General features: G+C 40.9%; 3 protein-coding genes across 3 annotated transcripts; 1 reads left to right on the plus strand and 2 right to left on the minus strand.

The window, feature by feature from the left end:
* Positions 1–5,792: 5,792 nt before the first annotated feature.
* LOC307249738 (dihydropyridine-sensitive L-type skeletal muscle calcium channel subunit alpha-1-like) lies at positions 5,793–47,514 on the minus strand (the record flags this gene model as incomplete). The annotated part of the gene is made up of 41 exons (XM_080026591.1): positions 5,793–5,939; positions 6,387–6,509; positions 7,992–8,122; positions 8,952–9,053; positions 9,951–10,053; positions 10,306–10,402; positions 11,600–11,727; positions 13,385–13,544; positions 14,003–14,094; positions 15,288–15,353; positions 15,448–15,573; positions 15,707–15,733; positions 16,246–16,293; positions 16,915–16,998; positions 18,265–18,375; positions 19,081–19,239; positions 19,723–19,924; positions 20,158–20,304; positions 22,418–22,470; positions 22,580–22,687; positions 22,769–22,856; positions 22,993–23,099; positions 23,577–23,636; positions 23,815–23,944; positions 25,761–25,893; positions 25,984–26,053; positions 26,153–26,255; positions 27,049–27,163; positions 27,285–27,405; positions 27,800–28,007; positions 29,010–29,235; positions 29,897–30,057; positions 31,402–31,483; positions 38,413–38,558; positions 38,692–38,795; positions 40,835–41,040; positions 42,831–42,983; positions 43,187–43,329; positions 44,724–44,863; positions 46,166–46,271; positions 47,327–47,514. 41 exons carry the CDS (start codon positions 47,512–47,514, stop codon positions 5,793–5,795), a joined length of 5,004 nt encoding a protein of 1,667 aa, XP_079882717.1.
* A 4,654-nt stretch (positions 47,515–52,168) lies between these two features.
* On the plus strand, positions 52,169–60,081 carry apobec2a (apolipoprotein B mRNA editing enzyme, catalytic polypeptide-like 2a; the record flags this gene model as incomplete). The annotated part of the gene is made up of 4 exons (XM_080026592.1): positions 52,169–52,380; positions 55,985–56,206; positions 58,111–58,419; positions 59,851–60,081. The coding sequence occupies 3 exons, from the start codon at positions 52,169–52,171 to the stop codon at positions 58,412–58,414; spliced, it is 738 nt and encodes a 245-aa protein (XP_079882718.1). The 3' UTR covers positions 58,415–58,419; positions 59,851–60,081.
* Positions 60,082–101,212: 41,131 nt separating this feature from the next.
* Positions 101,213–104,060, minus strand: LOC307249740 (uncharacterized protein; the record flags this gene model as incomplete). The annotated part of the gene is made up of 3 exons (XM_080026593.1): positions 101,213–101,328; positions 102,344–103,104; positions 103,753–104,060. 3 exons carry the CDS (start codon positions 104,058–104,060, stop codon positions 101,213–101,215), a joined length of 1,185 nt encoding a protein of 394 aa, XP_079882719.1.
* Between the last annotated feature and the right edge of the window lie 40,119 nt (positions 104,061–144,179).

Raw genomic sequence — 144,179 nt, forward strand, 5'->3', positions numbered from 1 at the left:
CATTTTTAAAGTTCCTTTTTGGATAGGGGGCTGTTGTGAGATTATTGTGGACAATTAGGCCTACTGTGATAACCTATAATTCATTAATGGTTATTATTAGCCTACTTGCTTGATTTCTTTTTAAATACAGAGGTTATTGGTCGTTTAGGAACATGTATTTCCCAATTTAAAACGTAAAAATAAAGCAGCATTGAAAATTCAGAAAATAAATCTTGAATGGCTACACTAGCAGGCTGTTTTACAAATAACTCAATAGTTGAAATAATAAATAAAATGTGTTTTCCCCTTAAAATGATTAAATACATTTATGCAAAGGTCAAAGACAGTGCATGCCGTAGTCATGCATGGCCGCATGCAGAGCCGCAGAGCAGCACACACACCAGCTGATAGAGAAACGCTTTGAGACACATGTGAACATTTATTTACCGCAAATCGCAAAGTTTTGACCATGGGAAGAGGTGCATTTACCTTCATCAGATTTTTAACTTGTTAAAAAAAAAAAAAAAAAAAAAAATCTTTTTTTTTTTTTTTTTGTGATAGGTTAGATAATAGAGTGAACCGCCCACGATCAGCTGATTGTGATAAATTCACTCTCTGTCCAATTGTAATGAAAAGGGAACTTGAACATTACAAATAAAAATATGTTTTGAACCAGGCTGTACAAATAGGCTTATTTATGCAGCTCTGTTGAAATTTGCTACTTTATAGAGCCAGTCTCAAGTGGCCACTTGAGGAACTTCAAAAGTTATTTTTTTTTTTATTTTTTTTTTTTTTTTACAAGTCGGTCAACCTATCAGGCGAGCTACTGAAAACCCGCCCGCGAGCTACCGGTAGCTCGCGATCGACCTGTTGGAGACCCCTGGCCTAGAGACTGCCAAAATATAAAAAAAAATAACAATCTCTCCTTTTCTCACTCTCCCCCTTTCTGAAACCCCCACCTCTCCCCCCAATATACTCCAGTCAGAATTCTCGCCGACTATTACGTAATAGTCGGCACAGCCACATCCCCATATTTTCTTTATATGTCCATGCTTCCCCCCCAGAAACGTCCACCGTGCAGTAGTCAATGATAACTCGCCTCCCCCCATTTCTTATTGGTCCACGGCCCGAGATCCGATGGAAAATTTTCCGAGTGACAGCCATGTTGCTTTCCCCGCTAAGCGACAAGATGCCCATAGTAGCCTACAGCCTGAATGTTACATACACCAACACAGAATGCTTTTGCTCATACTCCACTAATTTATCTTAACCACAGCAGTCTATGCCTCATTTTTAATAACACAACGGATAGGAAGCTACTTGTGGGTTTATTCAAACAGTGAAACTGAAAGAAATGTTTTTATTGGTATTTTTGCCTGACTGGTGTATAGCTATTTAGCTTTGGGACAAGCATTCAGCTTTTGCTCATAAAAACATAATTCTATTACCCACACCAGTCTGGAAATACCTCGTTTTTAACAGGACAAAGGATTGGAACTTAATAGTGTGGAAGTCAACTTTGAAGATATTTGTTTCACTGATTTGTGTGGTATTTTTAGCCGGTAGCTTCCGAGCTAGCTTCGAGACAAGCATTCAGCTTTTGCTCATAAAAACATAATTCTATTACCCACACCAGTCTGGAAATGCCTCGTTTTTAACAGGACAACGGATTGGAACTTAATAGTGTGGAAGTCAACTTTGAAGATATTTGTTCACTGATTTGTGTGGTATTTTTAGCCGATAGCTTCCGAGCTAGCTTTGAGACAAGCATTCAGCTTTTGCTCATAAAAACATAATTCTATTACCCACACCAGTCTGGAAATGCCTCGTTTTTAACAGGATAAAGGATTGGAACTTAATAGTGTGGAAGTCAACTTTGAAGATATTTTTTTCACTGATTTGTGTGGTATTTTTAGCCGGTAGCTTCCGAGCTAGCTTTGAGACAAGCATTCAGCTTTTGCTCATAAAAACATAATTCTATTACCCACACCAGTCTGGAAATGCCTCGTTTTTAACAGGACAAAGGATTGGAACTTAATAGTGTGGAAGTCAACTTTGAAGATATTTGTTTCACTGATTTGTGTGGTATTTTTAGCCGGTAGCTTCCGAGCTAGCTTCGAGACAAGCGTTCAGCTTTTGCTCATAAAAACATAATTCTATTACCCACACCAGTCTGGAAATGCCTCGTTTTTAACAGGACAAAGGATTGGAACTTAATAGTGTGGAAGTCAACTTTGAAGATATTTTTTTCACTGATTTGTGTGGTATTTTTAGCCGGTAGCTTCCGAGCTCTCTTCGAGACAAGCATTCAGCTTTTGCTCATAAAAACATAATTCTATTACCCACACCAGTCTGGAAATGCCTCGTTTTTAACAGGACAAAGGATGGGAACTTAATAGTGTGGAAGTCAACTTTGAAGATATTTTTTTCACTTATTTTAGTGGTATTTTTAGTTTATTTTATCGTCTGAGTCTTATTTTTAACGTTAGCGCCCATGTAGCTTTGGTTGTAGCACCAAGTTTTGCTCATAACACGCTGTTTATATTCCCCACAGCAGTCTGAAAATGACTCGTTTTTAACATGACAAAGGATGGGAAGATATTCCTGTAGAAATCAAACTTTGAAGCTACTGTTTTCACTGGTTTTAATCATGTCATGTCAAACTGTTCTCAAAGTATGGCTTAGCTCCGGCCGGGTAAACACTGTGTTCGCAGTCACGCAGTGTCTCTCTAGTATCGCGAGAGCACGGCAGAGACGGTAGGAGAGCCCCATGGACATATAAATAAAGCCCGGCAGAGAGGTGGGAGGGGCCAGCCAGATCGCACAAATATAGGTCATCCTGAGACCAGAGAACAATCAGGGTATAGAGGCTTGCTACAATAAATGATCTGAACGGGTTTTACAGCAAACATCTAAAAAATAAGTATTAGGGACTACTTAGACCATATAAAATTGACAGCAAAGTGCATAATATGTGAGCTTTAAAGTCATTGTCCCCTTGAAAAATAAATCTTGGCCCAATATGACGACTCCCAGAGGGAACTCTGTGCCTCGGCAAAATGTTGTACTATACTTTCTTATGCCATCTACTTTCACTAAGTCACCTGTTCCTGAGACTGAAATGGCACCTCACACCATAATACAACCCCTCTTTTAACTGTTGGCAAGAGACACAAATTTGTATATCTCTGCCCTTCCTTCTGTCGAACATACCCTCTTCACCTGTTGCCAAAATGTTCAAACTTGCACTCATCAGTCCACAACACTTTAAACCAATCTTCCTTTGTCCATTTCTTGTGTTTTTTTGCAAATTTAAGATCTTATGTAGTATAAATGTGCAAACAATTTAGTAATCGGTTCATTCTAGCCTATGAAAAGGCAGAAAGAGTGTTTTATGGTCTCACTGTTTAACCCTACATTTTCCCTTGTGTGACATCACACGTGGTAAAATGTAGGGTTAGGATTAGCAGGACAGCTGGGCCAAGGGAAGACTGAGGAAAGAAAAACCTCATTCATTATACAATTATAGCGATTAAATCTTTTTGATTATTCATTTATTTTTATATTTTTTTTACGGAACGCCGGTTCCGTATGGGTGAAGTATTCCTTTAAGACTGAGAATTTCGAGATGCTTCATTTGTCCGCCTGAAAGTTTCTTTTTTTTTTTTTTACTTTTCCCCTTTCGGTTCTAGTGTGAATTGGTGGCATCATGGTGGTCTAAAGTGAACTTAAAAGTGCTTGTGTGTAATAGGTAATAAGTGTTTTTTTGTAAGTAGAATGACCTCAATCTCTTTATGATGGCTCTAGTTTATGTTTTATAGAGCATAATGATGACTTTGTTATTTAATTTGTTTTCAATTAAATTAAAACAACTTAAATGACAAGTGTTTTACTAGTTATAGGCATATGTGTATATAAAATATATATATGTATATTAGGGCTGTCAAAATGAACGCGTTAACGCAGGGTGATTAATTTCTGGAATTAACGCGTTAATTTGTTTAACGCAATTAACGCAAGTGCAGAATGATCCGCCCCGTACATCCCACCCGCTCTGCACAGTCACTCTAACGTTGTGGCTGACCCAGGATCAGTAGCTGCGCGCGGCCAAACATAGCAGCACGTTAGCCCTTGCCGTGTTTAAACTGCTAACGGCCACGTCTGTGTTGCGGGCATAGATAGTATATAAAATCAACTGCCGCGGGTGGCAGTTGATGTCGAAGCAACACGAGGAGAAACATTGTCCGCTCTGTTCAGAGCCCGGGAGGACACACACGTCTGCAGTTTTCAGAGGTGTGTGTGATAAGACATCAACATGACGTCGGCTTATATATATTTATATATATATATATATATATATATATATATATATATATATACATATATATATATATATATATATGGATTACCACTTGCAGCTTAAAAAACATATATTTCCTTCAGCAGACAGTGGTAAAAAAACTGCTAAATATGAGTAAGTATTGGAAAGAAAGATAGCTGCAAAGGGACGCTAATGTTGCCCGTTGCTTTGTGTGTTTGTTTGAGTATGTCCATATTGTCTTTGTAGCCTGTTCTGCTGTCAACAAATAACGTAAAAATTCAATGAATTATTATTACCTTATATAAATTAAGGTATATAAGCAGATTGAAATACCACAGACAAATAACAGAATCAATAAATGTCGAGAGGAAAATCATTTTGGATATGAGTACAACCAGAGCGGACCCTTTACACTAGCCCAGTGTTTGAGACATTCATTAAGGAAGAAAAGTGTCTGTCTGTAGCAGTTTGTCTGAGCACTCAATGTAAAGGGTTACGATTAGAGTTCTTGTTCTTAGTCCCAAGCCTAGTGCCCTGCACTAAGTGGACGTGGGGTTGGTGGCCCTGGGAGCCCCTATCATCAAAGGCCTTCTCTGGGTCTGTTGGGGATTTCCTGCCATCTCCATTCAGTTGAAGTCAAAGGTCATGGCTTTGAAGCACCCTGACGGACATCAATGGTCAGAGTTCTTCCAAACCACTCTTAATAAAGACTGGGAAAGCAAAGAAAAAGGAGAAAATGAGAACACCTTGTCGTCTTGTCAATAGATTTCTTTTTTAGGTAAGCATTTTTATATATGGCGAAAAACATTTTTCTGCTGGCCCCGTCTGCAACAGTACAACGCTGAGTACTCCTACAGCGATATCTCCCCTAAACTCTTTAAAATGACCGCAATCTCCATAAGGTAAAAGACTAACTATGCATACTGTAAGTACCTCATACAACCCCACTTTAAAAATACTGAACTATCCCTTTAATGTAAGGGAATCTTCTGTTAATTTGTATTAAGATATCTTTACACATACGGTACCGGTTTATCGTCACATAGGTAAAGTTGATTTCGTTATATCACCTCGCCCTGCTTTGTCATTGTAGTTTTAATTTTCTTCTTTGTACATGATTACAAAATGTTCTGTTACACTGGAAAGATTAAGCTGTTGCCAGTTACAAATTAATCTTGCTGCTAGACTAGACTGTAATTTCAAGCATGTTAAGATATAAGTCCACTCATACAAGATACATTAATAACAACCCTAAACAAAACGTTGGACTTCAACAAAAGGGCCCTGTCATCAAAAAGCATGAAAACTCAGGTACTTTACTCAGAGTTGAAGGAAACTGGGTTTTCGGTTTCATAAAGAAGCTCAACTCTGAGTCACTATGGTAACAACATTTGTGAATACCTTTCCACACCAATATACTAATACCGTAATGTTAAAACAATGTTGAATGCAATAAGAAAAATAAGTAGTGACGTCATCAACGGAAGTCCCTTTACACACCCAAACACAAGCGTGAGCACACGTACCTTTGACCAGCATTGCTTTCTGCCATCTGCAGAGGGCGCTGGCTTGTTGGCTGGCTGCCATTGGCGACCTCGTGCTCCACAGAAAAAGGGTCTCCAAAAAGACTACCTTGTCTCTGTTTTAGAGAAGACAACACAGTTATTGCTGGCTGTATTCATAGTTGACATGTACGTCACATTTTTCAGTTAAAACATTGCACATCGGTATTGAGACCGTTCATCCTCTCGTTTTTATTTGTCAGGAATTTACCACGCTCAACTAAAGCTGAAGTATGAAATTGACCTTTTGTTGGCAATAATGTTGGGATACAAAGAGCATCACAGAGGAAATTATCGTAAAGTAGTGCTGAAAATATAGTTTGAGTGTCTGGCCTAAAGAGGTGGTATTATCAATTGATATTTTATGCTTCATTACAGCCTGATTAGAGAAAAAAAGTCTCCAACCATTGTGTGTTCATCGCTGTATACAAATACAATCCCTTGCTTTTTTGCCACCATATAATACATTCCCTCTCACACATTCCTTCCACCTATTCATTCATCTTTCCATGCGGCCCTCTTACCCTCAGGATGCCCTCCACAGCTTCATCAGCCCCTCCTTCCATGTCTTCTTCAGTCACAAGGTCTCCAGAGATGGCCCTATGGAGCTCTGGTGCTACCTCCTCCTCAATGTTCCTCAGCCCTGCCTTATTGACATAGAGAAAAAGATATGCAGTGTGAAGAAAAAAGTGTACAATGTATTCAGGCCCAGTATGCTTCGTCGACATCCTGGATGTATGAATAGGCGTACGACAGGGGTGTCAAACATACGGCCGCGGGCCATATGTTTGAGATGATTTGAGCCGGCCTGCGACTTGTAGAGCATAAAATTGAGTATGTAAAAAAAAGAGTAAGTCTCTAGCCCATTCCTGTGAGGAGTTATGCATTTTTAAAGAAATAACCAAAATGCTCACTCCAGACGCTAGGGGGAAGCCAAAAAAACAAGGAAGGAATTCCACACTTGTCCAGCAGAGGACACTGACATAAAAAGAGCCCAGGAAAGAAACAGCTACTTATAAAAACCTAAAAACACAACTTATCTTTATTAAAGTGGCTACGAGTAACTTTGTCGGTTGGCGGCCCCTTTGGACAAAAACGGTAGTATTTTTACCACGCCAGGTGTCGTAAAGCTGTTTTCTAGCGCGTGCCGGCCGTGCGAGTGTCAAATGATAAGCCCCACCCGCCAACTTTGCTTTTAATTCATAGCCCATTGTCTACCAAAAGCACTCAAAGAAGTGACTGATTTTGAAAGTGAATAATACATTATTGATCGTCTAATTAATAGTGATTTAGATACATTAATTTGTTGTGCGCTTATAATGCTATGCTGCCGGACAGTATTTAGAGATACTTCAAGAAGAAATGTGAGAACACTTAATTCTGGTGTTCACCAGCTTCAATCGCTTTTACCTGGCTCCCAATGCCAGAAGTAATGGTATTTATTTACATTGAGCAGTCAAAATGTCTGCTCCTCCCTCCCACTCACATTGGATTAGAGTCATTATGTCATGTATGAATCTGGAGAAAATTCGTTGTACTGCCTATGGATCTGAGACTAAATTTTATAGATTGTGGCGCCCCTTCCTGGACTACTATGATAAACCGACCACAATGGTTGAGGAGTAGCTTCCCCCTCCCCTCTTTTTTTTCATATTGGTTGTTTGTTTTTGTTTCTTGTTGTGTGTGTTTGTGTTTCGTTTCTTTTTTTTTTTTTTTTTTTTTTTTTGACGTTGTGTATTGCTTTGTGTATTGCTTTGTGTGTTGATTTCTTAATGCAGGACTGTCTGTGATTGGGTGGGATATGTTCGGGAGGGAAAAAAAGGGGAAAAAATTAATAATCCATTGTATTACAGCTGTTGGATACTTTGTGATTTAATAAAAAAACCTTTGAAAAAAAAAAAAATAAAATGTCTTGGTGAGCTGAACTGGCTATAAGAGACAGCCATTCTGTGCAATAACTGAGACATTTCTGTGGTTGTTTTCAGGTGATCTGGTTTGTGTTTGGCATAGAACAAACACTGTGGATTTGTCCCCCATTAATCTAAAATTATCAAATAAAATGAATTGAATTGCCGGAGATTTAAAAAATATAAAATTTAAAAATGAACTGAAAACCATTTACTTCTCACCTGTATTTCATTGGTAGCATTTTTCTTGGTGGGCCGGCTGCCATAGTACTCTTCCTGTGTCTTCTTAAATTTCCTGAAATAGTCCTGGATTAGGTAGATGGCATAGAACTTTCCCACCGTCACTTCATCATCTGTTAAAACACAGAAAAGCATGTTAAGTGTGGAAAAGACATGCTCTTAAATTCAATTAGGGCTGTCAAAGTTAACGCATTTATATATAATTTTTTAAAATGACAATTAACGTCTGTGACCCTCGGCTGTTTCTCTGTAATAAAAAGAATACGAGCGTTAACTACATTTTTAGCAGCTGAGCTTCTTCTTCTTATTCTCTCGTTTTAATGGACGCCACTGGCAAGCCAGATTTTGCGCTAGCGGTAATGAAATAAATATCGGATCTGGAATTGAAAACGATTCAAATCTCCAAGAACAACTGCTTTTGTGTGACATTAAGGTGCAGAGGTGTGAAACATTAAAAGGGATGGGGGAAGTGAAATACTGTATAAACCAGTGACTGTGGTAATAAATACAATCTCAGCCATTCTTATTGTTTTTTGAAGCACAACAACAATGACTCAACAAATCGAGAGCGCTTTTCCAGGGACTCATATTGTCGTCAGATTAAGTGATGACAAGCACACAGGAGCACAATTTCAGCCTTTGGCGACATTTAAGCTTTGTTTTTTTCGATATATTGAAATCAGTTAAAGTCATGATGCACTTTTGAAATAAATAAAGAAATACATTTTCAAAGCAGACTTTCACATTTCCAAAAAACCTAATACGAACTGTATGGGCGGGTACTGTTTTTGTTGTTGTTGTTGTTGAAGGTTAGTCTTACACCTGCAATTTAAGGAATGTGTGTGTGTGTGTGTGTGTGTGTGTGTGTGTGTGTGTGTGTGTGTGTGTGTGTGTGTGTGTGTGTGTGTGTGTGTGTATTGCTTCAATCTGATAAAAGCTGACCTCCTATAGGTGGGATGACTTGATCCAGTAGTTTCATACTGGTTCGCTTCCAGATCTTCTTGATTATTCCCCTCAGCTCCTCATTGGCTTGTTCAAAATTACCTGACCAATAGAACAAGTACAAGTTTGAGACAAAACAAACAACTGAAATGCATAATCAAAAGAGATATATAGATCAGCAGGAATAATTTAGAATATAAAATATCTACAGTAGGTAATAAGAATGAATAATGTCTAGAACCTCCTTTCCTACGTATCACGTAAACAGCTATCTTCAAGCCACATAACAGAAACAATAACATGTCTAGATGATGAAGCAGGTTTGGACCAGGCCTAGCCTAAGGAGACTCGTTATCTGTTTTTTGTTACTATAATCCATCGCCTCACCACTATTTCGTAACTTTCCTCATTTGTTTGTTGTTAAGTCAAACTTTGTAAAGCGCATTTAGTCCCTTAAAAGGCGCTATATACATTAAAAATATTATTATTATGTCTAATGCTTTTAGAATCAACACAACTCAAATCGACTGGTTTACAAACTTTAAAATGGGTCCTACTTTGTTACTTATAATGTTGAAACGTGAGCCCTGTGTTAAAAACTAGCAGAACTAGCAAATGTTTGCACTGGCAGGTTAATTAGATAATTTGTGAAACAGGGTCAGATACAGTATGTTCCCATAACCCAAAGGTCCCACAGCCCTATGTTCCTGAAATTGGCGATTAGCTTCAGGCATCACATCTGGGTGGTTAAGGTAAGGGGACAGGGGGAGGTTTGAATAGGAGTGAGAACGACACACACATAGACACAGACATACTATGTTCTTTTATATAGTTGTATTACTTTGAAATTTGCGAACATAGGGCTGTGGGAACATAGACACGTCTCCCTGTGAAACTACAAGTACTTGTCTGGAAATTAATGTTTAATATTTAATCCATTTTCACAGGAAGTATCTTAACATAAATATACTGCAAACATACATTATTGATAATACAAACCTTCTGTCTTTATTTTCAGTGCAGTTCTAACCAGGGCAAATAGTGTTGCGTTGAAGGTCACCGTTCCATCACTGTTGAGGGGCATGTTCATGGAGACCAACCGCTGTAGAAACAACACACACGAAGAATAATGAAAAAAGGTTTTCCGTTTCAGGTCATTTTTCCTTTTCAGTTTTTATGAAATAGTCTATGTCAATTTTCCATTCAAACATTTCCGTTTTAATCACACTTTGATTTCAGGCAACCAAATATTCAAAACAGTAGCAAACAAACTAATATATCTACTATGGATCAGACACCCAGCACCATCTTGCAACATTCAGAAGTGACTAAACATGCTGAACACTTTTCTCACCTTGCAGGCGATACGATGTGGACAAAACTTCCCGAAACCAAGAGGAGGAGGTATTCTACGTAGTAGTGTCACCACATCAAGATGCTTAATACGACCCCTGAATGAAATAATAAACAATTATAATACTTACACACAGGCCCACGGTGTGTTTTCACGGTGCCCGGGACAAGATTACATTCATAGTCACTCCTCCAGACAAAGCATTATGGAAAGTAGTCTCTATTTGATAAGACTACAGTATATACTATATTAAATTGTTAGTATTTTAAATAGAAAACATTGACACCAGTGTCGATCATACAGCGGCAGTCGAGAAGGGTTATCAGTTTTTTTCATCTCCCCTGTGCACAGCGTTCTCTCTTCCATTGCAAAAACGTTTCATCCAAGTGCAGCGCCAGAGTTTTCCAAAAAAGCGTAAGGTGGACAAAGGCCCTAAAGGCTTAGCCTACTCAGATTAAATAGTTAAAGAAAATGATATTGAGGCCCACTGGTTGGTATATAGGATATACACTACAGGTGTCTGCCTGCGTGTTGCCAGACAGCCATCACCCTCTGCAATTAATGCCACAGCGCATCAAGTTAATGGGGCCGATCCGCAACACCTTTAGCCTGCAGCCCCAGCCAATGTTGTAGGCTACATGTCTCCAGACCTAAACCCTATTGAGCATCGTTGGGGCATCCTCAAACGGAAGGTGAAGGAGCATAAGGTATCTAATATCCACCAGCTCTGTGATGTCGTCATGAATGAGTGGGAGAGGATTCCAGTGGCAACCTGTGAAGCTCTGGTGAATTACATGCCCAAGAGGATTAAGGCAGTGCTGGAAAATAATGGTGGCCACACAAAATATTGACACTTTGGGCCCAGTTTGGACATTTTCACTTAGGGGTGTACTCACTTTTGTTGCCAACTCTTTAGACATTAATGGCTGTGTGTCGAGTTATTTTGAGGGGACAGTAAATGTACACAGATATTCAAGCTGTATACTGACTACTTTACATTGTATCAAAGTGTCATTTCTTCAGTGTTGTCCCATGTAAAGATATAATGAAATATTTTAAGAAATGTGAGGGGTGTACTCACTTGTGAGATACAGTACATAAAGAAATTGAACAAACTCATAAATACGGTTGGATCTGTTCTAATTTCTGATCTGGCACTAAAGTGTGCACTGTACACACACACACACACACACACACACACACACACACACACACACACACACACACACACACACACACACACACACACACACACACACACACACACACACACACACACACACACAAAACGTACGTGGCCTCAGGATCATATTCTGCCCAGATCTTCTTGAACTCATCCAAGTGCTGGGGGCCAAGGATGGACCAATCACGTGTCAAGTAGTCAAAGTTATCCATGATGACAGCCACAAATAGGTTGATGATCTGTGAAGAAAAAAAGTTATTTATGTTCAAACTTTGTAAAATGGATGAGATAATCAGTTTAATATAATATAAACAAATAATCGAAATTTTTGTATTTACAAACTACTTTTCCTCGGTTACATAGTTACTAATGTTAGTGAAATGACAGTTGTCAGAGTAAATGGGATATGCTTTACAGTTTGCAGTTCCAGTTTTCCAACAGCAGTCACAAATTGTGATTGTAAGAGAAAGAAATATAAACATCAACCACTATAAACATCTCAAAGAAATACTGATTGACTGCAGTTCTGAAGGCAAAAGTGGGTTTAATTTAGAGGTGGGCATAGATTAATTTTTTTAATCTAGATTAATCTAGATTAATTTTGGAATTAATCTAGATTAATCTAGATTAAAATGTCTCATTTGAATTCATTCATAATATGTGTGTGCTCCTAAATAATGACTCAAAGTAAGTCTTTGAGAACGTGTTTCTCAAGCCAGGTGGCGCATCAGACCAGGGGCTCATCTCCTGTTTCCAACATGCATCACAAACTGCTTGAGGAAGCTGTTCTACTATGATAATTGGTGATGAAAATAAATAATGTTCAACAAGATGTTACTTAGTAACGCGTTACCGGCATCGGACCTCTTTTTTCAGTAACAAGTAATCTAACGCGTTACTATCTCCAAACCAGTAATCAGATTAAAGTTACTCATCAAAGTCACTGTGCGTTACTTTTTCTGTAATTTTCCTTAGTGAAACATTTTACATAACTGCACTAATGACTGCGATTGCGATTTTATGTAAATAAATGTGCACGCATGTGTCTCTAAACGCTCCAACTGCTCCAACCGCTCCTCTCGTCTTTTTGGTAGCGCCCCTCGTCTCTGTCATGCAGCGTGTGTGTGTGCGCCTGTGTCTGTGTCTGTGTGTGTGTGTGTGTGCAGCAGCATTACGGCCGAACTGTGGCGCAAAACAAAGTTTCCCCCCCGATGAAATATAGCGTCTGCTATGGGGATATTTAGGATTCGGGTACGGTGACGTTGACGTTGAAGAGATAGAAGTGTTTAAAACTTGGAAACTTATAGTCACGTGGCGACCGGTGTCCACACACACCCACCCTGCGTTCCAATACCCGATTGTGTCGTGGGCAAGTGATGGAGAGAGAGAGCGGCGGGTGTGTGAGAGAATAAAGGCTCCTCAAGTGTCAACAACGGCCCCCGGCTATTAGTATCTCCCCTGAGCCGAACAGGAGGTGGAATAAGAGATTAACGGCGACATTTTTTTTTATCGCCGATAAGAGTTTTGCGTTAACGCAGCACGTTAACGCCGATAACGGCCCACCACTAGTTTAACTCCATTACTAGCAAGGTATACAGTACCTAATGGAAATCAGAGCTTTAATGAAACATGTTTAATTTGTTCTTGCGGGTTCCAGAGCTTGTACGCTTTCTACAAGTGGTCAAGAGGCTTTCATTAATAGTTCTTCAATATGTTTTTTGAAATAGGGCCCTGTTACATTAATATACATGTGGTTAAAGTGGGTACTCATCTTCATCACACTTTCCTCTCTTTTTGATAGACAACACAATGCCTGGACTAAACTTAACAGAAGAAATGTATGTGCACACAGAACAAGTCTCCATCATGTTTCTCTTGTAAGTTGTGTTGTTTTACCAGAAAGGCACATAGCATATAGAAACTCATGAAGTAGATGATGGCAAAGTTGGCTCCACACATGTATTCTTCCCCAGGCAGGAAGTCGGACTTGGGGTCACATTTCTTTCCATACATACACGCTAACATGACTTCATGCCAAGCCTCCCCTGTAGCACATCTGCAAAACAAAGATATCAAAACATATCCAATCACATCTTCAGCTTAATACGCCCACTAAAAAGATGATATGGGCCTGTGAGCAACCCCGGTCACAATCAGGATGAAGGATGGAAGGAGAACAGTCATTTCAGCAAATGACAACCTGTGACCATGACAGTTCCTCTTCCCATAAAAAAAAGAAAAAAAAGAACTGCACACATGAATGTTATATGAGCACCCGGAGGTTATAATTCAACAATGTGAGATCAGTTGATTTTGTGAGCCTGTGTGGTAATGTTGTATTTTCTTTTTCCCCGAATATTGTAAGAAATGGAATTGTATTCATACCGTGGTGTTTTAATGGGTGAGACCAAAAGTGTTAAATTTGATAACAATAGATGGACTTATTTACTACAGTCATTCTCTTTGAATGTAATAGTTTCAGCTGGGGTGCAGTTATTTCTGTAGATCACTGACCTAAATAACAGCAGCACAGCGTGTGGGAATGTCTGGAAGTTGTTATTCCTGGTGATGTATGTGCCGTCAACCAGTGCGATTTTACCAAATATCTGCAACAAATAGAAGGTTATGTTAGGCATAATACTACTTTATTGTTGATGCATTGGTTCATGGTATTGGGTAGCCAGACCGCTAAGTTATGCATGTCTTGCATGCAAACTAACTTTCCTTTTTTCTAACCTGGCACTGTCATCTTACACGGATCACACACACATCTACCTCAAATTGAGACGTGCACATTCACACACACAAACACACACACACACACACACACACACACACACACACACACACACACACACACACACACACACACACACACACCAAATTGATGGAGTGAACTACAAGTAATATGTACTTTAAAGATTGAGTTCAAATCATAGATAGTAAATAATTGCCACGCTACGTCTGTCCGTATTTTTTTTTTGATTCCCAGTTTTTATGTGTTTTTAGATTTGATCTTTTTTAGTTTTGACTTCTGACTTGCTGTTTTTATTTGTTTCTGTTTTAATAACATGTAACATTGTCTTTTAAGCATTTGTGATACTGCATTTTTTATTGTAGGTCTACATACTTTTAAACTCGTCGTCACTGCAAATGAGGGAAACTTCAGTGTCCTTCGAGTATAAATAAAGGTTGATTTACAACACCAAAGTTATTTGCATTTACTGTCAAGTTACCACCGGATTACGTCAAATCTTAAATAGCACTTGCTGGCCAAGCATACAGCTGATGTATAGATCTCTCCATGTTATTCTTTCAACATATTGTTTGAGCATGCAGTACCTCTGAGGGTATTCTTGAGAATATTATTTGACAGTATTAATTGATTAATATCAATTTGTTTTAATAAACGTACATTTGTATATAGCACATTTGTCCGATCCTATGTTGATAAGACTATACAAACCATTAAAAATATCCCTTTATAGCTGGGGCAGGTAACTAGCACTGTTGTATTTGGTAAAATGTCTTACCCATTCAGCCATTAGTAAGGTGGTGTTCGCACCAGTTCAGTACACTTTTTTGGTGAGCTCTAGTTGGGAGTTAATTTCCATGTACAAATATATGTTGCTGTTTCATTCTGGGACATTAATTAAGAATTTCAATCAAACACTTTCATACATTCATTTCAGGTTACAAACAGAAAAACTCAAACCTTCTACACATTCAGAATTGAACATTCTTAGTGGCCATGGTATTGCATTATTTTCAGTAAAGGGCAGTGCTTGAGTGTGTTTACCTGCATTCCAACCACAGCGTATATAAAGAAGAGCATGAGAATGAGCAGGCCCACATAGGGAAGAGCCTGAAACACAAAATACAATGACACAGTCATTTATAATTTGTAATGAAAATAATTCAAAACAACGTGCTGAACTTTGCTGAGTGAGTATGCTAACCTGAAGGGATTTGATGAAGGTCCACAGAAGATTCCGTATCCCCTCAGAGCGATTTAAAAGTTTTACCAGACGCATGACACGAAACAGTCTGAAGAACGTGACTGATACACTCATGTTCTCAGAAGACTTATCACAGAGAGAGAGAGAGAGAGAGAGAGAGAGAGAGAGAGAGAGAGAGAGAGAGAGAAGGGACAAATTAGACTTTACATAATGCCAATTGCCAGTGTTAATGAAACATGAAAAAGGTCAAATAACTTACTGCAATTGCTTCCATGGGATCCACATCCTGCAGAGAAAAAATCAGTTTAATTCTGTGCCTTTTGAAAAATGCTTTATTAGTAGTTATTATTATAGTATTAAATAGGTGTACATCTATTTGGCCCAACGACCAAAAAGAAAGTAAACATTTATTATTTGACACACCAGCTGTTTGTCTAGCCCTAGCTGCGCACTTGCACCATAAAATCTTCCTTCAGCTGTACGCATGTAGTCTATGCATGCAGCCAATTGTGCGTGCACACACACACACACACACACACACACACACACACACACACACATACCTGCATGATTATTATCAGTTCAGAACAGCCTCTGCAGAATGAACTCACTCATGAGCTAGATGTTCATAATGTTAGATAATATATATATACATAATGTTTTACAACCATCGTAGCCTCACAATGCTTTAAAGACAAGGGTCCTGGTTTTAAACCCCCGTGTGAGTTTAATCCTTGTTCAGACAAATTCCATGCAAAATGTGATTGACATGCAGAAGTGAAAACAGTGAATAGTTACAGCACAGCCATGGAGACAGTAAAGACCTCCAGACGAGGCAAGGGCTGCCTGTTGGAGGGAAACACAAATTTAAAAAATAAACACACACACAGCTAAACATACTTGGGACTCAAAATGACCACAACAGGACATTTCAATCTTACTGTTGAGGATTTCAGAGAGAAGACTACTCTTTAAACACAGATGTACCTGTTAGAATCTGGCCCAACATATTATAATCTGTACTCAAACCAATATTACTGTATGGTAGTGAACTGTGGGGTCCTCTGGTAAATCCAGACTTTGAAAAATGAAACACAAAAAAAGCATACTTAAATCCTATGTGGCTCTGAACAGACAGTAGGCCTAAACAGTGGCATACTATCTGAGCACAGTGAAAGTGAGAAAGACATTAGTACTGATCAGGTAAAAAAAAAAGAATCACATTGTTGTAGAAAATGGTGTTGTTGCCATTGCATCAGCAACATTTTGTATTAACATATTGTTGTATCTTTGCAATTATCTTGTTATTTCATGTGTTGTGCTAACAGTGTTTTTCTGTTTATTGTTGGATCTCTATAATCTTCTATGATTTGGCAATATTGTTCACATAGATCCATGACAAAGATGACATTGATGTTAAAAAAGGAAATTGAGAGAAAGAGAAAGAGAGAGAGCATTGATACTCACATCAACTTCGCTCAGCGTCACGTCCACAACGCTTCCAATGACAATGACAAAGTCAAAGACGTTCCAGGGGTCTCCAAAGTAACCCTTTGAGAGAAAAAATACATTATATATAGGCCTATATATAAATAATATGTGTGTGTATGAAGGGACGTCACTCATGTACCTGTTTTCTCACAAAATATGTGTTAATTCACGTGCAAGCACAAGTTCATTTCAACTAAACCACAGTGCGCGGTGTGCTCTTTGTTGTATCATGTACTGTAGAATGTCTGCTAATTGACTCTAGGGTAAACTCATGTTATAAATCCATGAAACTAACTGATTGCCAGAGGAGAGAAACAATTTTTTTTGCTTTCAGCCATTAACGAAAATGGCAGCATGAAATCAGGCAATTACAATCAGTACTTAATGAGTTATTTTGTATTAATTATGGTGCTGGCGAGGTCACAGCAGGAGTATTTGGAGTGCAGTATTGTATTTTATGGAGACATGCCTAAAGGAACATACTGAAGGAGCGTTTCTGAACTTTTGGCAGTGAGGTTACTCATGGAGTTGATTGTGAGATGCCACCCCAATAATGCGCCCTCGAGCTGCTGTATTGAAAGCAAAGAGCCTTCAAGGATGGAAACGGGGAATGAATGAAAAGCTGAATGTGAGGATGCAAACAGGAACAAGCTGGAGGCCAAGGTCCAGTAAAACCCTGGTATGGCCAGGAATGAAAGAAGGGAGAGGGGAAAAAACCTCCACAGCTTCACATCTTTCTCAATCTTTCCGCTTCTGGACCCCCCACCTGATGTTCCATATCACACCGAAACTCACACTTTAGTTTAGTCAATTCCCTCCAATTTTGCATCTTCGAGACACTTACAAGACAAATGTTCATCACAAGACACTGTACATTACATCATAAATGTGATAGACTCTTTAACCCCTGAGTAATGCTAAAGACAAAGAATAGTAAAAGCATCTACCTTTGTCATACTTTTTTCACTTTTTTCTACAGAACTGTTGTGTCTGTTGTCAAAACTGTAGTCATTTGGGGAGCACTCTCTTCTCCTCCACCACCAGCATTTAGGCTCCATCGGGGGTTATTCTGCCCACAGTTTCACTACCTCCTTCAGATGACTTCACCATGGGCTCTAATTGCCAAATACACTTTCTGACTTTTTGAGCACATTCAAGAAAACAATTGTTCATTCTTTAAACCTTAGCTTAATTTTGTCTGTCTTAATTAACACAGCAGCTGGGTTTCTTCCTATCAAAGTTGAACAATTTACAAGCAATGAATCACAGTCCGGCATTACGGGTTTTATCTGAACAAATTTAACAATACATTTGATTTGGACTTACCTTGGCTTTGAAGGCCATGAGTTTGAGGAGCATCTCTACAGTGAAGAGCACCGTGAAAATAATGTTGAGCATGTCAGACAGGTGTGTAACGTGTTCCGACTGGTTACAGTGCTGGGGGTTAAAAAGATACACATACAGGTAGTTGGTAAGGATGGATGTTGCTAAACCTTAGCAAGGTCAGGAGTATAAGATGGTTTAACAGCTTTTCACACATTAACGTCCTGTTCACTTGGACTCCAAGAATCAGGCTAAGTGTTGCCCCTCACCAGCCTTGAGCATTCAAGGGTTTTGAGATCAGGCCCGTTAGGGTCCCCCTGTCACATGACAGTATGAACTGAGGATAGCATTAGTCTAAACACCATTCATTTTACATTATGGACACATTGCAATCTAAATTTGGATTACATTAATTCAGTGCTTATACTGACAAGGGGTTAGGGCACTAAAAACCAAGGTCTACCGTTGTATTGAAAAGCACATTAAATCAAAACATTTTGGAAGTATGAATGATTACAGGTTTGTTATCATTTTATATTGGGGTTAAAATGACCCAATATAAATATAACACCAACAATGTTGAATAACTGAAATAACTTAAAACTAAATGTGGCAAAATTAAAATGATGGTTAATACATTCTAATTTACATTGTACAAGCCTTCTCCTTACCTTCTCTCTACTCTCTCATTTTACTCTTCAGCAACTTGTCTATTTTGCCACACCACAATTTTTGTTCCCCAACATTAATTTGCACAGGTATATTTCAGAGAGACATACAGATCCGTGGTATATGTTCATGACGTGTGTGTATTCATACCTGCATTCCCAGACACATGGTGTTGAGCATGATGAGGAGGAACATGAGATACTCAAAGTAGCAGGAGGTGACAATGTACCACACCTGATACTGGAAGGGGTTCTTGGGAATATAACATCGCAGTGGTCGAGCCTTAAGAGCATACTGCACACACTGGCGCTGTAGGGGTTAAAAAGAAGGTGGGGTGAGTTTTTAGGCTGACAGAAGCAACACACATTTGAAAATGAAACAAAAAGAAAAAATAACTACATGATGTTTCCTTCTTTGAAGAACAAACACGTTTTCAATTTACCCCCCATGGTACCTCCAAGATCATGTTTTGATGTTGGCAAGAGCAAATGTACAAGCCCCAACAAGTGCCATGGAGGAAAAAAACAAATACAATTGTATAATAATAGAAAAAATTGCCTGGTCTCTGGATCCAGCTCTTTAGTCTACCGCTATGGTTTCAAGACATTTTGAAATCTGTGTGATTGTCACATCTTGTGGCCAAAATAGCAGATCGCTACATTGTGTGCGTGTGTGTGTGTGTGTGTGTGTGTGTGTGTGTGTGTGTGTGTGTGTGTGTGTGCATGTGCGTGTGTGTGTTCGCATGTGTGCACAAGAGCTCTGTCTTTTCATTTCCAGTCACTTTTAGCATACCTGGTTTTTGTCTAGCTCACAGTTCTTATACTCCTGCTCTCCTTGTTCCTGGAAGGTGACAATGACGAAGCCCACAAATATATTCATCATGAAGAAGGCGATAAGGATAAGGTAGATGATAAAGAAGATTGAGATGGCCACTCGGTTGTTGTAGACTGGGCCTTTGTCCTCTAAGTTTGAATCAATGGCTCTATAAAGTAACCTGGGTGGATAAGAAAAAAGGACATGACAAGACTAGACACAAATCCTCAAACATGCAAAACAAAGGCAAAAAACAAAACAATAGACACTGAAAACAGAAGATTACTTAATTTTAACCTGTCAATGCTGAAATTAATTAACATTACTTTTACTATCCAAAAACTACTACATTTGAGACTAGCTGTTGCTGTAGCATCAGCTAATTGGATCTTTTAAACAAACACATAAACTTACTTTGGCCATCCTTCAAAGGTGGAAATGGTGAAGAGAGCCAGCATGCCATTGAAGATGTTGTCAAAGTTTAATTCTGAGTTGATCCATTCTCGCTTATGGATCTCCATTTCATGAAGTGCTCCTTCCTGGTGCCTTATATACCAGCCTCTGAGCAACATAGTGGGAGGGACGGAGAGACAGGTGAGATGCAGAGCCACAGTTAAAGTCATCTTAATCAGTGTTTTTGCAGGGCTCATCAAGTTCAATTTAAGACTACATAAGACCTTTTTGTAATACTATAAAAAACAATTAATGTAATACCTGTTTCACAGTTTCAGTACAGCAGTATACCTAGCTTCAAAATCCAGACCCATATCTAGATAGATAGAGGGCCTGGCCACGATCAATAGTAATTCCCAAATCAAGGGGCGGCTCCTACTTGTGCATTTCAAATGCCACTGCACGCAATTGGATAGCACTACAACCAATCAGAGCAATGAACAAGGTGACGTATTAAGCCCCGTTCGTTTAGCGAACAGCGGGATTAACTGTTAAATTAAACTTTTGCCGTGGTCGGTCGGCAAAACAGAACATTCCTCGTGCTTGCTAATGAAAGATTTGAGTTCCGTCTTCCAAATCGTAAAGGGTCGAGGCCAAAACCATCTCAAACTCAAACAACATATCCGCAGCCATCTTTGATGTTTACTATCATGGCTTCGACGCCGCATGCGCGTCACTCGTCATCCGGTTACGTCCGCCCCTGAGCACGCCTGAGCACCATATGGGGCTCTGGCCCGCCCATATCAGAAAGAATGATTTGATTGGTAGCTCAGGATTTCTTGACATATTTAATGAGCTTCAATGGAGAATGTCCAGACCAACAGGCGCAGCACATTTAATTTGCCAGCGCCTAGCGGCAGGTCTGGATTTCCAGGCTACTGTATACCCGTTTTAGAGGCAGAAAATTGGTTGGGCCAACTAACCTCTAGCTAGGTGCCACTGAGGTCCACATACTCCCTTTTCTAGAGCTTTCAACTACATACAAGGCTTCATTAGTGGTTGGAGTTTTTGTAGTAGGGTCTCAACCACATAAATATAAACAAGTGTATGCTCTAATCACATAATTGTCATGCCTGATCACGTTATACTGTAAAGTGCAAACACAACGACTAAGCGAGGGACATCCCATTGGTATTTGACCGGCTTTAATTGCTGATCTCGTCCCCCAATAACTCTCACTCCAGCGGAGTCTGACAGGTATAGTGTCCGAAATAAGAGCCTCATAGGGGGGCACAGGCCCTATGAGAGTGTTCGCGTCATTTAACTTCCCTATTTCCATGAGCCAACCCTAAAGATTTACGATAATATCAAACCTGTTTGATTTTGTCGGGAACGTCAAAACGGGAAAAAGACTGACTTAAATCGGCTCAGATGACCACATTACATTAAAGATGAGACGGGAGCGCACCACAACTCGAGCAACACTCAATTTAGGTGATATGTCGTAATGGTGTAAGATAGTGACGATAGTGCTGGGGCCCCTTCTCTATATGAGTATAGATGGCACGCTTTTACACGATCATAAGATTTTGTCATTAAGCTGGGGCTCTCGGGCCCCCATTCGGGCCTGTTGATAAGGTCAAGTTGAAATATCTATCCTTGAAGGTGGCATTATAAGGCTATTTGCCCTGTCAACATTGTGTCAGGTCTGCGCGCTGTCGACATATTTGGAGATGCGCGCGCTGTGCCGTTCTGAGCAGATGTCTGTATGTTATGGGTCTCAGTCCCTTGCTTTGGCTCTAGTCAGTGTCTGTCATAGCTCAACTCAGCCTATTCCTGGTTGGGGAAGGATCCATGAGATGGCCTGGAGCATCATTCTACCCAGGGTGTTTCTTTTCTGTATATTAAAAAAATCAACCAGGCGCGAGGACTCACTTGGCACAGCCCTTGCGACAATCCCTTGAGAATAGGGATTTAGCGGCGTACATGACTGTGGACAAGCCAGCCAGCTCACACATGCAAGGTCCGTATTTTGAGGAGTAAAAGTAACACGTTACTTTGGCATGGAGTAATTAGTAAAATAATGATATTACTTTTGAAAATAGCAATAAGAAATACAATATTTTTCTGCATCGAGCAGAGGTCAAGCTAAATTTAACACTAGTTTAAATCAACACCACCACGAGAAAGAGCAGAAAAGCAGTGCACAAAGCTTTCCCTATTTAACAGACAAGGAGGTCTAAAGTTGCCTTATGCATTGAATCTTTTCTTAAACCCTTACTTGCATGTTTCCTCAGTCATTTGGTCAGGATCTGTGCAGGCATAGAACTTGCCCTGGAAAGGCAACAAGAGGCAGAGAAGAAGACAAATAGGCATAGGTTATTTACATGACCATTATACAGTGCTGAGCGACAATATGCCATTTAATTTCCTTTCTTCTCACCTTGAAAAGTTGGACTCCAACGCAGGCAAATATGAAGTCCAGTAGCATGGTGACCAGTACAATATTCCCAATGGTCTTGATAGCAACGAACACACACTGAACCACATGCTACAAATACAGAAAAAATAAAAATAGATCAGATCTGTCAATTTGTTATTAATGGCAAGCAAATTCATATAAATGTCATACCTTGAGTCCTTTGGCTCTGTTAATGGCCCTCAGGGGCCGCAGTACCCTTAACACCCTGAGAATCTTGACCACTGAGATAGCACTGGATCTAGATGATGCAAACACAGGCACCTCACATTTTCTGATGTAAATATTTACTTATGTGATATGTTTGTACTGTCACATATTCCTATTCCAGGTCGGGCAGTAAGAAGTGCTGAGGTATATTTCTAGACCCCACTTACTCCATGCCCATTGAGAGGAGGGATACACTGACGACCAGAAGATCCAAGATGTTAAAAGAGTTCCGGCAGAAAGACCCTTCGTGAAGTATAGCACCATATGTTGTCATCTGAAAAAGAGTAATGTTTTTTAACTAAAAAAGAATAACTCCAATTTCATAGAACATGTAAAATATCAGTCAAAGTATACAACATAAAGCGGAAATTCATATCCGTGTCAAAATCAATAGCCTACTGCTGGCAGAATGTTGGTCTATCTGGTTACCCATCCCTCCCACCTTCTAAAGTGTGGGAGATGACAGGGCTTACCCACTGTCAAACATCCCAAAAATTCCCTTATTTTCCAATCCTGATGTTAAAAGGTATGCCTTGTTGCTTTGTAAAACATCACATTTCATGAATATGCTATTCGTACTATTTCCACAGTAAGTACACGTGAAAATCAAACCTTTCAATGGCCCTTGAAGACCATTAGGAAAGCACACTGCTTCACTATTTCTCTACACCTCTTCAGGTTTATTTGAGTTGGTTAAGTCTTTAAGGTGTAAATCCTAGATAACAATATTAACTGTGAGGCCTATTATTACCTTTAGTACAATTTCCGCTGTGAACACTGAAGTGAAGACTATATCAGCAGAGGCCAGCACCTACAAATGTAACAGATTTGTAATATGAATAAAAGTACATAGTATACAGTATACATGAATGTGTGTGTGTGTGTGTGTGTGCACAAAATTCTGAAAATGTGAATGATAAAGTTTATTTTTCAATTGCAATGTGATTTAAAGTAGGACATTACAATGGGACAGGCATGTACATCATCACCTGGTTCCTGAAGGACATAGGGTCGATGGGATCCTCAGCAGCTAAAGATATAGATGACAGCAGGATGAAGAGGAGGATGATGTTGGTGAAAGTTGTGGCATTGATAATACGATGGCAGAGCTTCCGGAACCTGAAATGCAAAGAAGACATGCTAATGTTCTAGAAAAATTACAATGTAGAAATAACTTTTAAATACATTCTAGCAGGATAAATGGCTAGAATGGCAGAGGAAGAGGGCGGGGCTACAAGCTTAGCTAAAGGCTACTCCACATAAACTACCGCTTCCGACTATTCTCCTCGCAAATGTGCGATCCCTACAAGATGGAGGAGCTCCAACTGTGGATTACTTCACAGCAAGGTACTAAGGATTGTTGCATTCTAACCTTTACTGGGATGTGGCTCACAGCAATATCTTTAACAGAACAGCTGATTCTGGCAAAAAGAAGGGAGGTGGGCTGTGCTGTGTATGTATATAAACAACCCTTGGTGCATGGACTCCACTGTCACAAAATAGACTTTATACACCCGACATGGAATGTAATATGGTGAAATGCAGGCCCTTTTATACACCAAGGGAATTCTCCTGTGTTTTTCTGATTGCTGTTTACATTCCACCGCATGCTTGTGATGCACTAGCACTGGAGCTGCTACACTCAGCTATCAGCACAATACAGAACTCCCATACGGAAGGAGCCTTCATTATAGCAGTAGCAAAACCAAGGATGAAAATACATGAGATCACGTCTACACAATCGTGATCAATATATAAGGCTGTCATGTTCCCATCTAGGCCAGTATGATCACCTCTCTTTGATAATGTTGCCAGCTTAAAAGCCACTCATAAGCAGAGTTAAGCCAGCCAGCAAAGAGGTTAGAGTTTGGCATGAGGGAGAAACTGCACAACTACAAGACTGTTTTGAATGCACTGACTGGACATGGACCTTGAGCAATACACCTCTTGGGTTCCGTCGTAGAATAAGTTTTGCACTGAAAATATCACTACTGTCAAGAAAAGCTGTGACTTTCCTAACCAGAAACCCTGGCTTATCAACAAAGTCAGGAATATGCTATGACTTAGGAAAGCTGCCTATAGAGCTAATGACATCATAGCCTATAGCCTAGCTCGGAATAATCTTAAATGTGGCATTACAGAAGCTAGGAACAACTACAGACTCAGGATCCAAGACAACTTCACCAACAACGACCCCCGACGTACAGTATGTGGCAAGGCATATGGGCCATCACTGATTATAAAAGAAAGGACAACCACAGCAACCTTGAGGACCTTAACAGGTTCTTTTCAATGCACAGCATCAATGGAAGAATGTCAGATGGACCAGATGGCATCCCAGGGAGGTACTTCAGCCTTGTGCAGACCAGTTGACAGAGGTCTTCTTCACTAACATCTTGAACCTCTCCCTGAATCATGCTACTGTCCCAACATGCATGCATCAAAGCAACAACCATAGTGCCTATCCCCAAGCAAAGAAGCGTCAGCTGTTTAACTATCACCCAATTGCACTCACCCCGGTTACAGCCAAATGCCTCGAGAGACTAATCCTGGTCCAGATCAAACATTGTATCCATGCCACACTAGACCAGCATCAGTTTTAATACCGGGCATACATTGTGGGAATAATTCAACTATTAAACCCTATTCACATAAATTGGATGGATTTTTCTTCATACTCCTTCAGCAATCCCATTAGGCATCAGCTTTTCAACATCCAGGATTCACAGGCATTTTCTGCAGGAAATGCATTTTCTAGTATTAAAAATTATTATTCTACATTTATTAAATTGATCATTTTCAATTTTGTTGGCGCTGTTCTAACTCTAAATACTGTATATACTACAAGTTATCATGAGCCTAACCCCACTTTCATTCAGTGTATCGTCACTACATTTTTATTACTATAATAATACAAAGAATCACAGCATCATACTTGTTCCTGGGTCCAAATATGAAAAATGAGCTGGCTTCTGGCATCGGGACAGCCTCCTCCTTCAACTGCAGATCTGCCATTGGACGAGGTCTTGGACTTTCTGGGATCTCGGGGTCCTCCTCCTCATCATCACCTAGCCGACGAGAAGAGAGTGATATTAGCAGAGACCTCCCTCACCTCGTAGTCTGGAATAGCACGTTTAATAATAAAGTATGGGAGTTACCAGGGAAGTCTGCTGGAGGGAAAGGGTCTTTGATCTCATTGACATTTGCCTCAAACTCATCGATTCTAAGCTGCAGGTTCAAAAATAAAATAGTTAAAAGCAAAGAAAGAGAAAAATTATGTGTTTGATTTACAGTCACATGGGTGATGAATGCTCTTGTATGCCTCACCTTGGCAGTAGTAGGGATGCCCTCTACACCCTTGGCCCTTTGCTCAGCCAACTTCTTTGCCAGATTAGCTTTCTCCTCTGTCGCCTTGTCGGGCATGTTGGCCCTATGAATAAAAAGAGTTGATGATTCATCGGGTTGCTTGTTTGTGGCGCTAAAGGATGTCAGTATTTTATAACTTTAATCATGTTGTTCTAATTAAAAGAACTAAATGTTATATATTTTCATTGAACATTCATTTGTCACAGGGATAGAAATAGTTGGAACTGCTTTATATTAGGGTCCTTATAATAACCATTTGTTAATAGTTAATGTGGCAATCTATGCTCATTAACAGGCCCGCCGTCAAGGGGGGACATCCCGTACACTTGTACCGGGCCCTGGAGGGGAGGGGAATAATGGAAGACCCTCTGAGGTTTTTTTTAAGTGTTTGATTTTCAAACCTATTTCATCCAAAACATAAACAATATTTTCTTAGCGGAAGCTTTGTGATTGCTTGGTAGCTCATTGGTTCTGGACATCTTGGTATGTATCTGAGCGGACTGCATACTGCAAACAGTGTGAGGGTGGGATGTGAAGTGGCAGGTAATACGTCCATAGTACAGAGTTGAGCGGGCCCAGAGCGTGGCTAGCTAGCTAGCTAGCTAGCCACGCTTAGATAGATAGATAGATAGATAGATAGATAGATAGATAGATAGATAGATAGATAGATAGATAGATAGATAGATAGATAGATAGATAGATAGATAGATAGATAGATAGATAGATAGATAGATAGATAGATAGATAGATAGATAGATAGATAGATAGATGGTATACAGTTTCCCTGTAAAAAAACATGTAAATATGGCGATTGATTAACTAAATATATATTTAACTTTTAACATGGACTCTCTTACCTGAGGGCTTTCTTGCGTTTTTGCTCCTCTGCTTTCTCTTTCTGTGCCAAAGTCAAAGACTCAGCTTCTGCTAAATTATCAACCGCAATGGCCAAGAAGACATTGAGAAGGATGACTGAATGACAAGGGAGTCAAAGATCTTGAACGAAATATGAGTTCCAGTACAGTTGTCATGGGTGTTCATTGTTGGTCAAAGATACACATACAACACATACACAATCTCAGTAAAAGGATACAATGTCCACAAACGAAGAGGATGATGAAGTAGATGCTGACTAGGATACCAGGCATGCTTGGTCCTTCATGAGCCATGATCCCATCGTACATAACAGTATTCCAGTCCTCACCTGTCAGGATCTAAAGCACATTTTAATTACATCAATGTTAGTGGTATATTTCCTTTAAAAGTTTAAATAACTAATAAATGATTTACTTTGCCATACATGTTTTTTTCAGATTTTTTTTTTTTTTTTTTCAATTTATGATTGGTTGGTTGTGGTAGCATCAGAAGCAACTACTATGGAGAGTACTGTGCTTATGCTGGAACTGCAAAAACTGCAGAATTCTGAATTCTGCCAAGCGTATTTACTTATTTCAGCCAACAACTAGCACAAGTTAATGTAATTTAACTGAGCTGTTCAACTGATGATTCAATCAGGAGATTTTTTAGGCCTATTCAAGCCTTAAACGCTTAAGTATCCCAGTCAACTCACATTGCACATTAACTTTTTGAAATCCTCCTACAAATTACCTGGAATACAGTGATGAGAGCCTGAGGGAAGCTGTCAAAGGTGCTGCGGGGTTTGGGTACGTTGGGAAAGTTGAATTTCCCTCCAAACACCTGCATACCCAGCAGGGAAAAGATGACAATGAAGAGGAAGAGGAGCAGCAGCAAGCAGGCAATGGAACGGACGGAGTTCAAGAGAGAAGCCACCAGATTACTGAGAGGGCTCCAATATCTAGGGAACACAAAATCAATCAAAGAAATAATCAGTGTTTCTGACAGTTTTCTTCAATCACAAAAATGGTAAATCATCAGTGACATTGTAACTGAGTAAATACATTTATTCTTATTTTGGAATTATGCAGTTATATTCATTTTCCATCTGTACAATGGTTGGCACACAATATCACTGTCAAACCTATTTAAGGGATCCTTTTCAATCAACATTTTTATATTTTGTGTCCGTGTAAAATATTGTCCTAAGTAAGGATTGCTAATTTAATTTGTATTTTTGATGCACAAATATTGGTTTGGCTGCTCCAACCGTATTGGATTGTGAAAAGTAAGCTAAGAATTTATGGAACAATCAATTAGATTGGCTATGAGAGCTACTTGGTTAATTAGTTGCTTAACACTAGGCCTTCACGACATGAAACAGGGACGTTCATTCCATGTATCAGCAAGCTTATTTTAACTTTGTTTTTGTGAACTTTATCATACAGTTTGAAGGAATAATGTGTACTAGGAATAGGACATTGTGTACTGAGCCCAGACCCCTTTAGGAGGGTCATGGGGCATTAGGGCACCTTATCTACATTTTAAAAGTATGTCTTATTTATTTTTAATTATGTGGCTTCATCGTGGAAAGCAACGTGTAGCATTTACCTCAAAAAGAGTTATATATATTCAAGTTGGTGTCTCAGTAAACAAATCATTTCCCATAATATTCCTTCAAAACTGCATTAGGCAAACATTTAAAAGGCACACAATGCAAACATTCTAATGGAAAAATAAATTATAGAGACACAAAAAGTATCACTCTCAATGATTACTCCTGCCCCGCTGGTGTGTTTATCTGCACAGTCCCCCCCCCCCCCCCCCTGGCTGTATTTCGCGTATCATTTGTTGGTTTTGTAAACACAAGTTTCAGACCGAAATTGTCAGTTGATGAAAGACTAGCTGGGTTTGAAAACAAGTTCCGGCATTAAATGTTCTTTATGAATGAAAGCTACCTTACCTGCTGATTTTGAGCACACGGAGCAGGCGAATGCAGCGCAGCACAGAGATGCCCATTACTGACATGATGCCCATATGAACAAGGATAATTTCCATAATGCCAGTGGACACCACAAAGCAGTCAAATCGGTTGAAGAGAGACATGAAGTAAGAGGGCAGCCCTAGTGCATACATCTTTATGAACATCTCGAGGGCAAACATAGACAGCAGGAACTTATTGGCATTGTCTGAATGGGAGACAGAAAGTACAAAGAGAGAGAGAGAGAGAGAGAGAGAGAGAGAGAGAGAGAGAGTAAGTCAATTGTTATTTACTTATACAAATCATAGTTATCATAAATATCAATTATAGTGATTATAGGGCTGGGATGATACACTTTTTTCCAAATATGATGTTTTGCGTTATAGCAGGCAAGTGCAAAGAGCACAGATACCTACACAAATAGAACAGAGCCTTTATTGCCCCTCCCTCCCACTCAGTTTCCCACCCTCCACCCCAACCCAGTTCACCGTTGAAAACAAAAACAGAAGAAACAAATAACCCATAAAAACAAAGGAAGGGAGAGGGAAAAAAAGGACAATACACACAAAAATTAAAAACTACAGTAAATTAGTATCTCATATCCACTTAAAAAGATGAAAGAAAGGATGAAGATTGGAAGAAGAACAATGGATTTCCAGGCAGTATTGTCAGCCTCAGGAGTGATAGTGAGGTGGTTATGAACTTCATTTATTAACCCAGGGTTACAGCTCACAACTCTGGGGGTTGTGAATGATATTTAAGGCAGCGCTAACATTGGAGAGGGCCCCCTAATCAAATTATTTTAAGGGCCCCTACAGGCTTGGGCCGGCCCTGGTAGTCAGCCTTTAAGTGTGTAGTAATGCTCTGACCTTGCCAGTTTGTGAGTCCTTCAGACTGCTTGTGGTGTTCCGTTGCAATGGCCAGCGTATTGAAGAAGACCAGCATGATCACCCACCAGTAGAAGAGTTTGCCTTTCACATATACAATGCATTTGCGGCGCAACCAACGATTCCACTTACGAAGCAGCTTACTGCACAAAAAGGAAAGAAAGAACAGTTGAATTAAAATACATGGTAATTCCATATAGTGGCCTTAATAGCATGACTTTTGAATGATTTTAACAGGCTCCATTATTCTTCCATTTCTCTTCTACCCTTTCAAGCCCAAGTTTCTAGTATCTTTCTGAAGTACTGGAGAAAATGGCACCACGTATGGCTGCTGTGTCTTGAGCTTCAACTTTCCTTTTAAGTGTGTTAGATTTTTTGTAATGGAACTTTTTACAAACCTCCCAAGTGAGCCCGATAATACAATATGACAGAAAACAACGTCCATGCTTTTAAATAATTGCCACATTTTTATCATGATGAACAAACAATGGCTCTCATGGCTCGGGTTACCTGTATCTGTACCCAGAAAAAAAAACAAGGATGGTAGGCTGGGTTCCGGTTCAGTTGAGGAAACTTGAAAACTAGCCTACTCTACTAATAGTAGAGTATATATACAGCTCCGGAAAAAATTAAGAGACCAGTCTGGATTTTTCTTTAATCTTCATCTCTAAATTACTTAATGGAAATGCTCTTTATGACAAAAAATATATTGGAATTTGGTAGAACTGTGTCAGTAGCTTGGATTATAAAACCAAAATGTTCATTCTACTCAAACATATGCCTATAAATAGTAAAACGAGACACTGAACATTTGGGGTGGTCTCTTAATTTTTTCCAGAGCTGTATATATACACAGTATATATACAGTATATATATATACACACACACACACACACACACACACACACACGTGTGGGTGTGGTTGACCATATATATATATATATATATGCAGTATATGGTCAGCTTTTGTGTCTGATACTACACTCTACATTGAATCAATTTACGGCTTAAATTATTGAGTCACTCTATACCTGTTGCTGGCTATATAATGTTTTAAGTTGTTACATTATGGGCAAAAAGTTATTATGTTTTGGGCGCAACACTTTGTTACATTATCGACCAGGTGTTCAATTTTGTTTTTTATAAAAAAAAAAATCTCTCTTACATTCCCTCCAAGCTTGCATCAAGCTCAGGATTTAGGCTAAACACTGCTCGATGTGACTAGATTCTGACGGGGGAAACTCAAGGCAGTGCCCAGACACCTTCACTTCCTCCACCCTGGCTCTTAGAATCTGCATCCCTCAGGAATATATTAACACTTAATGTTCAAACTTCAAACCTATATATGGTAGACTATACTAGTTAATAATGCATGGGTCTGAAGGGGTCTAAAATATGAAAATGATTACATTCATGACAATGAAGTCCTGCTAAATGTTCATATTGAAAAATATCCATGCTTTTCAGATACCATGTCTAATACTGACTAGTAATAGACGATCAGCTGCATCGTGTCCATTTTGCTGATACTTCCAGTCTCTGATCCTCCATTTTCTGAGGCGAGAAGGCCTGATGAGAAAACACACAAACACACACCATAAGTATAGTCCCTATAGTTGATGTTATAAATCATTGTAAATATTATGAGGTATTCTTTGTCACGAAAAGCTGTGGGAGCAGTGGGCTTGGGTGTCTTGAGGGGCGCCAACCCTCAAACACTGTGGTGGACACAAGTGGTTAGGGAGGCCGTCCGACTAATGGACTCTAGAGACAAAGCTGCGGGTGTGGGAGGGGTTCAGGGAAGCCATGGATCAGGTTGGCACCAAATCGCTTCTGGGAAAAAAACATCCTGCACCTCAGGAGGGAGATTCAGGGAACCATCCAAGCTGTTGACCTCAACTGAACTGAGGAGGTAATCTGGCGGTGGAAGGAGCTGTGACACACACTGCCACATTAAAACTCCTCAGTCAAAATAATACAAAGGAAAGGAATTGACACACATAAGATTATGAAGAAGGTATGAAACAATTACCGTATATGTATGCTCCATTGTAAAAGCATGTTTCTCCTTCACTGACTTGTATGGAATGTGATGAATGTGGGTAGACGTGGGATGAAGGGAAACGGCTACTGGGAGAGTAGGAAGTGTTTTGGTGGTGCCAGGTGCTGCTTCGCTAACAAACAGACTCTGGTTATGATATTTTACTTTGGTATTAAATTAAACTGTCCAGAGGGGTATGCTACGAAGCAAGGTTAACAGCGGAGCGAGGTCTGCTGAGTCTAAAGCCAGAGTTGTCAGTATCACAAAAGGTGGCTCTCTTTTTTTTTTTTTTGTAATTCAAGTTTTTTTATTTAAATTTTCGCTTTGGTGCATGACAGTACAAGGTTACACATTCAGAGACATTTGTTATTACAGTACAATTAAAGTCTTTGCCATTATAAAGAATAGAAATACAAATAAATATTTGTATCTGTAAAATCAGGAGATAACAAGAGCAGCTCTAGGGGCACAATCATATCGGAGTGACTAGAATGGTTATCCATACAACATTCAGGAGCATCATTACATTCCATCAACTTTGTTCACGTTACAGGTTTATCGGTCAGTGTGATATAAGTCCAGAAACTCTCCCATGCTGGTGCTTTATCCTTGTTTATAGTATTCAGCTTATTAAGCATATGTTCATATGAGGCTGTTTTTATCATGGCGTTAGCCCATTCTTTAAATCCTGGAGTTGTAACTGTTTTCCAATGTTTAAGAATCGTCCTTGCAGCCACTGTAATGCCAACCATGATGACAGAAAAATCTTTACTTGACATGTTATGTAGTTGACTTCTGTCACCTAACAGGCAAAGTCTAGGAGATACTGGTAGCTTTCTTGCGGCCCATTTGCCTAAGTACTCCAAAACAAATCTCCAAAAGGGCTGAATACATGGGCATTGCCAAATACAGTGTAATAAAGTACCTGCTTCTTTCTGACATTTCCAACATAAATTGTTATTCATTACTCCCATTCTATATAGTCTTAGTGGTGTAAAGTAGTACCTGTGTATAATTTTATATTGGGTAAATTTCCCTTTGGCTTCCCTTATGTACTTTCCATTGTCAGATATAATTTTCCACCATGTATTGTCCTCCATTATACATCCTAAATCTTTCTCCCATATTGCTTTTAGGTTATGACAGTCAAAGCTAAGCAATTGGTTGGTTTTCCTATAAAATATAGAAGCTCGTTTGCACTCCCCAGGTAGTTTGAAGTAATCCATGATGTGGTTCCCATCTCTGTACTGAATCTTGGAGGTAACACAGCTCCTGATTTGAAGATACTTCCAAAAATGGTCTTTTCCCTTTAGCTTATATTTTCTCAATAAGTCTGAGTATGACATAAACACATCATCTTCAAATAGATCAGCAATGTTACATATACCACTACTAAGCCACTTCTTCCAAAATACCGATGTCTTTCCAATTTTAATCATGGAGTTATACCATAAGGAGGAGTAGGATTGCTTACAATGTGACAATTTAAACATTTTATGTATTTTAGTCCATATCTCTTTAGAGTGTGCCATGATAGGATTGGGTAAATTAAGCGAACACTGGGATAGTCTATCAATAGGTGAAAAAGGGAGTGCCAACTTATTTTCAATAGCAACCCATTCTAATGTATTATCTTTATTCCAGTGTCTGGTTATTTTGGCCATTTCGAAAGAGATGTAATATAATCTTGGGTCTGGCAATCCCAGTCCTCCTTTATCTCTAGGTGAACACATTTTGCTAAGCTTAATTCTGGGTCTTTTCCCTTCCCATAAAAAGTCTTTAATGATTGTATCGTATCGTTTGAAAATCTGAGGGGATGTAGTTACTGGTACCATCATTAGAATATAATTGAATTGTGGTGAAATCACCATTTTTATAACATTAACTTTACCCCATAATGTCAGATTAATTTTCCCCCATTTATCCAGACTAGCTTTAATTTTTTGTAGTACTGGTTCAAAGTTTAATGCCGGAATTTCTTCAATATCCTGGCTTAGTTTTATTCCCAAATATTTCATCCCTTTTGGTACCCATTTAAACCCAAAGTTTGTCATTAAGTTTGGATTGAGTAATCCCGTAATAGGCATGGATTCCGACTTTGACCAATTAATCTTGTACCCTGATAATTTGGAATATGTTTTTATTGTGTCCATTAAGTGGGGCGTCGAATTCAGTGGGTCTTTCACCAGCATAAAAATATCATCCGCGTACAATAACAATTTGTGCTCTTTCCCGCCTCCATCCACACCTTTAATATTTGCATTGGCTCTAATAGAAATAGCTAGCGGCTCCAATACAATATTAAACAATAATGGGGATAAAGAGCAACCCTGACGAGTTCCTCTGGTAAGGTTGAATAGTGGTGATATTATCCCGTTAGTTATCACAGCTGCCTTCGGGCTTTTATACAAGGTTTTGATCCAACTAATAAATGTTTGTCCGAATCCAAAATGTGATAGAGCTGCAAACAAGAATTCCCATTGAACCCGGTCGAATGCCTTCTCAGCATCAAGAGAGAGACCAACGACCGGGTCATTTCCTGTCCTGTTGGACCATATCAGGTGTAATAGTCTTCTCATGTTGTCCGTGGACGACCTATTCTTCATAAATCCCACTTGGTCAGGGTGTATGATGCTAGGTAATGCACTTTCCAGACGTAAGGCCAAGATCTTAGTTAAAATTTTACAATCAAGGTTTATCAAACTCAGAGGTCTATAATTAGCAGGGTCTGTTGGATCTCTGTCTTTTTTAGGTATAACGGATATCAAGGCGTCGTAAAATGTTGGAGGGAGAGAACCTAAAGTGAAAGCTTCATTATATACCTCTTTTAATATTGGGGCAAAGATATCAATATATTGCTTATAATACTCGACCGGAAAACCATCCATGCCTGGTGATTTACCTGCTTTCATGCATGAAACAGCCTTCCTAATTTCATTCTCTGATATGGGGCTATCCAGCCCTTCAATCTGATCAGTTGACAGTTTAGGCATATTTAAGTTATTAAAGAAGTCTGTCAATTCGTCCTGTTGGGGATTAATGTCCGAAGTGTATAATTCTTTATAAAACTGTTGTAAAACTTCATTTATTTCCTTTGTTGAGGAGACTATACTATTGCCTTTTTTAATAGCTGGTATCACATTATATGAGTCTTGTTTCTTTAGTTGCCTGGCCAGTAATTTGCCTGTTTTCTCTCCTCCTTCATAGAACGTTGTCCCAAGCCTGAATAAAGCATATTCCACTTTTTTATTGTAGATTTCCTGCAGCTGGAACTTGAGCTTACATATATCTTGATATAACGTATCCGAAAATTGTTTTGATAGTTCCATTTCCTGATTTTTGATCGCAATTTCCAATTCCTTTATCTTTTTTATATTCTCTTTTTTCTTTTTAGAAGAATGTGCAATCATTTTCCCTCTAACATAAGCCTTAGATGCTTCCCATTCCATTGCTCTTGTATTAGTGCTGCCAGCATTAATTTCGAAAAAAGATTTAATATCCTCCTTCAACAGTTGTTTAAAGTTCTCATCCTGTAGTAACGACGTGTTCATACGCCATCTACCTTTTCTCTCTTGATCAGTATTTATATCAATGCCAAGCTCTACTGGCGCATGATCAGAGAGGGCCATTGCATTTATGTTACACTTCACAACATGTTTTATAATGGTGTTTGAAATCAAAAACATATCGATCCTAGAGTAAGATTTTTGGCAGTGTGAATAAAAAGTATATTCCCTTTCAGTAGGATTTGTTAATCGCCATATATCGACCAGGCCAACATCCTCGTTTATCATATGTATTGCAGCTCTATCCTTAGGCATTACAGGGGCACTAAATTTGCTTCTATCTACGCAGGCATCTAAGACTTGGTTAAAGTCTCCTGCCAATATTATTTGACCCTCCATCTCCCCCAGTGTCTTATTCACGTTGTGAAAAAAGTGTGGATCACCTTTATTTGGTGCGTAAATATTGCACAGTATCATTTTAGACCCATTAACCAGTGCTTGTATACACACCATTCTGCCTTCTTTATCCTTGATCTCTTTAAGTAAAATAAAACTTAAATTTTTGTTTATCAATATAATTACTCCATTCTGCTTACTAGAAATGGAGCTATGAAAAATCTGTCCAACCCAGCTCCGTTTTAGTTTCAGTGCTTCTTCTCCTTTAAAGTGTGTTTCCTGAAGGAAAGCAATGTCTGTCTTATTATGCTTCAGATAAGTCAATACCTTCCCTCTCTTAACCGGATTCCCACAACCATTTATATTCCAGCTAATGCATTGAACGTGGTGCCTAGACATATTTAAGTATGAGTAGTATATTGAAACTCAATTGTAGGCCAGCAATAATTATGTCCCCCATGCTTCTTGCAGTTGCTATGTCTCATTTGGCTCATTTGTACTTTTATCTGTCATCACCAAGCGCAGCTTCAACAACATCTTATGTGTATCAATGTTAACCTTAACGTTTCTAAGAACATAAACATATAGAGAAAAAACCTTTAACTTAGGAGGGGCCCACCTAAAACCTGGGACCTCTGGCTTTTCTCCAGCCATAAAAGACAAAACAGAAAAAAAACAAAAAAGAAAATAAACCTAAACTTTTTGGACCGTGGGGTATGTACACCTAACCAGTAGAGACTCACTCTCTGGCTTTGTTGCTCAGGCAGAACAATATCAAGCTCACTCACCCACCTCTTTGTCCACATTGTCCACTTTTAAATCAACCTCTTTTTTCTTTGTATTGTCCAAGACAGTCTTCCTTATGGGTCTTCAACGCGAGTGTTATCCGACATGGTCTCAGCTCACGCATCTGTATTGCAGTTCGCCTTTATGAACTGCTCTGCTTCCTTGGCGGTTGTGAAACTCCGATTCTTCCCCTTCCACGTGAATCTCAGGGACGCTGGATGTGCCAGCGTGTATCTCACGTTGAGCCGTTGCAGCGATCTCTTCACGGATGTGAAAGTTTTTCTTTTCTCGGCAAGCTCCTGTGTCATGTCAGGAAACACGGACAGTCGCATGCCTTCCCATTCGATGCCCCGCTTTTCTCTGGCCGCTCTCACTACTTTATCCCTCGCCGACTGTCGCAGGAATCTGATCAGCGCTGGTCTGGGCGGTTGTCCGTCATTGGGCACGGGAGCGAGCGAGCGATGCGCTCTTTCGATTTCAAATTCACCGTCAACTTCAATCCCGAGTCCCTCGCCCAGAACTCTCTTAACACAACTCTCCATAGTGCCGTTTGTCCCGTAGGTTTCTTTAAGTCCCACCAGTCGCACATTATGTCTCTTACTGTGATTTTCAAGCACCTGCATACGGTTCCACATAGCGTCCATCCTTTTCTCATCGTGCTCTCGGTTGCTCACCAGCCGCTCGGCTGTGTCCTCCAGCTGGTGGATACGTCCCTCTGCTTCATCCAGCTTCTCCTGTATCCCGTTAACCGTGTTCTTCAGCTCAGAGGTTGTGTGCTTGATGGTTAAAATATCTCCTGCAATCCCCTGCAGCATGTTGCTCATTTTGACAATCTCGGCATAAAGATTATCCATGTTCGGTGTAGCTTGGTCGCTCTCCCTCTGTTGTGTTAAGCTAGCAGTTTCCATATCGTCATTCGGAGACGGACTATTCCTCGTCGACATGCGGCCCGTCGCCTGATCTTTAAAATATTTCGAAGTAGCCATTGGGGTTCGGGTGAACTCAGGGTTACTTTGGAAGCTGTTTTACAAAAATGAGTGGACTATGATATATGATATTTAAGTGAATATATTGGTGGGTTAGCGGAGCTCTTTCACTGCGCAGCCATCTTGCTCGACGTACCCACGTGACTCCGGTGGCTCTCTTTTTACCTGGCTAGAGCACTGTGGTAACAGAGGCTGCACGGCAAACCTGCTCCGACCAGTTTTTGTTCCGCTTTGAGCTTAAATTTGGCTCTTGCCCTTCAAGCAAACTACACTTTTTGAAATCCTGCGTAGGAAACTAGTTAAATCACTAAACTTATTGATCAGTAAGTTAATGAACGGAACAAAGCAGTGACATTAGCCTTACAGCAAAGTGAACTGTAACATCGCACTGCGGCTTTTTGCCACATGCATTCAGTTATTAATGCAGATAATCTAAAATAGCCTAGGCCTACTGTATACATCGCTACTCTTTGCTCTCACCTGAAATGATTTTACCTGGCAATTTACACACACTGGCTGTTAATGAAGCATTCTATAAAATCACTGGTTGCAACATTATTTAACTTTGAGGTTCTTTCTTTTCATCAGTAGTGAATGACGTTTACCATGTGAAAGGCGCTATAGCCAACAATCCTTAACTTTCTCTTCATGGGTAGACCTACACAGTAGCCTCATCATCACATCCGTGTAGAAGCATTACCGTTTCAAAAATGACATATTTTTAATAAGTTGTATTTGGGCAGTTATGAAACAAATTGTACATCTCTGTGTATTGTGCCTTACCTTGTCCCTCCAGGTCGTTGTCCATGACATCTGCCTGAGTGATCCACTCCATATAACCCTTGAGGTCTTCATCCAACTGTTGGGTTTCCCTCAGCATTTGAAACTCTCCACGGGCATTGGCCTTCTCTCGCTCTTTCGTGAACTCACTAGTGAAAAGCAAGTCATTTGAACTCAATTGTCAGAATACTCAAAATAGGGTTTGGAGAAGTGGACAGATTGAGTAAATCATGGTAAGGCAAAGTAACGTATTAGAAGGGTAGTAGTTAGGTATATTCCTACCCACTGAGCACACCAAGAACCAGGTTGAGCACAAAGAAGGAGCCAACCAAGATGAGTGTGGTGAAGAAAATCCATGGCCATTCCATTCCAATAGCATCATTTACCTGTCAGAAAAAGCACACTTTTTTGTCTTTATCAAAGCAATAGAAAGATTTACAACTTACATTTTGTAATGACCAACATTTACACAAACACTGCCAAGTTTCCAATGTGTGAAATGACATAGAAAGTGTATATTCATGGGAAATACACTTTGATGCCCTCTTACCCACACTAACTTTATGGTGCAAGACTGAATTTTAAATAGAAAGCATTTGCTAACTGTTGCTGGAATTGGGATTTCTGTTGACTTAAATGTAACGTAAACTAATGCTCATTTCCAGATTTTGATTAATTATAATTTATTCATTCCAAATGGGCAATTTATTTTTACAATACATCCATGAACTGTAAACCAAATGAATACATAAACCAACAACAGCATTGAAACATCAGAATCAAATTCATTGTGCCAGGTAAGTGCACAGATCAATGGGTTTCCTTTAGTAGCCCTAGAGATTGTTTTTGTGCAGGCACATAATAGAGATAAAAGAGAGTTCCCTGGAAAGTGCAGTGCAGTACTGTGCAGGCTTCAACTTGAAATGTTCATAGTAAACTCAGGATGAGTTGAAAATTAGCCGCACATTTGTTATCTCTGCTATATAATAATAATAATAATGGATTGGATTTATATAGCGCTTTATTTCTATGTGACTCAAAGCGCTTACAGGGTTCCAGGTTCCATTCATTCACACACAGTCATACCGGTGGTGGTAAACTACCATAGTAGCACAGCTGCCCTGGGGCAGACTGACAGAAGCGAGGCTGCCATTCAGCGCCATCGGCCCCTCCGACCACCACCTCAAACATACAGCAGTCATACACATTCACACGAGGCAAGGTGGGTGAAGTGTCTTGCCCAGGGACACAACGACCATGACACAAGTGGCCGGGCTGGGATCGAACCGCCAACCCTAGGATCATTGGCCAACCAGCTTAACCACCTGAGCCACGGTCGCCCGTGGCTCAGGTCTCATATGTTTCTTTTAGTGGCAGCAGGCAAAAAAAAAATCAGTAGCACAAAAAATAATATTTGTATAAAGTAAATCACAAGAATTACTGAAACCTGGTAAAAAAAAGAATGCATTAACTTTAGAAGGGGGTGGTTGCTGTACTAATGTTTGTTTGTTTGTTTGTTTGTTTTGTCTTGTTTCTGTTAGTCATGTCCCACACACAATCGTGTTTTTACCAATTCTCTCACTGTTTTACCCCATCACTTAAAAAATACACGTTTGGTTTGTGGACTGCGCAAAGGTTGTAAGTGTGTTACCAGTTTCCGTGTGTGTACAGCAAGCGCAAAGATAAATGTAATGCCATAGAATTAGAGGTGTTATTGGAAGAGGCAAAAACACGCATTGTTGAGCTACTGCAAATAAATATTAATGTTTCTCAAAAACACAAGATATTGTACAGTATCTGTGAAAAAATAAATAAATGTTATGATAAAACTAGCAAGGAAATCCATCTCAAAGTTTTAATTAGGCTAAAACAGCCTACTGGTCAGACAGCAGAGGGAGTCTCCTGCTTTACTGTCATACAACCTGGTACACGGGGGCACCCGTGGCGCAGTGGGCAAGGGCGTCACCCCCCTCCCTCCCAACAGGCCCAGGCCCCGCAGCAGACCCGGGTTCGAATCCCACCCGGGTCAGTTCTCTGCATGTCTTCCCCTCTCTGCCCCATTTCACCTAAGTCTCTACACAATCTGTCTAATAAAAAGCAAAACAATAAAATAAATCTTAAAAAAATTTAAAAAAAATTAAAATGGTACAGAAGGTCATCCCTATGTCCACCCATCTATCCATTTATCCATTACTCAATCATAGCCGCTCGTGAGGTTTCTCCGAGAGGACGCTTAAGAGATCCTCTGGTTATGCCATGGATGAGCATTTTGTTGAGCATTTTATTATTAATAATTATTAATTATTATATTGTTTTACATTCAATTAAAAGAAAATTTAATTCACAGTAAATATGAACTTCAAAATAATACCTCAAAAACCATGCATGCAAACCAGTTTGCTGTAACACTAGAATATTAACTTACCCAATAGAGGACATCGGTCCACCCTTGTGTGGTGATACACTGGTAGACAGTCAGCATGGAAAAGCCAAGGTTGTCAAAGTGGGTGATTCCATGGTTTGGGCCTGGCCAGCCAGCTCGACACTCTGTGCCATTGATGGTACAACGGCGACCATTCCCTGCTTGGGCACATGGAGCTGGCTTTTCGTTTTCCGCCGTAGCAATGATGTCTAAGGGCCAAAAGAAGGTTATTTCAATGATTAGGTTGAAGTCTGTGTGTTTTTGGTAGAATGCAAAGCTACGTATTCTACCAAAAACATGTACATGTGCATCTCATATTAAAAGAATGTCATGGAAAAGCTAATTTGTTTCTGTAATTTAATTAAAAAAGTGAAAGATCCATAAATTCTAGATTCATTAGATTCATTAGAAATCAATGAAATGTGACAAAATACAAATTACCTGAAGTGTTGCGATTCTTTGTAAAAAGTGAAGATGTTGTGAAGTACAACAAAATATAGAAAACTGAATTATACAGTCATATGAAAAAGTTTGGGAACCCCTCTCAGCCGGCATTATAATTGACTCTGCTTTCACAAAAAAAAATATAAAAGTGGTATGTCTTTAATTTACCAGGAACAGCTAAGTACTGGGATGTTTTCCAAACAAAGATTTTTTGAAAAGCAGTATTTGGTTGTATGAAATAAAATAAAATGTGAAAAACTGGCTGTGCAAAAATGTGGGTACCCTTGTGGTTTTGTTGATTTTAATGCCTGTAACAGCATGTAAAACTGATGACTTTAAACACAAAGTTGGTTGGATTATGTTGTTAAGCCTTGAACCTCATAGAAATGTCTGTTTAATCATGAGAAAATGTATTCTAGGTGCCTAAATGCAAGTTGCACTCCTCTTTGAGGATTGTGAGAATGGTTGCACACAACCCACAGATCACCTCCAAAGACCTGCAAGAACATCTGGCTGCAGATTGTGTATCTGTACATCGTTCAACAATTCAGCGCAATTTGCACCAAAACATCTGCTTTTTATAAAGACCAAATAACTTAATTTTTGTCTCATCAGTCCAAAGCATTTTCTTCCAATATGAATCTGGCTTGTCTAAATGAGCTTTTGCATACTCCATGCAACTGTATCTGTGGCGTGGGCGCAGAAAGGGCTTCCTTCTCATCACCCGGCCATACAGAGGTTTTGGTGCAAATTGCACTGGATTGTTGAACCATGTACAGATACACAATCTGCAGCCAGATGTTCTTGCAGGTCTTTGGAGGTGATCTTTGGGTTGTGTGCAACCATTCTCACAATCCGCCACATATGCCGCTCTTGTACTTTTCTTGGTCTGCTAGACCTGGGTTTAACTGCAACTGTGCCTGTGTCCTTCCATTCCCTGACAACGTTCCTTACAGTAGAAATTGACAATTGAAACCTTTGGGAAAGCTTCTTGTAGCCTTCCCCTAAACCATGATAATGAATCATCTTTGTTTTTAAGATCTTTTGGGAGCAGTTGTGATGATCCCATTATGTCTCACTTCAGCAGAGAGTCAAAGAGAAGTGCAACTTGCATTTAGGCACCTAAAATACATTTTCTCATGATTAAACAGACATTTCTATGAGGTTCAAGGCTTAACAACATAATCCAACCAACTTTGTGTTTAAATTCATCAGTTTTACATGCTGTTACAGGCATTAAAATCAAAAAAACCACAAGGGTACCCATATTTTTGCACAGCCAGTTTTTCACATTTTATTTTATTTCATACAACCAAATACTGCTTTTCAAAAAATCTTTGTTTGGAAAACATCCCAGTACTTAGCTGTTCCTGGTAAATTAAAGACATACCACTTTTATATTTTTTTTGTGAAAGTAGAGTCAATTATAATGCCGGCTGAGAGGGGTTCCCAAACTTTTTCATATGATTGTATAACAATAAATAATGTCAGCAATGGCCCCAGTAGAAATCCACCAATTGGTGCATCCATAACCCTGTTGTGCTGCATACTATACCTGTGCCTGTGTAGTAGCAGGTCTTGTGCATTTTGCACTTGAAGAGCTCCAGTCCCATAATGGAGTAAATGGTTACCATGAAAAAGACCAATAAGGTGATGTGAAAAAGAGGTAGCATAGACTTCAGGATGGAGTTCATCACCACTTGGAGGCCTGAGAGGAAAGAGGATGTATGTTGAAATTCATCGAATCTCTAGGAATCTGAATGGTAATTTACCATAATGTGATTTTTATCCAAGTATTCATCCAGGGTGAATAACAGTTTGTTTTAATGAACTTAATTGATTTAATCAACTATATCATGATGAAATTCAAAATATACAAAGCATCTAAATCAAGGCAGACCAGGTACTTACTGGGGACTCCAGACACCAGTCTGAGGGGTCGGAGGACTCTGAACGCTCGCAGAGCTTTCATGTCAAAGCCACCACCTTTTTCTACTTCTTCAGCCTCGACTCCACTGAGGTGGTTAATGGCCTCCACTACCACAGTGAACAAGCTGGAAACATAGAAACAGAATATATGATATTGTCTTCTGATATTAAAACATTAGATGTTTTAAAAATGGTTGTTTCAAAACATTACATTTACAATACAAGGCTAGAAGCATTAAGCATCTTTCATGCCTTTTTATGCTGATTGACAGGTGTCACATCGTTTCTGCTTCTTTATTCAAATCTGTTTCCTAAACTTGCATCAATGTTTCCCTCTCTTGCATCTTTGTCACTCCCACTAAAGAATGAAGATGTGACTATTATTAAATGTGCTGTGCATTATAACAAGTACAATGCAATAAGCTGGGTAACACAAGAGCTGCTATTGCTCACTGCATGAGTGAATGTCTGCTGAACTGTCCCATGTTGAGCAATGTTTATCTCATGAAAAGGGGAGTAAGCCATTTGTTTTATTGTGTGTTGGTAATGTTAGTAACCAAGTTTCTATACATTCAGCAACTACAGCCCTGTTTAACTGTCCATATGAGCTTACTGGTATCAAGTAAAGCCCTCTATCGTCACGTTAACGTCAGGCAGAAATTAATGTGTTCACCTGGGTCTTTTTTTCCCACTGAAAGCCGCACCGAGGTGAGAAACACCCCTGTGTATTGCAGGGTCAATTGACCAGGATCTGAATGCAGCATGTTACCATTCCCATCGCACATAAAAGCAGGATCGACGCGGCTTTTTCGGCCAGTGGGAAAGGGGTGTTAGAGAGAACAGTCGCAATGTCTTTCATCCTATCTATTTTGAGACATATTTCAGCATCATGTAAATGTCAAACACACACACACACACACACAGACACACAATTTGTGATTAGGAAAAACAAAAACATGAGGCAACGTAAGGCTAGTCTACCAGTGCAACTTTAGCAGGCCTAGTCACACTGTTGCTGTAAACTGTCCCAAGAATGTGTCACGAATGAGAAGCATCGCAGATGAACCTATCAAGCGCACGGCTGCAAGGATTAACACTTTCCTCTTAAAGAAGTGACGTCAATTGGTGATTGAAAAGCAACTTGAACTGACTTGGTTTTAAGGTTCATTTGTGAATAAGGTTTAGGTAAGGGTTATTGTAAGGGATGGGGTTAGGCATTTAGTTTTGATGGTTAGGGTAAGGGGCTAGGGAATGCATTATGTCAACAAATGTACTCATAATATGTATAAGCGTAAACCTAAACACTTCTATTAAAATCAGGAGGGGATCAGAATTACATTTTATTTAAAAGATAAAAGATGTATTATAATACAAGATAAGTAAAAGTTCCAGCCAAGAGTTAGTGTCACTCTACTATTTTGCAAAGCTATGAGACAACAAAAACAGCAAGTCAATTGACATGACTTTCAGAACATTAAATTACAAATGAATGTGGATCCACACAAACTTCTCGACTTACCCAACAGATACACAAACAAAATCCAAAATGTTCCAGCAGTTTCTTAAGTATGCATCCGCATGGAAAAGGAATCCATAGGCAACAATCTTCAGGAAACACTCTATAGAAAAGATGAGGAGGAAAATGTACTCCAGGCTTTCCTGTAAAACAACAACAACAATAAGAGACTTGATTGAATCTGTAATAATCTGTAACTCATAAATTAAAATTCAAAAACAGTTCGAAGTTTCCTTTAACATTAGGACATACTGTATGCTTGAAGAAACATCAGACTTTCAGTTATTGATATGGATTAAGTAATTTCCATGGTTGTCACTGGACTTTACACCAATATGTAGCAAACATTTTTTTAAAAATCAAACTAAAGCTGTCTGTGTTTTTTCTTTTTCTTCTCAGTTCTGACACTTCTGGTTGGTCGTAAAATCATCTCCCCATGCACGTTTCTAACATAATGCAATTTAACATAACATGTCATTCTAATTCACTTCTATGTCCAACCTTCTAATCTACGTAACTTCATGTCACTTACAAACTACCATATCACTGGAATGTTTTACAGCCCACAAAGTTTATGATTTACGATTGGTCACAATCCCCTACACAGCACTTTGTCATTCAGCACAAAACTTCATGCAGCACAAGAACATTCTGAGAAATTCTGTACTTTTCTGCTGTTTTGTCAAAAGGAATGAGAGCAATGGACTGTACTAATGTACAACCTGTTTTATTTTTCAAATTGTTATTATGAGCAATTTTTTCTTTTGTTCTTCTTCTTATGTTCTACCATCTTCTATTTATTTCATCAGTTCTCGTTTTACCCACACCTTTTATTTCTCTCACAGAAGTATGTGTGTGTGCCTCTTCCACTAACACTTCTAATTCCATGGCATTACATTTCTCTTTACGCTTGCAGTCACTCTGCTCTCCATCCAAACGCTCCATGGCAGAAAACAGTAACACGTGCCATTGTGATGTTATCTTAGTTGATCACACACAAAACGTGCAATCTGTTAGAATGCTCAGGAAATGTAGCACTCTTTATTTTGGATCGCAGGCGATCATGCCTTTAGTGCCTAAACCGGTGGTTCAAAAGCTTTTTAGACAACAGTAGCCAAATATAACCCTAACTCAAAGGTCTACTATAAATATACAGGATATGGTTACATAAGGGACCATTCTCTATCACTCAGACTAAAAGACAGCACTCTGCAAATCTACAAATAAATATTTAACATGGCATGTCTTTACATTGCATAACAGATTGCTTTGATAGGTTTTTCTTCTGTCTTCATATAATACAAATGTAATATAAAACAGCTAGTGTATGTGTTACTGAGTTCTTCATTATGCTGACACCTTCCGAACCACTGGCCTTAACCACTATCAGTATTCACTATACATTATAATATCCATTTGGCACAAACACAAGCATGCTAACGCACCAAGTTGGTGTTGGTGTTGTTGCTGTCCTCCTCAGGCATGGGCAAGTACACAGCCAGGGCCACACAGTTGGCAAAGATGGCCAGTAGGATTATGATTTCAAATGGTCTGAAAGTGATGTATAGGAAGCGTACATCCCAAACAACCCATTGTAACACACAGATAGATGCACAAATGAAAACAGCAAACTCCTTTCAGTCCAGTTCTCACCAAAGTAACGCAACTCAACTAATTGTAACTGATGCAACAGGCCTCCTTCATTACCTTTAACACAGCTTTCTGAAACAGGACATTTCACATTGCTGCAAAGGGTATACACAGTAGCTGGTTTCCATAGCAGCAGAGATGTTCTTGCACAGATGAGAGCCAGAAAAGAATCAGCATCCCACACTCCATGCACCTGCGTCCTGCTAGAAAAGTAATTGAGTTTAGCACTCAGTTGTTTTTTTGTTTTCGTTTCGACTAACGTTCATGAATACAACGGATCACAACTCGTGATTAATGTACGTTGTATAAAGGTTTTTCAGTAACGGATCGGATGATATTTTGGATAAATAACAACAGGCAAAGATAACAACAAAGATAGGTATATAAAGCCTTTTAAACATGATCAGCAATAAATAAAAAAAGCCGATGTCTACATCATCATTAACAAAAACCCCAACTGAAGATTTTCATTTATGTTTAAATCAAATTTTAATAAGCCTTTATGAATAATAAAAAAAGGGTGCAGACACCATGGACAAAACATGGACAATAAATAAAAAAAATAAAAAGCTTGTGTCTTCATTATCACCTGAGCCCCAAGCCTTTCCAAGCCGACAGTGTCAGGTGGGCGGACTCACACATTCTGGGTCAAGAGCTTGGTAAGCACCCGCACACATTGCACCATGCGTTCTAAAACTGTCAGTTTGCACTGTTGCAACTCTTCTCTGAAACATTCTAAAATAGTTGCGTTGCATTGCTTTGGTGGGAACTGGGATTTACACCACACACACACACACACACACACATACAGCTGTGCCTCAAATAGTATAACGTATAACATGTAACATTAACTTTTAAGTAAATATGATCTGGAGGAGCAACAATCACATGTTATGTTAACTTAAATGTTTGATACAGGAGTCCCTCTGCCTCGGCCCCTTTATCAAGAAGGATACTTCCACTCCACAATGCTGATGGCTGCCTTGCGGATGGGATTCTTCAGTGTCAAGAAGAGGAGAGAGCGTGCGGGCCTCGGGTTGCCTCCTGTAGCCATTAGCTTCTTTAGCTTCTCTTTCTGTTTTCTTTTCAAAGTTTCCTCATCCATGATGTAGGATGACAACGGGGGACTGCTGCTGTCCACCATTGTGGCTTCTGGAGAGTATTTGTACTAAGTATACTTTAAAATTGAAGTGGTATTCCAAAAGTTCTGTCGAAGATTGTTAAAAAAAGTGGTAGTCTTGTCTGTCCATTTGTGGCCCTTCAGAACTTGGTTCAATCATCTCTCCCTCTGTCTTGCTGATGGTTTGACTGAGCACCCTCTCTGTCTCTATCCGTGGAATGGCAGCTGTCGTCTCTACTTGTAAGGGATTGGTTTACTGAACAGCTGTTTGGTCAAGAGAATAAATATAGACAATGAGCATGTCGGTCAAAGCATGAGGTGACAAAAGAGGACCTTTGTACCGGTGGATATTATTATATATATACAGTATATTATATTTTTGGGAAGTGAATGCGTGCCAAATTGAGAGGGGGAGAAATACAAATCGTGAAATAAATATCTAATAAAATAAAAGGATAACAGTCCCTGGGGTACTGTGGGAGAACAAAGTGAGAAATCTGCATCAAAAGCCACCAGTGACTTTCTTTAAGCTTTTATTTAGTGATAAGATACATAACAAGCTTAACAAAACAAGACACAGGATTTTTAAAGGTGGGCTATGTAACTTTGGGTGAAATATATATTCTCATAACTTAATAAACCAACTTTCCTCAGGAAAATGAATCCCTGAGACAATATTTGTACTTACAAAGCTACCTTCAAAGTTACTGTTTCATGGTTCACATTTTTATTTTTACAACTAAAACTAAAACGCATGCAATACACACAATACACAACAACAAAAACAGAAGGCAAAAACATAGCTTGAAGGTGGATTTCCTAAACATCAGTAAGTGTTGGAGCTATTCTGTTACAATATTTAATGACACAAACATTTATTTAGTATAAAATTATATATAATATTTATGTTTATTTCCTCATTTGTATTATAAGTTTAAGTGAATTTGTTCATGCTTTTATTTTGAAGTTATTGGGCAGCTGTGACACACCGGGTTTCTATACTGTAGTATATAGGGGTAGGCGGGCATAGGTACTACAGGCACGGAAGGGTCATGTTTCTTTCAAGAGAGACAAAGGAGTTGAGGCAGCAAGTTCCCATTGTTGCACATTTGTTTGTTTGCTTGCATACTGGAAAATAAACCTTCAGAAACCCAAAAGCCTGGCTGCCTGGACAGTTGACTCTTTTCCCTCATTGCGTGAGATTCGTCCCCCTGGTGCCTCAGTGGCTGTTTGATTACGTCGCTTATTTTGATTCCTTTTTTTTCAAGTTATCTATTATTGAGGACAAATTGCCATTAGATAAAGTAAAAAAATAAAAAAAGTATTTCCCCCCTAAAGAAATTCCAAAAAATACATTTGAAAGTTTACGGACTTTGGGGGATGTGCACGGTGACACGCAATACGTCACAAAGTTCATAAATTTTTCATTAATTTTTGTTTTGTTTTGTATGATTTAACTACTTTTATGAAGCATCTTTAAGCATTTAGAGAAGTGCAATATAAATGTGATGCACTGATGCAGAGGGATGCCCAATGTGTGATAAATGTGTTTTTTCTGTATTGAAGAAGTAAATAAAAGGTGTGGAAATGAACTGAGATTGAAACGAGTTTGAGACAAAAAAGAAATGTCGGACACTGCATAACAGCAAAAAGTGACACGGCTTCTGTGAGTGCTGGAAGGTCAAATTTACAGCCAAAGGCTTGGCATTTTTTGTCAAAATGTGCCTAAAAAAGAGGTCTCTGAAATGCAAACAAGCAAAAAGTACAAATGTGTGCCTTGATTTTTCTTGGATCTACAACCTGCCAGAAAGTGAAGTTGAAAGACAAAATACATATTTCAATGCAAAAATGTAAATATTTTGTGATCTTACTGAAGAAGCTAAGCGCTGGTTATCTGATGCTGGTCGCCCATGTGCAAACAAAAGAGACGACAGAACCTCCAGACAACCAAACTGTGGCTCCTGATGGTATCCAGAGGAAAGTGCTTCGAAGATTTCATGTCCCAATAAATCTCATTCCAAAGTACATTTTCAGTTATCCAAATTACCACCCACTTCCTCTGCAAGAATAATGGTTGAAGCTGTTAAAGCAGCACTGATGGAGCGAATTGCTGCATTAAAAATGAAAAATGTTCTAGAAGCCAAAGAAGAGAAACTAAGAAAGGGAAAGGAAAAGTTTGCTCTTGAAACTGAATTGGCAGCAGCCAATGCAAAACTGCATGTGCTGTAAATCAACTCAAAGTGTGGTTCCAAAGCATTCAATGGAATGAACTCTTATTTTGAAAGGAACAGGGCTCAAAGAACAAGCCGACTGATAACATTTTGGGACTTTTTGTCCCAGAAAATGCAAATAAAAGTGAAATGCTGAGTGAATCACAATCTCAAGGTGTGGTATCCAGGCCTGAAGAAACAGCTGTGACACAGATTGACATTAGCCTGGCACCGCCCGCCTACCTACTTCCGCTCAATGTTCATTTCCCTTCAGTCGTCTTGGTCAGATTTTTGGCGGTCCAATCAGCGAACAGAGGGAGTAGCTCAGAAACCGGCGCACAACACATGTCACGACCAAACGTTATGTGATTGGTTGGCAGATCCACAATAGCACTGGGCACATCCAATAGTTTCAAACTTCAAGTGAGTTAACGTTTGTCAATTGAGCAATTCCAGACCTTCTGTACAAATGAAATTAAGTACGATGGTCTGGTAGGACCAGGCTAGATTGACATCAGACCTGCAATAGATATTCATGATTCACAACCTGCCAGACACAATAAAGCCCCAAATGCAGATCATGCTAATCAAAGGAGAAAAAGAAGCACGTTTGCAACCAGTATCACTGCAGTGAATAAAGGAGATTAAAGTTATGAAGACAATGAGATCAAGTCCTCCTCGTCTTCTCAAAGTAATATCAAATGCTGTTTATTTTGCCAACAAACAAGTCACTCAAATCAAGTCAGTAATGTATCACCCGCACTGTGATTAACAAAGCCTGAACATATTTATGGACGTTGTGATTGCATCTATATTTAATAAGTTTGAAAAGCCGGTGTTTAACTGTTGCACTCAGACGGCGGGTGAGGAGGAAACAAAAGATGACGGATAAAGCTTTTTTGCTGCTCGTTTTATGTTTGGATTGACAAACAGAAATAATTCAAACATCGGCCATCCAGCAATGCCACTTTGGAGCTTTTGGATGAGTAAAGGCTTATTTGTAGCCACTCACAAGAAAGAGTCACACATGCATTTCCTGGTGATACCCCACTATTATTCCCCTTTCCAACTGAAGAAAATCCCTGCGTTGACCCGCGTCAATGTGGCTTTTTTGTTTGATGGGAAAGGTTTCACCCTGCATTTAGATCAGGGAACTTATGGCTAACTCTTCCATGACTTCAGTTTAACTATATTCATTCTGACCCACACTCGGACTTTATTTTTGTTAATGTGCTCTTCCAAAAAACCAACATACGTCTACTTCTCATCTCTTTTTGGCTGCATACATCGTTCTGCAAATGGAATGGCATCACAACCTTTGTGGCGATATTTGTTAAACAGGCAGACAAATCGTTAAAACATTTAAATAAATTGCATTTAGTATTTACACGGGGGAACAAGAAATAAGTTACAGATTAAAAGAGAAACCTAAAACATTTAAACGTTATTGTAAAATGGGGGGAAAAACACTAGAACATTTGTTTCTGATTATTTTATTTTAAATATATGTTAATGTAAAAACATCCTACATGTTTTTTTTTCTTTTGTTTCCGTACTTTTGTCAACCTCCAACCAAGTAGTCTTTTCACCACTGGTGACAGCACATTAGTAGTGAATGTATTTACAAAGGGATATGGTGCCCCCTTGTGTAATGTTACAATACAATAAAGTGTTTTTAAACTTTTCCACCAAAGCAGATCGAAATTATGTCTTTTGATATAATCCAAGTCTTACCATATTAATATCCTATGTGGTGATAAAATAAATAACGCAGCAAACAAAAAAGCTCCAGGAGCGGAATACAGCAGTAAGATCTGGCTCCCATTAAAGAGCTGTAATTCCCAGCACTACTCCCTTCCCCGCCCCCCCTGGGTCTTTAAATAGGCCTGCTTGGTCTGTGAGATGCAGCTGTCTAGCATGGTTTGATTGACATAAGCCTTTAAAGGCCAGTACGTAAACCTTTAAACTGCTGATTGTAAATATTATATGCAACGTTGTAATACACATCTTAATATATCATTTATCATGTTCTCTAAAATCCTTGGAAAACACTTATTTAGATCTCACTTCATGACTTTATTTAAAAGTCACATGAAATCTATTCGAACAAAACTTTTAATTGGCTCATTCAAAGTTAAAAGGATCTTTTACTGGTTTTAGAATATCACGAGTAAAAGTTTCCCAAACCATATTAGAATGCTGGTGAAATATCTCATAGATAAGTGACCTACTGTAAATTAACCTAATATCCTTGCACTCATTGATTCCTTTGCTCGCCCCCGCCTCTCTACTATTTCACTCCTCCCCCTTACTTGGGCCCCCTTTCCTCTCTGCTTGTCTTATGTTCTGTCATTTTTGTTTCAGGTCCTCTGTCTTAACCTTCTGTCTTTATCTACATCTTGTCATCTTAAATATTACTACACTGACTTTTTGAACCAACACATTTTCAATACAGTTATTTTTTCACCATGGCTGAAAGAAATCGTATGCTGATGAGAAGGAAGGAGAGAAGAGAAAAAGATGCAGCTGAAATGACCAAAGATGTTAAGGAAGAAAAATGTGAAGGTGAGAAGACAGTAGATAATGGAGAGGCTCCAGCAGCTGAGGAGGAAATCACCAACGGGGCAGAAGTTAACGAGATAGAGCCAATGGAACTGCCTCCATTTGAACTCATCGCAGGGTAGGTCCATATCACCAAGTTGGGTTGATTGAACGGTTGACAGAGCTACTGCATGACACATCTGTTATCTCATTCTACATTTGCTTTATTAATACAGTTTTTATTTGGCTATTGAGACCATTACTCTTGTCTGAAGTCTGAATCTGATTCTTTATTATTAAATGTGATGGATACGTAACGTGTTCATGCCTTAAGTGGTTAATCAGCAAGTGCCTTGCAGGCACTGATTATAAGACATTTCACTAATGCAATATCTACAATAATAACTGAAAACCTGTCCTCTAACCTGCGGTGGTGTATTGTGCGGGTTTTGTTGAAGCTACTTTCAAAATGTCCAAACGTAGATTTGGATCAAACTCTTTCATCAATTAAAATTTGATTTATTTTTCAAACAGTAAACTTCATTAATGGTGCTTGAAGGAACTTTCAGTTTTTTGTTAATTCTAGCGGCCCCTTTGGACAAAATCAGTAGTGTTTTTATATGCCGGCTGTTGTCAGGGTGAGCCATGACAAAGGCATTAAGAAAAACTATATAAAAATAGCATTATTTGCACTGATTGTCTTTGCTGTTACATGTAATCAGAGGCAAAATGAGACTGTTTCAGAAATATTAAAAAGTTCCTAGTAGCACTACTTATACTGAGTATCCCCCAGAACTCGTAACTTCAAAATAAAAACTGTCACTGTACTGCTTTGACTTAAAAACACCAGGTTAATGAGATGACTGGGTGAAAAAAAATAAAGTAAATCTAGTTGCATATTCACCATAATGATTAATGTTAATGAAAAAAATAAAACCCCAAGGGGCTTTTAGGGGGTATTCACACCTGCCGTGTTTAGTTTGGCTGAAACAAACTCAGGTGCACTTCCGCCCTTGGTGCGCTTCTTTCAGGAAGGTGTGAATACAGCAATCGCACTCGGGGGCAGACCAAACAAGCGCACCGAGACTCAGCTGAAGATGTGGTCTTGGTACGCTTCCTAATGCATTCTGCTGCAGTTCCTTTGTGGTGTGAATTTGTCCCGGCCTCGATCCAACCCAAATGCAGGAAGCACTGTCGTCAGGTTCACATTATGGGAAAGGGTTTTTGTCGCCATTGTTGACAAAATGAGTCGTGGTTTGAGCAGGAGCCCTTAGCCAATATGGCCTATTACATTTAATAGAGAAGACGCGTAAAACGGTGTGTTCCATCACATGAAGGAGAGGGGAACGTCTCCCGCACAGTGTGTGTTTTAATTTTGCTTCTCATGTTAACGGGTTAGACTGTTAATACTATCCCCGTGTCAGCCACGTCAAACAGTGGACACACAGCTTGAGCAAACTCTTGGGTGATTTTGACTGGGTTCAAATTGACCCGGATACATTTGTATTTTTAAAAAGCACTAATTAATGGGGAATCAGAAAACAATTATATGAAGTCAAAGAAAAGATTGACAAAGTCTAGAAAAATTGGAATGATAGGCACCTGTAAAATATTTCAAAAAGTGTACCTACTTTTACTGGGGTCAAAACACCCCAGTTGGTTGGATGAGGGTTAGGGCATCTACATTCTTTATAAACTGTATGTGTGGGATCGATTAAAGCCCGCATAGTACATTTTACCTGCTATAATACCTTTTTATTTGACTTAAATCCCATTTTAGCTCTGCAGTCATCATTGTTGGTCTTGCGAATACAAGAGCCACTGTCTTGTAGTCTGTTACTTAAACCTCAGAGAATTCTGACAGATGGTTTTTTAGATGTTAGGTGTCAGACTGAAGTCTTTTTCAGAGTATTCTAGTGTATTGTAAGCATTACTTGCCAACTCGTGGTCTACATCAGGCAGATCGTAAGGGATAGTCCAATATTTTTGCACTGATCGCCATAGTATAAGGAGGTTGGGGGAGATGTCGCTGTCGCTCTAACTATGTCTAAATACCCCATTCAACACCTCTCCAATAATACTGAACTATCCCTTTTATGTGGATGCAATAACTACTTACTAATTAAATAAAAGAATTTGCCATCCCTGAGAACATTTTGAAACACAAAAACGTGAGCTTTTCCTTCTCTAACATAATATCTTTGACTGAGCGGACAGACACCAGTTTGCAATGCAAGTGGTGAACAATCAAATGCTAATTTTGTAAATAAATTTAAGTATGTATTTTCTGATTTTCTTGAAGTAAAGAGGTGTAAAAGTGAGATATGCAGGTTAATAAAAGCTGCATTACAAGAAAATCAGTCTTATAAAAAGGCAGTCGTGTTTCAGTCTCAGACATGTAGATGGTAAATTTAGCTCTGAGCTGCCGGCTGTTGGCTTGTTGCCCCCACCCTGACAGCTCAAGTTTCAACCTGACACCCATCATACCATCCTTCATGTTCGATGCAATCTCACACAGAACAGAAACAGGTGTGGCCGCTCTATCCCATACCGCTTTCAATTATGTGATCTATTTGAAGGACCATTAGTGGTTTTGCATGGGCGGCTGAGTGACTACAGCAGGCTAATAGCTTACGTTACTGATGATGTTGGGGTTACACATGTTTGCCTTTAATATTACATTAAAGCAATAAGAATAGAGGGTTTACCCTCTATTTCCAGCTATCAACAATTACCAGACTACAGTTCTATGCGGTTTGGATATGTGAAAAGTGAGGAGGCAAAGATTAAGACTGTCTGCAAACTCTGTCGTTGATTGGTGCTTACAAGGACGGGAAATACAACTAACATTTTGCATCACATGAAAAGATACCATCCTTGCTACCTTGAATATGCATGAAACACGCTTTATCCAAAGTTATCTCCACCAGAGATGAGCCCTATGCCTATGGTGTCGTCTGAACACTTCAGAAGGTTGACTGACAGGTGACTGGAGGTTCAGCTGTTGGTGTAGAGGGAGAGGAGTAACGGAGGAAGGAGACAGCTTTGAGGAGAAGTAGTGCTGACGGTCCTGGGCCCAAATACATGTTTTCCAAGCGTCTTGTGCTGCTTCCTCTGTGATCCACCTGCAGGAGGAGTCAGGCACACTCTGAAACCCCAACTACTACATTACGTCCGTTTATGTTGTCTTCTAACTCGTGTGTGGCTATTTGACAGCAAATGTAATAGGCTACACATGTGCATAGCGAAGCCTGTATGTCATCATTATCACAGGAAATGGCATTGCTATTTACATGGTGACACTGGAGTTGGGTTTTCAGAAAATTTCACCCTGGAACCTAGTTTCAAAAGTTTACGTTTTCATGTCCTCACGATTGCTTTACAGAGGCCGCAGACGCCCTACAAAGTAGACGTGGGCTGTGTGGCCCGGGTGTCATCAAATTTTTTAAACAACAACAAACTGAAACTTCCCGAATAAAACAATGTATGGGACTTTTACACCTATTTTAATATACTGCAATATCAATGCAGTGATAAAGACAATGATTTATTTTATTATAGACCATTTGAAAAATTATCTGTCTGACTTGGTTTGGAGTATGAGAGAAAACACCAGTTTTATTTTAGTAAAAGATACATTGACAACTTCAGATACATAAAACATACCAATATGGGATTTGCATCATGTCAGAATGTGAAAACCACTATGCTAATGCTTCTTTCATTTATTTTGTTTTACACAGAGACCGGATTGATCCTTTTGCCTTTAAGTTCCAGTTTAAGAATGTGGAATACTCCTCGGGCCGCAACAAGACCTACCTGTGTTACCTGGTGGATGACAACAAACCAGATGGGCTACTTAGGGGATATCTAGAGGATGAGCACGCAGGGTCTCATGCTGAGGAGGCCTTCTTCATGCAGTGTATTCCAAACTACGACCCTGCACTCAAATACACAGTCACTTGGTAACTACCTTTCTTAAACTGTCGGATTGTATGTGGCAAATTAAAAGATAACTTATTTTTCAGGTGGACAATATTTCCCTGTCGTTTCCAAATTTGGAGAGATATTAATAACAGACCTTCCTCCAGTCTGTGTGGATGCACAAATTAAGCTTATGCTATTTGGAGTTATTGTCAAATACTCTGGATGGATGGATAGATAGATACTTTAGATCAGTGGTGTCAAACATACGGATCCGGCCCGCGAGATGATTTAATCTCGCGAGCCCATTCCTGTGAGGAGATATGAATTTTTAAAGAAATAACCAAAATGCTCACTCCAGCCGCTAGGGGGCAGCCAAAATTTAAAAAAGCACATTTTAGCAACGTGGGAAATGGTAAATGGCAATCTTGCTTCACCACTATTAATGTTTCCTCCAAAAACCAAAAAATAAAAAATAAAAAAAAATTATTTTTAGTGCTGAACAATTAATGTACTAGCAAGCGTGATGTGTCCGCGGCTCCGAAACGAGCAGGAGCATGCTAGTGTAGGCCTATAAGATTTATTTCCTAATTTTCCATGCTGCTTTATTTTTATGTTTTAAATTGGGAAAAACGAATTCCAAAACAACCACTAACCTCTGTATTTAAAAATAAATCAAAACAGTAGAAGTTGCACTTTTATTTAATTTTATACCGTCTGCATGTTTGCACAAAATGTGTCCCTGTACATATAGTAAACAAAATTGGACAACTGTAACGTCAGTGCCTGTTGTATTTGTGTATTCAAATAAACAGTTGTTAATTCCATTAGTGCGTATATTGGCATCTTTGAGCAAAATACCCCCAAAATGTTTGCTGCGGCGCTACGCGCCGCACCTCCTATTCCCATGGCCAGCAGCAACCTTAACTAAGACATTTCCTGGAGGGTACAGAGATCCCTTGTGATCCATGATAATGTAGGTTACAAATGTAGGCTGAGTGATAAAGCATATTACTGAAAAACAAAGCTAGAGATTTGGAGTTGACATATGTACGTTATTTTGCCATTATTTTACTGGTCCGGCCCACTTGAGATCAGAGAGGCTGTATGTGGCCCTCGAACCAAAATCAGTTTGACACCCCTGCTTTAGATGGATAGATAGATTCCCACTGATTGAAGGAGTCCTCCTCTCTCCTTGATCAGAAGGTTGTTGATAGATGGTTATTGCAGTTGACAGGGATATCTTTACCGGTTGTTATAGCAGCAGAGCTATAGGAGACTCATTATTAGCACCAAAAGGACTTATTCCACACGTAAGTGTCAAAAATAAGTTTACTAGGGAAATTCACAAGCATTAATATTTGCTGACTCTCATAATAGAATATTTTGGTGCTTACAGTCTTTTGGGATATCATATGTATAATGCTTTACAAGGACATGTTAAGACATTTTCTTTAATATAGTAAATATTACCTGTATAATTTCCCTTACATTCATATCATATCACATGGTAAATTAATTTAGGCAAATGTAGTTGTTGGACATTAAATGTAGCAGTAGGCTAGCAGAATATCTTTCAATATTACCACACCAGCCTCTCATATTATGTAACTTAATAAAAGGTACTACAGTGATTTAGTTTTGTGCTTCCATAAAGGTGGGGAACTTGTGAGGTACAGGGTAAAAAATATATATATGAAATGAAAACTGCATAAGACAAGGTATCCAGATTTTTAACCAATCTCCTGAAACAGTGGGACCTACCTCTTCTGTATTGCAACTCAATAGTATCTTGCAGTAGAGTAGACACTTCCTTGCTTTGCTGCTTGTTATAGATACAATGCATTATATTCTGATTATCCTCATCATACACTTTCACAATGATAATCATAGACGTGTAAACATAAAATTATTCTGAAATAAAAACTGTTCTATTTCCAATCAGGTATGTGTCTTCCAGTCCCTGCTCAGCGTGTGCAGCAAAGCTAGCAGAAGTGTTGAAAGCCCGGAAAAACATCAAGATGAGCATCTTTGCTGCTCGGCTGTTTGAGTGGGAGGAAGCAGAGATCCAGGCCGGGCTGAGGGCCCTACATGCTGCTGGCTGTAAGCTAAGGATGATGAAAACTCTGGACTTCGCCTACATTTGGGACACGTTTGTGGAGAACGAGGAACAACCTCTAAACCTTTGGGAGGACTGCAAAGAAAATTATGAATATTACAGTGACAAGTTGGCTGACATTTTACAGTAACTATAGTGAGTATTCTTAGTATGCGCTTTCAAGCATTTATCTTTTTACAAACAGTAAATGTGAAGCGAAAGGGGAGGGAATATTTCAATTGCAATGTGTGCCCGGTGCAACACTGTCAAACATACCTTACCGGACACTGATGTCTCCAGCGGCAGCAGCTCAGGAAAGCAGCAACAATGACTTAAAGCTGATGACAGCTGGGAAATCTGTACCAGCACACAAAGAAACGTACCAGTAGTGTTACAGTGGGTTGCCACCAAGTAAAATAACTACATAGCGAATAAATTAGAAAGAAGTTTGGTTGATTTTGTGGCAAAGTTAAGCCGTATAGATACATCACAGTTACATTTAATGACTAAATGCAGTTTTAACATTACCTAAATTGAGCCGTTATCCTGTGTGCTCTCAAACGGTCCTTGACCCTTGATCTGAACTCGATTGCTCTTCCTGCCGTGAATATGACAACTGGAATTTGATAACTTGAAATTGAATGTCACATTTTGAATAGAAACTGATTTAGATTCTAGTAAAGTAATTAAAAATCAAGTTTAAATCATTCAAATTGAACATGGGTGCTGCCGTCACTGCACTGCATGCAGCTCTGTATTGGCTTTTAAACAGCAGAACCTTTAAACATTCTCCTTAACTAAGTTACTTGAATAAACATTTATAAAGTCTTTACATCCCTTTACAGTTTTTCCCCTAGGATTGAAACATAGCAAGAGGGCATTTGGGGGCACACAAAAGCATGGACATTTCAAATGTGTGTATCTATTTACCAATATTGAGTCCTAAGTACAAACTTAACCGGTGCTCTTCCCTCCCTTCGTGTTTTGTGTGTGTTTATATATAAGCAGTGTCTATAGCGAATGCACTGAAGGCATTAAAAAAATAATAAAAAAAGAGTGCTCTTCACTTCACTGCATTGATCACCTTTCTCTCTTCTCTCAAAAAAACCCATCAATAAATCAATCTGCCTTATGTCACAAATTCAGCTGCGAGCAGCCCCACAGTAGGCTACAACAAGGGGAATTCCTTTAAAAAAGTAGGCCTTATGTGGACGCTTGGTGTATGTCAGTGTCACCTATGCGCGAGAGCACTCTGAACACAGCGACATCACAGCATGTTATGTTGAACATAAATAGGATTTATTTAATATCACAATTCAAATCATTGTAGTCTAGGCTATTTATATGGAGTGCAGAGCAAAGGTTTGATGAGCAGGCAGATTAAAAACGGAGATGCGGGGTGTCGGCCAAGAAAATTTGTTTTGATTGTTTGTTTCTCCTTTTAATTTATTCTTATTTTTACTAAATTAAAATGTCCATATAAAATAAAAAAGTGGGGCCTTTTAAATCAGTGAGTTGTACTTAAGAACAATTCAGTAGTTTTTTAACGCTCTGACTCTCTCATTCTTTCTTTCTCTGTTGACACAGGAATCCAGTTGGGAACACGTGCACTCTTGATCATCACCAAATTATTATTCAAAGATGATTCATGTTGATTAAATGTAATGTTTAAAGTGATATATATTGCATATAATTTATGTATCTGTGTCTGTGTATAAGTCTGTGTGGGTTGCCTTTTCTTTAGTGTGTTGGTCAGTGTTGTAATCACCTTATCGCTATAGCATAGTGAGGGGCCCGACCACACCATCTGACTGTTATCCTCCCATCTTGCTCTACTCTAGGATTGTCCTGCTGGGTGTACTACGAAGAAGGATTTCCGAGTTAGCGAGGTATGTTAGTCTTAAACCAGACTTTTCAATGTCCGGAAGGTGGCTCTCTTTAAAAATGGCTAGATTACCAATAACACTGGAGATCTGACCTGCTCTGAAAAGGTAGGCTATTCAGAGTTTGGAATTGCAAACGCACTATTTTACCAACCATTCCTTTGGAAATCTCTTGGAACTGACGATATTCTCTATGAACATAAACTGTTTAGCCGGATGTTAATGAACCGAACCCAGCCAAGAATTACAGGAGCGCAAACTGTAGTATCGTGCTGTGATTTATTTATTTTTTGCCACAAGAACCTACATACATTGTTATGTTATTGATGCAGAAAATGTAAAATGCTGTATGCAGTGTTATTCGCAAAGTTGTTCTAACTCTCACTGAACATGATTGGACTGTTTCCTGGCCATCTGCCAACACTGGACAGCACTAACAGGCCTTCTCTAATCACAGGTAGCATACGTTAATGCTTCACTATGTTATTAGTTAGAAAGACGTTCATATTAAATGGTATCATTTCTTCAGACTCCCTGTAAATCGGCAGTAGCTTGCTCCCACGTACTAGAGCCTCAATAGATATTTTCTTAGTATACCCCTTTGGTCTCGGACATTAGTGCTTTTCACTATTTAGGTATGTTTTATTAAGTGGTTTGCACCATTTTCTTTCAGAATACAATGTGTAAGGGGTGCTAGTGAATTTTCAATTTAAAAAGACTGAGGAAATGAGGAAAGACAGGATAGGTTCATATTCAGGACAGACAGCCAGATTTCAATTTTAGAAGGGCCAATGTAACTTTGTTTGGACCTGTTCTAATTGTAAATGTCCCCCCCCCCTATACGTAACAAAGCGATAGCCTTCAGTAAACTGCTGAGGTGCACACTCAATCAAAACTAAATTGTAAAGGCCTTTTAAATAAAAAAAATAGTCTTGTAAAAAGAGACATAACTGGATAACTGCGTGCATAGCGTGTACTGTATTTTTTTTTTTTTAATTTTGTGTTTTTCTATGCCTAATGGCACAAAAAAAGTAAAGTGTAAAAAATCCCCCCAAAAAGCACTGGTTGATGTAGTCAGGTTACTGCACACGTGATGGCTATCAGGCAGTGGCCTGATAGCCATCACGTGTGCAGTAACATGCTGTCTTCGGTGCGATTGTAGCTCTGATACTTTTCTATATCCATCCTGGAACTTCTGCTTCTTTTCATATTTAATCCAATATTTATTGTAGTTAACTTTGACACTAAATGGTTTATATTCCCCATGCTTTGGGAGAGATCAATCAGAGTTTGCGCAAGCTTTCGCTAACGTAAAATGGCCTGCTCTGATTTGACCAAACTTAACACAATTTTAGCCTAATAAGGTTAATAAATGGTGCTTTTACTTTTATTTATTTTTTAGAAGAGAACATATTTTAGGTCTTTATTTTGTATTTAAATGTTAATTTGAATGATTAAAAATAATAATTCAGAAAACATATCCTGTCAATGAGTGGGTGGGCCCAGTAACATATTTGGTGGGCCTGGGTCCAGTGGGCCCACCCATAACGCTGCGGCTGATTCAGGAAATAGCATTAATTTAGAAGGTGGATGAATGCACTTTTTAGCGCTATACATGGTTGTATGAATCCTCTGTGATAATCTTTCACCTCTGAGCTACCTCAGCAGTTGAGGTTACCCTTTACTTCTCTGCTGGATTGACAACTGGCTCTGATCTAAATTGTGTTGGGTGTGATGCTCATGATGAATGTTAAAATAAAATAAAAACAAACATGCTACTATACAACTGTACCAATTCATGTGTTTACATGGCAAATAAAGAATGGGTACTCTGTGGGGAATAATAACCTGGTTTGGCCCCTGATAATGTGTCTGTATATGTTTGTCTTCTGCCTCCTGTCTGCTCTGTCCTTTCACTGATAAACTGCTTTTAGTAGCCTGTGTAGTCTGTTTATTTTTAGTTTACATGCACTCCACAACACAGGAGCGGATATTTTAAGAGTCTTCTTATTTTATTTCTTCTAAAATAAAAGGCACAATATGCAACATTTTGATGAGTCACACAAAAATAATTCCTCTCAATGATCAGTTCTGCCTCACTAGAATGTGGTGATTGGGTGTTTATCTGCATAGCTAGAGCAGGTTCATCCACCATAGTGCACCAACCAAGTGGGATGGCACCATCCTGGACATAAATGTCACAATCACAGAGTTGCGTGACAAATGTCAGCGTCTTCTCGGGATGCATGCACTGTCAGAATGTGACACTGTCTCCTACCCCTGTGGAAAGGCAAGGCATCTGCACTGAAAGTACTCCTAGGAAGTACCATGCCTGGTCTTAATAAAGTACTTGGGGAAACTGATGCCACCCACAGTGACCTAAAAGATACCGGGACTTGCTCTGTATGGGCAGAAGAACGCCAAGTCAGAATAAAGCTTGATACCAGATCTAACGGCAGAAGAAAAAGCCACCTGAACTTAAAAAGCTTCCTCCAACTGATGCTGCACATCCTGCGTGCTCATTTCCAGGTCATTGTGAAACGCTAGCGAGACCAGCTCCATTGATGAATGAGACTCTAAAAAGCCTCATAAAGGAAAGAGATGAAGCCACATCTACATACGCAAAGTCTGAATTAGTGGAGGACAGATTCAAGTACTGTCAACTGAGAAACCAGATTACAAAACTGAATAGACTGATGAAAAAAGAATATTATATGTGTTACCGGGTGGTACAGTTATATAGGATGTAGTTTCCACTTGGTGTGTTATGGTTCTCAACCAATGATGTTTGATTAACCTGTTGTTTGTAGTTTTCTTTATGAATATAACACTTACAGATGTAGTACTTGGGAATGGGATTGCGGGTGGCTTGCAACAGGTAGTGTTGCCGTCTGGTCACAGGGTGGCAGTATTGAGTCTTACGACACTCAACAAAAATATAAACGCAACACTTTTGTTTTTGCTCCCATTTTTCATGAGATGGACTTAAAGATCTAAAATTCATTCCAGATACACAATATTACCATTTCTCTCAAACATTGTTCACAAATCTGTCTAAATGTGTGATAGTGAGCACTTCTGCTTTGCTGAGATAATCCATCCCACCTCACAGGTGTGCCACATCAAGATGCTGATCTGACATCATGATTAGTGCACAGGTGTGCCTTAGACTGTCCACAATAAAAGGCCACTCTGAAATGTGCATTTTTTTTGCTTTATTGGGGGTCTGGGGACTCAGAACCAGTCAGTATCTGGTGGGAACACCATTTGCCTCATGCAGTGCGACACATCTTCGCATAGAGTTTATCAGATTGTCAATTGTGGCCTGTGGAATGTTGGTCCACTCCTCTTCAATGGCTGTGCGAAGTTGCTGGAGACGGCTTATGGTGGAGAAATGAACATTCAATGCACGAGCAACAGATCTGGTTGACATTCCTGCTGTCAGCATGCCAATTACACGCTCCCTCAATGCTTGTGGCATCTGTGGCATTTTGCTGTGAGACAAAACTGCACATTTCAGAGTGGCCTTTTATTGTGGACAGTCTAAGGTACACCTGTGCACTAATCATGATGTCAGATCAGCATCTTGATGTGGCACACCTGTGAGGTGGGATGGATTATCTCAGCAAAGCAGAAGTGCTCACTATCACACATTTAGACAGATTTGTGAACAATGTTTGAGAGAAATGGCAATATTGTGTATCTGGAATGAATTTTAGATCTTTAAGTCCATCTCATGAAAAATGGGAGCAAAAACAAAAGTGTTGCGTTTATATTTTTGTTGAGTGTATATAATGCTGCGCCCGGTGCATTCTGGTCCCTTCTTCCATTTGTTTACCTTTGGACAGCGTTGGTCTTTGCCGTGAAGACGAGGTGTATCTCCATTGCATGCGTACAGAGTGGCTTATGGACATATGCTGCCGGTTGTTGCTGTATGGAACAGTTATATAGCGATACCAGTGAGCATTTGTGTTGGATGGCCGTGTTTGCTTTAGATGTCGTGGGATTTTCGTCGCCAAACGTGGGCGTTCGCTTGCATTGAGATGTATGGCGTTTGTGTTTGTGAATTGCAGTGTCGCTTAACAATGTCTATCTTTTAGAGATAACGACTCGGGGGAAATAAGTCAGCTGGAAACTTCGGGAGGGGCTTGCCTTAGTTCAAGTTTGCTGAAATGTAAGTATTATAAGTCATTGTGTATAATATGTGTGAAATGAGTCATTTACTGTTTACATAATTAAATGACCTGTCAATGTTTATAGTGGCGAAATGTGTATGTAACATGCTATTTTATATTTCCTGTTTACAGTCATGCCACTGCCATATATTTTATAGGCTAGTATTTAACTGTATTTTGCTATTGTAGTATTTTTCTATATTAGTATTTACTTTATTAATTTCTTTTATAATTCGAGCTGAGTTAAATTGAAGTGCAACTGTTGAGCACAGTAGGCATACTAGTCAGTTTAATTTAGGTGCAACTGTTGAGCACTGTAAGAATAAAGAAAGTCTTTTAAATTGAATTATTACACTGTCATAAAATAATGTGTTCTATAATAAATATATGTTATATTAATACATACATTAGTAAATTAATGCTACTAAGACCCCGGAAGTCATTGTGTCCTGTGTGGCATCTAATTCCACAGGCTACATATGCAAAGAATAAACGCTGTAAAGCAAGATGGAAAAGAGCTCTGGAAAACCCTTAATGAAATAATGGGGAGACTGACAACTGGCGGCCTTCATATGTGGAATCAGAAGGCAGGTTTCTGACCAAACCATCTGATATAGCAAATTATTTTTACAGCATACGTCGCACGGAGGGAACTTGGAGCGCAAAGGGAAAGTGGGCGGGGGAGGGGTGGGGGATTTAAATGGAACGCACTTGCCCTTGTAGTGAGTGGTCACATTTGACCGTCGGACAGTTGTGTGTGTGTGTGTGGCGTTGTATTGTGGATTGCAAGTTCTTCACAACAACAGAAGACACCTGTCAACAAGGCGACGGCATTTCCTTCAGATGATTGGATTACGTCGGCATTTCCTTAGGCTTGCAATTTCAGAAATGTCTCTTAGCTTAAAGCTTAAAATGGCAGAATACACTTCCCAAATGTCGAACTTTAATGTGAAGTTGAAGATATTATCAGCGCTATCTTGCTATGGCTATTTTGCATTCCCCCAGATGGGGAAAATAAAGGCAAGGTTTCCGGTTTACACATAAGATTGTTACGTTACTGCTGCTTGTCCTGTCCTATCGTGTCTTAAGTTTATTCTATTGTTTCCTTCACACTTTCCTGTTTTCTTCACAAATTGTGCTCTGTGTATTGTTAATCACTTTTCTGTCGTTCTCCCCTACCTCGCTGGTGTTGGGGGGTGATTTGTTGTTGTCTGTATAGCATATAGCATATCCTAGCACTTAGCTTCTCGCACTCTCCCCTGGGTCTGAATTTGTGTCTTACTCATACTTGTGCGTGATGGCTTGTGCGGATTGTGCTACTTTACTGGCTGGAATGACTCGTTTATTGAGTCGCGTCCTTGAGTTAGAGCAGCTTTCTGCTACTGACGTTATAGACAGCACAGACACATTGCTTAGCCCTAGCCCCGGGAGTCTTAATACCCCCGGTCAGTGTTGCCAACTTAGCGATTTTGTCGCTAGATTTAGCGACTTTTCAGACCCCTTTGGCGACTTTTTTTTCAAAAAAGCGACAAATCTAGCTTATTTTCTGGAGTTATTGGTGACTTTTGAGGTGAAAACACGTATCGCTATGACTCTTCACAACGAGCAGCGGGTGCCTGCGCGGCCCCTCCCTCCCCCGTTTCCAAGCACTTACAGGCGGCCTCATTCCTCGCGCAGCAGTCCCTCCCAGCTGTCTCCTGTTAGCTCACGGCTCAGCATCCAAGCTGCAAATGAATCCGCGTCCCGGCCAGCAAGCTGCCGCCGACTGATCCCGCCCCCTGACGTACAGTCAGGGCGGGATAATGTATATTTTCTTTGTCTAAATAAAATAATAAAATCACTGCACTAAATAAATCACTGTGTTATATCGTTTGACTCACTGCCTCAGGCTCAGTCACTCACTCACCTCACCTCGTCCACTGTGTGTGTGTGTGTGTGTGTGTGTGTGCCTCTGTGACACAAACTTTCTTTACCATGTCTAAACTTTACCAGCAGAAATACAGAAAGGAGTGGGAGGCAAACACAGCTTTTAAGGGATGGTTAAAGCCATTTATTGGAGATATTGGACGAGCATACTGCCATTACTGCAGAGTGGATTTCTGTGCTAAAATCAGTGATGAAACACAGTAGGGGAGAACGGGGTAATCTGAGCCACTTTTTACATTTGCTCCCCTCTAAGAGAGCTAAAATGATTTATCACTCAAATTTACACATTTCCCATTAATTCAGGATGTTTCCTAGAAATGGGCATTAGCAGAACTTTTTCAAGACAAAGGGCAGTGAAAATAAGATTGTGTAAAAAAAAGTTGTAATGTGGCTCACTTTACCCCAGCTGTGGGGTAAACTGATCCACTTACTTTTTCCACTCTGAAACTACCATAACAACACATATTATAACAGTAAGAATCCTGAAAGCTAGCCACACATTCCAGAACTAATGTCGGACTAGTAAAATAATGATGGGGTTTGGTCAATTAAGCAAAGCAAATTTTCTAAACACTTGAAAGTAACTCTGAACAAAATCAAATACAACATATTATAATTCAAAAGGTTTTAATAAGATTCAAATGAAAGATAGAACCAGTTAGATTAGAACACAGTCTGGGGGTCAGAACACAGGACCCTTAGAGCCAGCTACTGTCTGGGGGCCAAAGCATAGGAAAACCAGAACCAGCGAGAACAGCCTGGGACTCAGAACACAGGAGAAGACCCAACTGGATTATAACATGAGCCTGTCATACTCTACAACTAGGTCTACTCTACATTCCAGCCCTGAAGGTTACAGGGACAGATGAGAAGGTGCTCTTTCCGTGCGGTTGCCCCAGGTTGTCTTCCTGTTTCCTTGGCATGATGGCTTTTCTACAATGTGTATGACATTAAAATAAAGGATATGTCATGTAATATTACATTAAAATATGTTTAAGACTAAACTTAACTTGTACCTCATGGTGGGGGAAAGTGAGACAGTGGCTCACTTTCCCCCACAGCATTTGGCTCACTTTCCCCCACCACCACAATTTGAGAAAAAACTACCTCTCTTAGCATTTCAGGCTAATCTTCAGTTATCAGCATCACATGGTTTCATTTGTTGGTAGTGAATACATTTGCTTTGGCACAACAGTTTATTGAGTTGAGAGCAATAAAATTTACTTTTACATGCAAAATACTTATTTTGGTGAAAAAAACATGCTTACCACAGCACCATGAGGTCCTCTTTTTCAGGGCCATGGGGAAATGAGAGGGGTTTGAAAACATATATCTCACATGACCACAAATGTTTTGCGTTGCCTAGTTACAGGGGGTGGCTCACATTACCCGATGCCTCAGATTCCCCCGTTCTCCCCTACAACACATTCAAAAGGCAAAGCCTTATAACTCAGCAGCACAAACAACGCTGCCATTTATGGTAGGCAAAATTGATGGCTCCAAACAGGCTGAGGCTACCATAGCGTTAGCCATTGCTGAACACTGCTCCCTCCTAGCATGTGACCACATTGGGGAAGCATGTAGGTCAGCCTTTTCTGACTCTGCTGCTGCTACGCATATCAGAATGCACAGGACTACGTGCACTGAAATGGTCAATGGTGTCCTAGCACCTTACTTCTTGAAAAAGTTGGTGGCAGATGTGGGTGAGCAGCATTTTAGCCTCCTCCTCAATGAGGCCACAGACATCAGTGTGTCTAAGTACCTGGGTGTTCTCATCAGATACTTTAGTGAAACTAAAGGGACAGTGGTATCTACAGGTGCTGGACAAATTATTAGAATATCATGAAAAAGTTGATTTATTTCAGTAATTATATTCAGAACGTGAAACTTACATATTATATCAATTCATTATACACAGAGTGATATATTTGAAATGTTTATTTCTTTTAATTTGGATGATTAGTACTGACAATTACTGAAAATCCCAAATTCAGTATCTCAGAAAATTAGAATATTAGTTACGACTAGTACAAAAAATTATTTTTTAGAAATGTGGGCCAAATGAAAAGTATGAACATGGAAAGTTTCAGCATGTACGGCAATCAATACTTAGTTGCAGCTCCTTTTGCCTGAATTGCTGCAGCAATACGGCGTGGCATGGAGTCGACCAGTCTGTTGCACTCCTCAGGTGTTATGAGAGCCCAGGTTGCTTTAATAGTGGCCTTCAGCTCTTCAGCATTGCTGGGTCTGGCATCTCGCATCTTCCGCTTCACAATACCCCATAGGTTTTCTATGGGGTTAAGGTCAGGTGAGTTTGCAGGCCAATCAAGAACAGGGATACCATGGTCCTTAAACCAGGTACTGGTAGATTTGGCACTGTGTGCAGGTGCCAAGTCATGTTGGAAAATGAAATCTTCACCTCCATAAAGTTGGTCCGTGGCAGGCAGCATTAAGTGTTCTAAAACTTCCTGGTAGACTGCTGCATTGACCCTGGACCTCAGGAAACACAGTGGACCAACACCAGCAGATGACATGGCACCCCAGACCATTACTGACTGTGGAAATTTTACACTGGACTTCAGGCAACGTGGATTCTGTGCCTCTCCTGTCTTCTCTCCTGCTGCTCGAGTCCTCACTGAGACCAAAAAAGTAGATCACATTACCCCAGTTCTGAGGTCTTTACACTGGCTTCCATTCACTCAAAGAATTGATTTCAAAATACTGATGTTGGTTTATAAAGCACTAAATGGTTTAGGGCCAAAATACATTACTGATATGCTGATACGTTATGAACTGTCCAGAGCCCTTAGGTCGTCTGGGACAGGTCTACTTACAGTCCCTAGAGTTAGGACTAAACAAGGAGAAGCAGCTTTTAGTTATTATGCACCAAAAATCTGGAACAAACTCCCAGATAACTTGAGGTCTGCTGCAACTCTCAGTTCTTTTAAATCGAGTCTGAAGACTTTTTTGTTTCCATTTTAACCTGCAATTTTCATTTTATTTGCTTCTTTTACTCGCTTTTAAATGTTTTATAATGTGTTTTATGTATTCTAATCTTGCCCCTGTAAAGCACTTTGAGTGGCCTTGTGTCTGAATTGTGCTATATAAATAAACTTGCCTTGCCTTGCCTTGCCTTCCTCCAGACTCTGGGACCTTTTTTTTTATACTTTATTGTAGGATCATATAGTATTTCTGATGAGTTATTTTTACATTTACATCATCCTACAAACATTTTATTTTTTTTATAAATGTAAACAATATAAATAAAAGAATAATAAAATAATAATAAAAAAATGAACAAAAACAACAAAATATAGTAATGATAAATAGTATACATATATATACATATACATATACACATACATACACATATATATACACATGCACATATACACATACATACACATACACACATATATACACACACACACGTACACGCACATCCACACATGCCTAGGCCAAAATATATTCATCAGTACTACATATGAAAAAAAAATAAAAATAAAAAATAAAACACAAAACAAACAAACAAAAAAAAAAGAACACAGAAAGTATATACAGACGAGTTAAACTCTTCCAGCTCTTCACGACTTTCTTCAGAATATTAATAGTTTAATTACAATCCATATATGTTAACCATTTATTCCATCGTATCGAACACTCAGTTTCTAGGTTTCTAATTTTATAGGTAATTATTTCCATTTCTAAAATATTATTTACATTTGACTTCCAGTTTTTAAAAGATGGTGGACTAGGTTTTAGCCAGTTCCTTGTTATCTGTTTCATTGCTGCTATCCTAAGTATCCTAAATAAGTATTTGTCTCTTTCTGATATGAGTTCAGCTGGTGTTACACCTAAAATTAAACATTTTGGTTCAGGTACCTGGTTAATTTGGAAAATGTTCATAATAGAATTTGCAATCAATTGCCAGAAGGTCTTTAGTGATGGGCAAAAGTAAAAAACATGTGAATGGTCTGCGTTATTTTCCCCACAATTTCTCCAACAATCTGATGAATTTAATGTCCTAAACTTTGATTGTATTTTTGGTGTGATAAAGAATCTTGTGTATATTTTCCATGTGTACTCCCTCCAAAACCTAGAGTTTGTTGTTTTATGTATTGTTTTATAAATGTTTTCCCAGTCCTCTTCTTTTAACTGTCCCCCTAGTTCTAAGTTCCACTTCAATGCCACCGTGTCTTGTGTTTCATTCTTTTCTTGTAGTATTTTATATATTTTGGAAAGTGTATTCTTGATATCAATATTATAGTTTTTAATCATAAATTGTACTAAGGGATGCTGCTCGTGGATGCCTGCTCCTTTTTGAAAGGTTTTTATATAGTTTCTAAGCTGTAAATATTTGTAGAAATTTGACTGGACTAAATCATATTTCTTTAAAATATCATCAAAGGAATTTACTTCATACTTAGTTATTATTTGTGAATATATTTGTAGTCCTTTTAAGGACCAGACTTTTAAGACACTGTCCATTTTGTTTGGTTTGAAATCTGGATCCCATGCCATTTCTCTAAGATAGAATAGTTCCTTATTTATATTATATTTTTTACAAATTTGTTTCCAATTACATAAAGTATTGTTAATCCATCTATTTTGTCCTTTCAGTTGTGTCATATCTTTTCTATCAATGAATGGTAATGTTTTTATTGAAAATGGAGTTTGTTCCTTTTCTATCGGAAGCCACTTCGCTTTAATATTACCGTTAGTCCATTTCATTATGTTATTTATTTGTGTGGCATAGAAATAGGTTTGGAAGTCTGGAAGTGCTAGTCCACCATGTTCTTTCGATTTTATTAATGTTTTAAATTTGACCCTTTTCCTTTTGTTATTCCATATAAACTTAGTTATTATGCCATTCCATCTTTTAAAACTTTGGGAAGGAATTGATGTTGGCAGATTCTGAAAAAGGAAAAGGAATTGTGGGAGTATCATCATTTTAATTGTGTCTACTCTACTAAAAAGAGAGTCCGGTATAGTTTTCCACCTGTTCAGATCCCGTTTGATTTTGTTCTCTAGATTCTGATAATTAATTTTGTGAACTTTACTTAAATCTTTATGGATTATTATTCCTAAATATTTCAGTTTATCTTGGTTCCACTTAAATCTGAGGTTTCCTTTAGAGTAATCTGTCAGTTGTTTACCTATGCATATAGACTCACATTTATTTTCATTAATTTTGTATCCTGAGTGGTCACTGTATTCTTTTATTGTTTCCATTAGTTCTGGGAGTGAGTATTCAGGGGAAGTAAGATATAAAATAATGTCATCTGCATACAGTGCTAATTTATGAGATTCTTGCCCTATAGTTACTCCCTTTATGTTATCTTGTTGCCTGATTGCTTCAGCAAGAGGTTCCATACACATAGCAAAGATCAACGCTGACATTGGGTCCCCTTGCCTAGTTCCCTTATGAATGTGAAAGCGTCTTGATAGGGTACCATTGACTCTCACTTGAGCAACTGGGTTTTTGTACATTAATTCTAACCATGAGATGAAAGTGCTGTGAAATCCAAAAGCTTTTGCTGTTTTGAAAATATATGGCCACAGTACTCTATCAAAAGCTTTTTCCGCGTCTAGTGTTAATAATAGTAAATCCTTATTATGTTTTTGGGAAAAGTCAATTATGTTAAGAGTACGTCTTACATTGTCATATAGGAATCTATTACAGATAAAACCAGTTTGGTCACTATCAATTAAATCTGGCAGGATGTCCTTAAGTCTATTTGCTATGATAGAAGTTAATATTTTTTGGTCTGTGTTTAATAATGATATTGGTCTATAAGAGGATGTATCCATTTTTTCTTTTCCATCTTTATAAATAACTGTGATCACAGATGAGTTCCATGTTGATGCCCACATACCTGATTCTAAGGCAAAGTTATAAGCTTTTAGTAATAGAGGTACCAATAATTCTCTGAACTCTTTATAGAATTCATTGGTGTACCCATCATCTCCTGGAGCCTTATCTGTTTTTAGTTTCTTAATTTGTTGTGATATTTCCTCTTCCGTTATTCTTTTAATGAGGTTAGTGTTTTGCAATGATGAGACTTGTTTTAAATTTAGTTTCTCAAGATATAATTCAGTTCTTATCGAGTTTGTTTTGTCTGTTTCATCTTTGTACAGTTCTTCATAGTATGCCGCAAATGCTTCTGCAATTTCATTTTTGTCTGTTATAACTTTAGATGTGTCATCCTTTAATTGAGTTATATAAGATTTACTTTTTTGATTCTTCAGTCTATAAGCTAACATTTTGATTGATTTTGGTCCTCCATCATAGTGTTTCTGTTTCGTAAGTAGTATTGATTTCTCTACTTCTTGTGTCAACAATTTATCTAATTCACCACGTTTCTTCTTTAGCAGTTTGTTTAATTTCATATCGAGTGATTTTTTATGTTTATCTTCCAGAGCTTTTATTTGTATTTCAAGTTCTGTTTTAAGTTGTTCTCTTTGTTTTTTCTTTATGGAGGAGTATCGTATTAGTTCACCCCTTAAAACGGCTTTTGCTCCTTCCCATAGAATTATACTATTAATGTCTTCCGTGTCATTAAATTCCAAATATTCCTTTAAGGTTTTTTTGACTGTATCTTTTAGGTCTCCATTTTGTAGGATCAAGTTATTCATTCTCCATAAGTATTTCCCTTTGTTTGAATTCAAGTTCACTTTTAAGGTGAGCTTTGCATGATCTGATAGTGTAATTGTTCCAATGGTGCATTTTGTGATATTTGTCATATCTTTTTTAAACATGAGGAAATAGTCCAGTCTATTATATGTAGAGTGTCTATTAGAGTAGTATGTATAATCCTTTGTTCTTGGATGAAGAGTTCTCCACACGTCTATCATTCCCAACTCTTTACAAGCTCTTCTCAAAATATTTACATTTTTCTCAGATTTATGTTTAATTCCTGCTGTTGAGTCCACGTTAGGATTTAACACAAGATTCAAGTCAGCTCCAATAATAACCATGCCTTTGCCTTGGGTTACTATTAAATCAATAATGTCATTCATAAATTGAGTTTTCTCATCTGGTGGGTAATAAATATTTAGAAGAGTTATTTCAACGTTTTCTATCTTGCCCAACACCAAAACAAATCGTCCTTCTTTATCCACTATGGTTTTTGTTTTCTGGAATGGTACATGGTTTTTTATAACTGTTGCTACACCTCTCCTTGATGACGTATATGAGGATGAATAAATTTGTGCATTTGCAATTTTGCCCAGCTTCTTATGTTCCTCTTGCGTTAAATGAGTCTCTTGAAGTCTCTTGAAGAAACAATATATTTTTTCAGTTGTTGTAGGATCTTCCTCCTCTTTATATAATTATTAAGGCCATTTACGTTTTGAGAAATAATATTCAGATCATTCGTATCTTTCATAGAGATTGTACACATAGTTGGGCTTTAAATATTCACTTTTAGTTAAGTTTGGGCAAGATTGTAACATTTCCATATAATAATTCAGTCGTGAAGAGCTGGAAAAAAACAAACAATTAAAAGGAAGAAAGAAACAAAATGCTGAGTAAATTTTAGCTTGAGAAACATTTGGGGCATATATACAACCAATGTATTCAAACAACTCATCAAAAGTACAAAAACGTAAGAAAGAAAAGAAAGAAAAAGCACCCACATTCAAAACCATTGTGGGTGTCACGGAGAAAAAAAGTTCCGTGATTCTGAGAAATAGCTCACAATCAATGAGAGCGGTCCAGCTGCTGTTCACAATTCCTCCTCAAGTGAACACAGCCACCGACGCTCCCTTACTCCCGTCAATCACCTCCAAATAAAAAATAAAATAAAAATATCGCTTTGGTTCATGTAAAGCCCATTCAGGGGCATAGGTTAGAAAAAAAAAAAAAAAAAAAAGAAAATAAATAAATAAGGTGGAACCAAAAAAATAAAATAAACATAAATAAATAATAATAATATATTAACCTTCTTTTCATATTTTTTTGTCTTGTAATTATTTGGTAGGCTACAGTTTAATTTAATACGACAGTGTGTGTCCTTATATCTGTATTTTGATAACCGCAGCTAAATATAGTAGATAAGTAGGCTGTAAAGAGCAAACATATACATATACAAAAAAATAAATAAAATAATAATAATAATAATAATAATAAGTCGGTTAATTACTATCAATTCATTATCTGGCTTTAAAATGAAAAAATCTAATTAAATAAAAACAGGTTAAAGTAAGCATCTCGTCTTTATTCATTATTTGGCCTAAAATGACCGATTTAAATGACACATTTAAATCACCTCAGAGTCAGTCAGTATTAATCGCATATAAATAAAGAGAAGAGAGAAGAAAGGAAAAAGAAAAGGAAAGAAAGAAAAATGCTGCAGGTTCATCATTACAGACTCTGGGACCTTGATTTCCAAAGGAGATACAAAATTTACTTTCATCTGAAAACATAACTTTGGACCACTCAGCAGCAGTCCAGTCCTTTTTGTCTTGAGCCCAGGCGAGACGCTTTTGACGTTGTCTCTTATTCAAGAGTGGCTTTACACGAGGAATGCGACAGCTGAAGCCCATATCTTGCATACGTCGGTGCGTGGTGCTTCTTGAAGCACTGACTCCAGCTACAGTCCACTCTTTGTGGATCTCCCCCACATTTTTTAATCGGTTTTGTTTGACAATCCTCTCCAGGGCGCGTTTATCCCTCTTGCTTGTACACTCTTTTCTACCACATCTTTTTCTTCCCTTCGCCTCTCTATTAATGTGCTTGGACACAGAGCTCTGGGAACATCCAACCTCTTTGGCAATGACCTTTTGTGTCTTGCCCTCCTTCTTTAAAGTATCAATGGTCTTCTTTTGGACAGTTGTCAGGTCAGCAGTCTTCCCCATGATTGTGTGTCATACAGAATCAAAACGAGAGACCATTTAAAGGCTTTTCCAGGTGTTTTGAGTTAGTTAGCTAATTAGAGTGTGGCACCAGGTGTCTTCAATATCTGACCTTTTCACCATATTCTAATTTTCTGAGATGTTGAATTTAGGGTTTTCATTGGTTGTCAGCTATAATCATCTTCTTTTTGGCAAAAAACACTTGAAATGTATCAGTCTGTTTGGAATTAATGTATACATTCTACAGGTTTGACTTTCTAAATGGAATTAATGAAATAAATCAACTTTTTCATGATATTCTAATAATATGACCAGCACCTGTACATTTCTGGGGCTTGTTGAGCTGGAGGGAGGAGATGCACATTCTATTGCCCATGCTGTGGTGGCTTTTTTAGAAAAGTGCTCTCTTGTTAAAGAGAAGCTCCTTGGGATAGGGACTGACAATGCCTCTGTAATGACAGGGATAAATAATGGGGTCCATGCAGTGCTCAAACATGAGTATGGCCTTAAAGATCTGGGGCCGTATTCACAAAACATTTTATCTTAGCGCTAAGAGTACTCCTAAGGAGCACTAAAAGTTCTTAGTAAGGAGTAATTTCTTAAAACCTATTCACAAAGCTGATAAGACCAACTTTTACTAAGGAATGGGAGGGACTCCTAAGCTATGTCTAGAGGGCGGTGTTGACCCTGTTGCTATGGATGATGTCATGTTCATACCTTCTATGCCCACAGTGATTGGCTGAGAGGGAATGAGAGCTAAGAGTGAGTTTATGATAGAAACACTGTGGGAGATATCCATATCGTGTCGCTGTATTAAAGTGAATAGTTTTTATATACAATTAATGACAAGTGACACTGATTTAACATGAAACCAAGATACTGCAGGGTTTCCCACACATTCGTTCACAATTAACCTACAACAGCGCCACATAGGTCTATTCATTTAAAATGTTACAATGATTTGAATCGGAAAAAATATCCTCATTGAACAGCTGCACGCCATGCACTCTCACTGTATTTCCCTCAACGGCGGACTATGCCGCAATAGTCAGACAGCGACAAACCAGGAAATTCACAATTTAGAAACAACAACTGGCGAAATCGTAAAGTGCATGCGGAAGGAAAAAGGCGAGACACGCAACTATACAGTAGCGGACCTGTGGAATGGAGGAGATGGAAGCGCCACATATGGGCCTACTCTAGTAACAAATTAAACCCAAACGTGACACCAACAGTAACTTTCAGTGCATCGTAAACCCAAAGCAACTGCAGGAAAAGGAACTTAATACATAATTTTTTATGTAAATATAATAAATATAAATGTGTCTATAGACCTACTTTCTAAACATAGCTTTACTAAGATCATTAAACCCTTACAGCTATTAAGGTACCTTTTGTAAAGCTCACTAGCATTAAATCTCTCCAAAATGCCATCAAATGAGTGTCTGTGATTTACTCTTAGTGACTTAGGAGTCCTCTCAAGGACTCCTAGCTTTTCATAGATTTAGGAGCTAGTTTTAGCGCTAAAATGCTTTGTGAATTTCACTTATGTTAAAAAGTTAGGAGTCCTAAAATTAGGAGTGAAACGCCCTTTATTTTTGAGAGTTACTCCTAAATCAGCACGTTAGGACCTACTCTTAGCCTTAAAATGTTTTGTGAATACGGCCCCTGGTCCTCATTCGTTGTGTGTGTCACTCCCTGCAGCTTGCTGTCACCCATGCATCAAATGAGACGATCCCACGCAGTGGGGAGTACCTTGTAAGGGAGACATATAAATGGCTTTCAGTGTCTCCCAAACGCAGGGAGGCATACAAGGCCATTTATGAGACCATTAACTGTGGGGAGAAACCATTACAGATCACAAATGTGTGTGCCACACGTTGGCTCTCTATTGAGCCCGCAGTCTCACACATTTTGGACCAATGGGAGGAGCTCAAGCTGCATTTTGAGGTCACCAAGTCGAGTGAGCACTGCTACATGGCTAAGGTGTTATACTCCATGTACAGTGATCCTCAAAATGTGCTATACTTGACCTTTCTGAAGTCAGTGCTGGGAGAGGTACAGTTGGCCATGAAAGCTTTTGAGGGAGAGCAGGTCGATCCTCTCAAGCTACTTGACAGCTTGGTGAGCCTCATTAAGTCTGTGAGTAGCAGGGTCCTGAATCCACTGGCAAAGGTAGATGTTTTGAAAGGGCCAATCGATGGATACATAAGTCCTGTTCCATAAATCGGTTTCCTTTTTGACTCAAAGGCAGCTGAGCTCCACCTTGCGCCTGACAATGAGCAAAATGTCAGAAAACGGTGTGTCGCCTTCACTATCTCCCTCACCAATGAGCTGAGGATGAGACTGCCTGAGAACATTGAGACATTGAAATACACGTTGCTTGGTTCTGTGTAAATAACACAGAAGCAAGCAAAGCCGGCCTATTGGAGTGATGTTGTTCCGTCAATATGCCGCAATCTCTGTGTAAAAGGGGCTTATGTTTCTTTCTTTTTATTGTGTCATTCTAGACATCACCTACTCACTATGCAGTCTTGAATCCATCAGTTCCCCTGCTGAAGCTTTTTTTTCGATGGGGTAGCTGATAAAGAAATATTTCAAGCACACACGAGGTGCTGTAAACATGGGGATGGCAGTAGCTTGTGAAGACAAGTCGCACGGCTGGGAACCAGAGCTGGAAGTTCTTAAATTACCACACTGGCTGGCTCATGGGGCATCATATAGTGTGGTGTGCTGGCATTCGACATCCCAAAGACCAGCGTCTTCCGTGCTGTCCACAAAGTGGCCGATTAGATTTTGGAGAAGAGGAAGTGGTTACAGTTATCTGGATGGCTCGATGGCAGCAGCGAGATTTAAAACACGGATACAATTATTACGGGCCATCACGAGTGATGCGCAGCACGGCACCAGCAGCAGAGCGAAGCCATGGACCAACACAAGCAGCAGCAGCAGCTGGATTCCACAGCCCCTGGTCTTTCTCAGAGGCTCAAAGTGGATTTGCCCCCAGATTAGACTACCTCTAGCACCAATCATATCAACCAGCTGAATCTGCTCATGGCTAACCGTCTGTCGTGCACCATCAGGCATCAATGGGGCCAGACCCAACCTGAGAAGACTGATGATCAGGAGGGAGAGAAGACTGACAAGCTAGAGGAGCCCTTTCAGGAAATGGACCAGTGCCCCTCAGACCCAGATGTCCCTCCACTGAATAGAACTGTGAGTGTCTTTGATTCAACCCTGAGGAGGAGGACGATGAGTCTGGAACCTCATCAAATCCGAGCAAAGATCCAACAAGAAAAGAGAGAAATTAAAAACATGGCTCCCACTAGGAAGTTAACAAAGGGCACAGCCCACCCCCATGCACTTCCTCCATGGCATAAAGACTTTAAAGTAACTGGCCAAATCGGTGAGCCCGGTCAGAAAGATCGATTGACATTTTCAAGCTTAGCTCGCCAAATCGAAAATGGCCTAAACAAGGGGTTTCCAGAGATTGAAGTTGTAGATGCAGTCATAAAAGCAATATCCCCTGGCATGCAACTTCGTAGCTATTTAGAGGGAAAATCAAATTTGACCTTACCCATATCAAGGCGAATACTCCGTTCTCATTACCAGGAGAAAAGTGCAACTGACCTCTATAAGCAACGGTCCTCAGAGGTGCAGGGCATCAAAGAAAGGTAATTACACTCTGTTCGTGATGACACAAACAACAGCTGTTACGACCCGCAAATCACGCCTGTTTAATAACGTGCATAAATTATAGCCTAATAGCAATCGGGAAACTCCAAGCACTTACTCACAAGGGCAATGCAAACAAACTCAGGGAAAGCACGTTTCAACCGTGGATTGATAGGTGGTACATGCGGCAAGTTGCACACTCACACAACAGAGAGAGACAGAAAAAGAAACTTCACTAAACAGGCACTCCGGCTGACTGAAGTCACGGCCGCCAACTTTCCCACCGCTGCACGGCAACTCGCCGCCGCCATTCATTTCAAAGTGTTGTTTAGGTCTGGATACTCCGTTTGCAACAATGCCTTGTATAACCGTCTTGCTGCCGGGCGGCTGCCACTGAAAGTTTCAACATGGGGAAGCTGAGCGGTTGGGCAAAATCTGTGCGTGTTCACGTGGGCGGCAACCGCTTCCTGGTCCAAGCTCCGCAGCTGTAACCGCCTCCCCTCTGCTGCCCTTCCCTCATTGAAATTTGTTTTGCGGACCCGTCCCAGACAGTCAAAGCGTGTAATACCAGGCGTGGCCAACTGTCAATGCTGGCTGCTCGGAGGAGGCAGAGTCCTGAGGGCCTGGAAATAACAATTGCTTATCTCGTTAACCCACCCGGTCTCCTCACAAGCAGTTTGTGTAGTATGGAGCCAGGGGTGCGTTCGGATTACACAGTTTATTCAATCAATTCGTAGTAGCCTAACACACGGCATTTAACGTTCAGTAACGATAACGGCGTTGTAACGACGGACAAAGTAATCAGATAGATTACCCTGTTACTGAAAAAATAATGGCTTTACCTAACGCCGTTCTTTTAAACAGCGTTATTCCAAACATTGCTTGTTGGATACCTGACTGATGCAGTCGGCAAATCAGGCTTTAGCCATGTCAACTGGCAGTAATGATGGTGCTTCGGTGAGTTCAAAAAAATTCCTATATATCCCAGCCATTATATTCTTCCCTGTTAAAACGAGTATGGTCTGGCTGCAGTGCCGGAGACCTGCACGTTTGGAACCCGTTAGTTAGGGACCCACCGGTTCGCGCCACAGCGGAAGTTTAGCGGATGAAGACGGATGAAGATAATTATTAGGGCTGTCAAGCGATTAAAAAAATTAATCTAATTAATTACAGGCTCTGTGATTAATTAATCTAAATTAATCGCATACTTACATTTTGCCGAGAAAGTATTTCAAAATAATTTAATTCAAGTAAATTATAGCAGATTATTGAGCCAATGAATAATAGACATAATAGACTTTAAAGTTAAATTTCTCTTTTATTTAAAACATGTCTTTCATTAACATATGGTGCATTTGAAGATCAAATTAATAACATTTCCATATCACTCAAGATTCAATGCATCTCAGGCAAAAAAATATACATTACTTTTTTTTTTTAACTTTAACACTTTTTCTTGAATACTGTATGTGCCAAAAAAAAACTCAGGCAGTAGAAACTAACAGTTTCATAGTGCAATTGCTATTCCAGGGCTTAACATTGTCATTTTCGTGCAGCAGAAACCAACAGTTTCAAATACAGTGCAATTTCTATTCCAGGGCTTAACATTTGACCTTACTTCCACTTATTTCTGAAATATCCTGAATGACAGGAATGATACATTCAAACTAGCAACTTGTAGTGTTACACTAGTGGAAGCATTTGCTTCACTTCTTACCTCTCCCTCAGCCAGTTGCTCAGACAAACTAACTTTTCTACATTCTCCGTGCTCAAGGCCGCCCTTTTCTTTTGTACTATGTTACCTGCAAGTGAGAAAAGTCTCTCACACGGGACAGAAGTGGCAGGAGCGGCCAGATATTTTCGAGCCAGGTCAGACAGCTGCTTATGGGTCCCTGCATGAACTGACCACCAGCGCAGCGGGCAGTCCTCCATGCTGATGCTGTGTGCTGCTCTGTAGCAGTTCAGAGCCCTGTTCGGCCCCTCCATGTCGTCATCATCAGAGTCAGAGTCTGAAGCAAAAAGCAAAAGGTTCCTCCTCTTTTTTGCTGGCTCTTCTGAGGGCTGTGGGGTAGCTCCACTGGGTTCTTTCTGCAGCAGTACCTGAAGGCTGGCCCACAGTTCATCTCTCTCTCCTCTTGGTAGAAACTTTAAGTCCTTGAAACGTGGGTCCAGAGCTGAAGCAATCTTGAGCCATCCGTTATTGATATTTGCTTGTCGTTCAGACAGGTCTTTCTTAAAGGCAGCCTTGAACCTTCCCACGTATGTCGGGTCGTCCTCTGAGACTTCCATGGAGCGGTGCAGGTGGCAGAGAGCTGGCAACACAACAGAGCATGAGACATAAGTTGTGGTGATCACAGCTGGCTGCTGTGTGTGTTCCTCCTCCTCCTACTGCCACGCCCCCTGTCCGTCTCCGTTCCACACCTGGTCTGCATCTGCAATCAACACACCTTTATCTACTCCTGGTTTCCCTGCAGTCGGTGCCAGAGCGTTCCTTGCTATCAGTGGTAATTATACGTACCTTGCACTAGTGTAATTGTCTACCTCGCTCTCTCTCTCTCTCTCGTCTCCTGTTGTGCTTTGTGCTCATTCTTACTTATGTTTCCTCTGCTTGCAGTTACCCGGACCTCGCTCTCCAGCATACCCACCTGCTTCTCCACCCCGGCTTCCCCACTCACCACCTGCTTCCCCAACTCGTTTAATAAACCTTTTTATTTTTATCCTACAACTGCCTCTGTCTGCTCTTGGGTCCAGTACCAAACCATAACATAAGTCTCACCTTTAAGCAGCTCAGTCACATATCTGGAGAGAGTGATAAGAAATGCATACAGAACATTAATTATATCAGTGTCATAACAGTACATTTAATTTAAGAAAAAGCAAATTAATTTTAGTGAATGTTTGCATTCATTAGAAAAACATTTAGCAAAATAAAGACAATGAGAAATAAATCTAATTTTAATGAAACAGCTGTTCCCTGTGTCTGTGTGTGGAAATGCTTTTACCTGCATGATTCAAGGAGAGTTTCCAGCCGTTGGAGTTTGTCCCACTCAGATGCAGTCAACATGGCTAGCTTGTGCTTTTGGCGGCTCAGAGTAGCCTTGACGGCCTCTTGGTTCTTCAGGAGACGGGTGATCATGGCGAGCGACGAGTTCCATCTGGTGGAAACGTCCTGTATCAGATGCTCTGTCTGCTGCCCAAGTTCCTTTTGGTGCTGTTGGAGCTCCTCCGTATTGGCAGGACTGTGTTTAAAGTGCCCCACTATCTTACGACACTTTGCAAGTGTGTCACAAAATCCGCTGTCTGCAAGGCAAACAGTGATGCTCCTTTGTACCAAATGAGCAATACAGGGCATGTGCTCGAACGGAAGCTTTTTCACAGCAGCAATGTGTAGAAAGTTTTGAACAATAAAGTAGAATAAATATTTGAATGCAATACAGAATGCCTCAGTGCCTTGATTTATATTCCATTAGATGTGTGTCAATGGGAGCGAGTTGTCTTTTCCTTAACATTTCCACCATAAATAAATACAGAAGACACAAATTACTGCATAAAAATTAACCAAAATGCACAAAATGAATAGCCTGGCATTCCCAGACCTGCCACTAGGCGCAGGCAAATTAAATTTGCTGCGCTTGTTGGTCTGGACACCCTCCGTTGAAGCTTATCAAGAATACCAGAAATCTGGTATAACGTTTCAATTGGTTCTATCTAATATGGGCGCGCCAGAGCCCTTTATATGGTGCTCTGGGGAGGACGTAACCGGATGACGACAGTGACGTGCATGCGACGTCGAAGCTGTGATAGTAAACATCAAAGATGGCTGCGGATATGTTGTGTGAGTTTGAGACTGCTTTGGCCTCGACCCTTAACGAATTGGAAGACGGGACTCATAGCTTTCACTAGCAAGTAAGTGGAATGTTCTGTTTTGCCGACCGACAACGGCAAACGTTTAATTGAACAGTTTAACAGCTGTTCGCTAAACGAACGGGGCTTACGTCACTTATGCATCGCTCTGATTGGTTGTAGTGCTATCCAACTGCGTGCAGTGGCATTTGAAATGCACGAGTAGGAGCCGCCCCTAGAGTTGGAAATTACTATTGATCGTCGCCAGACCCTCTATCGTTCAAGATATCAGGGTCAGGATTTCCAGGCTACAAAATGAAGTGTTCGAACCTCAAATTTTTCTGAGGGATAAACCCCAGACCCCCGCTTTTAATGTGTTCCCCAATGTTGAAATGAGACCTAGCCCTTCATTTATTACTTTAAAGGGGACATATTATGCAAAAACTCGGGTTTAAATGTGTATTTCCGAGGTCTACTAGAAAAGGTTTTAATGGTCTATTGTACAAAAAGCCCATTAGTTTTCTACCAATGCCCATTTCTTCATTGCCTTTTCAGGCCTTTTTTGGCCTCTCCCTAAAAAATTTGGTTTTGACATCTACCCCCCTCCTATCTACATGGGCGTGCATGCACCGCCCTGCTCATTTACTCTATACCTACCTATATGGGCATGGCACACGCCCAGCTGTCAGTTTTGTTTACTTTTGGCCAATGCAGCATGGAGATCGATGTTACCATGTTTACCTTCATTTCTACAGCAAATATCAGCACACTTATCACTTCTAAACCAAAAGCTTTACAACTGAACCTGGTCAGGCAGGAGTCTGAGCTGAAAACTGTGAAAATTGCATCAAGATTTCTGGTTTCCCTGACATTATCCTCAGGTAAATACAGTTTAAATATGTCACAGTCAGTAACAGAATATGAGCTAAGTATTTATGAATAAACTCTCTAAACTTGTAACATACAACGTTTTATGTATGTCTCTACAGGTTAAACTGGGGAATGATCTACAACCCAGTGGAGTGAAAAAGCTTTGGTTGTGAAGCCATGCTGTAAATGTACAGTAACGTGGCAGGAAAGGAATCATGTCAAGATCCACTGGAAAGACATTATCTTTTGTAAAAAAAAAAATATATAGAAACGATTACAGTCAGAGCTGCAAATTATCTGACACCCTTTCAATATCTAGTAGGTAATGTATCATTTGTATTGTGATCACTCATTTATAATAAAGTTTTACTGTTAAAACATGTATTGTGTTGCTTACTGTCACTGTTTGCTTTGTGTAGTAAAGGATTACTTGAAACTCACATTTTCATAGTCAGGATGTTGGACTAGTTTTCAGACCGATCTACATGCATTGACTTATACGTTTTTTTAATTCAACCCTTTATCTCTCTGAAGATGTTTTCTTTGAAACAGTATCATTACATTTTAAAATGACCAAAACCATACTTAAAAATAAAGCAGTTTATTCATAGCCAGTGAAATGGAAATATAAAGTGTACATAATTCAAACAGAAGCAAAGCCATATTGTATGTAACTGTCCAGTTGTTGCTGGTGGGCCCTGAATAAGACCACCTGTTCCACCCAGTGAACAGTCCTCTGATGGAACAGATAGTGTGACGGTCCTTGTGGGTCAACGCTCCGTCAGGTCACCCAGATAGCTGTAAAACATGGCACATTCAATGTTACATCATGTGTAGCCTACATACATGATACATCTGTAGTTATGGCAAAGCTACAAACTAATGAAAATATATTTTTTCTTCCATTATTAAATAAGATGGGCCACTAATAAGTTCAGTATAGCCCTTGCTCAAGAAGAAACGAGTTCTGAGTGATACTGTGTGCTTTTTGAAATATAATGGACAGGAAACAAACAGCAGCAGAGGCAACTTACAGTAGGCTATTCCTGTCTATTATAGGCGTGACACTGGAGATGTAATAGGCCTACTGCTGCATGTACCACGACTGCTTGCATAACTACACACTGTCAACAACAAACAAATACTCTTCAGTTTCCAACACACCATACAGTTTCACCGTGTTTTCACACAGGGGCTGTCACGGACAGACTCACAGATCTAACCGTTAGCATAAAAGCTAACGGGCGCTAACGCTAACTACTTAACCCAGAGACATTCTCTTGTTTCAGTCGGCGTTGGTTATTATAGGAGGGATAAATTAAAGCACATTACACACATTGAACTCATAAACGGACAGATGTGTTTTTAAATAGGACTACTTACATTTCCAGAGGAGAGATGGTGTCTCTCTGTCTTCCAGGCACAATCTCCTCCACACTCCAGTATAACAGCAGATCACACTAGATTGCCAACCTTTGCTGGGCATAGCTAAACAAAAAATCCATTCAGCCCCGGTCTGCTTCGAGGCTGGGGTGTGATGGTAGCTTGAGGATGAGCTAACACTGCAGCTTGCTTCTCCTCTGTTGTTGCATGAGCGAGTGGAGGCTCAGCTGTGTGTGATTACCAACGGGGCGTCTTGATTTGCCAATCAACTACCGAGTTTCTGGTAAGCTTTCCCGTGGGAGTATTTATGGTAATGAAAACCGACCGGTTTCGTCACCAGTCTGTGTTTTTTGGAAGAAACCTTCAAATCCCCCTTTTTTCTAAAAAAGCATCCCTGAAGAAACTGACACATTTGTTTTTTTGAAGCTTGTGTGTGCTGGTAGAGACCCCAATAACCTAAAAGGGTGCCCAAACACCTGCAATGTTTTGTTTTTCATAATATGTCCCCTTTAAATGTGTTAATTACACAGTATTGGATGCAGACCAATACATGTAAACTGTAAAGACGCTGGCCATTGAAATTATTTCAGTTTTATAATTTTTTTTCCTTCAGCGGCCCTCGGTCCAAAGTTGGGTTCCTAAATTGGCCCTCAGCTATCAAAAGTTTGAGAACCCCTGATCTAGCGGCACCTTTTGGATAAAAGCGGGAATACACCCTCAACACCAGCGCGAGTCATGTTATTATAGAGAGCAAAGCATCACAAACTAATCTTAATCCGGGGTAGAAGATTCAACATGTCAATTGATTCAGTGGGTTACTAAATGTACGCCTTATTGTGAGTGGTGTGATCTCATGTTTAATCTGACCTAATGTGATTTCTCTTTTTCAAGATGCATATAACTATTCAGGAGGGATCCTCTTTGCCAGAGATACAAAGATGGGACTCTTGCTGCCAGCAGTATCATTGTCCGTTCTGCCTCGCCAGTCAGTATCAGCCGACAAAGCTCTTCAGAGTGAGGACACATTTGGAGAGCCATTTTACTCGGACAGTTCCCCATGAAGGGGACGTTATCGCCACGAAACAGGTAGTCGCTGTAACTTCGCTCTGCATGGTCCAACTTGCTCCACGGGAATTGCTGCGCGGTCGGCCAGCCGGGACGGCGTCCAGCGCGGTAGTGCGAGGGCCCGGTCATCTCAGCTCACAGTTTTAATTTTATTTGATGTGGCCCAACACAATGTGATTCCCACATAGCCTACTGGGACAGTGTCAGACATAGGCTACAGTAGCCTAAATTACATGATTTAGTGGGACTAGCCACTGTGTAAAAAATATAGCAAAGTCAGCCTTTATAGTTTAAATTAAATGGTGTAGTGTTTAAATCTTCTGAGTCAAGTTTGACGTCTAATTCCTTTTAATGTCACGTTGTGCAAATTCTTTTTTTAAATAAATGAATACCCTTTTTTGGCAAATAAAAAAAAACACAAGCCTGAGCGTATATGTCCGCACTCTGCGGGAGACGCTCCCACTTTTTACGCGTCAAATGTAATGATGATAAAGAGTGTAATAGCTAGATACATGGCCTTTCTTTCCTAACTTTGCAAGTGTTACTTTCTTGAGTTTTGATAAAGGGGCTTTTCCCTTATCTGTTTATGTATTGTTGAATAAATTACTTTTTTTTCCTACAATAAAATATTTTTTTAATGGAATAGACATATTTTAGTATCTTCCATAAACTAAACTACCTTTAAATGCTCTGGGAAATATGTTCCCAAAAGTTAAATTAAATTTGCCAAATGTTGCCATTTCATACCACGAAGATGCCAGATGAATAACCCAAGTAACTAATGATGTATTGCAATATATAAATGTACAACGTATTTCCTTTTGAGGGCTCTTATTATGAAGGGATAAACGGGAGTGTGGATGTAATGTTGCTGCTGATTTGATATGTTGGAAGCGCTAAAATAAAGTGGATCTAATTAAGATGACAAATTGTATGTACGCCACTGAAAGAAGCACGATAAATGTACTGGATGTGGGCGAGATTCCATAAAGAATGGCTGGACCTTCCAAACCGGATGGGTTTGTTTGTTAATAAAAGGGATATTTTCTATTTTAAAAGCATACTCAGTCATTATAATCTAGAACCGATATGCCTAAATTTACATGTACTTCACATTTGTCCATATTATTACAGCAGTTATGTTTATTGCTTTTATGCCGCGAGCTTAGCTCAGGACGATACTGTACAATGTTGTATTCCCTTTTTGCTAATTAAAGCCTAATGAAATGGTTATTTCATTTTGGGGTCACTTTGTTCTAAATCAATATAAATAATGCACTTATTTATAATGCATTATTATTTAGGTATGTTTGTCATGTGCACATATTATTGAATCGATATATAATCAAAATATGATCTAAAGAATCGAATTTGAATTTAATTGTGAAGTTCCTGACAATACCCAGCCCTAATATGTGTGTGTGTCATACACACACAGTATATATACAAATATACACAGTGTATACAGAAAGTATTCACAGCACTTTGCTTTTTCCACATTTCATTAGCCTAGAATTACGGCTGGATTCAATTTAATTTTTTTCTCAAAATTCTACACATAATACCCTATAATGATAACTTTAAAGAAGTTTCTTTAAGATTTTAGCAAATTTGATAAAAATAAAAAACAAAGAAATCACTTGTACATAAGTATTCTCAGCCTCTGCGATCAAGCTTAAAATTGAGGTTCAGGTACGTTCTGTTTCCACTGATCATCCTTGAGATCTTTCTACAGCTTAATTGGAGTCCACCTGTGGTAAATTCAGTTGATTGGAAATGATTTGGAAAGGCAAACACCTGTCTATATAAGGTCCCACAGTTAACAGTTAATGTCAGACCACAAAACAAGCATGAAGTCGAAGGAATTGTGCGTAGACCTCCGAAACAGGATTGTTTCGAGACACCGATGTAGTGAAGGGTACAGAAAAATGTCTGCTGCTTTAAAAGTCCCAATGAGCACAGTGGCCTCCATCATCCTTAAATGGAAGAAGTTTGGAACCACCAGGACTCTTCCTAGAGCTGACCGTCCCTCTAGTGATCGGGGAAGAAGGGTCACTGACAGGGCTTCTCTGTGGAGAGAGGAGATCCTTCCAGAAGGACGACCATCGTTGCAGCACTCCACCAAAGGCCTCTATGGTAGAGTGGACAGACAGAAGCCACTCCTTGGTAAAAGGCACATGCCTGCCTGGAGTTTGCCAAAAGGCACCTGAAAGACTCCCAGACTTTCAGGTGCCATCATAAACCTGATGAGACAAAGATTGAACTCTTTGGCATGAATGCCAGGACAACAACCCCAAGCACAAAGCCAAGATATAAAATTAAAACACCCTGTGTCCTATTTCTCTCGGAAATTTAACCGTCATCAGCGTGTTTACTCTACGATTGAAAAAGAAGCTCTCGCCATTGTACTCGCATTGAACCATTTTGAGGTGTACGTCGGGTCGGCAAGCGTTCCTGTCACCATCTATACCGACCATAACCCCTTGGTGTATATCCAAACGATGTGGAACACCAATCAGAGGTTGATGCGTTGGAGCATTTTTCTGCAGGCCTTCAACGTGGTCATTGAACATATTCGTGGCAAAGATAATGTTATAGCGGATGCGTTGTCGCGCTTGTAAGCTTGTTGTGTTTTTTTTGTGTGTAAAAATCACTAACTTAGGTTGGGGGTGTTACGCGCTCCCACCCTTTTGTTCTCTCTCTGCCTGCCTGACTGGAGGACGGTCGGCTGCTGATCTGTTGCGGCTCCTTGCGGTTTCCTTAGTTTTTGGTTTGTTTAGTTAATGGGGGGCTGCTAGGTGGTGTTACTTTATTTTATCGTAGTTTTAGAAGGGGCTGGGGAATAGTTTATTTGGAGGAAGGCCTGGGCAATACTGTGGTCCAACTGTGGCTGCCCCAGGTCTTCCTCCCATTTACCTCTTTCTTTTGCAGCCTCCTTATTGAGTTGTCGTGGGATTGGTTTCTTCCTCAATAAATTATATTATTGTTTAAATAACGATTCTTGCTTTCATTGTGGTCTGTTTCTTGGTGTTTACTGGCCGGCTAAACGAGCCTGGTGGTGTCGGCCGTAACATTCGCCTCTTCTCCATAAAGGTTTTAGTCAAGTTAAATCTTGCTCTTCTTTCTACTCAAGTTGCCTGAGAGATGAACTCATGAGCCCCAAGAAAATAACGCGTGCAAAAAAACAACCCAGGTCCGACAATAAGCAAACACTTGACATGGTCAATGGTCGCAATACCTAGTGAACTTTATAAAACATTTGTAGAGGAACTCAGTCTTGAAATTTTAAAAACATTCAATGCCACTATAGATCCAGCCCCAACCACAGCGATTTCTACCAGCATCCAATGAGGAAGTGACCGACATTGCAGTACCCTCCGGTGGCCAAAAGTGAGCAATTTTTCACAGGCCGTTTTCACAGGCTTATTAAACCTATTTACGGCCTGGTCCAAAAAAACATTGTCTGTATGTTTAGGTCATATCTCCATGACAACACTGAGGGGGATTATTTTTTTTACTAGCAGGCTAGTTTTTATTTTATTTTGGAGGTTAAAATGTATGAATAATTAGGGGTGCAATCTCTTGAGTGACAGCTATCCGCCCGTTGTCCCTCACTTCGCCTCGGAGGTATACGTCAGCTAGATGGGCATATCTCTCTCCCCTCCGACGTCACATCAATGCCCTTTTTCGGCAAGAGTGAGGCGGAGTAAAAATCTCAACAGATGGCGACCAGCATAAGCCAGGAGAATTGGATGCAGTAGGAATAACTGAGGTCAGCCCAGATGCTACATCCATTTTATATACTATCTATGCTATAGATACAGGGGGCCTATACGGATTCTCTTTTTTGCATAGGAAATTTCCTTTCCTATCGAGATGACCCGGTAGTACTCGGCGGAATAGGTGGTTTGCATTCTCAAAATACTTAAGAAAGGAGCTTCGATTCATCCTTTAACCCTCCTTTAGCATAGGTTACTCCAGACCAACCTATGCGAAAGGAAAGGAGATAGTGGTACCCCATAATCCTTTATGGCGGCAATATTTAAAGCAACAATTGCCACCGACGGAGTTTACCGACTCTACACGAATACGAACGAGAGGTAAAACAGAAGAGAGAAGAGAGGAAGATTTAACTCAGCTAAAACAAATACCCCCCCCCCCCCCCCCTTAAAGATAATAAAGAACTCATAAAAGACCAACATCATAATAGTTATTTTCGTAGCACATAATTTACACCATAAGAAAATAAAATCAAACGAGCGCTTGTTTCACGCTAGTGACTCACATCAGCAATACTCGCCATCGCGCAATGACGTCTGTTAGGAAAAGTGGATTTGAATTCATTTGAAACAGTGCTGTCTTTTCCTATGTTCGATAGGAAGCACCTTTTAATTTCTCCTTGACCCCGATGACGTTTAGGGTTAAGGCATAGGAAAGGAGGCTTAAAGGTCACATATTATGCTAAATGCACTTCTTAAATGTGTTCTAACATATCCATGGGGCCACGGTGTGCCTAGAGACTGCCAAAATATATTAAAAAAAATAACAATCTCTCCTTTTCTCACTCTCCCCCTTTCTGAAACCCCCACCCCTCCCCCCCCCAATAAACTCCCACCCCTCCCCCCCCCCAATAAACTCCAGTCAGAATTCTCGCACAGCCACATCCCCATATTTTCTTATGTCCATGCTTCCCCCCACATTAGTAACCAGAAATGTCCACCTTGCAGTAGTCTATTCAAAAAACTGAATAATAGCACACTCCGTGAGGTGGGGACGCACGTTGTGTGAAATTTTTGCGTTTCTAAGTGCAACAGTGTGGGAGGAGATAGAGCTAAGAAATGTGGCGGAAGAAGTCAGAATAATAAGTATGGTGGATAACAATAATTACGGGCCCGTACTTAATTAAATATCCAGACCAGGGGCCTCATTTATCAAATTGTGCGTAGGATTTGCGTTGGAAGTTTGCTTTCGTAGGATTGAGGGCATTGCGTGTGCACAGAGGGGTTCGGATTTATTTCCTTTAGTAAATCACAATCCTAATGTTGCGTTTGTCTCCTCCCCTCAGCCAGCTTTATACATGAACTAGCGCCGAATTTTCTCAAAAAAACAAGCAGACTAAATGACGACTTTCCATCTCCCACAACAGACAGCGCTGCACTGCCACCATTTCGTAGCCTACTCGTAGGCATAAATATTGACACACACACGGGACGGATGTCCGTTTATGCGAGACAGCTAGCAAACAAAATTGGAGGAAGATTGAGAGATAGGCCTACTGTTTTGAACCTAGCCTACATTGTTGCAACCACTAAATCAATAATGCACGGACACTGCGGAAAATTAAGTAAGATGTCTTCCTACCTTCATGCTTATTTGCATCCCATAAACCGTCCATAGAGCCCTCGAGTCGGCCCCTTTCCCCTGCTTCTCTCTTTACTTTTCTCCCTTTTACCCGCCCGCCAAGCCACAGGTGCAGCTCCGCACCACTTTCGCACCGGGTCAAAGGGCATTATAGAAGTGCGATTAATCTGCGTTAAATTTTTTAATCGCGTTAATTTTTCTGTGATTAATTAATCGAAACTAACGCGTTAATTTGACAGCCCTAATTTGAACACATCATTCAAATTACTGAGCCGTCCTGAACACATCATATTTGACACGTTTGCTACTTTTTTTTAAGCTAACTAGCTCTATATCCTTCCAATTTTAACATTGATTTAAAAACAGGATTACTATTTTTAACTGAAGGGACTTTCTACACCGTCCGGTTGTGTGATTACTGCCGCTGCTTTGAATAACTGTTGATGCGCCGATGCCGACTCTCCGAGCCTGTCTGCACACCGTCTGCAGCAGCTGACAGTTTTTTTTGGACTAGACGGATACTGAGTTGATGGAGTTTTTTTAAAGGTCACATATTATGCTAAATGCACTTTTTAAATGTGTTCCAACATATCCATGGGTCCACGGTGTGCCTAGAGACTGCCAAAATATTAAAAAAAAATAACAATCTCTCCTTTTCTTTTTCATTCATTTCATTCATTTATTATTAAGGCTCACGGCCATAGCACATGGCATGGAGCACACAGTTCAAATTAAATCATTACAAAACAAAACAATGGTGTACGGCAAGAAAACAAAAAACAAACAAAAACATTACTTAAACAATGGCAATACATGTCTCAGAAAGGCGCCTGTTTTAACAATAACCCCTGGTTTTTTTTAACTCAAAAGCAAAATCAATTTTATGTGAGATGGAAAATAAACATAATATTTTGGCAGGTATTTATCTCTAAAGTACACTACATTTACATTTTTACACTCAAAAAATACATGATACTCATCACCAACACAGTTGGAATCACAGAGGTTGCAAGATCTTTCACTTCGTTCCAGCCCTTTGTACCTTCCAGTGACTTTAGGTATTCTGGTGTTATTTGTTCTCAAATTGCATATAGCCTGCCTGGACTTTTGGTTTTCATATAGCAAATATTTTTCTAATTTAAACTCTTGTTTAAATTCAATGTATGTGTCACAGGAAGTCATGCTTGTAAGCTCGCTCTGCCATTTCTGAATGAATTGATCTTGCAACCTCTGCTCAACAGTTCTTTTCAGCCAGTTAATGTTGTTGTACTTCTGATTTATCCAAATGTATGACAACCCGCAGTCATCCAGTATCTTTTTCACCTGTGCTACCCAGGGTGAAGCATACACACCGCTGCTATGCAGGCTGTGTAGCTGATTGTACATGATTTTACTAAGTTTACTTTCTTTACTTTCTAACAGTCTCCCCCAATATCCAATTATTCTTTTTTTAACTGTAACACATAGTGGGTACCGTCCAAGTTCTCCATATACCATATTACTGCAGGTTGTCATTTTAACTTTTAAGATGTACTTTAGAAATTTGAGATGTAGTTTTTCTAACAGATGTAGTTTCTCAAACCCCCACACTTCACATGCATACAACATAACTGGAGTAACCAACTTGTCAAAAAGGTCCAGAGTGACATCTACAGAAAGCTGAAGCTTTCTGCATTTGTTGAGTAAAGCGAACATTGCGCGCAATGCTTGCTTACGCAGTTCCTCAATAGCAATTTTAAATGAGCCATTGTAATTCATGATGACACTCTATTCTGAATTCTCACTCTACCCCTTTCTGAAACCCCCACCGCTCCCCCCAATATACTCCAGTCAGAATTATCGCCGACTATTACGTAATAGTCGGCACAGCCACATCCCCATATTTTCGTTATATGGCCATGCTTCCCCATGTTTTTATTGGTATTTTTGCCTGACTGGTGTATAGCTATTTAACTTTGGGACAAGCATTCAGCTTTTGCTCATAAAAACATAATTCTATTACCCACACCAGTCTGGAAATGCCTCGTTTTTAACAGGACAAAGGATTGGAACTTAATAGTGTGGAAGTCAACTTTGAAGATATTTTTTCACTGATTTGTGTGGTATTTTTAGCCGATAGCTTCCGAGCTAGCTTTGAGACAAGCATTCAGCTTTTGCTCATAAAAACATAATCGTCTGGGTCTTATTTTTAGGGTTAGCTCCCATGTAGCTTCGGTTGTAGCACCAAGTTTTGCTCATAACACGCTGTTTATATTCCCCACAGCAGTCTGAAAATTACTCGTTTTTAACATGACAAAGGATGGGAAGATATTCCTGTAGAAATCAAACTTTGAAGCAACTGTTTTCACTGGTTTTAATCATGTCAGGTCATGTCAAACTGTTCTCAAAGTATGGCTTAGCTCCGGCCGGGTGAACACTGTGTTCGCAGTCACGCAGTGTCTCTCCTGTATCGCGAGAGCACGGCAGAGACGGTGGGAGAGCCCCATGGACATATAAAGAAAGCCCGGCAGAGAGGTGGGAGGGGCCAGCCAGATCGCACAAATATAGGTCATCCTGAGACCAGAGGACAATCAGGGTATAGAGACTTGCTACAATAAATGATCTGAACGGGTTTTTCAGCAAACATCTAAAAAAATAAGTATTAGGGACTACTTAGACCATATACAATTGACAGCAAAGTGCATAATATGTGAGCTTTAACCCAAATACAGCAAAGGTACAACACTTATATAGACCTACAGTCCACTGTTAGATATGACCAAAATACAAGCTGTGGCCGTTCACACTATAGCTTTCCCGCACCGCTTCACATGCGGAAGGCTCGCTGTGGGCCAGCATGAACCTGTCGGCGGCTGGATGTAAACAGTGCCGCACCTACGAGGACGTATTAATCGCGTGACTCAACGAATCGATGACCAAATTCGTTGCCAACGCTTTTAGTAATCGATTTTTATCAATTTGTTGTTGCATCCCTAGATGCAAGTTTTGCGGAAAATATTAATCAAATTCGTGTGAGGTCCCGCGGTGATTATCACGTGCTTGGCATGGAGCAACGCAAATTTTCACATTTGGTGTGGATGCAGCATAAATGTGGCGCAGCTTTCAAGGCTTCATGCCACACCACTAAATGCCTATAACCAGTCTTTGATACGCCTCAAATGAAGTGGGGGGAAAAAGCAATTTTGTTTGGAAGCCACAGTGTTAGCATAACAAATGCTAAAGAAGCCATGGAGTGGCAAAATGTGGCAGATACATTGAATGCCTCCGCGTCCGAGGGTCGGACAGTGGCCGAATTTTTTTTAAATTGGTCTGACGTAAAGGTGGATGCCAAAAAGCGCCTGGCGCTACGTGACTGCCACGGGAGGGGGGAAGGGGACACCGGAGCTGACCCCCATGAACCAGAGATTGGCCCACATAATAGGGGAGGCCCTACTGTGCGGCGTGGTAACAAGAGGAGGGGTTCTTGAGCATCGGTGTCCCACTGATGCTCAAGAACCACCTGCTGAACCAAGTAAGTACTGTAGCATTTGCGTTTGTGAAATGAGTACAGACATGGAAGTTAAATCAACAATATTATTTATTCACAAAAAAAATATTTATAGGGGAGACTAGGGTGAGTTGTGCCAGTGGGGAAGTTGTGCCACCCCTTGTTTCTAGAAAACCATAGAAGAAATGGGAACATATTTAAGAAGAGCCGTTGACGAGCTGTCGTCAACGGCTCTTCTTGCCTTTGCCTTTTAATTGGCCCCTAAAAGAAAGGCCTCAGGATTTGATTGGCCCGTGATAGATAGGACTGGCCATTTCATTGGCTGTAGAAAGATTGTTCTCGGGGCTGATAAAACTGGTGCAGCAAAGAGTTGGCGCTCTTGACCCTTGCTGGATGTGGGGACCATGGTGCTGGACAGATGGGGCTGGAGGCTGAACTGTGGTGAATGGGGGTTTCCTGAGCTTAGTTTTTGCCATCCCTGCTGTATTTGGTGGCAGTGTGTAACTAAGCAGGAGATGGGGTTGATCTGGTGGTTGTTGCATAACAGGCTTTCTCTGGGCAGGTGGTAGAGGCTGTGATGCCACTGGCCGTGCCTCAGGGAGCTGTTTCGGGCGCTTGTTGTGCCATTGAATTAGTGTATTCTGATTAACAACGACTGGCTGTAATGTGGTCTGGTCCGATATGACTGCGTTACAGAGGAGCAGCTGGCGAATTGTCATAATCAGTGATTATTAGAGACCATCTTGACAGGCTATCTGTCCCCTGCTTCTTTGGGGATTTATGGACATAGCCTGACAAAGGTCTCAATCACCTGGCAGCAGGCGAGCCCTTTGAGCCCAGGAACACCCTCTCTTTGTGCTCTCCACTCCTGGTGTGAAATTAGACCGCTCTTTGCTGGTTCTGAAGCGCCCATGCACCAGCCTCCCCTGGTGTCGAGCAGCATACTCCACCCTCTGCTTGTCCAATCCCTCCAAGTTTTGTCACAGACTCAAAATTGTGTGAGCCTGCTGATTGGTTCCGGGTTAGACCTGTATGATGGCGCAGCTCCACCACGTACTCGGCTAGTGCTTCCACTTTCTCCATGCCAGGAACGCCATGGTTTTGCACGGCCTGGAGATGGGCTGGAGGGAGGAGAGGGAGTAAAGGCGCTGCCAACTGCTCAGATGGAGGGATAATTGTGACTGATGGCTGCACAGACGGAGGGAGGAGAGGAGCTGCTAGCTGCACTGTCAAATCATCTACCGTCACTTCAGCAAATCCTTCATCCTCTTGCTGTTGCCCTTCCACATCCAGCTCCTCCAGTTGCTCGCAGGTCTCTAGGCAACTTGTACTCGAGACCTGCAGTGGCACATTATTTTGACTCCCCTGAGAAGATAGTAACAATTCATAATATTATTATGTATGTTATTATTATTCACATTCTATGTAAATCATTTTGCAAAAAATTGCAGTCAGTGTAAATATCCTCACCAGTGTACTGCATTGGTGGCATGAACTGAGGAAGCAGTTTTCGCCCAAAAACCTTCTGGAAGTTTGTGTTCACAGAATGAAGCAACTCCCGTGTAACAACGCAGGGGAGTTTGATCCACTGCATCAGCAGCAGCACGGTCGTGGTTCCCGCAGTGGAGACCTTCCAACAGATACATTTGGTAGTTGATGCTGTTTGCGCTGTTCCCTGAATTCAGTAAAGATAGACGGAAGGAAAGAAAGAGGACAACAAGCTAAATATTAGAGCCAACACTGTATAGAAAATATGTTAAGGAAGTAAACATTGTGAACATTAAAATGTTCTTTCTTTGACTGCAAATTGTTATAAAGACAACTGTGTTAAAATATAATCACCATGGATAAAAAACACTAACCTGGAATGAAGCGAACAAGGTGGCAGTGAAACGATTCCAAGGATGGAGCCCCTGGCACAGCGGTAGGTTCTCAATAAAACCCCTCCCTTGGTGATGCTTTCGGTGTCTGTGTAAAGCAGCACACCTGGAGTGTCCTGAATGCATGCCACATGCCATTTCTGGATCCGCCAGATGTGCTGCATCCGCTGACAGTCTGTCAGAGGAACACCAAGTGCATCTTTCCCCTTGCTGCTCAGTTCCTCTGTAAGTTGGTCAAGGAGGAGAGTGGGATGCTCCTCTCCCCGGGTCCTCCGCCGACAGTGCAGTGCCAGCTCAGCCTTGGTGATGTGGCGATCCAGCTCTTTCTCTGTCAGCCTCAGCCAGTTCTGTTGTGTTAGCTGCTCCCTTTTGGCCCTTCTCAGCAGAGCCAGATCTTGTGCATCCCATTGAAAAATTGATGCCGACATTCTCGCCATGAAGGTGCCGTACAGCTGATGCGCGTCTGTCGTGAAGCCAACTGCCAGACGCCGCTTGAAGTGCCAGATGTCGAGGCGCACGATCAGATCTGGCCACCTGCTGAAGCGCAAATTCTGTTTGGTCTCCCCACAGCCTTGCAGCAGCCACAGTCCACATAGAAGAGAGTAGGAGGAGCCTCACCTGCCTGCCGGTACTGGTCGATAAGGCCTGCAGCCATAAGGTCCAATCCAGGTCCTTCACTGGCTATAAGACACTGACAAGTATCTGACCCGCTTCATTGCCAACTGAAGTGAGCCATTGTGCAGTTCCTTTAGCAGGCCCTGTCATTTTCTTTTGGATCTGAAAAATGCAGACAAATAAACAGTGTTATTAGGAAGCTATGAAGTGTTCAACTGGATGTACTAATCTCATACGTTGAAGTGTTTTAATACAAAGGTATTCATGAGGATAAATCCATTGAGATGAGGAATATATTACCACAAATTGTTGTAGGATCTTGATGAGTATCAAATTTTAAACAAAATTTAGAAGTAAGAACACGGTTATAAAAAACTATTATTCAAACCTTTTTATTATGTTGCATCCACACCAAATGCGTTTGGGGCGGAAGGGGCGGTCACTTGGCATACAAAGTCAATGCACAGATGCGAATGCTTCTCGCGTTTGGCGCGAACATGCAGAATCCGCGTCTACCGCTCATTCGCGCGAGTTGAAAAGATTCATCTCATGCAAATTTTTCGCGTGACGCTTTGAAGCGAAAGCCAATCAGCGTTGACTCTGACGTCAACGTCGCTCGTCATGAAACAACAATGGAGGACCAGATGATTATAGCCGTTTGCCGGCACCCGGTACTCTACTATACTAGCCTCAAAGAAGTGGCGTGGAGGGCTGTGGCGGAGGAGGTCGGCTTAACTGGTGAGTCATAAAAATGTGTATGAGTTATTGTTTACAGCCATATTTGAGCTTCGAACTGAACCAAGCTAGCTACAGTTTGTGTCAACCGCTGTTCAACTGGCATAGTACCGGTGATAAGTTTGTGCTTTGTTTCTTGTCAGCGGATGTATAGACCCCTTATCAGTCTACGTCACACAGCGTCACTCCCTGCTCTACTGCTCATGTCCGTTGCAGAAAGAGACAAGAGCGACACAAGCCACAATCATGTCTTGTTGTGCTGTTGGATGCACAAACCGTTTATTTTTAGTTTGAATGGTGATAAAGCTAGTAAATGCCCAAATTCACCGCTGTATAATTACATAAATGAGTTGTGAAATGTTTACAATAAGGACAGTGACCGGAGACGAGGCTATAGCAATGGAAAGCAATGGAGGCTTATTTACAATGACCCATGTTATACATCTCCGTCCTCTTCCCTTGTGTTTGACTCTATGGTTTGACTAGGCAGTAGGGGTTTGCACGTGTAGCCGGTAAGTAGGCTAAATCATACCATTTAGGAAAAATCAATAAACGAAAACCGAGTGGGGTTGACATGTGCTAGCCTACTGTAGGCTACTAAAGCAGATAACACAACACATTATTGTGTTTGGTTATAATATTTATTCATTTAACTATTTAACTGCTCCACCATAAGTTTCACTTTCCTTTTCATCTCCGTCTCAAACAGCTGGTCTGATAAGCTGGTCGGCTCGTGCCAACGGCCCCGAAAGCAGGAGTCAGTCTAAAAACAGATGATCACGGCTAGTTATGATCACTTTTAAATCAAAAAGCAAAATTATGAAATAAAGGCATCTCTGCCTCTCTCTGTCTATCTGTCTGCCGGTCTTTACTGTCACTCTCCAACAGCAGTCCGGCCACTGAAGTCGTCGGGGCCATTTCCTCTCATCATTTATCTACTCAACTGCCGGCAACGCGTATGGGTCATTAAGACATATCTCGTTCAATAGTGTTAATGTTTCCGCATAACCAATGTTATCACTCGCTGATAAACTGTTTTTAGTAAGCTGACAACATCGCTATTTAGCACCATGGACCTATAAAGAAACACCACAACTGCAATATAACCAAACGGGTAACCATGGCAACCAACCAAACAATTTTTCTTTCTGCAACTATGCAGCGCGCGCATCTGCCGTGTTGATAAACAGATAAGGGGTCTATACAGGAAAAGGTGGAAGGGTCTCAGGGACACCTATTTAAAGGAGAAAAAGAAGGAAAGTGAGGCCAAAAGGAGTGGGGCAGCGTCAGGGACAATAAGAAAGTGGAAGTACTGTCTTTCCTCGACCCCCACGTTACACCTAGGGCTACAGGTAGTAACATGGAGCGGGGGTCGGTGAAGATAGGACTGCAGAGGACCCAGGGTCATGTCAGGCAGAGGATTGGGCTGAGCTGTCTGTGGCCGGGCCTTCAGGAGGAGGAGGAGGTTGGTTGAATTGTCAAGTCACACATAGTAATAATAATAAAAGGCTCACTGCAGGAAAGAGTCAGATAGTGTAGTTACTGGAAATATATAATGTACGGACATGGGTGTATTTGCTGTCACCAATTACAGAATCTCATCATCACCTGCCTGAACAGGAGGACCTTGGCTCACCCTCTGCCTCTGAAGAGACAGAAGCTGGTGCTGATCCTCATCCTCCTGTACTCACCCCAATACCACCAAGAGGTATGTACATGACAAACGATGTATTGCATTTATAAATAAATATAATGTATGCATGGATACTGTGTTTTTCTCGATAACATGTACTTTATTCCCTGCCTTCCTTAGTCCGATAAGCAAATATTTGTAGTCTGAAATGACTATTTGTGACATTTTCATTTGAAGCGATGCTTTGATTTCATTTTGGAATATTCAATAGATAACCATACATAGTTCACCTGTTTGCATTCCCTTAATTGTTTATTTAAATCGGGCATATTTACCAAAATAATGGTAATTGAAGTAAAACGTTCAATTGATCATGATATTAATTTGAGGGCAAATTGCCCAGCCCTTATAATAACTATATAAGTGATATTCTAATGTTCTCATTTGATACAGGGAGAAAAGCAAGTCAGAAAGAGTCCAGGGCCAATGAGAGCGTGATCGAGAGGATGCTGATGCAGTCGCTGGCATGAGAACACTCCTGCTCCACCTCCCCTTTCAGAAGACGAGTTCTTCTTTAAAAGCCTGCTTCCTGCCCTCCAAAGGTCCTCCAGCAGAAGGAACATGTGAAATGTAATAAACTAATTTACGAGGCCAGCACTGTGCTGTAATATAGATAATTCATATATCTTCCAAGCCAAAACAAATAAGACTTCTTTCTCAATAACATAGACCAGCCCTCAGGGAGTGAGTCCGACCCTGATGATGTCCCTGTCCCTGCTGCTGCTGCTCCTGGCCGAGTACCTGTCCCTGAGGCTCTTCCATCTCCGGCTCCTGTTCCTGTCCCTAGACCACCGAGCGGTATGTACAGGACAAAGATGTATAGCATTCATTTCAGGGGTTCAACTATGTTTATGGCTAACCGTTAAAGCTTTAACTGATATGAAGACTGTTAATGGATTACTACTATAAGTGAAAGTGACAACACTTCCAACCAACCACACATGCATGTTCAACAGGTGTATTGATAAAGTTTTGGCTTTTCACTTGTGAAGGTAGTATTGCACTAACTTACACATTATGTTTTACATTTTATACAGGGAGGAAGAGGAAGAGAGGAGGGGTCCTTAATGATCCAAACACCCCACTCCAGGAGGCCATAGATAGATGTTTTATAACTTTATTCTTTCTCACAAACAGCTTCTTTTTTCAGGCAGATGTTAATGTTCTTGTTTTTTTATTCTGTATGTTTTTTTTATTTTTATTTTAATATTATTCTATTATTATTCTAGATTTCTATTTATTTCTACTTGTTAGGGCACTGTTGATTTGATTTATAATATATTGTTCTATTTTGTTCTATTTTTTTTTAAATAAAATATTTTTATTAACTCTTTTCTCAATATATGATTTTAAGATCTAGCATGCACCGACACAAATATACATACATTATGATACTTAATATAACAATTTTAATAACAATTTAATAATAATGAAGGAATCATCTCTTTTGTTTTGTGTGGGTGGTTCTTAAAAGAGCCGTTTTGGGGTTGTAGTGCACTGCACTAGATGATGGTGTTCTGCCACGAGAGGGACCCTTCTGCAGAGAAGTAAGCGGTGAAGGTCTCACGGATCCGGATGGCCTGTCTTGCTGGGTTGTTGGCAGCCACTCTCCCCAGCCCTGGCAGAGGCAACACCACACCACACTAGGGCTGGGCGATATGGACCAAATCTTATATCACGATATAGGTAATTGTATATCACGATATAGTATTTTTCCTTAAAATTCAATGGATTACAATAACCGTACTGAACTTTAATCACTTAAGATTATTTTCATCTTTTGCTTGGAACTTAAATTTCCATACAAAAGAGAAACTGGTGCAAAATACCACACCAGTCTGGCTTTAGTCAGTCAGTGCAAAATAAAAATGACAGCATCAACCAAAGAGCCTACATTTTACAATTGATAGTAGCCTATATCAAAATAATGAAAGACTTGAATTTTACTGCAGTATTTGCTCATCTTCATTTAAAAAAGCTGTCAAAATTAACTAATGAGCAAATGCCTGGTATTACTTTAACTCCAGCTTCAACACAAATAATATTTTCAAGTTTGACATGTTTTAAAGTTACATAAAACCAGCCTTGCTGGCTGTCTCCAACAATAACAGCACGGGGGTGAAGCCCCGAGTAGGCTAAAGATGTCATTATTAGCCAGCTAGCTCACGAGAGCTAACCCATGTAGTTTGCGGCTTAAAACAAGCCAATTCTGCGTCACGGCAACAGCACGCTGAAGCAGCAAGCAAGTTTCCTTTGCCCGATGACATTTTTGACCGTTAAAACCAGCTGTTCTGCCACCGTGACACGGAGTTGGTTTGTTAACTTTAGTGATGGCGCACCGAAGCTAGACCATGAGCTAGACAGCTAGAGCAACAGATGAGGCTTCTTCTGTTGCGGGTAGAGAAGCTGTATTGCAGCCCAGAACTCTGCAGCAGAGCCCCCGTGTGGCGCGGCGGTGTAACTGCAGTGTAATTATAGGGACTCGGAGGGACAGCTGCCTCCCGCTCCATATGCTCCCGCCACATCAACTTTGTATCTCCGCGATATAATTGGTATGGCCAAATCTCTCCCGGTAGACACTTTTATATCGTCCACGATATGATATCGTCATATCGCCCAGCCCTACACCACACCACTCGGGAGGCCCTCCCTCACTGCTGCTGTTGGTGCTGTTCTCCGGAGGAAGTTGTGCAGCACACAGGTGGCCTTGACGCATCTCTCCGCCAGCTCAGGACGGACCTCCATGACCCTCCTGTAGATCCGCCACTGAGAGGACAGCATGCCGAAGGCGTTCTCCACCACCAACCAAGCCCGGGACAGTCGGTAGTTGAAGACGCGCCGCTCTCGGGGGAGGATGCGTCCGGGGAATGGCCTCATGAGGTCGGTCCGTAGCGGAAAGGCCTCGTCCGCTACAAACACATGAGGCAGGGGTCCTCTCTGCGCATGCACTGACAGTACTCTGTCAGAAGGGAGCTTAAGATTGCCAGCACGGAGGGCCTGACCAAACGCTGAGTTGGCCAGGATTCCTCCATCACTGGTTCTCCCGTAGCCCCCCACATCGATGATGCGGAAGCAGTAGTCTGCGTCGACAACTGCCAAGAGAACGATGGAAAATGTTCCCTTGTAGTTTAAGAACTGCGAACCGGAGTTCGCAGGGGCCTTCAGAACTACATGCTTCCCATCGATGGCACCGCAACAGAGAGGGAAGTTCCACCGCTCCTCGAACTTCTGAGCAATCGCCCTCCAGTCCTCCGTGGTGGGCACCGCCATGAACTCCTCCACCAGGCAGTCCCAGATCTCCGTCACCCCATCGGACACGGTGGATGCCACGGTGGAGGCCCCGACCCGGAAGCTGTTGGCGATCGTGCGAAACGAGTCGCCAGTAGCCAGGAATCTGCAACACATGAATAATTTATTTTAGCCTTATTGAGAGTTTCAGTTGTATACCAAATCTGTAGGTCAATTATCTCACTGCACAGTTAAATGTCTTGACAAGTGTTTACACTGGATTTGCATCAGCTTATTTTACTTTCAAAAGCATGACAAGTAGGTCAATTTGGAATTTACTCACATAGTACAATAGGAGGAATGAATATGTTGGAGCCATGATGCATTCATTTATTTTGTTTGTATAAAACTGGTGACATGCATGTATATGAAGATTTGCCTTCATGTTGAAACACTGGGTGGAGCATTGACATAAATGCAGAGCAGGTAGGTGCAAGAGGGAAACGTGCAATGAGGAAAGCAAACTGTTTTATCACCATGTCGTGTCAGCACGCTTTCGTTTGACTTGTGTTGAATTTAACTCATTGAATATTGCCTGTGATGTCACAATGGCCTATGCCACGGGTTAGCATAGTGCACGATGCTTGAATAAATGGGTCACAACTCAAATATAAACAGAGCATTGGAAATAGACGTAGGCCTGTGCAATTTCAGAACACGCGCCCGAACAAGTTCTCCCCGTTATGTGGATAATGTTTGACTACAGAATGTGCTGCTTTTGATAAATGAATTGGGCTATGAAACCGCAACTTACCGGAGACAGATGGACAGGCGCTCCGCAGCTGGTATGGAGCGCCTGTAGTTGGTGTCCTGCCTGGACATCCTAGCACCAACCCGGGCTAGCAGGTCATCAAACTGGGCCCGAGTCAATCGAAAGTACCGCTGAAACCGGCCGTCATCCAGGCGGAGTTCCTGCAGCAGGTGGTGAAACTCACCCAACTGTGGCCGTCTGCGGAGGATGTCATGCACCCAAACACGGCGGCGTTTGGGTTTCCTCCGTTCCTCGGACTCCCACAAAAGATAGAGCGCAGCGATGGGGATGATAATCTCACAGTCAGCCATGGTTGATCAGCAATAGAAAAAGCGGGGGAAAATAAGTTTCGGGCGGGCCATGGACATATAAAGAAAGGGGCGGGCTCATCTAGCTACGTAGGCGCGATGGTGCGTTGGGCGCGTTGGACCATTTTTTGACACAAAATGACCAAGCGCCAGATCAGGTGCGTTGGGCGCTTTGGCCACCGCGCCCAACGCGTTTGGTGTGTTCGCACCTTTAGGGTCTGATGAAGACAGAGAGGCTAATGCAATGGAGGGTGGAGAAGCAGGAGCTTTTCACGGGGAGGAGAAATGCGGCCATCAAGGGCTTCGAGTGAGTTTATCTGAACATTTGATAAAAGGATCATTTATCATTGGACATATTAGACAATTTTTGGATTCCCTATCACTTTAGGATGTTTGTTGAGGAAAAAGGCCTGAAGGGCAAGGTCTTGGGGTAAAGAAGAAGTGGGAAAATTTAAAACAAAAGTACAAGGCCATTAAGGACCAGAACGGCAGGAGTGGGTCGAACCGCAAATCATGGAAATGGTACGACCAAATGGACGCCAATTACGGGCACAGACCGGCGAACAACAGGAGGGAGAGTGGCATCGACTCCGCCATGAGTTTGTTGGAGGCAATTGATAATGATGATGGTAAGTGTTTTTATGAACCCAGTCCATAGTCTGCTTGAAAGAAATATTCGATATTACTTATCACATTAGTACGCAGCTCTTTTTTTGAACAAACATGGATATATTCACCCTTAAACTTGTGTAAATGTAACAACGCTTATCTCCTCTACGCGGTGAGCTCGCTTGTTATTAGCACTCAACGCTAACTCCATGTTAATCTATATTCGCTCTAGCATATCAACAACGAATCTGTTGTGACTTTATGGTAGGAAGCTCATTTCGGAACAAACACGCATATGTGAACTGATTAATATGTTACTTGGTGTGCACTGTGCATTTAGCTTCAACACCGACACCGCCCACAGAACCACCTTCTGCAACGTCCAGCACCACTGGTACCACTGGTAAGAAATATTTCACATCAGCTTTTAGCTTCAATTGTATTTTCCCAATATTTAAAAAAAAAACTTGCTTTGGTTAACCACCTCCCATTTCTACCTGTCTTCATTGTTGTCTAGGCAAGAGAAAAAGGAGCCTGTATCAACAGGAGCACACAGCTCAGGGGCCTATTGCATAAAACTAGGATAAGGGATTAACCTATGATATTTTGGTTATCCTGGCTTGCGTTAGCCATGATCCGGTTGCATAAAAGCGGAGGGACATAAGTTACCATGAAGATATATCCTTTACGTTTAGCCTGGTCGGGACCAGGCTAAACGTAAAGGATAAACTTATTCTGTTGCCTGATTGGCTCAGTCAGCTGTCACTCCGATCTGAAATCAATGCGTTTAACAGAAGATTCCATGATCTTCTGTGTATTGCTTTATTTTCATTAGCCTGTTTTAAGGTACCACATAAAAGACTGCATTGTCATTTAGTTAAATAGTTCTTCTTTTTTATTTATTTAACCTGAACCATTTATAATTAACTTAATTATAATTAGATTAAGATGCAATGATGTAAATTATAATAATTGATGTTCAATATTGCAGGCTATATTTATACAATTGATTATCGATGGCAGATGACGTTGCAAGTGTGGGTCAAATAAATTCACTTTGTACTTATCACTATATCGAGGTGCATCTAAAACAAAATTCAATATCAATGAAAAACTCCTTTTTTCTGTAATTGAATTCAAAAAGTGAAACTTAAATATATTCTAGAAATTCATTACACATGGAGTGAAATTAATCTAGAATAAATATACTTTTTCAGAAGGTCGACATTTCTGTATTATAAATCCTTTTCCTGATTGCTTGTTTGTAACATTCTAATATTTTGAGATACTGGATTTTTTATTCCATGATCAATCAATCATCCAAAAAAAAGGCCTGACATATTTCACTTTGTGTAATGAATCTATGAAAGTTTCACTTTTTGAATGGACTTTCCATGATATTCATTTTTTTAGATGCACCTGCAGACTGCTCACTGTCAACTATTTTATCATAAAACAATGCAGGGACATCAAGAACAGTTGGCAGAGAATACATCTCCTGTATGAAATGAACTGCCCCCTCACTTACGGTTTAAACTAGCAAGGCATAGAGACAGTGCATGAAATAGGCCACGCCCATGGCCACGCCCATCGTGGGGGAAAACATTGAACAGCGTTCCGTTCACTTTGTATTGAAGGAGACCTGTCTTCTGCAAACAAACTTAATTAAAACTTAATCAAACATCCATTTAACGAAAAAACGTTACTTTCTTTAAAGCCACGACTCTTGTCTGTCTATACGAGCTGTTTTTGTGAAAAATAATTGAGTAATTTTCAATATTGAGGTGTTTTTGTCCGGTCGGACCCATCGTGGGGGAAACCGTTGAACACCGTTACGTTCACTTTGTATTGAAGGAGACCCGTCTTCTGCAAACACACGTAATTAAAACTTATTCAAACATCCATTTAACAAAAACACGTTACTTTCTTTAAAGCCACGACTCTTGTCTGTCCATACGAGCTGTTTTTGTGAAAAATGATTGAGTAATTTTAGATATTGAGGTGTTTTTTCCCGTCCGACCTGACTAGCCTACAGCAGAAGGCTAACATTAGCCTAGCATAAAGCATACATTAGTTAAGAGTTTTGTCTCGATATGGAAAATTACTCAATCAATTTTCACAAAAACAGCTCGTATAGACAGACAAGAGTCGTGGCTTTAGAGTATGTAACGTGTATTTGTGAAAGGCATGTCGTATTACGTTTTTATTAAGTTTGTTTGCCGAATACGAGTGTCATTCAATAGAAAGTGAACAGGGCGCTGTGAATTGTTTTCCCCCACGATGGGCGTGGCCTCAGATTATGACGCGTTATGCACTGTCTCTATTGTGGGAAAATGGGCCGTCTTTTCCATTTTTCCATCAGTAAATCTGTGTTCGATCTTTGGGTCTACTTCTGAAAGCTGTGGGCTGGCACTTAACAGAATTACTTACACCTGGCTTGACAAAGCGGCTCCTTTACATCCTGGATTGGCGTTTATGCAATTGACTAATCCAAAGTGCCCAGGCTAGACTTTGTCAAGGCTGGTTTTATCAATCATCCTGGATGTCTTTATTCCACTTTTATGCAATAGGCCCCTGGTGACGGACTCTCTCAAAGACATGCACGCTGATGACATACAGTCATATGAAAAAGTTTGGGAAGCCCTCTCAGCCGGCATTATAATTGACTCTGCTTTCACAAAAAAAATATAAAAGTGGTATGTCTTTAATTTACCAGGAACAGCTAAGTACTGGGATGTTTTCCGAACAAAGATTTTTTGAAAAGCAGTATTTGGTTGTATGAAATAAAATAAAATGTGAAAAACTGGCTGTGCAAAAATATAGGAACTAGTGCTGTCAAACGATTAATATATTTAATCGCGATTAATCGCATCAATGTCATAGTTAACTCGCGATTAATCACGATTAATCGCATTTGTATTACTTCTAGCCTGTCCCTTGATTTCTTTATGCTCTTATCACACCCATTCTGATTATGACATTAAAGAAGAAATACACCGAATTACAATGATGCCTACACCATTGTAATTCAGTGTAGCCTATTTCTTCTACAATATCACAACTTGCAAATCAATGCAAATAACAGGCCCCCCCCCTGCACTCCACCCCTAGAACAGCATTCACAAACATATTGGAACATATTTTTTTTATTTAAAAACCAAACCATAAAACAACATAGGGTATATAAAACAAATAAGTATTAAAGCTAAATTAAACTGCTTGTTGTAGGCCTAAATGGGAGTTCTTCATCCACGGCTTATTTCAGACTGTGTGGAGTGGACACACTGCCTGCGTGCAGGTGGTTGCCATGGTGCTGCTGCAGCCGAGGCTTCGTAGCGAAAATTAAAGTGAAAATGAATGACTGGCGGCTGCCACTAACATTCATGGAGGTTTTGGTGTGCGTGCAGGGTTATAAGTAGGACTTTTGCAAATTACAGGCTTTCTTTACTGTTCGTTTCCGCGAGGTCCCAGACTCACACACGGAAGACTAGTAAAGGTACGCGTAGCTGAGCTAGGAAGTGCTAGGTTCCGGTTTCTGCTTCAAAATAAAAGTCAGAATTGACTTGACGTTTCGCCGTTTTGCCAGTTACATTATTTTATTGTGAAATTACGCTGTAGGACATGTTCCGTTTGAATTGACAGTAACTTACCTTCGAGCCATATGCATAGTTTGTAGTGTTTCAGTTGTTCTAACATTAATAGTTGATACAACAGCATGTGAAACAACAACCACAACATTTCCTAGGCCATGACGAGCGTTAATCGCGCGATAAAAAAATTGACGCCGTTAAAATGGGTTTGCGTTAACGCCGTTAATATCGCGTTAAACTGACAGCACTAATAGGAACCCTTGTGGTTTTGTTGATTTTAATGCCTGTAACAGCATGTACAACTAATGACTTTAAACACAAAGTTGGTTGGATTATGTTGTTAAGCCTTGAACCTCTGTGATGTCTGTTTAATCATGAGAAAATGTATTTTAGGTGCCTACATGCAAGTTGCACTTCTCTTTGACTCTCTGCTGAAGTGAGACAGAATGGGATCATCAAAACAGCTCCCAAAAGATCTGAAAAACAAAGATTGTTCATTGTCATGGTTTAGGGGAAGGCTACAAGAAGCTTTCCCAAAGGTTTCAATTGTCAATTTCGACTGTAGGGAACGTTGTCAGGAAATGGAAGGACACAGGCATAGTGGCAGTTAAACCCAGGCATGGCAGACCAAGAAAAAAACAGGAGCGGCGTAGGTGGAGGATTGTGAGAATGGTTGCACACAACCCACAGATCACCTCCAAAGGCCTGCAAGAACATCTGGCTGCAGATTGTGTATCTGTACATCGTTCAACAATTCAGTGCAATTTGCACCAAAACATCTGCTTTTTATAAAGATCAAATAACTTAATTTTTGTCTCATCAGTCCAAAGCATTTTCTTCCAATATGAAGCTGGCTTGTCTAAATGAGCTTTTGCATACTCCATGCAACTGTATCTGTGGCGTGGGCGCAGAAAGGGCTTCCTTCTCATCACCCGGCCATACAGATGTTTTGGTGCAAATTGCACTGAATTGTAGAACCATGTACAGATACACAATCTGCAGCCAGATGTTCTTGCAGGTCTTTGGAGGTGATCTTTGGGTTGTGTGCAACCATTCTCACAATCCGCCGCATATGCCGCTCTTGTACTTTTCTTGGTCTGCTAGACCTGGGTTTAACTGCAACTGTGCCTGTGTCCTTCCATTCCCTGACAACGTTCCTTACAGTAGAAATTGAAAAAACTCCCGGTGGCTCCAGCAGCAGCTGTGTGGAGTGTGAACCTCAAACTGCATCTTAACTAACTGAGTCAAGTGACAATTGTCCCTATTGTTTCCGCGATCACAGAATCGTGGACGGAATCACGGAATTGAGCAATAAAAACGCAATCTACTTTTTAACACGGCATATCACAGAAAATGACATAATTTGACTGAAATGCCCAGCCCTGAAATTCACCCGCTTTAAAACAATCTATGTTTCAAAACATGCGAACATGGCGAAGCGGCTTCACAATAATCCGCCTTCGCTTGTAAGAAAATTTAAGAAACACGACACTACACTCCAGGTGAGTCATACTAACATAGCATTGTTGACATTTTCATTTATGCAGGACCTCTGCCAATGGGAAAGTGAAGAGGAGAGTGTCCTGATGGATCAGCCCAGATCCAGTGTTGACATGCAACACATGCAGTGATGGATGGTCTGAAAGGTATTCATACAAAGAAGAATTACTTGTGTTTTTTATGTCAGTAATTGTATCGATAGGAGCCTTATCTCTCATATATCTGTGACTTGTGTTTTTTTTTTCTTAATGCAGAAATACCAGCCTTAGAACTTAAACTCCTTGCTTTAGCTGTTATGTCTCTGTAGTCTCGACCCACATTTTGCACGTACTGTATTTGATAGAAACTGTTTTTTCCATTTCAGCATGCAGTTGTTCAGAAATTATACTTGAATTTATTGAAGGCCACTTGCAGAAATTACAACTTAATTAATATTTGGCATTCAATAGTTTGGCTCTGTCTTTTAAGAAATGCATTCCAGCAACGTATTCCTAATACCATTTCTAATAATTGACTAACTCTATTTCCTGGACACAGATTTCCCTGGGCAACACGGGGGTGCAGGTCAGCAAAACCTGTTTCAAAAGACTAAACCGAACAAGAATGTCCCTGTTCACACAGGACTTAGCTGTGCTCATCTTTGGGCGGGATGTTTTGGCATCATCGACTCTCACAGGAAAACCGGGGCTTACTGGAACAGCGAAAGAGCAGCTAAATACGGAAAAGCTGAGTGCCCTTGTTGGTAAGTATTGGTTAAGTCTATTTTTCCTTATTATCATTTAGTTTTTATGCCTCTACCCTTGTCTTGGCCATAGCCAGAAGCAACATGTTTCAGATTGCTCTCATGTATGTATGCCCCCTTCTTGCTAATGTGATAACTCTGGAAAAGCTTGATTTGTAACACCATTTTATTTGTCCTTTTCTATTTTACAGATACAGTTATTGCTGAATGTCCAGGAACAAATGTGTCTGATGTGAGGGCAGTGATTCGGAGAAAATGTAACAATGAGAATTTTGTGAGCAAAAAGAAACAGTAAGCAGTAACATCAGTAACTGTTTGTAATCGGTTTTGTTTGTTTGTTCTTTGGTGGACATACATTTTTAGTTTAAAACAAACTGTGTGAATGTTTCACATGTAAAAGTTTCAAAAGTCAGTCTAAAGGTGCGAACACACTGCACATCGCCGCGCGGCGAGTTTACATAGAAAGTCAATGTATTTCGAGCGCCGCCGCGCGAATCGGCGGCCGGCGGCGAGCGGATCACGCGGCGCGGCCAGGGGCGGCGCGGCGCGAATGCTGCGGCCGCCGCAGAAGTTGAAAATATTGAACTTTTCGCCGCCGGCCGCGATAGCCAATCGGCGTTGAGCTCCTCCCGACATCACTCGGGTGAGTCTGCTGAGCTACAAGACACGTGAAACCTGGCTGGCGGTGCAGTCGGGAAAGGAGGGATGAAGGGAAAAAAGAAGGAAAAGACAGAGAGACAGAGAGAGAAAGTTCCAACACATGGATAAAATGTATGACAGCAGTTTAATGAGACACCTTTTAGTAAAAGGAGCAAGGAATAGACTCACATTATAGAAGAGAGAAGGAGAGAAAGCCAGGGAAGATGTACTGCAGATGAGTGAATATGCAGAGACAATAAAAACTAAATACACAACTGACACTTCCAAACATTTCCCTAAACATCTGAAAATCTGTTTGGGTTTTCTCTACATGTTGATATGCCGGTGTGAATGTGTAGCACGGCCATGGATACATATGTGCGTGTGTGTGTGTGTGTGGGCGGGTCATTCTATAGAAATGGTCACTTTCCTGTCCCTGCATTATTCACCAGGAAAAGTGCTCTAAAGTGTTAAACAATGACATAAAATATACATGATTTTGTTTTATTAAAGTGTGTTATTGTTATTAAACCATGCATAAGACAGTTATAATGCATTTTTTTATATATATATATCTTGAAAATCTGGTTAGTGCCATGAATTTGGCTTGTCCCTCGGGTAAGGAGTCATGGTTCAGTGACATATTTTGAATTTAAATACATTTTTCTCCTGTTTTAAAGATCATAATACAAAGTTAAGTGTTATAGCTATGTAGGAAAATACTTAAAAAAATTAAAATATCCATAAATAATTTAAATAATTTACAAAAAATAGCTGTCCCTTGATTTCATGTCACTGGTGTTACTATTTGTAAAACCTCTTATTTTGAAAAACTACTTCATCTCTGCAAACATCTTTCGGGGTGAAGAGTTCATTGGAGGCGGGGCCATTTTGAAGAGCACATGGTAAGTCAGCACCTTCTCTTCATATGTTGACAATTTTAAGATTTAACGAGTAATTTCATGTGAGGACTTAAGATGCGTCACTGGTGTTATATAGTTTATAGTAAGGGGAAAGGAAATTTTATTAAAATAATTGATAAAATTGTATGATAAGCTGATATATTTACAAGTTAAGAAGTGTGGTTTTGCCTGCAATGTCCACCATCTTGAATAGGCCATCTTGTCTGTCGATGTGTCACTGGTGTTACTGTCACTGGTGTTACTGTTCTAGCTAGTAACACCAGTGACCAGTGGGTAACACCAGTGACGATCAGTAACACCACAAATCTTTCCTTATCTTTCCCCCAAATAAATAGATAGGTCAGCATTTACATAAAACAGACTTGTTAACATTTCATTGCTGTTTCAATATTGTAACCATATGACTATCATTTTTATAGATATGGCAAAGTTGAGTGCAGCTGAAAAGCAAAGACTCTACAGACAGCGTAGGGATGCTGACCCAGAACGCAGAGCAGCCTACCTTGAAAAAAAGCAACAAACTTACTTAAATGATATAGAAACTCAAAAAAGAAAGAGAGTGAAGGACCTCACAAAAAGGGAGAAAAGACAAGCACAAAAGAAATGGCGGGTCAGACAGGCAAAGCACAGAGAGAAAGCCAGAGCAGGAAAAACTCCTCCACCAACTCCAGACAGCGAACCCAGAAGTTCAAGGTCAAAATTAAGATAGTGTAACTGCAAGTTCACACTCTCTCTCTCTCTCTCACACACACACACACACACACACACACACACACATAAATGAAGGTCTATACAATATTTGTCACATGGCTATAGAATGTATTATTGTTTCAATACGTGACACAGGCCAAAATATTGTACAATTACACTGTATTCCATCTTTCTTTGTTACAGACAAAAAATCCAGGCGCGGAGAGTGCACAGGAGTGAAGGACAGAAATGGCAAAGAAAATGTCAGAAGTTGCATGAGAAGTTGGAAAAGCACAAAAGACTACACGACAAATACAAAAAACGCTGGCACAGATTGCAGGGTAAAGGTCGAGACATTGACAGCCCAAGAAAGAAGGCAAAAAAAACACTACAAGGCAGTCCTAAAAAGACTCTCATCTTCCACTATGCTCTCTTGGGGGAGCTAAGAGCAAAGTACAAAGCAGCCAAAGCCAACAAAGACAAGAAGGCATTTGTAAATATACTGTCAGGAAAGCTCATCAGGAAATACAAATTAAGAAAGTTGTGTGAGCAGAGCATTGGATTTTCATACAAGGCCTTGAAGCCACCAGCCCCTTGCCGCCAAACTAACCGGAGAGCAAACCAGAAAGCTGTGAAACAGTTCTACCTCAGAGATGACGTGAGCAGGCAAACTCCTGGCAAGAAAAACACCATCACAGTGAGGAAAATCAAGAAACAGCGCAGACTCCTTTGTGATACCCGGAAAAACCTCCACAGGAGATTTGTTGCTGAGCAGGGGCAAGTCTCCTATTCGTTCTTCTGCAGGGAGAAACCATTCTGGGTTGTGACACCAAAGGAGAGAGACAGAGAAACTTGCCAATGCAAGACACACAAGAACTTGCAGTTCATTGTGGACAAAATGCACAAACTTCGTCTTTTAACTTCCAACAGTCTTGAGGAGTTGGCGGATAGCACAGTCTGCAACAGTTCAAAAGCATGTGCCTATGGTGCATGTAAAGACTGTGAAACCTCCACTGTGCCACTGACCAGATCCCAGTCCAACACAGAGGTGTCTCTCACGCAATGGTGCCTGGAGAAGACAGACAGAGCAGGTGAAGAAGAGAAAGGCAGCTTCATCACTGTAAAAAAAAATATAGCCCTAACAGAAGAAGATCTGACAAACGAATTTGAAGATAGACTCTTTAAATTCAGGAGACATCTGTTCAACATCAGATGGCAGTACAGCATCTACCGGACCCTCCGAGAAAACCTGACTAATGACTGTCTGATCCATATAGATTTTAGTGAAAACTATACATGCAAGTATGCATCAGAGATCCAGTCAGTTCACTTTGGGGGGTCACACAATCAGGTGACGCTTCACACTGGTGTCCTCTATGTGCCAGAGGAGCCCCCCATCTCCTTCTGCACCGTCTCACCAAGCAGAAGACACGATCCAGCAGCTATCTGGGCTCACCTGGACCCCATCCTTGGCATGGTGAAAGACCAGTACCCTGCAGTGCAACACATTAACTTCTTTAGTGATGGCCCCACCTCCCAATATAAACAGAAGGGCAACTTCTACATGGTAGGGACTGAGCCTTACAAGAAGGGCTTCCAGAGCACTACATGGAATTTTTTTGAGGCTTCACATGGTAAGGGTGCTCCGGATGGAGTAGGGGGCTCACTAAAGAGGTCAGCTGACCTTTTGGTCCATCACGGGAAAGACATAACAGATGCAATGTCTTTCTACAAGGAGTTGAAGAAATGTGGCAGTCAAATACAGTTGCATTATGTCAGTGAGGAAGATGTAGAAAGAAAGGCACAGGAGATGTCTGAGGTACCTCTGGTAACTATAAAAGGAACCATGCGAATGTACCAGGTATTAAGCACCACACCTGGCATCCTAAAATACAGAGACATAAGTTGTGTCTGTCAAGCAGCTCAAGGTGTGTGGGACTGCCCATGTTATGGACTCCAAACAGTCACTCTCCCGACAGTGCTAGCCCATGACCTCTCACCTCCACATCAACCAGATGTCACCAACCCGGCTCCACTTCGACCAGATGTTATTGAGTCTCAGCACAGTGGACAGTGGTGTATTGTGAGTTATGACGAGCAACCATACCCTGGCATTATAATTGAAGTCGAAGAACATAGTATCAAGGTGAAGTGCATGCACAAGAATGGAGTGAACAAGTTTTTCTGGCCGAGCCCAAGAGAAGATGTCAACTGGTATGGGGATGAGCAAATTGTTTGTCTGATGCCAGCGCCACTGCCAGTGAACAAAAGGTCTGTTCAAATTTGCCACAACATCTGGAAATACTTGGAGGAGCACATGAATGTGTGATAGTGGCAGTTTTACATATCACACAACAAACAAATGCGTACATCGCTATATCAAACACACACCACTCCTCCTTAACACACACACAAACATACTCACACACCACTATACCAAGCACACGCATACAAATACTCAGACCATGAAAATTGTTCTATTTTATACGTTCATTTGTATGGGTCCATCATCATTGAGTGCAACCCCTGTTCCAAAATTTAGATTTTTTATATTTGTTGTTCTGTCAGCCGCCTCTTTCATACTCATTCCTAGGTTGCTAAGTTCATGAATTACTGTAATGAATTTTATGTTTACATATTGTGTTATAAATACATATTTGAATGAAACAAATAATTAAATGTGAAATTATTTGAGATGAAATACTAATAAATTGATGATATCTGTTTCAAACATTGTCTGTTGTACGATTTCCTTCACATTGTGTCACTGGTGTTACAGTGCGTCACTGGTGTTACTCAGTGCCAATTAATTCTTAAGTTATGTAAAAAAGTGTAAAAAAAATTCTTAATAATGTCATTAAACTTTTCTTTCTTTGATTATATTTGCAAATTAAATAGTCCAATTACATCCCAGGAAACCTGAATTCTCATCTAAAACATCGGTAACACCAGTGACAACACCAGTGACAAAAAGGCAGACCAAGCATTTTTTAATGTAATATTGTGGCGTGTAGAGACGGGAGTTGGAGGCGGAGTGTCAAAAGACGGAGCTAACTGCTTTAATGACATTAATACACTTGTCGAGTAACAACAACGGAGCAGACAGTAAACTCTTGATAGTCTCAAAACGCCAACAAGACAAAACAGGAAATTCCCCCAGTCATAACAGTTCCCCCGGAACCCCGGAACTTCAGTTCCATAGGTGAATTATGTAAGATCACTACACAAGCCCCCCCAGAATTCACCCATAGTCAAAGTCCCCGTGCCGGAAAGGCACGATGGCCCGGCCGCGACTAGAACGAGTGGCAGGGGCCGAAGAGGGGAGGGGCGTGGCGGGTGCGGCAGGACCAAGCCCAGGACTGGGCGGCAACGGCACCGACAAGGCGGCAGGGAGCCCAGCGGGGCGTGGCAACGGGGGGCGTCCACGGCGCGGAGCCTGGGCCAACTCCAACGGTCTGGAAATGTCCACGTGGGCAGGCTTGATCCTGTCGACAGAGACAGTCTCGGGCCTACCACCGACGTCCACGACCAGGCTCTTATCCCCGTGTTGCAAGACCCTAAACGGCCCGTCATAGGGGGGGCGCAACGGTCCACGGTGGGCGTCGTGGCGGATGAACACAAACTCCGCCGTGTGCAGATTGGGTGGCACCAGGGAAACGGGGGTGCAGTGATGCGAAGTGGGGACGGGTGCGAACTGCTTGGCGACCTCCAGCAGAGAGGACCGCTGCCTGGCCGCCGACCAGGGTGTTGTGGCGTTCGGAATGAAATCCCCTGGAACTCGCAGCACCTGACCGTAGACTAACTCGGCAGACGAGGACTGCAGGTCCTCCTTAGGCGCCGTCCGGAGCCCCAGCATCACCCAGGGAAGTTTGTCCAACCAGTTGCCGTCCGTCAAACTGGCACGCAAGGCCGCCTTCATGGAGCGATGGAACCGCTCGCACAAACCATTAGCCTGAGGATGGTATGCGGTAGTGCGATGCAGTTTAACCCCCAGATCCTTGGCAACCACATTCCAGATCTCCGAGGTAAACTGTGCACCCCGGTCGGAGGAGAGGTCCGAAGGTGTCCCAAAGCGCGCGACCCACGTGCCGATAAACGCACGGGCCACATCGGAAGACGATGTCGAGGTGAGTGGCACAGCTTCAGGCCAACGCGTCGTCCTGTCCACCATCGTGAGGAGGTGGGTGAAACCATGCGAAGGGGGGAGTGGCCCCACCAGGTCGATGTTGACATGGTCGAACCTCCTACCAGGGACGACGAATGGCTCCAACGGGGCCTTGGTGTGGCGGTGCACTTTTGCACGCTGACAGGACACACACGAGTCGACCCAGGCCCGTACGTCCTTCTTCAGTCCTTTCCAGACAAACTTCTGAGAGACCAGCCTCACGGACGCCCTCCTACCGGGATGGGACAGGCCGTGTATTGCCTCGAAAACAGCCCGCTGCCAGCCGGCAGGGACCAGTGGCCTGGGCTGGCCGGTGGAGAGGTCACACCATAACCTGACCCCTGAGTCGCCGATCGCCACTTTTTCCAGGCGCAGCCCGGTGTCCGAGTCTTTGAGGGACTGAAAACCGTGGTCCGTGGCCTGTTCCGCACTCATACGCGAGTAGTCGAGATCCAGCTGCACCGCGCCGACGATCACTCTGGAGAGGCAATCCGCGACCACGTTGGATTTGCCAGCGATGTGCCTGATGTCCGTGGTATACTCAGAGATGAATGACAGCTGGCGCTGTTGGCGGGCGGACCACGGCTCGGCTACCTTGGACATGGAGAACGTGAGGGGTTTGTGGTCCACAAAAACCGTAAACTGACGGCCCTCCAGGGCGAAGCGGAAATGACGGATTGCCAGCCAGACGCCGAGCAGCTCCCTGTCGAAAGTACTGTATTTGCGCTCCCGGGGTACCAGCTGGCGGCTGAAAAAGGCGAGCGGTTGCCAGGCGCCACCGTCCCACTGCTCTAACACCGCGCCAACCGCGTAGTCGGACGCGTCGGTTGTGAGGGCCACCTGAGCACCGGGCAACGGGTGGACCAACAACGCGGCCCGGCTCAATGCAGTCTTAGTGTCCTCGAACGCTCTGTCCCTCTCTGCAGTCCAGTCGACGTCTTGGCCGGGCGCCTTGTCCTTGAGGGCCTCATACAGCGGGCGCATAGTGTGGGCCGCCCGGTGTATGAATCGGTGATAGAAGGTGACCATCCCCAGGAACTCCCGGAGCCCCCGGGCCGAACGTGGGCGGGGAAAGTTGGAAACAGCCTCCACCTTCGACGGAAGGGGAACGGCACCATCCCTGTTGATGAGGTGCCCGAGGAACTGGATGGACGGCACCCCAAAAACACACTTCGCCGGGTTAATGATCAAGCCGTGGCGGTCGAGCCTTGTGAAGAGGGCCCGGAGGTGTGTGAGGTGCTCCTCCTCCGAGGAACTGGCGACCAGGACATCGTCCAAGTAGACGAAGATGAAAGGCATGTCCCTCAGCGCCGAGTCCATCAGCCGCTGGAAGGACTGGGCCGCGTTTTTCAGGCCGAATGGCATCCTGAGGAACTCAAACAACCCAAACGGAGTGACCACAGCTGTCTTCGGGACATCCGCAGGGTGCACCGGAACCTGGTGGTAGCCCCGCACAAGGTCGACTTTGGAAAACAGGAGCTTCCCCGCCAGATGCACGGAGAAGTCCTGAATATGGGGCACTGGATAGCGGTCGGGCGTGGTGGCGTCATTCAGGCGGCGGTAGTCTCCACATGGGCGCCAGCCGCCATCCTGCTTCGGAACCATGTGGAGTGGCGAGGACCACGGACTGTCGGAACGGCGAATGATGCCCAGGCGCTCCATGTTGGCGAATTCAGCCTTAGCAACCGCCAGTCTCTCCGGAGCGAGCCGTCGGGCCCTGGCATGGACAGGGGGCCCTTTCGTCTCAATATGGTGCTCCACACCGTGTTTCGTCGACGTGGACGAGAAGGTTGGTTGCAGCAGGCTAGAGAACTCTCTGAGCAGCCGCTGGTACTTGTCACCCTCAGAGAGCGAGCTAGAAAGGCCGTCGTATGTCCCCTCATCGCAGACACATGCGAACGAGGAGAAGGTCAATGCGTCCACCAGGCGCTCGTTCTTGACATCAACCAGCAGCCCGTGTGCGCACAGAAAATCTGCGCCGAGGAGGGGGAAGGAGACGTCGGCTGTAACAAAATCCCATGTGAACCGTTGACCTCCAAAACATAAATCCACAGACTTCGTGCCATACGTTCGGATCGGGGTGTCGTTGGCAGATGTCAAGGGAGGGCCGTGCAACCCGCCGGCGGCGTCGTCCACCGTAGCCGGCACCACGCTCCTCTGTGCACCGGTGTCGCAAAGGAATTTACGCCTGGAGAGGGTGTCCACGATGAACAGCAGCCGGCCCTTTGTGCCTGCGCTCACGGCCACTACTGAGCGCAGGCCTTGGCGTTTCCCGCCGCGTTGAAAGTGCACGGAGAGCGGCACTTTTTTGCCTTGGCCCCGAAACGTGCATGGAAATAGCACAAGCCCGCAGCGGTAAGGCTGTCGGTGGACGCGTGTCCTCCGCCAAGGGGAGCGCTGCTGCCCGCACGAGTGTAACTGCGTGTCGGGGCCAGCACATCCGGGGCGAAACGCTGGGTGGCCAGAAAGAACCTGTCTGCCTCCTCTGCCAGAGCCCGTGGCTCCGTGATGGATGTATTCGCGAGCGCTGTCTGGACGTGTGGTGGCATGTGTCGCAGGAAGAGTTCGATGAAAAGGAAATTTGGTACCTCCGTGCCCAGCAGGTTTAACATCATTTCCATATGTTCGGAGGGTTTGCTGTCCCCCAGGCCTTGAATGGCAAGAAGACGCCGGGCTCTTTCCGATCTTGACAGTTCAAAGATTTTGAGGAGGTAAGCCTTGAGCCCTGCATATTTATTTTGGGCAGGAGGAGATGTAATAAAGCTTACTGCCCTGGCTGCAGTGGAGCTCTCCAGTGCTGAGACGACGTGGTAATAGCGTGTGGCATCATCCGTAATCCCACGGAGGGTGAACTGAGCCTCTGCCTGTGCGAACCACGTTGCCGCGGACGTCTCCCAGAACTTCGGCAGTTTGAGAACGATGGAAAGCGCCATGCTGTTGCGATCGATATTCAAATCAGTCTCGGAATCTTCAGCGGGACTGACGTCAGGGTCACCAATGTGGCGTGTAGAGACGGGAGTCGGAGGCGGAGTGTCAAAAGACGGAGCTAACTGCTTTAATGACATTAATACACTTGTCGAGTAACAACAACGGAGCAGACAGTAAACTCTTGATAGTCTCAAAACGCCAACAAGACAAAACAGGAAATTCCCCCAGTCATAACAGTTCCCCCGGAACCCCGGAACTTCAGTTCCATAGGTGAATTATGTAAGATCACTACAATATAATATTATAATAAAATATTAAAATACATTAAGCTGTAATTTATGTTGATTTATAATGGTAAGTGGTTAACTGTTATGTGACCATGTTTAAGTTGTTAAAAAAAGAATACAAATGAAACATGAAATTGCTGTTCAAAAAGATACCATTTTCATAGAATGACCCGGCGGGTTGTGTGTGTATGTGTGTGTGGGCGCATGTGTGGGTGTGTTTACGAAGCTTGGGTGGCAGGTGGCTGGGAGAAATGTGTGAGAGGTACGGTGGCCCTGAGAGGTCACAGCACGCAACATCAGAAAACACATGCAAGAACACAAAACACCAGCAAATTAGGCCACAACACAACGGAAATAGGCCACAACACGACGGAAGTGTTTCCAGAGGACACTTAAAAGTGATGCACACGTCCTGGCAGGCTTGTTGTTTACGCATATTTTGACTATGATTTTGACTCACAGTGCTATTAAGGTTATCTTTCCGTCTACACTAGCCTACGCTGTGTAGCAAATGTTGGCAATCTAAAAGTGTGATTAAAGCCGTTTACTGGACTGTGGAGGAGAAGACTGAGACACCATCTGTCCGAAATGTAAGTAGCCATATTTTTTTAATAATCATGGCCCATTGTTAGTTGAATGTCTGTGATGTCCTTTATCATATCCCTCCTAATAACCAACACTGACTGAAATTAGATAATGCTGTGGGGTTTAGTAGTTAGCGTTAGCGTCCGCTAGCTTAACCGTTAGCTTTAGGCTAACCGTTTGAGCTGTGGAGTCTTTGGCAATGACTGTTGTCGCCTGCGGCTCGTTTTTGTAAACTCACATTAGACCTGCAATGAAGGTCCCTGTGTTAAAAACAAATGGTGAAACTGACTGGTGTGCTGGAAACTGTAAAGAGTATTTTTTTAATAGCTTCAGGCTGCTACCTGCTAGCTGTCTGACTAAGCAGTCTGACTGTATCTCCAGTGTAATGTGTATACAGACAAGAATACTCTAAGTTGCCTCTGCTGGTGTTTGTTTCCTGTCCAAACATCACAGTATCACTCAGAACTAGTTTCTTATTGAGCCTGATCTGATTTGATGAAGTGTCCGTTGACCCACCCGGACCTTCACACAGCTATCTGTTCCATCAGAGGACGTGTTCACTGGGTGGGACAGTGGTCTTCTTCAGGGATACCAGCAACAACAGCAGCAACATCTATGACATGAGCTTTATTACCAGCTGACAAAACAGCATACAAGAAGTCCTTCACCTACATGATCTGGACAGTTACATAAAAGTTATGGCTTTTATCCGTTTGAATTATGTAGACTTATTATTTCCATTTCACTGGCTATGAATAAACTGCTTTATTTTTAAGGATGGTGTTGGTCATTTTAAAATGTAATAATACTGTCTTATCAGAGAAATCTACAGAGAAATAAAGGGTTGAAATGAGAAACGTATAATTCTATGCATGTAGATCGGTCAGAAATCTTAGTCCAACATCCTGACTATGAAAATGTGACTTTCAAGTAATCCTTTACTACAGGTAGCAAACGGTGACAGTAAGGAACACAATCCATTTTTTTAACAGTAAAACTTTATTATGAATGGGATAACAACACAAATGATACATTATCTACTAGATATTGAAATGGTGTCAAATCATTTGCAGCTCTGACAAGCCATCTAAAGCATTATTTCAAAAATACATTTTACAAAAGATAATGCCTTTCCAGCGAATCTTGACATGATTCATGATATATTCTTTTGCAGCCTCATTATGGTTACTGTTAACTATTACATTACGTAACATGCTATGTAAGAGCCAATTAGCGCTCTTGTATAAAGTAGGAACCAATCTTTGGTTCCACAGTTGCTACCCAGACATTGAAACAGTTTTTGAACACACACAACCCACGTTACGTCAGGGTCTATGTTGGGTTTAGAGTTTGTAGCAAAAGAAAGTGAAAATTAATGAAACAAATGTTTTAAACTGCAAAAAAGACGGGCCTTTACATGTAACATCAGCATCGCTTCACAACCAAAGCTTTTTCACTCCACTGGGCTGTAGGTCATTCCTCCGTTGAACATGTAAAGACAAACGTAAAACAGGGTGTATTTTACCAGAGAGTTAATGCATAAATACTTAGTTCATATTCTGTTATTGACTGACATATTTAAACTGTATTTACCGTGAACACGTCCTCTGATGGAACAGATAGCTGTGTGAAGGTCCGGGTGGGTCAACGGACACTTCATCAAACACAGGCTCCCTCAGGTCACTCACATCTGTAAAACATGGCACATCCAATGTAACATCATGTACATCATACATCTGTAGTTATGGCAAAGCTACAGACAGAGATTAGTTTTTTCTTCCATTATAAAATAAGATAGGCTACTAATAAATTCAGTATAGCCCTGGCTCAATAAGAAACTAGTTCTGAGTGATACTGTGATGTTTGGACAGGAAACAAACACCAGCAGAGGCAACTTAGAGTATTCTCGTCTGTATACACATTACACTGGAGATACAGTCAGACTGCTTAGTCAGACAGCTAGCAGGTAGCAGCCTGAAGCTATTAAAAAAAATACTCTTTACAGTTTCCAACACACCAGTCAGTTTCACCATTTGTTTTTAACACAGGGACCTTCATTGCAGGTCTAATGTGAGTTCACAAAAACGAGCCGCAGGCGACAACAGTCATTGCCAAAGACTCCACAGCTCAAACGGTTAGCCTAAAGCTAACGGTTAAGCTAGCGGACGCTAACGCTAACTACTAAACCCCACAGCATTATCTAATTTCAGTCAGTGTTGGTTATTAGGAGGGATATGATAAAGGACATCACAGACATTCAACTAACAATGGGCCATGATTATTTAAAAAATATGGCTACTTACATTTCGGACAGATGGTGTCTCAGTCTTCTCCTCCACAGTCCAGTAAACGGCTTTAATCACACTTTTAGATTGCCAACATTTGCTACACAGCTTAGGCTAGTGTAGACGGAAAGATAATCTTAAAGGCCTACTTCACCGGTTTGAATATGAAGGTGTATTGAATTCTGAGATCCTATGTAGTATAAATGTGCAAAAAAAATTGAAATTGGTTCATCCTAGCCTGAGAAAAGGCAGAAAGAGTGTTTTTTTAACCCTATATTAATCTTACTGTGACATCACAGTAAGATAAATATAGGGTTAAAAAAAAAACCTTACTTTGTAAATATTACTGTGATTTCTCCTACTGTGACATCACAGTAATATTTACAAAGTATTTTTTTTTAACCCTATATTTATCTTACTGTGATGTCACAGTAAGATTAATATAGGGTTAAAAAAAACACTCTTTCTGCCTTTTCTCAGGCTAGGATGAACCGATTTTTTTTTTTTTGCACATTTATACTACATAGGATCTCAGAATTCAATACACCTTCATATTCCCACCGGTGAAGTAGGCCTTTAATAGCACTGTGAGTCAAAATCATAGTCAAAATATGCGTAAACAACAAGCCTGCCAGGACGTGTGCATCACTTTTAAGTGTCCTCTGGAAACACTTCCGTCGTGTTGTGGCCTATTTCCGTTGTGTTGTGGCCTAATTTGCTGGTGTTTTGTGTTCTTGCATGTGTTTTCTGATGTTGCGTGCTGTGACCTCTCAGGGCCACCGTAGAGAGGTGCAGTGAGACCAATACAAGGGCCGATGGCAGAGATGATGAAGGCAGAATAGCCTACTTCAGAGACGCTCCCAACAAAAACAAATCAGTGAGGATGACGACGATGATGAGAGAGATGTAAATAGCGGGAAGAAACTGGGGGTGCACATTCAATGAGTCATCGGGCGGCGGCGGACACAAATGAGCCAAAATGATCACGCGGCGCGGAACCTGCGATTCGCGCGGCCAACCGCCGCGCCGCGCTGTGCAGTGTGTTCGCACCTTAATGTTCATCCCTGTCATTACTAGCTTCTCTGCGGTGCACAGCTAGCAGGGTAGTGCTAGCACAGCTATTGTTTCTTTTTATTTTTTCCTTTTATTATTGTTTTTAGTCAGGAACAGCAATGGTGTTCCGGGTCAATTTGACCCGGTGCATGTTTAAATCTCCAAAAGATGTCCTAAACCAAAAAAAATCCTAACAAGCAGTGTGAACATGTCATTACCAACTCCATTACTAACTATTCTATCAATATTTAGTGCAATGTGGTGTTCCATACCTCTGAAGGCATGAAGGACAGAGTTTCCAGTCAGGAGGTAAAGTTAATAAAGTGATATTTATTTCACCAAAAAGCAGAATAGATGGCTCCGTACAGTTAAGCGTGCACGGTCCTTAACATGAGAAGTCAACCTAGAGTTAAGTTCTCAAAGAGAAGGCGCTTAGACAATAATGCGCATAGTATATATAGGGATTCCCCTTGTGAGGTCCCATAGGTTAAAGTCAAAACATGATGCAGGCGGGGCGTAGTTACTATACGTGGCCTGGTTGGGAGCACTTGAATATGGCCTTTCACACCGGCTCTCTCTCTTCCAGGGTTCATCTTCCTCTTTTTATCAGTGATGATGTGTGCATGTTGTCGAGGTGCATTAAGTGGGGGGCCCCTTGTCAATCTAATCTAATCTAATCTAATCTGATGCCTGGTACATGTTCGACTGTCAATTATGTCAGTTGGCACGTCTTGTCATGCAATAGTGTACATCTTCATTATGCAACTCTGTCATGTAATAGTGTACATCTTCATTATGCAACTCTGTCTTATTCTAAGTGTGTGTGTGTGCGCGCTTTAAGGTCAACCAAAGTTCTTTACACGTCTCACTTCTGCAATCTTACAGGTGCTTAGGGTCAGACCAAGTTCCCTGCCAGTGTCACTTCTCTAATCTATGTACAGACAGCCGAAATAAGACTGGTGATTCAAACTCTCTTAGTGACCTTTCACTAAATCTGGGTTTGTATGTTCTTAACAACCAACTGTCAAATGTGTCTTGTTATGTAATGATGTACTTCTTCATCTGCCACTTTCTCTGTTCTGTGTTTGTATGTGCTTAAGGTCAGTCTGAGTTCCCTGTAAGTGTCACTTCTTCTTTTGTAAACAAGACAGCCGTAATAAGACTGTCTGGGTGATTTTTTACTCAATCTAGGGCCTGCTGATTTAAAGCTATTATGGGTAATATGTGTAACATATGAGTGGGCATCTCTAAAAGTTCATTTTCTCTACACCTCTAACAGGTAATGTTCAATAAGGATAATTCACTCGTTTTTCATTAAAAAAATACATGTTCAAACTTTTTTTGTAATGTTTCACCACTTTATTACTTTTGAAACACTGGAGAAAATGTGAAAAGTCTCCAGAGACATTACGGCTTGAAATATAGCCCTGCCTGTCTCTGCATCCAACATACTGGCTGTCGATTCATCCTTTGACCCCAGCCAGGATGTCTAAATGTGTTTTGTCCAGCTCCTTCCACTTTTCCCCAAAAACACACCTCCCTTCTAGATTAGTCATTTCCAGAATGATTTTCTGTATTGAATCTGGCATGACCAGCTCAAAAGCTGACTTGATGTCAGTCACACGAGTCAGTGCCCTCCTAGTGGGCCCTGGCACTGTATTTAAAGCGGACCTATGATACTTTTTGATTTATACTCATGTTTAACCATACTAGATTATCAAATAATGACGTACATGCATTTCGACGTATTCCCTGCTTACCGTCTGGGGTGTCTGTGCAGAGCACGAGACACTATTCTAGCCAGTCGAGAAGTCACGTGTTCAAAGCGGCTTGACACTTTGTGACGTCGCATGTAACTTGGTGTCGTCACCACGCGGATGTTTCCATGTATGGTAATGCTGCCACTTTCCTACTCGCGTCTGCCTCGCGCCCTTATATGTCCATGCTCGCACCTCCCGTCACTGAAAGTGTTCCGGAAGGAAGGTAACCAATCACAACGAAGTTGGGTTTTCAGGAAGGGAGGGGAGGGGAGGGGGCGGAAATGTCAAAAGCAAAGTGTTTACAGTGCATGCTGGATCGCCAAAATAAGAGAAAGAGCTTCCCGAAAATCTACATAGTTTTTTGTGATGTGATTCATGTCAGGTTGCTCTATAGCAGTGTAAAACAAGAAATTAAGACCAGAAAAGTAGTATAATAGGTCCTCTTTAAGGTGAAACTCGAAAAATTTGAATATCGTGCAAAAGTTCATTTATTTCAGTAATTTGACTCAAAAGGTGAAAGTAATATATTATATAGACCCATTACATGAAAGGTGAGATATTCAAAGCCTTTATTTGTTATATTTTAGATTGTTATGGTTTACACAGTTTATGAAAACCCCAAATTTAAAATCTCAGAAAATTTGAATATTATATGAAATCAATAAAAAAAGGGATTTTTAATACAGAAATATCAGCCCTCTATAAAGTATAATCATGCATGTGTACTCAGTACTTGGTTTGGGTCCATTTTGCATGACTTATTGCCTCAATTCCAATTAATTTTCCATGATATTCTAATTCTCAGGTAAATACAGTTTAAATATGTCACAGTCAGTAACAGAATATGAGCTAAGCATTTATGCAAAAACTCTCTAAACGTGTATCATACAACGTTTTATGTATCTCTCGGTTAAACTGGGGAATGATCTACAACCCAGTGGAGTGAATAAGCGTTGGTTGTGAAGCCATGCTGAGGTAACATGTAAATGTACAGTAACGCGGCAGGAAAGGAATTATCTTTTGTAAAAAAAAAAGTATAGAAAAAATTACAGTCAGAGCTGCAAATTATCTGACACCCTTTCAATATCTAGTAGATAATATATAATTTGTATTGTGATCAGTCATTCATAATAAAGTTTTACTGTAAAAAAATGTATTGTGTTTTTTTTAAACTCACTGTTTGCTTCGTGTAGTAAAGGATTACTTGAAACTCACATTTTCATAGTCAGGATGTTGGACTACTTTTCTGACCGATCTACATGTATTGACTTAACGTTTTTTAATTCAACCCTTTATCTCTCTGAAGATTTTTTCTTTGAAACAGTATCATTACATTTTAAAAAGACCAAAACCATCCTTAAAAATAAAGCAGTTTATTCATAGCCAGTGAAATGGAAATATAGAGTGTACATATTGAACACCTGCAAATACACAACCACCAACAATTTTGGAATGAAATAAAGAAATTGGGTCCCAAAAAACCTAATTTTATTCCTTTGGAAGTAAAGCTAGATAATGGTGAATGCAGCTCTAGCCTAACGGTTGTACTGCAAAAATGGCAGGAGGACTTCGCAGATCTGTTTTCTGGCCCAAAGAGTTCATTTGATGAAATATTTTTAAAGGAAATAGTCAATTTAAAAAACCAAATGGAATCTGAAATGAAAGCGGATGAAAAAACTTGTAATCCATTTCTGAATACAACATTTGCTCTGGAGGAAGTGAAAAGTGTAATCGATAAATGTAAAGTTAGAAAAGCTATGGGAATTGATGAAATTTCGAATGAATTACTGAAGTTGCCGCAAATGTTTGATGTTTTATTTGAACTTTTCCAGTTTTGTTTTGATAGTAGCATAATTCCGGCTCTGTGGCATAAGTCCTTTATCAAACCAATCCCTAAATCCTCAAAAAATGATCCTAAAATTCCACTTAATTATAGGGGTATAAGTCTTATTAGTTGTGTGTATAAATTATACTCGTCTATTCTGAATGGTAGACTTGTAGACCATCTTGAAAGGACTGGAGTACTTGTGGATGAACAAAATGGATTTAGAAAGGGCAGATCATGTATTGACCACATTTATGTAATCTCTTCTATCCTTCGTTCAAGAACTAAAATGAATAGATCTACTTTTGTTTGTTTTATTGATTTCAAGAAGGTGTTTGATTGGATCAACAGGGAAATGCTTTTATATAAGCTGTTAAAAGCAGGAGTTAACGGAAAATTTTATCTTGCCATAAAGTCTCTGTATCAAGCACCTGCTGCTTGTGTTCAAGTTAATACATATACAACTGGATGGTTTCCCCAACAGTTTGGTGTAAAGCAAGGAGATGTATTGTCCCCAACATTGTTCTCTGTTTTTGTTAACGATTTAGCAATTTTGATTAAAGCCACGTCAGTGGGAGTGAAAGTTGATGACCAAATCATTAATATTTTATTATATGCCGATGATATAGTCTTGCTTGCTGATTGTGAAGAAGATTTACAGATTATGTTGAACATTGTTGCAGAATGGTGCTGGAAATGGAGAGTAGTGGTAAACCAGGATAAATCTCAAATAGTACATTTTAGACAAAAGCCCCAGAAGAGAAGTTCTTTTTCTTTTTCTCTGGGTCCAATTGCTTTGACATACACTGATCAGTACAAATATCTCGGTTTAACATTGGATGAGCACATGACATTTAAAGATGGCGTTAATGTCCTGGCGCAGTCAGCAGGTAGAGCACTGGGATCTGTACTAAACAAGGTTAAAGGGTGCAATAACTTAGGGTTCCACGTCTATACACAATTGTACAACTCATGTGTATGCCCTGTGTCAGATTATGCTTCTGGTGTGTGGGGCTTCCCTGAACAATCGGGTTCAAATATGGTGCATTATAGAGCGATTCGCTCTTTCTTGGGAGTCCATAAACGGACATCAGTTCTGGCTGTGTGTGGAGATATGGGATGGGTACCACCCAACATCAGACATAAATGTGAAATGCTTAGACTCTGGAATAGGTTTGTGAAGATGTCTGATCAGAGGCTCACTAAGAAGACTTTTTTATGGGATGTGTCTCAATGTCATCCCTGGGCAAAGGAGCTAAAATCTTTGTTTTATACACACAATTTATCTTATGTTTTCCAGAATAGATTACTTTGCAACATTCAAGACACAAGGAGCGCCATGTTTCATAGGTTCAAAGATAAATGGTCAGTTAACATATGGGACAAACCAAAATTAAGAACATATTGTTTAATAAAAGATAGTTACAGCTTAGAACCCTATGTAAATTATAATTTAAGTAAAGGCAAAAGATCGTTGTGTGCACAGTTACGCTCAGGAACACTACCACTAGCGCTGGAGACTGGTAGGTTCAATGATACTCCAGAGGCAGACAGGCTCTGTTTGATGTGTGACCTCAGGGAGATTGAGAATGAGATTCATTTTATGTTTTATTGCCCAGTTTATGATGATTTGAGGGATGTATTGTTTACTACGATGTCTTCCATTTATGCTGATTTCTTTTGGTTCGACGACTACGAAAAACTTGAGTTGTGTTTTAAAAAGGGAACCTTTTATGTTGCAACCTTTCTCTGTAAAGCCTGGGAGAGAAGAAGAAGTATGTTGTTCAGAGACCCAGCTGTACAATATTCTGTATTTTGATTGTAATGTAGTATGTGATGGTGTCCTATAAACCCATGAGGGTTGGGCACTTTGAGTGCAGGACACAAAAACCAAAATAAAAATGAATGAATGAATGTACATATCAAACAGAAGCAAAGCCATAACTTGTATGTAACTGTCCAGTTGTTGCTGGTGGGCCCTGAAGGTGACCACCTGTCCCACCCAGTGAACAGTCCTCTGATGGAACAGTGTGACGGTCCTTGTGGGTCAACGCTCTGTCAGGTCACTCATCTGTAAAACATGGCACAGCAAATGTTACATCATGTAGCCTACATAGCCTACATCATACATCTGTAGTTATAGCAAAGCTACAAACTAATAAATATATTTTTTCTTCCATTATTAAATAAGATAGGCTACTAATAGATTCAGTATAACCCTTGCACAAGAAGCAATGAGTTCTGAGTGATACTATGTGCTTTTTGAAATATAATGGACAGGAAACAAACAGCAGCAGAGGCAAATTACAGTATTCCTGTCTGTTATAGTGTACATTACACTAGAGATGTAATAGGCCTACTGCTGCATGTACCACGACTGCTTGCATAACTACACACTGTCAACAACAAACAAATACTCTTCAGTTTCCAACACACCGTACAGTTTCACCGTCTGTTTTTCACACAGGGGCTGTCACGGACAGACTCACAGATCTAATCGTTAGCATAAAAGCTAACGGACGCTAACACTAACTACTTAACCCAATTGTTGGCCGTGTTGTTTTTGTGCGGACATGAACGCTGTTGTGTCGGGTCGGGTCTGATCGCAGCCATGGTTGAATAGGGGAATAAATATATCGGGGGGGGGGGGGGGGGGGAGACTAGCTGCGTAGCGTTGGGCGCGTTGAACCATTTTTTGACACAAAATGACCATAGACGGATTATGAGACATCGGGCTCCTGGGCACGTGGACTCCGCGGGCCCCCCCTTCCCTCCTCCCCCCTCCACTTCCAACACACGCACCCAAATACACACTTATTGGCGATAATGTAGCCTAATTAAGTCATTGGCCTATGCATTCACCTGCATCTCAGCAGGATTTGTAGCACAGGAATATAGAAAGGCAACATCACAAAATGTATTACAAATGAATTCATCTTTAATTAAACAAAAAAATGATTAACGGGTTGCCGGTTTTGGCGATTTGAAAGGGCTGCAAGTTTTTTTTTTTTGGGGGGGCAATATCGGCTGTTTGCATACGGAGTGTGCACTGCGGAGAGAAGAATAGACAAACAAAGGCAGAGTGAGTTTTTTTTCTTATATTTTTGCTTTTAAACTCGGTTATAGTAGGCCTATCACTGATTTTATTAGACATACCATTTCTATCGTGTAGGTGCGCATCACGCAGCCGAGGCTCATCTGAAAGGAAACATAATAGGAATCTCTCAGTTTCATATCATGAATTTAAAAGCACCAAATCACTTGCTTTAACGAATTCCGTTAGTTTAAAATATTAAGAATAGTAAAATATAATTTTTTTGAGGCTGTTCAGTCAGAAAGTGACGGATCAAGTAGGCTAAAGTAAACTGCGCCAGCCCGGCGGCCTCAATAAAAGTCAACAGCAAATTAATCCACCTCATTCAACCACAAATAAAAATAAAACTACTTAAAGCCACTCAATATGAACAGTTCCTTAAAATAATTGACAGTAAGCTAGGGTATACATAGCAAAAACGTGAAGAAAGTTTAAAGAGAAAGCCGAAGTAAAATAGTCTCACCTATGCAATGCATTTTTTCCGGGCTCTGCTCCGTGCGAAATCCTCCACGATATCGTCGAAGTCCAGTGCATTAGTAAGGTCACTCTCTATTGCCATGAGAGAAAGTGCCTTGAGGCGTTTTTGTGACATTTTGGTCCTCAGTTCCTTATCCTGGACAGAAGAGAGAATGACCCTTCGCAATTACTGACGGGCAGAGTCAGAAAAAGCCGCAGCGCTACATATACATTTGGATACATAGACTGCAGTCCACAATCTAATATCAAACGTAGCAGTCCTGTTGGGGTTTTGTCATCTCCAGGCTTGATGAAGGATCTGAACTGAATAAATTCATTTCCCAAACTTTCATCTAGATCGGATGGGTAGGCTGTTTCCAAAACTTTGGCCTTCTCCATTACTGATATATTGGACTCAGATTGTGCACAGAAAAGCACACTGAACAAACCGCACAGATGCTCGTAGGCCTGTAGACGGTGTCCGAGGCTCTGAGTGAGTGTGTCTATGGCAACATTGAAGGTCTCCACCTGAAACACTTGTCTTCCATCTAGCAGATTATCTTCCCCAGTGCCACTCTCGTCAGCAAATGTTTTACGCTTCTTTCTGCGATGGCTGTCTTGTCTGTAGGTGTGGCTGACACCTGGCACACCGAGAGCTGCACACTCAAAGCTGTCGAAAAGGTCCCGCTGGGCATTCACAAATTCACAGTGATTTGAGCGCCTGCACTGCAGTATCAAGGGCTATATCACTGTTCTGCAAAAGAGCGCTTGTTGCTTTTAACCTGGATAATATTGTATCCTAAAACTTGGCCATAAACGTCATTTCCAGCGTATCCAATTGTGCACAAAGCGCAGCCGCTTCAGAGCGTGTGTCTCTTTTTTCCGTCTCATCCATGGACACTGTAGCAAGCCTGTCGTGTATCGGCTTGTCATTTTGCCACAGTGCTTTGGTGGAATCAGCACGGCAGCTCCAGCGTGTAGATGACAGAGATTTGAGCGTCAGATCAATGCGTGTAGTATTGGAGTCACCAAATACTCTCCTCCAGCGATGCCGGGAAGCAGCGCTGAATGTATAGAGGGACTGCAAAAGATCAAAATATTTTCCGACTACATTGCTGCAAGCCTCTATACTATTGACTCCAACCAGATTTAATGAATGGGCGGCACATGGGACATAGTGGATGGATGGATTCCTCTTCTTAAGGTGCGCCTGCAATCCATTATATTTCCCAGACATGTTACTGGCATTATCATATGCCTGTCCGCGGCAGTTGTCCAAGTCCAGTCCAAGATCGTGAACCATTGCTATCACACACTCTGCTAGGCTTTCTCCGGTATGGCTAGTAATTGGCTCAAATCCTAGAAAGCGTTCTACAACATGGCCCGTTTTGCTCACAAACCTAAAAATAAATGTGAGCTGGTCTACATGGGACAAATCGGGGGTCGAGTCGACTATGATAGAGAAATACTTTGCCTCCTTTAACTCTTTTGTAATTGCTTGTTTGGTTTTTTCTCCCATGAGTTCGATAAACTCTTCACAAATTGTGGATGATAAATATGACACACTGCCCCTCCCCATGCGTCCAAACTTTCGTATATGCTCTGCCAAGAACGGGTCAAATTCTGACCGCAACTCCAATATTCCTAAGTAGTTCCCGTTGTGTGGTGAACCTAACAGTTCGTCTTGCCCTCTAAATGCCAGGCCCCGTTCCCCCAAGAATTTGATGACTGACACAACTCTCTTTAGGACCTCTCTCCAATACTGCCTCTCCCCTTCGATCTGCTTCATAAGACCGGTATTAACGGTAGCACCAGTGGCTCTGCGGTGCAGGGCAAGCATACAGGAAAGATGTTCTTCGCTTCTCTCGTGTTCGCCAATGCGCTCTGGGTGTTTCCAGTCACAGTAGCCAGTCACGAATGCATGTGATTTTGTGGAGAAAAGCTGACAGGCAAAGCAGTAAATGTTGCCTGTTGACTGGGAATATGTAACCCATTCTCTATTGACCACTTGGCCATTTGGTAATTAGTAAAGTAATTGGTCGTTGGTTAGGCATCGCATCTTTCCTCCGATCCCACCGTCCCTTGCGGAGGCGGGATAATGCGCTCTCCTGTTCTGAAACACTTGCACTCCTCTATCAATGAGAACTGCTTTTGCACTACTACTTTTGGTGTTCCCCCACAAAGCTGGGTCTGTGACAGCATCAGCCCATGATATATCCTCCTCATCAGCGGGACGTTAGCATTGCTGCTAGCTGGTTGCGCTACATTATCTCCCGTAGCGGCGGGCTCCTTGGCTACAGTGTTGTTATTAACATCAGTAGGCGGCTGTATGTTTTTTTTTTTTTTATCGGAAATATGAGGTACCTGTAGCAAGGCAACAGATTCTCTTGTTTCTTTTTCTTTTTTTAATTTTCTTTTAGCTGCTCCACTTGGAGTTCGCCGTTGATCCATGTTTACAACAACACAGTCATGGACTTGTTCGTGACCTGTGAGTGACCGGTCTCAAATTCACAAACTGAAATAGCGCCCCCTAGTGATCTTTTATTTTTATTTTTTTTACTCGGTAATAATACTATTGCTGTTTTCGCTTGAATGTTTGGATTTCTCTACTGATTGCTTCGGCAATGCAACATTAAAAGTTACTAACAGCGGCTTCACACAGGAGCAATGGCTTAAATGGTAAAATAGACTCCACTTATATAGCGCTTTTCCCTGGTTTTTCACAGACTCTAAGCGCTTTTCATTGTTTTATACACATTCACTCAATCACACACACATTCATACACCGATAGCAGCAGCTATCACGCAAGTTTCAAGCTAACTATTGTGAGCAATTTGGGGTTCAATGTCTTGCCCAAGGACACTTCGACATGTGGCGGGGAGATGGGGGATCGAACCACCACAAGGGGCCCTTGGGCCCCCACACTACTCCCACACACTACCCGCCCTGGGGCTCAGGGGGGCCCTTGGGTCGCCCTACCCGCACAAAAAGAAACACTACGGCCCTTGGGCCGCCCTACTCGCTTCGCCACAGGGGCCCAAGGGCTCCTGTGGCGAAGCGAGTAGGGCGGCCCAAGGGGCCCCCACACTACTACCACACACTACCAGTACACACTACCCGGCCTCGGGCTCAGGGGGGCCCCTTGGTAAGCTTTCCCGTGGGAGTATTTATGTTAATGAAAACCGACCAATTTCGTCATCAGTCGGTGTTTTTCGGAAGAAACCTTCAAATCCCCCTTAATTCGAAAAAAGCATCCCTGAAGAAACTGACACATTTGTTTTTTTTAAGCTTGTGTGTGCTGGTAGGGACCCCAATAACCTAAAATGTGCCCAAACACCTGCAATGTTTGGTTTTTCATAATATGTCCCCTTTAAATAAAAAACTATTATTTTGCAGACTAACCTTTTTATTTTTTTGTCATTTTGAATGTGTGTTTTTTTATTATTTATTATCGTTGCCTTTCAGTAGTGGATCTCATGATAAAAACGTATGTAAAATAAAATGAAACATTCAAAAAATATTCATAAACACAGGAGCAAAAAGGTTTTAATTATATTTCTCTTCCTTTTACAGGGTGCTCGTAATCTAAATCCAATTCCCTACCATGCAGAGTATATGGGCCATAAACTCCACATGGACCAGAATGAGAAGCTCGGCATGTTCGGTGTCACACATGTTGTGGCAGTTGACGGCTAAATCAGCAAAATTGTTGCAAATGCCACCATGCCTGTGAAAAATAACCTTATTTTTTATGAGCAGGTTTACAGGTGCGTCCTACACTATAATAAACTTAAACTTATTCCATTATGTTTTGTATAGCCCATCACAATGAAAGTATGATCCAAGTATTTTATTTATCTCAGCGTAATGCATTTGACTCATTGTACTTTATGCATGTGTTGTACCAGATGTGCAGTGGTTGCCAATGGGATGTGGGACCAAGTCAGAGTTGACCATGGCAAGGAGTTATATCTGTGCCTGTACATCCAGGAAATCCTTTCCAGGCACAGGTACAACCTCAGCAGGCAACCTTACCTGCAGACTACATCTTCAAGGGTAAGTCTTTCTATTAATACTCAAAAGGAGACGAAAGGTAAAATCAAATTATATGGCCAAAGTCTAAACTGACAGAATCTTGGCCATGCGTTGTTTGTTATTTGTTTCGTGGAGTGTAAGATGGATTCTGAAGCAGAACCCACCCCCATAGACATACTCAGAGACATACACAAATACATACACACAAACTCACATTCACACACACTAGCTGTCACTAAAGAGACATGGCTGGGCACAGAAACCTGCGGCATGGAGGAAGCTACTTTTGGGGGGGTAAACCAGACTGGGAGCGATCCCGGTCCAAGGCCGCAGAGAATGCTGCTACAGGGGCCACCCCAACCCAGGCAGACAAGAGGCCCCACACCGCGGTGCGGAGCCAAATAGTGTTGTTTTTGTCAACGAAATGTCGTCGTCGTCAACTAACCTTTATCACGTGACAGACGAGACGCAACGTAAATGGTGGTCATGTGACGAAGACTATAATGCAATATTGTTGACGAATAAAAACGGGACTAAATGTGGTTTACAAAAACTCTGCTAAAATATCTCTTAATTTTTCGTTGACAAAACGAGAGGACACGAAAAGTTATAACTTATAAGGTTATTTTGTCTTGCCATTATTATTTTTTTCAATATTCCTGTTTCCTGAGTGTCGGACAGAGCGTTAAGGCTACGGCTTAAAATTAAAAGCATTTCACTGGCTTCACACGAGCATTTAACTGGACAAAGATGAGTTGGCTTTTATTTTGAAATAACATGAAGGTAGCAGGCGACGTGACTTCCTCAATCAATCAATCAAGGCATTATAAGATGCAGCTGCGGTGAGTTAACTTTAACGATTACTTAAGAAAAAAAGTTAAGTCTGGCACAAAAAAAAGGGAGCGATCACAATGGGCAGCCGGCCGGGGTTCAGGAGGAAAAGAAGAAACGATATTTGGACAGCGAAGTGCAACAGAAAACCAAGTGGGTTGTGGAAACAGCCGGGGTGAAATGCGGCCACAAAACATCAGGAAAAAACACAACAAATCTCAAGGGACATCTCAAGGCATTCCATCATGATATCGAGGTAAGTCAAGACATTAACGTAACGTTACTTTCTTTTTTTGAAAACTCATGCCAACACATGAGGCTGTGTCACGTTTTAAGGTTAGCTTTAGCTTTAGACGGTAGTCACTGGAGCAACTCAGAGGTTGATTTACAGTAGTAAGGTCAAAATCATAACAAGGATTTATACTTATTAAATATGATCAGAGGCTGCATCTGTCCTGAGTGACATTGTATCTATTCCTGTGCTAGATTCCAGAGAGAGCACCAGTGAAGCAAGTCCTGCCCGAGAAGTGCTCTGGATTTCTTTGCCTCAAAGAGGTAAAACGACAACTCCCCAGAACAATGTACCAGATAGCACAGTGGATAGACCACACTGGACTCCCAGCACGAATTGTCGAAGATGAGTAGTTCATTGCCATGATGGCAAAAATGGACAAAAAGTTCAAACTGCCAAAAAGACATACAACTTTAAACTTGATTGACAAAATGTACAAAGAGAACGTAAAGCTCAAACAAAACCTGGCCACAGCACGTAGAATAACTACAGGGTTGGATATTTGGACTACAAAGGGGCTTACAGCATCTTTCCTGGGAGTCAGTGGCTGTTACTTAAACCCTGAGAACAACCAGGCTGAACATAAACTCCTGAACCTGAAAGAGATGGTTCACCCTCACACTGCGGAGTCGATTAGTACACTTTTGGAGGAGTCAATGGAAGAATGGGGGATTCCCAGAGAGAAAATCCTCACAACGATTACTGACAATGGCAGAAATATGGTCGCTTCATTCCACACACATGGGGTGAGTCTCAATTCAGGGGTCGCAGCCTAGGAAGGCTGCATTTGAAGACCGATTTCGTCATAGCGGCGCGCACACGCTTGTTCCATTAGGAAGGCTCCTTCATGTGCGGCCGGGAAATGCAGCCTTCGTTTCACGGTTTTGAAGGGTCCAACAGATGTATCCTTCGCGGCCCAACATATCCCAAGATTCATTGCGTTTTTTTCAGAGATGGCATAAAATAAAATAAAAAATAACAAAACAGCAAAGTGTTGCTCCATCTTCTTAACTTTATCTTCCTTTTTTTCTTGTCTCTTCTTTTATTTCTTCTTGTGCTTTTTTTTGTTTTCGTCTGGTAGGCAACTTCTTTTTCGTTTTTCCTCCATTGACAAGGCTGTTTCCGTTGGCAGCAATCAGGGTTGCTAGGCAGCACAGGAGCGGCGAGTCGTCACGCAAGGTAACGGCTTGTTACGCAAACCGGAAATGCTCGTAAACGGAGACCTGCGGAGACCGTCTCGTTCGGCCTTCGAATCGGCCTTCACAGGCTATAGCCTTCATAGAATGCTTAGAACGCGTCCTTAGTCTCTGGAATGGGATATAGCTTTGCAAACGTTTCCTGAACTTCTGAATATGACTCGGAGGCGGAGCATGATGATGAGCATCAGGAAGGGGAGGATTACAGGTCAGTCTGTGTATGGAACTATGCTATTAATTCATTCAACATTTATGTAACTCGTCATCATTTTTTTTTTATAAAAAATAATTCCATAGAAAGTTACTAGATTTAAAAGTATGCTATTCATTTAATATTTATGAAACTGGTCATGATTTAATTCCATGTACATAAAAACTAAATGAGCTCATAGGAAGTTAACAACTACAACTATTTAATTTGGTTCAACAATGTAAGGTTTAAAATGGTTGAATATTTACTTTTTTTTTTTGATCCTGTACCAACCATACATAATTCTGGCTCCCACAGATTAGTCTTTGTGCTTAAAAAAAGTATTCCTAATCTCAACTAGTTTCCTGTATAAAACACACCTGTCTCAACTTGTTACCTATATAAAATACACCTGTCCACAGAGTCAATAAATCAAACTCCAACATCTCCATCATGGGCAAGACCAAAGAGCTGTCTAAGGACATCAGGGACAAGATTGTAGACCTGACCATCAATCTCCCTCGGTCTGGGGCTCCATGCAAGATCTCACCTCTTGGGGTATCAATGATCATGAGAAAGGTGAGGGATCAGCCCAGATCTACATGGGAGGAGCTTGTTTATGATCCCAAGGCAGCTGGGACCACAGTCACCAAGAAAACCATTGGTAACACACTATGCCGTAATTGACTGAAATCCTGTAGTGCCCGTAAGGTCCCCCTGCTCAAAGGGGACATATTATGCAAAAACTCGGGTTTAAATGTGTATTTCCGAGGTCTACTAGAAAAGGTTTTAATGGTCTATTGTACAAAAAGCCCATTAGTTTTCTACCAATGCCCATTTCTTCATTGCCTTTTCAGGCCTTTTTTGGCCTCTCCCTAAAAAATTTGGTTTTGACATCTACCCCCCTCCTATCTACATGGGCGTGCATGCACTGCCCTGCTCATTTACTCTATACCTACCTATATGGGCATGGCACACGCCCAGCTGTCAGTTTTGTTTACTTTTGGCCAATGCAGCATGGAGATCGATGTTACCATGTTTACCTTCATTTCTACAGCAAATATCAGCACACTTATCACTTCTAAACCAAAAGCTTTACAACTGAACCTGGTCAGGCAGGAGTCTGAGCTGAAAACTGTGAAAATTGCATCAAGATTTCTGGTTTCCCTGACATTGTCCTCAGGTAAATACAGTTTAAATATGTCACAGTCAGTAACAGAATATGAGCTAAGTATTTATGAATAAACTCTCTAAACTTGTAACATACAACGTTTTATGTATGTCTCTACAGGTTAAACTGGGGAATGATCTACAACCCAGTGGAGTGAAAAAGCTTTGGTTGTGAAGCCATGCTGTAAATGTACAGTAACGTGGCAGGAAAGGAATGTATCATGTCAAGATCCACTGGAAAGACATTATCTTTTGTAAAAAAAAAATATATAGAAACAATTACAGTCAGAGCTGCAAATTATCTGACACCCTTTCAATATCTAGTAGGTAATGTATCATTTGTATTGTGATCACTCATTTATAATAAAGTTTTACTGTTAAAACATGTATTATGTTGCTTACTGTCACTGTTTGCTTCGTGTAGTAAAGGATTACTTGAAACTCACATTTTCATAGTCAGGATGTTGGACTAGTTTTCAGACCGATCTACATGCATTGACTTATACGTTTTTTAATTCAACCCTTTATCTCTCTGAAGATGTTTTCTTTGAAACAGTATCATTACATTTTAAAATGACCAAAACCATACTTAAAAATAAAGCAGTTTATTCATAGCCAGTGAAATGGAAATATAAAGTGTACATAATTCAAACAGAAGCAAAGCCATATTGTATGTAACTGTCCAGTTGTTGCTGGTGGGCCCTGAAGAAGACCACCTGTTCCACCCAGTGAACAGTCCTCTGATGGAACAGATAGTGTGACGGTCCTTGTGGGTCAACGCTCCGTCAGGTCACCCAGATAGCTGTAAAACATGGCACATTCAATGTTACATCATGTGTAGCCTACATACATGATACATCTGTAGTTATGGCAAAGCTACAAACTAATGAAAATATATTTTTTCTTCCATTATTAAATAAGATGGGCCACTAATAAGTTCAGTATAGCCCTTGCTCAAGAAGAAACGAGTTCTGAGTGATACTGTGTGCTTTTTGAAATATAATGGACAGGAAACAAACAGCAGCAGAGGCAACTTACAGTAGGCTATTCCTGTCTATTATATGACACTGGAGATGTAATAGGCCTACTGCTGCATGTACCACGACTGCTTGCATAACTACACACTGTCAACAACAAACAAATACTCTTCAGTTTCCAACACACCATACAGTTTCACCGTGTTTTCACACAGGGGCTGTCACGGACAGACTCACAGATCTAACCGTTAGCATAAAAGCTAACGGGCGCTAACGCTAACTACTTAACCCAGAGACATTCTCTCGTTTCAGTCGGCGTTGGTTATTATAGGAGGGATAAATTAAAGCACATTACACACATTGAACTCATAAACGGACAGATTTGTTTTTAAATAGGACTACTTACATTTCCAGAGGAGAGATGGTGTCTCTCTGTCTTCCAGGCACAATCTCCTCCACACTCCAGTATAACAGCAGATCACACTAGATTGCCAACCTTTGCTGGGCATAGCCAAACAAAAAATCCATTCAGCCCCGGTCTGCTTCGAGGCTGTGGTGTGATGGTAGCTTGAGGATGAGCTAACACTGCAGCTTGCTTCTCCTCTGTTGTTGCATGAGCGAGTGGAGGCTCAGCTGTGTGTGATTACCAACGGGGCGTCTTGATTTGCCAATCAACTACCGAGTTTCTGGTAAGCTTTCCCGTGGGAGTATTTATGGTAATGAAAACCGACCGGTTTCGTCACCAGTCTGTGTTTTTTGGAAGAAACCTTCAAATCCCCCTTTTTTCTAAAAAAGCATCCCTGAAGAAACTGACACATTTGTTTTTTTGAAGCTTGTGTGTGCTGGTAGAGACCCCAATAACCTAAAAGGGTGCCCAAACACCTGCAATGTTTTGTTTTTCATAATATGTCCCCTTTAAGAAGGGGCACGTACAGAACTGTCTGAAGTTTGCCAATGAACACCTGAACGACTCGGAGAATGCTTGATGCAGATGCAGATTAGAACAAAATCAAGTTCTTAGGTATCATAGTGACTTGCCATGCTTGGAGGAAGAGGAATTCTGACTATGACCCCAAGAACACCATCCCCACAGTCAAGCATGGAGGTGGAAGCATTATGCTTTGGGGGTGTTTCTCTTATAAGGGGACAGGTGGACTTCACTGCATCAAGGGAACTATGGATGGGGCCATGTACCATGAAACACTGGGTGACAACCTCTTTCTCTCAGCCAGGTCCGTAAAAATGGGTCGTGGATGGGTCTTCCAGCACGTCAATGACCCTAAAAATACAGCAAAGGCAACAAAGGAGTGGCTCAAGAAGAATCACATTAAGGTCATAGAGTGGCCTAGCCAGTCTCCGGACCTTAATCCAAAAGATCTGTGGAGGGAACTGAAGCTCAAGCGACAGCCTTGAAACCTTAAATATTAGGGGAAGATCTGCAAAGAGGAGTGGTCCAAATATCCTCCTGAGATGTGTGCAAACCTGGTCATCAACTAGAAGACATGTCTGACCTCTGTACTTGCCAACAAGGGTTTCTCCACCAAGTACTAAGCAATGTTTTGATAGGGGATCAAATACTTATTTCACTCAATGAAATGCAAAATAATGTATATCTTTTTTTTATGTGATTTTCTTTTTGATATTACACTCAACAAAAATATAAACGCAACACTTTTGTTTTTTGCTCCCATTTTTCATGAGATGGACTTAAAGATCTAAAATTCATTCCAGATACACAATATTACCATTTATCTCAAACATTGTTCACAAAGCTGTCTAAATGTGTGATAGTGAGCACTTCTGCTTTGCTGAGATAATCCATCCCACCTCACAGGTGTGCCACATCAAGATGCTGATCTGACATCATGATTAGTGCACAGGTGTGCCTTAGACTGTCCACAATAAAAGGCCACCCTGAAATGTGCAGTTTTGTCTCACAGCAAAATGCCACAAGCATTGAGGGAGCGCGCAATTGGCATGCTGACAGCAGGAATGTCAACCAGATCTGTTGCTCGTGCATTGAATGTTCATTTCTCCACCATAAGCCGTCTCCAAAGGTGTTTCAGAGAATATGGCAGTACATCCAACCGGCCTCACAACCGCAGACCACGTGTAACCACACCAGCCCAGGACCTCCACATCCAGCAGGTTCACCTCCAAGATCGTCTGAGACCAGCCACTGAGACAGCTGCTGAAACAATTGGTTTGCATAACCAAACAATTTCTGCACAAACTGTCAGAAACCGTCTCAGGGAAGCTTAACTGCATGCTCGTCGTCCTCATCGGGGTCTTGACCTGACTCCAGCTCGTTGCCGTAACAGACTTGAGTGGGCAAATGCTCACATTCGATGGCGTCTGGCACGTTGGAGAGGTGTTCTCTTCACGGATGAATCTCGGTTTACATTGTTCAGGGCAGATGGCAGACAGCGTGTGTGGCGTTGTGTGGGTGAGCGCTTTGCTGATGTCAATGTTGTGGATCGAGTGGCCCATGTTGGTGGTGGGGTTATGGTATGGGCAGGCATCTGTTATGGACGAAGAACACAGGTGCATTTTATTGATGGCATTTTGAATGCACAGAGATACCGTGATGAGATCCTGAGGCCCATTGTTGTGCCATACATCCATGAACATCATCTCACGTTTCACCAAGATAATGCACGGCCCCATGTTGCAATGATCTGTACTAGGGGTGTGAACGTTTACAAAAATGCCTAACCGTGTACACGACAATTTTTTTTTCGTGTACACGGTTAACCGTGACGTCATTGTCCTCGTGCCCCCGCCGTCTTGTAGGCGCGCGTGCGCACACACACATGTGTTTGTTCGCCTGTAAACACACAATTGACATGAACTACGCTCGTTTACACACCTCTTATAATAGGTCCATGGTACACACACACACACACACGTTCGCCGTCATAATCACGCTTCATTTATTTCCTGATTAATATAGCCTATCGCTTTCTACATGTCCACGTTAAATGCATGTTGAACAGGTGTTATAAAGTTCGGGCTACTTACGAGCGTAGTTCACGTCAACCGGGTAACTTTAATCTTTAGGTTATCTTTCATCACTCTTCCATGGCTGTGAGTCGAGTCCCAGCACGGCGACTCCCCGTGTGTGTGTGTGTGCGCCGATACACACACTCACTCACTCACACACACTCGCCGAGGGACAGACAGATTCTCGGCAGACTAGCTTTTATCCTCCCCAATTAGTTTATCAGTGATGTAAAATCAATAAACGCGTGTCTCCAGAACATATTTAAAAACTTTGAAATTTGAAGGGAAAAAAAAAAAAAAAAAAAAAACGGTTTTCGTTTATTGATTTTTCCTAAACGGTTATGATTTACTAAACGGTTACACGTGTACACGTGCACACCCCTAATCTGTACACAATTCTTGGAAGCTGAAAATGTCCCAGTTCTTGCATGGCCAGCATACTCACCGCACATGTCACCCATTGAGCATGTTTGGGATGTGCTTGACCGGCGTATACGACAGCGTGCACCACTTCCCACTAATATCCAGCAACTTCGCACAGCCATTGAAGAGGAGTGGACCAACATTCCACAGGCCACAATTGACAATCTGATAAACTCTATGCGAAGAAGATGTGTTGCACTGCATGAGGCAAATGGTGGTCACACCAGATACTGACTGGTTCTGAGTCCCCAGACCCCCAATAAAGCAAAAAAAATCACATTTCAGAGTGGCCTTTTATTGTGGACAGTCTAAGGCACACCTGTGCACTAATCATGATGTCAGATCAGCATCTTGATATGGCACACCTGTGAGGTGGGATGGATTATCGCAGCAAAGCAGAAGTGCTCACTATCACACATTTAGACAAATTTGTGATCAATGTTTGAGATAAATGGTAATATTGTGTACCTGGAATGAATTTTAGATCTTTAAGTCCATCTCATGAAAAATGGGAGCAAAAACAAAAGTGTTGCGTTTATATTTTTGTTGAGTGTATATACGCACAGTAAAACAATTTCAACAGGCTTTTGTCAACATTGAATCTAGCTTATTTTCTAGGACAGTAAAGGCATTGCTGGCCGTTCTTGCACAGCATGTCAGTGTTCACATCAAATTTCAGGTTACTATCAATGATCATGCCCATCTTATGTTCAGTTTTTGCTAGCAAATTTAATATGAAATCAGTTTCTGCATTAAACATGATTTCATTCAAGAGATGCCACAGAAACAACGATGTTTAAATTACAGATGGAGTTTATTAACACAAGTCATCCATATTAACATTGACACCTGGCCAACAAACATGTACAGTCA

This window comes from Ammodytes marinus (assembly GCF_949987685.1).
Source record: "Ammodytes marinus genome assembly, chromosome: 4".
NCBI classification, from domain to species: Eukaryota; Metazoa; Chordata; class Actinopteri; order Uranoscopiformes; family Ammodytidae; genus Ammodytes; species Ammodytes marinus.